Here is a 144,179-nt window from a genome sequence, read left to right as displayed (position 1 = left end):
ACTCCACCAGCCCCCTCTTTGAGTACTCCAAGGGTTATTCCGGTCCCCTTGACAGCTGAGCCAGGTAGGGGGTAGTGTTCATAATAGCTGGTGTTCTCAGCTTTGGGTTTTAGTGCCCCCTCCTTTTACACACACACACACACACACACACACACACACACACACACACACACACACACACACACACACGCATGCACACAACAACGCCCCCTGCACCAGTCTCATCCACCCCCAAGCGCTCCCTCCCCAACTCACTCTTCTTCTTCTTCTTCTTCTTCTTCTTCTTCTTCTTCCCCCAGATCTCTCTTTGCCACAGCTGCTGCCTCCCGGCCTCGCCGAGAGTCTTCAGGAGGCTTCCCAGCTCCCTCTCCTCTCCCCTGCAGCCAAGAAGGAAAAGCAGGCAAAGGAGGAAAATAAAACTTCAGGCACACCACGCGAGGCCATCTGGGTAATCTTGTTCAAAAGGCTTGAGGTGATAGCTGCAATTTACACAGGCAAAAAAAAAAAGAAAAAAAAGAAGAGAGAAAGAAAAAGAACAGACCTCATTTCCATACCTACCAGCCTCAAGGAGATGAAATTGAATAAACTAAGAATTAGAAAAGAATTACAGTAAAACCAATACGGAATATTCAACATTAGTTCATTTTGTCCTTGTACCACCCCCTTCCTTACACACACACACACACACACACACACACACACACACACACACACACACACACACACACACACACACACACACACACACACACACACACACACACACACACACACATTTTGTGATTTACCAAGAAACAGAACAGTTTGGGTGACATGACGGTGCCATGGACAACTAACAGAAGCACACACACACACACACACACACACACACACACACACATGCACACATTCACTAACACAGCTCCACTTAAGTACACGTGCAGAAACACACACTCACACACACACACACACACACAGCCGAGGGGGGAAACAATATTTGTGATGAAAGCAAATCAAACTGAAATCCAACATGTTAAAGTCAACTTGATTAGTGTGAAAATGTAAAAGCATCTTCAACTGGCATATCCCACAGTCATAAAGATATGTTAATTTGCAACTTAATGGCTGAAAGCATAATTTTGCTTATATAAACCTTGAAACATGCTGCAATTTTTTTTTCTTCCAGTTTTTAAATGTGCCTTAATTTAAGGAAGTAAACACCACCACAAAACAATAAATGCCCCAATTAAAATACAGGCATGAAGAGAAGTGTCTATTCCCCATTTTGCCCCCGCGGACATATGTACCCAAGCGTGTCCGTGCATTTACCCACACGCAGAAGCATATGCGTCGTGCACCGCTCGTAAACATCATGCTTTCACATTAACATATGTGCCGTGTTGTTGAAGATGTAGGTTATCTGGTGTGAGATCCAGGCTATACATGTTTGTGGCGATATCACCTAGCGTGAGCCTGTGTGGTTTCACGCAAGTGTATACGCCAGTGACGCTGTGGTGTTACTGTATAATTAGTGCATAATGTAGTCACGGTTACCATTCATAATTGCATGCTTGTTATTGGAACATATTGCGCGTCGAAGGCAGGATGTGCCATCCTCTATTCTTCCTTCCTTCTTCGCCTGCCCCTGTGTCTGTATGTCATCTGGCCTGCTTCGCAACCCCCCCGGGGGGCATATCCCATCAGGCTTGCTGTGCTCCGATGTGTCCCGACAGACCTGATGTGATCTGAGTGGCTGACGGGTTTGTCCCTGCTGCCCGCTGTCTTTTCTCTCCCCCTACACACACACACACACACACACACACACACACACACACACACACACACACACACACACACACACACACACACACTCACACACATGTGCCTAAGAAAACCCACAACCTGATGCAGGCTGACCGGAGTTTTAGCACCTCCTGTGGAAAAGGCTCTGATCACGGTGCACGCCTCGCCGTCCACTCAAAAAAAAAAAATGTTTTTCCAGCACGTGTGCAGCGCCTCGCGACTTTAATCTCCGGCTCCATCTTGAGTTTCAATTTTTCGCCGTGGCTAATTCGAGTGTAGATCACGGTTACGTGCTTCACTTCCACTTTTAGTATCCATTTGAATGAGTGCATAAATGTGAACGTTCAATTATGAAACCCCGCTGGAGAGAAACAATGCCCTCTTGGTTCAGTAGCCATGTTACACGCACGCAGAGGCCTGAGGGGATGCAGAAAGAGTGGGGGTTGGATACCATGAGACTAGGGCATCAAACTGGGGCTTAGAGACAGAGATATACCAACTGGAACCTTATACCTACAGGGTGTGTGTGTGTGTGTCTATATATATGTGTGTCGGCTCGCATCCTTGTGTTAACAAAAACTCACACATATGGAGGAAGCGAGTGTCATACTGAGGAAGGGAGAATGCTGCATAGGGGAAACACGGTTTTGTGGAGGCTCTCTCTGTGCGCGTGTGTGTTTGAATATAATCTAATTGCTTACTAGTGGAGGACAAAATTGTTTCGCCTGCAGGTATAAGTATGGATGGCGCTGATGAGAACTGGTCTGATATCTCTATCCACCAATCAGCGGTGCAGGGCCGCCCCACAGCCTACCCTCTTAAAAACATCACGTCTTTCATGTGCTAATGCTGCGCATGTGAGCGGAACATGTTTCGCTTATAAAATGTGTTTTATGCTCTAAAGTCTGTGTTGCGAGTACAACCACAACGGAGAGCATCGGGCTTTTAGCCTTTAATTAAAAAAAAAAGATCAGGGGGGGTTTTTATTGATATTTCTCTGCACACTTCAGGCACAGAACTAGAATGCCCTGAGTCCTCAGTAATGTTTTTTTTTTTTTTGTTGATCAATGATTAACTACCTTAGTCGGGATCGTAGATCACCTTTAGGTGCTCCTCACAAGCTAGTTTGTCTTGTGGCTAAAATGAGCCACGACGTTGGAGGAAATGGCTGCAGAAATGGCTCAGGGAGGACGGTGACGGAGCAATGTCATTATCCCGCTTGTGTCCGTTCAAGCAGCAAGCATTTGCTTGAACTCAAGGTAAAAGGTCCAATGAGACAGGTGCCTTCTATCACTAATTTGCTCTCAGTGACCATTGCAGAAATGACAGATGGCGTGCTTAGTCTCACTGTAGTCCTCAAACTTTCTCCACATGAGTAATATTGCAGCTGTACTGCTTTAAGATGACACATTAAGGCTGGCCGTTCCTGACATGATGTTTTGACACTGTCAACTCGGAAAATTCTTCCTTCAAAAGCCCAAGGACATAACCGCCATTTTTCTTTCCTTTTTCTTTTTTTTTAGGGGAAGGGCAAATGTGACCCTTTTGCCGCCTGTGATCATTCTAACCGACTCGCCGACATGAAGGGAGGGGTTTCAGGAGGCCAAGCAGGTCAGGAGTCACTCGAGTCATGTGACGACCCCCGGGGCGTTGTTGGGAGTGACAGGGAGACCAAGAAGCGGTGCTGTGGTGTAGCTGCAAGCCCACGGGTGAAAAGGAGGTCAGTGGCCACAGGAAGCAGTGCAAAAGAGCCCGGAGCTACTGTCCTTAATGAGAGCACATCCCCTGGGGTGTAGATCCCAGCAGCCTAACTGCCACATGAAAAACTCCAATCTATACAGAGCGCTGCGGGCACAAGAGAGCAGCCATTTTCATGGTCCATTCCCTAAGCCAGGAGCCATCTTGTGAGGTAAATAAAAAAAAATAAAAAAAACAAGAATATAAAGATGTGCACCGTGGTTATGGGCCAGTGCCGTTCCATCATTCACACCGTGCTCCATGACTCCTTGTGTCACCATTTGTTTGGTTTGAAAGATCCTGACTGCTCAAGTCTCAAAAGGGAGCCTCCTCCTCCTCCTCCTCCTCCTCCTCCTCCTCCTCCAAAGTATTGTAAATAGATTTATTAATAAAGTTTGTGTGCCGCTGAGGAACCGAGGCTAATAAAACAGGAGCCCTACAGGGCGAATGGGGGAAAGGCATTTGAAAATAAACTTTGAGCAACTCATTAGATTAAGAAAATTATAACAATAATAACCCTGAGCGCTGCCCGGGGAGGGAAATCTCATTAACAGGTTTTTCGATTCCTCCTTTCAATACATTTGTTAAAAGTGCCGGGGAGTGTTCAATTATCGCCCGCCCTCTCACCTCCGAGACACAGGGCGACAAGAAACCCCAGAGAAACCCGCGGGGCCGGGGAGGGGCTTGTCCACACAGAGCGCGCGGATAACCACACATACGTATATGCACACGTGCGGTTTCACGTCATTCCCCCTTGAGTAATGGACTTTCTGACCGTTTGTTTGATACCGGCAACAAACAAGACAAGAGCCGGAGGGCTACTCAGGCAATGCAATCCCACTCTTGAATGAGTTTAAAACACCCACCCACATGTACACTCTGAGGTCTATACATGTCCAAATGTTCACGTCCTGAAAAGGAACCACAATATTTCTTACATTCGACGGAAACTGCTTTCATCCGGCAGGGTTTTTCGTGAGAGCCATCAAGAGGCCCCGCCGTAGTTTCTTTCTCTCATGTGTTTCCAATCTTCCTATTGGCCTATGGGCTACATCCTTGAGGCAGGAGGTTTGGAAGGCTATATTTGCTCTGGAACCATTTACCGTTCCCCTTCTCCTTCTCGAGACATGGCGGAGCGCCGGAGGGAAGGGGGGGGGGGGGGGGGGGGGGGCTACAGCTCGGCCCACCTGGAGTGCTGTGTCTCCACCCAACCCCCCCCTCTGGTGGTAGTCGCCAACGCCGTTGTGCCTCGCAGGTCTCCAACCACAGCGACTGCTTGGGAAGACATCACAATCTGGAGATCAACATTGAACAGTGGCAGCTTCCAAAACACCACTTTGTACGGCACAGAGCTGAGAGAATGGATATTCGAAGCACATGTGGCCGATTGAAAGCTCGACCACAGCTATGTTGTGGCAGCGCCCATTACCATTTACAAGCTGGGTTTTTAAAAAAAGCAGAGACGAGATGCCGGGTGAAAAAAGAAAGTTGAACTGTATGCTCTGAGTGCACAATGTACTATTCCCGAGTTTATTTCTGGTACCAACTGGCTAACAGTTTGCTTCACAGCAGCAACACCTGGAGCTACCGCCTCTTGCCAGCTAATATTCCTTAAAATAACTTTCAAAATCCATGCAAAGAAGGTGTAAAATGGACTTGTAATCAACCAAGACAGCTAAGTAGATTGTTGATTAAAAAGTAAGACTTCAATTAAGCCATATGTGGTTAGGCTGCCTGTGCCAAATTCAGCACAGGCGAAAAACTATTTATGTAATATCAGAAAAACTTGTTTTCTTGTTTACTGCTAAGATACACTCTTTCCACATAAAGAATTCATTGGTGGGTATACTTTTGCCTATCAGTGTGTCCTATATACATTATATGTAGTCCAATAGCTTGTGCCTTATGTGTGTGATTTACTACTAATCCGCAGAATGGATCGTACCTTTGTTTTTATAATGATACTTATCTTATTGTCCTCGTGAATTAGTTTACTCGTGAAGCTTTCTGTAGTTCAAATTATTACCAGGCTGTAGAAAATGCTGTGCTGTTTACAAATGCAATAACTTCAGAGGTGCAAATCCATACCTTGGCAGGGGTTTATACGTTTTTTTTAACAAAAAAATAAACATCTTTGCCAAATATAGAAATAAAATAGGAAATAAATCAAGTTCTTCCATATGTTGTCATGTATGAAAAAAAACATAGGTGAATGTCAGATTCCTCGTGAACGGCCCATTGTTCCTATAATGTAGAATGTGATTAAATAACACATTGTGGGCAGAGATGTATGACGACTATTTGGTATATTTACTCACATTGTACACAAGTGTCTGTTCTTGTGTACAGAGGGCAGATGATTTGCAGATAGGTAAAAATATAAAAGATGACGATCTCTTAACTTGAGGCAAGAGAGAAGTCATTTCGTTTCTAGCCCTCGAGCAGCAAACCTCGGCGTATTCCATTTCCATTTCTCTGTTGTCTATGTGACGGTTGAAACTGCAGCGTGTGCTTGGCTTGTTTCATTTTATATCCAACGGATTGGCATTTAGTGTGACAGAGGAAAGGAGAATAAGTGAAAAAAATCAATCCTTTGAAAATGGGTTTTCATCGGGGCCGCAGTGTCTGATGTGGTAAGTTTACGAACGAGGGCACACGGTGCAGTGGCATTGATGCAAAGCACCAGAAACCAGGACCAGACTACATCATCCAGCTGCAGAGCTGCAGTGGCAATTCAACCTCAGACACTTATTAGCAAGGAAACGATCAGCGAGTTTTGACCGGCGTGTAGATGATGTGCAAATAGACCCTTTTCTTTTCAGCAGACATTTTGAGTTGTCACGCTAGTAAAAGCACAGGTGTTACAAATAACATTAAACGTGGCTCCGTTCTATTCAACTGTCCCTGTAACTCGTGACCGTGTGAGAGTGAACGAGCATGCACCCTAAAGCTGAAGCAGCTGAATGGAATTTAGCCATCGTTACTTTCATTATTTACACCTGTTTTAATATTGTGCTACAAAATGTATTATTTTTATTCTTATTTTTCATATCTGCTGTTTGTGAGTGAATATACATACAGTTTGTGCATGTGTGTGTGTGTGTGTGTGTGTTTGAGGTTTAACACTTTAAACCCAACCATAGAAGGGCATTGATTTAATAGATATTGTGTTTTATAGCCACAAAGTTGCGTTACTATTTAGATATATTTACTGTATATGATATCCATTGGAGGTCAACTAATTATTTTTATTTTGGTAAAAAACACAATAGCAGTAACACTCATTGCCCGTAGGTGGTGCAAGTGTTAGAAATGTATCTTTTTCGTTACCTGTAGGTGGCGACATTAACGTGTATACATGTAATACGGCTGCATTCACGCATGGCGATATGTTGCCGTGTTGATGGAAAAATACATATGAAATAAAATTGTTTCATGTAATTATTCTAGTAATGCATGAAATACAGCTTTCTCTTAATATCCCATCGCAAACTTAAACAACTCTCTCCAGTCTGAGGGAACTAGGTAACATCCAGTTGTGAATCCCGTCACGAAGGACGGCAACGTTTACTTTTACTTTAGACAGCGTCTACTGTTGCCAGTATTCTCTGCCGGCCCCGCCGCTAAAATGATATCCGCTTTGCCGTCGGCCTGTTTCCATGTGAATGCAGCTGGTGTAAATGGCCTGACAATGACTGAACAGCCATCTCTTGTGGAGAATCTCTAGCGTGCTAGTTTGTGGGTGAGTTACGAGCAATTTTAATTATGTGATTTTGCAAACATATATAGGTATGTATATATATATATTTATATATATATATAAAAGAAAAACCGTTGACAATCGTTGCTCTGTCTATGATACTCACAAACCCCTATTCCCTGGCTAAGATTACCCATTTGCTGTAAGCTACAAAATATAAGGTAAAAAGCAAAGACCGAAAGGAGTAATGATGCATTCATGATCGAATGTAGAGCAGAATACACAGGCACACACATACACACACAGCCAAAGTTTTAGTGCTTAGTTTTGATTCAGCTCTTCATTAGCCACAGGGCCCAACTCCGGTTAGCTCCAGTATTAGGCTCAATTAGAACAAGATCCAATTAGAGGGCTCCTATCCCCTGGGGCAAGGAGAGGCAGGAAATGGAGACTGAGAAATGTATAAGTCGACAACATGCGGACACAGCCAACATAAACAAACTTACTTTGTTGATCTCTGCTGTTGCTACGCAGGAGTCCTCTGGGAGTTAAAGCCCTGCTAGTCTAAGCTATGAGATAAAACAAAATAAAAAAAAAAAAGCCCCGCAGCAAAACATGAACTCTGTGAACACAAGGGCTCCGACACCATGAAGGGAACGTCTGGGCCCAGAAAATGAAAAGCCCACAGGCGTTTTCCATTTACAGCTAAAAATCCAGCACTAGCTCCTAGCCAGGGTTAGTATCAGACTCTCAAAATGAACACTTACACTACGGGGGGAACAAATGAGTAGCTTTATATCGTCGCTCTATTAAATCTGTCGGCTAATAGACATATACCTTACTACTGACAGAAATCAATAATGTACAATAAGATAAAGGGCATGGAGGAAAGAAAGGAAGAAAGAAAGAAAGAAGGGAGAAAAAAACAAAAGCATAATTGGTAAAAGAAAAGACGAAGATCCAACTGTGTGATTCGGAGCTCAGTATTTCTGTCCTCCTATCAGTATGGTTGGAGGTGGTGATGGCGGCAATGTTGTGCGAGCTGTTCGGGCTTGCCCTTGCCTCGGGCCTCTAGTGTTCCTCCCCCGGGCGGCGTGTGAGGGAAATGGTGTGTGGTGCGAGGGTAAACCTTGACCTGCCTGCCAGGAGGCTGCACACGGAATGAAATGAGCACAAACAAAGCAGAGAGGAGGAGGAAGAGGAAGAGGAAGAGGAGTAGGAGGACGAGGAGGTGTGTCAGACAGCAGCGGAGGAGGTACATGGCATTTGCTTGTATCACCGCTACACTCCCTTTCGTTGCCTTCTGATATGACTCTGAGTGGCAGGATACACACACCATACATCCCTGGCGGGCCACATACACACACACACACACACACACACACACACACACACACACACACTGATTGGGAGCGCTCAGGTGTTGTGGGTGGCATCCTGGTAACGCTGCTAAGATGGAATGCGAAACATTTCCCTTCATGCTCTGCCAAGTTGTGGTTCGGGGAAAGATGGAAATCCCATTATGTCACATGCCTAACTTGGCCCCCACAATCTCTGAAACTCATTTGTGAAATTGGGTTCAGGTCTTAATGAGTTGCAAAGTGCTTTTAGTCTCATAAGTCTGCAGAGGATATATTTGTTGAGACATAAATGTGTATCGGTCCTGATTTTGAGTTAACTTCAACTACCAAGCTAGAAACCTTAAAGTTGCTGTTCATACGTTGTATTTGAATCTTTATTCCGTGAGGATTATAATCGCTGTAAACCAGCGTGTTGACAGGTGTGTGTGTGTGTGTGTGTGTGTGTGTGCCATATCACCCTGCTTACCTGTGAAAAGCCCAGTGAAATCCATTACATACTTTAGAGACGACTCATGAATGGAATAATTAGCACAGCATGCTTTTCCGCCCGGCTGGAAGTCTCTCTCGATAATGAACAAAGGAAAGGAAATTAGCTTTTGTCTCATAAAGTCACAACTTCAAAGATCCCTGCCATTGCATTAATACAGCCATAGCCTGCAGCAGCATGGAAGAGAATAAAATAAGCACTCTCACTCAGACCCCATTCCTACCAAGGTCTTTCTCAGGACAAATACTGTGAGCTTGACTCTGACAGACACACACACACACACACACACACACACACACACACACACACACACACACACACACACACACACACACACACACACACACACACACACTGCAATGACACTGATTCCGAACTGGACTCGATCAGTAAGAGAAATTAGGAGAGAAAAAATAAAAAGGTATGTAAATAAACCCCAAGCCAGCTCTAATAAAACAGTAAAATAACCAGTATTGTTTGTGGATTCTGACTTAAAACATGGTTTGCATTAGTGAAAAAAAAAAAAAAGAATTCCAGGTGTAACACTATTTCAACAAACTCTCTCTCCATGCAGCTGGATAGATACACTTAATCACATCAGGTCAACCCTTGGGCCCGGGGCTTCCCAGCTGTGGCCTGGGTGACCTGCGTCCGTCGTCTCGCCTAACTGCCGTTCCAGTCAGCTCCCCCCTCGGGAGCGTGAGTGGTACAGTGATCTGGTGCTAGGTCATCCTGCCTGGCACTACAGCGTTACAGCACAGTAAAAAAAAAAAAAAAAAAGAAAGGAAAAAAAAAAGAGGCCTAAACAGCCCAGTGTTTGTGGTGGAGCTGACACGATCAATGGTGAGTGCAGTTTAAAGGACAAATTGAATCAATTTGAGGGGTTTTCCACGATTACTATGCGGTATCTAAATGGACACTATGTGAAAACACATAGTGGACAAATTGCATTGAATATTTTATTCTAAAAAAGAAAAAAATATGACTCAAAAACAGTATGACTGGTTGCTTTCAACCCTCATGCTGTACCCTCAACCTCCTCCTCCTCCTCCGCCTCCTCATCATCATCATCACAACCATCAAAAGTGGCGTTTTTTTCCTCCCAACATGTTGTTATCGCCATTGTCTCAGAGCTGAAAGAAGCAGCACCGAAGACCACAGCGAGGTTTGTCCAAGGCACTCTCCCCGCCGCTCGCTATCTGCTCCTTTATCTGCCAGGATCAGTTGTTAGTGCTGGCAGTTTTCCTCTCCTGTCCTCTGGAGAGAGGTGGCTCTCAGCTGGAGAGAGGCGCCGGAGGCTACGCGCCGTCTCCATTGTGTGGAGAGAGAGAGAGAGACGCATTGGAGGACTTGAGAGACTCAGTGCAGGTGCAAGAGAGGAAGAGCGAGAGGGAACACACCTGAGGGGGCTGATTGTTTTTTTTTATTTATTTTTTTTCTCTCACAAAAGTCAGGCTTGTTTTGTTGAGGGGCCTTTTAGGCGCAGGGACGTTGGCTGGAGGGAGGACAGATTTACTGGAGGTACACTACACTGGAGGGAGGGAAAGGGTCCTCAGTCAGAATGCTTCACCCTCTAACTGCCAGAGACATTTGGTTACAAACCTGGCCTGCCAGAATTAATACATTTTTTTTAAGCTTAGAGGACAACATGCAGGACGTATCGTACGGTGTGATGAGGCGTGACACTGTCAGGTGCGTGGGGTCATCTTCCTGTCTGCAGTCGGGGTTGGTCTTCTCGTTCGGACAGGACATAACAAGCCACCGCCGATGACCTCACCTCAGAACTGGGAGCTTTCCTGGGAAAGTGATCCTTTTGCTAACTGTTTGTTTAAAAGCTGACAGGCTACAAGAGTCTCAGTGACAGCATCTATTCATCTCGGGGTGTCAAGACAGAGAGAAGAAAAAAAACGAGGAAGGGATAAAGAAACAGAGAGAGAGAGAGAGAGAGAGAGAGAGAGAGGTGGCAGATGAAGAGAGATTGCGAGAGGAAGCCCAGTGAAGAGGAAATGTGGAGATTGGTGTGCTTTAACAATAGGCTAGATTTACCTTTAGCTTTGAAGCACCTTCGGATCATCTCGGTAGCGATTTCAGAAATTCATCCGGCTCAGTGGCTGAATGTGTACTGATGTTTTCATCACTTTGGTTTTAATTATATGTCTCACTCAGCACAGTCTTCCTTCTACTCGGCTAATTTAGATTGAGATCCTTCCAGGCTTTCCCCTATCTTTCATTTCCCTCCCCTCCTCCTCTCCTCTCTGCATCCCATCAGCCCCTTTGTAGAAAAAAAGAGGAAGAAAAAAAAAGAGAAAAAAAAAACCTTCATGTCTGTGACTTTCTTGCCCTCCAGCATATGAAGCCCTCTTTTATTTTGATCATCGCAGCACAATGGATTCATGCCATTCTGGCAACTTTATTCAGTATCAGCCCAAATTTACATACTGCTTAACAAGTTTGTGCGTGACTGTTGATGCCTCTGATCAAAGTGCTTTTGGAAATCTTTCTCATCAGATTTTTCCCCCGTCCTTCATTTCAAATGCATGCTGCAGACAGGCATCTTTGACTCAGGGGCAAAGAAAGGTAACCTTAGTGCTGCACAAGCCCAAATGTCATCCAACAAGGAGGGCTCATGTCCCGGGGATAAAGATAATGTAATCTAAGCAGTATACAGTGTGTGACTGTGCGTGTGTGTGTGTGTGCGTATCCATGCTAGCCTCGGTGTTTGTTGGAGGCTTGGGTTCAGGGGAGGGGGGGGGGGGGGGGGGAGACAGGGGATGACAAAAGTCAAAGCAGTCATGTGTCATTTTCGGCGCTGAAGGGCTGGGACCTGCCTGCAGGGCTGTCCTCTCTGTCAGACGCACTCACATATCTGCGCTGAACTCTCTCGCCGTCTCTCTTTTTTTTCTTTGCATGCTCTCTCCGTCCGTCCCTCTGTCTTCATCCGATGCACGCCGCATTGAATGCAGCTGCACTGACTCCTCCGTGCCCTGAGCCTGCATGGTAGAACAACATTTTGTGTCACAAAGATAATATAAACATCTGCTTTTGGATGCACGGCGTGCGGTGACTCATTTCATATTTCTTCATCATTGTTGCGTCTTGATCACATCTGGCACGGGAGCAAGACCGGGAGGGACCTGATTGGTTCCATGACCAGTGAGACACTGTGAGAGTGGAGGAGGACAAGTGTGTGTGTGTGTGTGTGTGTGTGTGTGTGTGTGTGTGTGTGTGTGTGTGTGGGGGGGGGGGGGGGGGGGGGGGGGGGCTTTTGACAAAGATCAGGTTGTAAATCAAGATATCAGAAGCCGAGCTACAAAGCAATGGCCCATAACATTCCCATGGGGACAGCAGAGAAGGCTGCGCACACACACACACACACACACACACACACACACACACACACGCACACACACACACACACACACACACACACACACACACACAGAGAAGCCACTGCATGAGCCCCCAGTATAGCCCCCATTTACAAGTAGATTCGTAAATATACGTGGCTACCAGAGCAAACAACAGAATTGAAAAACATTAAATAACTGAAAAGGAAAAATGGATTCAAAAATACAATGAAAAGAGGGCGTGGGTGGAAAGAGAGGAATCGTGGGAATGCAAGATTGCACCTCCCTCAGGCAATCGAATTATCCTATGGGCTGATGGTTCCTCCTTATGCGTCGGCTGACATTTTCCTGTAACCCCATCCCGTGTAATGCTATGTGATGTGTGTGACTGGCTTCTGCCACGGCCCTGAGAGGCCACGGAGCCCCGGGGACATTTGCTTTTGGCCCGCAGCATCCTGGGAATTGTTTATTTTTGCTCTGTCTGCTCCCTTTCTTTTTGCCTCGCCGTCTCATTTTGCCTTCTCCCTCGTCTCTCCTGTTCTCTCGGTTTCTCGTCCTCTCCTTCTGGCCCAGTGGTGTCTACTTTCAATTAGAGGAGGATGCACTCGTATTCTTCCGCGAGACACAACTCCCTGACAGGTGGCTCTTGAGGGGTAACTAAAAACCATGCCGTTAGTCTCTTTCGCACAAACTGTTAGTATTCCAGCACCTTTTCACTGGACACAAAAAAAACCCAACTGAAGCTGCCGGTGGTATCTGTTACTCAACTGTATACGTTGCTCTGTGTGATGATGATAAGAGTGGAGAGGGTGTGTTCAAGAAAAAGAAAACAGTTGGAAATCAAAATGTGCTGTGTGTTGTGCGAGGGAAAGGGCGAGAGAGAGGAGGAAGAGAGAGAGCGAGAGAGAGAGAGGGGAAAGAGATTTGAGGACAGAGAAGATGAGATGTGTGATATGAGATAATAGAATGATATTCAAAAATATATCCCTGGAGCTAAGAGTTGAAACAGACCATTAAAAGAGAACACATTTTTGATCGCTTATGGATATGTAAGCCAGCACACCAATATGCCCAGACCTTATTCTCATACTGCTGCAGAGCCCTAAAGGGCATAAGAAGAGGAAGGCGGGCCAATCCTGCTAATACACAAATAGTGTATGTGTGGAGCTGTCCACATGTGACAAGCAGAAAAGGGACAGTGTTGAGAGCCGTAGCCTTTTATGACCCAACACACTTTGACAGCTTGGCCATCGCTCGAGGTCACGATGCCATGTTGCTTTTTTTTTTTTTTCATCTGACAATTTCTTTCTTTTTTTTAAGCAAAACAACTCTCCCTCGATGGATTCAATTGTTTTCCGGAGAGCTTTTGTGGCTGCGGGTCAGAGCGCAGAGACAAAACAACAACAACAACAAAAACAACAATGTCAGCGGCCCCGTAAATTCTGCTCGCTGTTAAGCTGGAGGAGGCGCACTGTCAATCTGGAGGCCCAAAAAGTGGGATGAAAGTGTAAGCGATATGATGGGGAAGGCTGCTTTTATGCAACACTGCGCTCTGCTGGTGGAAGGCGACAACACCTCGGGTAATTCCGCAGCAGCCTAATGCAACCTCAGTTCCACAGGGATCCTTAATGTCTAATGCTTCTGTACCCTTGAAGCAGTTTGCCTTATTTTGGACCGGAGGACATTCGGCGCTGACAAATTTTAAACGTCCCAAGAGGGGCACGCTCTGAAATACGGCCACAGGGGGGCACATTAGAATGACAAAAATGGAGATCCTCAAAGTGAAATGTGCCTGGGACTTGGAAATCAGCTCGAGAGAGAGAGAGGAGAGCAGTGGGTTTTTGGTATGAGAGGGATGGTGTTGGATGCATCTAAACGGCACAATCAGATGCAATGTTGTTGTTTTTCTTCCCCGGTGTATGTTCTATATTAACTACAACATGAGAACACTCTTCGCCTAAAGTGTATGTGCATGACAGATCAAGAGAAAAGGAGATGTGGGCAGTTTTTAAAAAAAAAAGAAGAAATCTGTTGTGTACTCACATACTAATACTGTTTGCTACGTGTAAGCTGTGTTTCTGCGTGTGTGTGTGTGTGTGTGTGTGTGTGTGTGTGTGTGTGTGTGTGTGTGTGTGTGTGTGTGTGTGTGTGTGTATGTGCATACAAACAATGCACTCAGTCGACAGCCCGCAGCACTGCTCATTCTTGCTCGGAGAGTACATGTCCTCAGGCCTCGTTCCTCCGTCGATGACCTCTGGTGAAGCCATTATTTTCTGCATTAATGATGAGCAGCAGCCAGCGATGAGAGAGATGGACTTTGTCCTGAGGCACAGTAGCGCTGATTATGGGCAACAACAATGCCGGCAAAAAAAAAATAGAAAAAAGAAAAGAAAAGAAAGAAAACTCTTCCCAGAAGCAGTTGAAAAGACGAGGAGTCTTAAGCAGCAGCACAAAATAAGCTGCTCTTGCTCTATTGACAAGATGGATCAGATAACCTCTAGATAGAGGATTACCCCGAGTTAACTTTAATAAAGTTTACCTATGGCTTGTTTTTTGTCATCGGCTGGATTCAGCACCTGCGCGTCAACAAACCGGTGGCTGTGACAGCACAGTGACCTCATCAGGTTTTTTTTTTGTGTACCTGAAATGCATTAGTGTGGGGGCCAATTAGCGTATGGATGAAAATGGCTTGAGTGAGTCATACAAACCCCTGTGAGAATGTAATGACATTACGTATGGGAAGTAATATCAGAGGCTTAATTGATCCTCTGACATCACCCCCGCCCAAAACACCAACCTTTTAAAGACTCACAAACAAGACAAATTGCAGACAAAGTGCAATTGCTCTAGTCGAGGCAGGCAGGGCACCCACTCAGGAAATCCTGGCTTGGGGAGATGACTCTAAATGAAGGACTTTACCATTCACCATTATGTCTTTGGTGAGAGTCAGAGGGAACCCCCGGGGCTCTTCAGCACAGCACGGTACAACTTTTCAAAGGGCTCCAGATTAAAGTCACTGAAAGTTCCCACTGGGGTCTGAGGCCAGGATCCCATTAAGCAGCCCTACCACACCGCCGGCCATAATTGTGTCGTTGAGAATTCAGAGCAGCGGTTGCTTGATAAGCGAATTTAGGGTGAAATAAAAAAAAAATAAAAAAAAGAAGAGGCAAAAGGGGGGTCTCGTTGGGCCACCATTAGACACTTCATTCACTCCTCACTAATTTGTTTTAAATGACTGAGGGAGAGGTGAACACGTTATAAAGCAGTCCGAGCTACCTTTTCTTCCCCTCCCCAATTCCAGGTCTGTGCGACAGAACGCTGATAGATGAAAACAGCTCTTTACAGCCACACAGTATACTGCCGCTAGTGGCGTTTTAAACTGTAGTTCTCTTTATCGCAGTGCTTGCTTTGCAGTCGGATAATCGATGAAGAGGGGAAAACTCATTCCTCTGCTGGTTTTTTAAAGTCCCTATAGTCTCCTCTTAAAGAAACCGATTAGGGCACCACTAGTTAAGACAATAGTACTCACTCGTATACACAGACACCATCTAGTGAAGCCATCTGCTATTACAGACCGCGTGATAATAAATGACGTAAAAATATGTTACAAACAAGTCCGCTTTTATTGAGCATTTAATTTCTGAATGTTACAACCGGGCTTGCCATTTCAGGTTTCTCAGCGCTGTTTGGTGTATGATATAAAAACATCTTGTAAGCGTCGTTTAAGATCTAAATCGTAGCTTGACATCTATGTATGTGCTTTTAAACATCAGTCAACTCAACAGCTGGAAGTATAGCAACTTGATATTCTTTGCGGGTGGCACAGTAGCACTCGGAAACAAATGCAAAAAAACATTTGAACGACATCAACGGATCTCAAGTTAGGATTTAGGTTTTCACAATGAAATGAATGCAAGAAGAAAACCCTTTGAAACTTACTAGTATTTGCAACCCAAATATGCTATTGGCATCCAAGTGTAATAATGAAAAAAAAAAAAAAACACTCTTGGTTAACTGCTTCAAGTGGTTTTTTTCTGCTTCTTCTTCTCTGCCTCTTCCTCCTTTTCCTTCTCAATCTCAGCCACCAGGGTCTCAATTTCCTTGGATTCCAAAATCTGAAAAGTAGCAAAGAAAAGCAATTATCAGCCATTACATAAAATGTAAAGTCAAAATAAAAATCAACAAAAGCCAGATATAATATGCAGTGACTCACCTTCAACGGCTGATTCCGTCTGATAATAGCAAGTTCAATATTTTTCCCTCCTGACTGGACAACCTGTGAGGAAACAAATCCCAGCGAATCAGCATATTTTAACTTCTGCAGCCTCTAACACGTGCTCATGTTGAGCTTAGGAAACACAGTTTTAGGGTATTTAAATGCAGAAAACAATTGAATACTGTAACTCAAATAAAACAATACAACAGAATGCAACAACACACATACACAGGGTAAAATGACTGCGCTTTTATTTGCTTCATTTTCTCTGCAGGTCCAGCCGAGCACAACAAGCAACGTCATGCATGAAAACCTAACAATTATGGCAGATCACTTCCTGGTTTACATCTGGAAGCAGTTGTTGCTCTTTGATAAAGTCACGAGGAAAGTATTATAGTCGTGCCGGGGTAGATGGAAATACTTTTCACTGGGACAATTTCTCTTCTTTCGCATTTCACAGTATTTGTAATCAAAAAAGATCTTTCTACTTTATACAAAGAGTGCAAATTCAAAGGCTAAATTTGACCTTACCTCAAGCAAAGCTTTGATAGCCAACTTGATCGCTTCGTTGTCCCCAGCAATGGCTTCCTCCGTGTAATTCTTCTCCAGGAACTCTCTCACGGTTTTTGCGCTACGGCCGATTGCATTTGCCTGTTTTTTTTCCCCGAGCCCAACAATCAGACAAATATGTATTAATAATCAAATCCATACAGACGTGGTACTTGTTGTACAAGTGCAACAATAAAACAGAGTGATGTACAGAGAGCGGACTCACTGACCTTCCAGGCATGGTAGGTTCCTGACGGGTCCGTCTGATACAGCCTGGGAGTTCCATCGTCGTCGAAGCCGACAATTAACGCGGAGATGCCAAATGGCCTGCGCCCATTGCTTTGAGTGTAGCGCTACAAATAATAGGACCAATGTACAGACAGGTGTGACTGGCCATTTCTTAGAAACCGTTACATAAATAAGCCAGTTCTATTAGAGCATGGCAACTAAAACTATGAGTGTTTTTTTTTTTCTTTCATGTTCTTGCCCAATGAATTTGAAAATGAATAGGAAACAATAAATCATGGGTTAGAAGGTTGAGTACCTGTTTCAGTGTAGCTATGTAGCGTGTGATGTATTCCACTGTGACTGGGTCCTCAACAGTGAGCCTGTGGCTCTGGCACTCCACCCGAGCTCTGTTGATCACAATACGGGCATCTGCCGTCAGACCTTTAAAAAAAAATGGAAAGATGTTAAATGGCTGTACAAACATAAAAGGTCAAAGGCTAATGCTACATAGATATCTGTTATGATGTAGTGATTGTAACACCTTTTCTTAGTCCATTAGTCTACTCTGCCATGTTTCATTATAAATGTATTATTCAGTTACTGGTAAAAGGTTTTGTTGTTTGAGGTACCTGCAAATGCCATGCAGACGTGCTCGTCCAGGGCACATATCTTGCGGACGGTCCGTTCCTCCTGCAACTTTGCCACAGATTTCTTCTCAACACCAAGGACAACAATGTCTTTACCTCTGATTCCCACCTGCAAAGAAGGAAAACATCAAAAAATGAATTTCTGAACTTTGGCATCACAGAACATTTCGCTCCCAGTGACAATTGTTGATATGACGTGTTGAATAGCAATGAGCAAATATAAAGAATCTAAAATCAACTGATTTGTTACTGGGAATCTGTTACAATTAGGATAGTGACACCTTTCAAATGAGGACTTCAGGCTGAATGTTAAAAAGTCGCTATTTTGATGGTTTACAAGCTCATCCAACACATTTATTACGGTCAGGTCTTCTATTAAGGTCTATTCAACTAAATTGGCTTGCTGTTAATCACACTACTCTAACAATTACTCTTTAGATAAAAGCTCTTCTATACCTTTCAGGGGTTTTAAGGGTTAACTATAAATAACAGGTTTCGATGGACGGATTACAATCCGACAGTTATCGATCAATGTAATTCTGCCAGAAGTCCCTTTACAAGCTACAAAGTCACACGAACTACCACCATACTATTGTTTAGCAAAATATGACTTCTCAGACAGCGTATAAATCAAATATTGTTTGAGTGAGCTAGCTTTAGTTGAGATCTCATTGAAACTGAAACTATTGTGAGAGTGACACAGCAACAACATGCGTGCTAGTGAGTCTTCAGTCTTCAGTATTTAACGTCAGTTTAACTGTTATAGTTCTTTCATTGGCTACAGATTAGCACACCAGCGGGGTCGTTGAAAATAACAACACTTAAGTGCAACAGATTGTGTTACACAACAAAGCTAAATAGATGAGTACGAAGAGTGTATGCTAGTCGCTAGCTTAGCTGGTTGGCTAACTGACGTGTGCTAACATTAGCTTACGCGCTAGTTTCATTTCAGGACTTACCGCTGTGGAGCCTTTCTTTACAGCTTCTTGGGCATACTCCACTTGGAAGAGATGACCATCGGGAGAAAAGACAGTGATAGCTCTGTCGTATCTTGCCGCCATTGCACTGCCGGACAAATGACGATGCAATCACAAGAAAAAAGGGAGACTAGCACCAAATGATTCAGCTAGTTAGCAATCTGTGAAGCTGGCTGCCCTGTGTTGAAAACAGCGCATGCGCATGCCCTCTGAACTCGGGCGATACCATTACTAGGGTTCATGCATGCGCTAGAGGACATTTGCAATTAACATTTGATTAGAATCCTCGCTATTTGATTTGCTCTGCGGACCAATAGTTTTTATATTTCCATGTTACAATACGAGCATTTCTAAGTTTTCATTGACTCTGTCAACTTCAAGACTGAGCCAGTGTGGAATGAGAGTTACATATGGGTGAACTAAACACATACAACGAGGACTAATAGACATGTGTATCAGCTATTACTGCACAAGTGCAGCATAGACGGTATTATTACTACTATTGTATAGCAATAGATTGAAGCTCTGACTGTGTTTCCCCTTTCTTTTGAGCATTCCATTTCCCGTGGCCTTTAGGACCAGATCTAGACTGTTCCACTATATGAAAAGAAATAGGTGAAATCATGATTCAATTAAGCCAATCTATTGTGGCTATCAAATATATAAATACATAATTTGAAATATTATGATACATTAACAGTTTATTTTAACACTAGGTGTCCCCGTATAATTTAAAAATCAAAAAGCTCTGCTATATTTTCAAATGTGCTGTAACGTTCCCCCTAAAACGGACCACTGCATTACGAAATTGAATCCTATTCTAAACTGCTTGATCTGAGTTCTACCGATTTGAGAAGTGTGTTAGCTACTTTGTACTTTTATGCTCTCGTCCACTATAATTGCATAGAGTATCACCATGTCGGTGGCGTTTGCACCTCACAGGCAGCGCGGGAAGGGTGATATAACACCCGCTGGAATACAAAAGGTAATTCATGTTGGCGCGTCTCAGAATGGAGGCAACGGCATCAGACGGTGCTAGCGGCGGGGCTAATCTGTGTAGCGGTGCGCGTCCAAGTCCGACTGGGAATAGATCGGGAACAGTTTTGCAGGGTCAAAGCGCGGCGAATATGAACCTCTCTGGAGTCACGACGCCACGTGTGAACGACGAGTCTTAGGTCGATGGACCGGACTAGCGCATAATTATATATCTAATGAATGAGGGCCTGCCGTTTTGTTAGCGTGGGACAGCTAACGTTAGCTAGCGAGACGCGTCTTTTGTTTGCAAGAATCGCACACTCGTGTGTCACTAAACGTCCTCCATCCTCCACGTTGCGGATAAATAACCCCCATAAATCGAAGGGGTAGCCATACGACATTACTCCGTGTCACTAATTTGTAAACTGTGTGTTATCACACATAACATAAACACGTGACATAAATCTCTGCATTTGCTGTTGCAGTTACTTGACGAAAACAACCAGCTGATCCAGTGTATAATGGACTTCCAAAGTAAAGGCAAAACAGCAGAATGTTCACAGTAAGTTATGAACCCCCCCCCCTCTCTTGTATGCACGTTAGTCATTTTAAGTGCACATTAACTCAAACCCTGTCTTGACGACTCTCCACCTGCGCAGGTATCAACAGATGCTGCACAGAAATTTAGTGTACCTGGCCACGATAGCAGACTCCAATCAGAACATGCAGTCTCTCCTCCCTGCTGTGAGTATTGGTCCTTGCTGATTATGAGTGACAGAATTGTGTTTAACAGTGTGACCTCTCTGCATCATGAGGTAATGTTTCTGCTCATGTCCCAAATTAGTGTTGTTGTTTTTTTTGGTATTGATTCAGGTAAATCCCCTGAGCAAACTTTTATAAAGTAAGGATTATGATCAAAGAGTTCAATGCAATATTACATTTACCAATGAACAAGAGCTAGTTACACTTACAAACAGTTTAAGTTTAAACTTACATTTTTGGGGTTTGCTTTAAAGCTCATTCATTTTGGAAGAATCAGAATCCGGTGTATTGTTAACATACAATGAATTTGGTTTGGTGTATAACAATTAACTTAGAGAAAATAAAAGCAAGTGCTACAAAAGTCAAAAAATGTAGATAAAGAATACAAAAAAGTACAATAATGTAAAATAAAAATACTACGAAGAATATGTACAGTATATGTATATAAAATAAAAGAGCTGAACAGTTTTAGAAGTAGTACTTTAGTGCTGAAATGTGCTAAATATTGCGCAGGGGATGTGCAAAAGTTCACAATACGAAGGATAACAAGTTTAAGTCATAGATCATATTTAAAGCTGCAGTGTATCGGATTGATTTACTATTAATTAAATAATAATGGTCTGTGTTTAACACTTTTCTAGTCATTGATGAGCCCTGGTTATGACTTCATTGACATCAGTTAAATCAGTGATTGTGTGACTATGTATTGTACTGCATAACTATTTATTGTCCCTTCTTGAATCCAGTATCTTTTAAAAACGTCTGGCTTCCTTGATTAATGGCGCTACAGCCGTTATACTGTATTGTAATATTTTGTACAGAGATCTTGGCTTTTATCCGCTTCCTTTTTCATCAGTTTTCTCTTTTATTAAGTGGCTCTGGCTCAGATGTGCTTCTAGCGAGCTGATGTGTGGTTTTTGTGTCTGTGTTGTGCGCCTGCAGCCGCCCACTCAAAACATGCCCATGGGACCTGGTGGGATGAACCAAAGTGGACCCCCCCCTCAGCCTCCTCACGGTCACAACATGCCGTCTGAGGGTATGGTCAGCGGTGGCCCTCCAGCCCCACACATGCAGAACCAGATGAATGGACAGATGCCTGGTAAGTGACCCCCTCCCTCACCTTCCCTCCCTCGCCTTTCTCTCTTTTTTTTCTTTCCCCTTCTTCTTCTTCTCTCAGTCCCTGTCTCACTTGGGTTGCCTAGCAACACCACAGAACTGTGAGGGCGGTCGCACTGCTGAAGGATGATGTCACACATTCGCCTGCATTGGTGGTCTTGGACTTGACCTTCGTTTAGTCATGGTTATCCCCTCCTCCTTGAACATCATGATTTGTTTCAGTGTGTGTCTTTTTTTTGGCAAATTTATATATTGTTATTATGTTTAAAAAAAAACATCAAAGAGGCACTGATTGCTGTACCACACAAGCATTGTACATTGTGACGGGTAAACGTCTAGGACCTTATTAGAAACCAGAACATGTTGCATGTAGGGTCGTTTTTTTTAACTGGTAGTGTTCACTTAAGCTGTGCTGATGTTTCCTGGATATCCATTGAAAGCTTACAACAGTGAATATACATTTATAACAATATAATGGTATTACTTGTAATCTTTAGATGACTTAAGTGTAGGCACCGGCTTTCAGTTTGAAATGTCTTCGTAGCGTCACCAAAGAGTTGCCCTCCTGGAGGTTGTTACCCCTCACAACTTCCCATTCTTCATTGAACAAATGGGAACCTTGTTGCTCTGATCTGCTCTTTTTTTTTGTTTTGCCATGCTGTTGGACATGTCATGAAGTCAATGGCATTTTTTTTATATGTGTGACACACATAGTGTTAAAATTGTCACTAGTTGACAAATGGTAAATCCTTACGCAATAGAAATCTTTCTACATTTAAATATGTAAGATTCAGTTGCTTTTTGTGGATAGATCAGTTTCAAATATTGCAAGCGAGGAATGAGAAGAAGATGCAAACTGAAATGGTTGATCAATTACAGTTTCTTACCATTTGGATCAGCTTGTTTACTCTACACAAGAACAACAACACCACCACGTGTCGCTCGCTAACTCATCCCTACAACCTGCCTGATCGGTACTGCACATGTGCACATTAGTGCTACACACCTGTGGTCAAACACTCTCATCCAACCTATTTTTCTCTGATAATGCTACTTTGTGAACAACAAATCTGTGTTGAAATTGGCAGGAGGAGAGTAGTTAAGCTAACAGCGGCTAATTAACGAAGCTAACGGCTAACGTCATCAGAGGTTCCATTGAGCTAAATAATGATGCGTTCAAGCTTTATTCAGTCAAAATGAGTGTTGGGTGAAGTTTTAGCAACTGATACTATATAAATAAAACTGCCAATGCAGCCAAGATTTAAGTAAATGTTAAAATAAAAATACAATAATTTATTTTCGAATATATTAAGGATATAAGGTATCTGCGGAAAAAAAAAAGAAAGAATAGATCAATTTCCAACATATATCACAATGGAAATGACACACACGTCTGTGTAGTAATATGATGGTGTTTTTTAAAGTCAAGTCTCTGCTGTCGTTTCCCAGGGCCTAATCACATGCCCATGCAAGGTCCCGGTCCAGGCCCCAACCAGCCCCCAAACATGCCCAGTGGCTCTATGAATATGCCCCCCAGCAGCCATGGCTCGATGGGTGGTTACAATCACACCGTCCCTGCTTCCCAGGGCATCCCAGCGCAGAGCCAAATGAACATGACCCAGGGCCAGCCCATGGGAAACTATGGGCCTCGGCCAAACATGAACATGCAGCCCACTCAAGGTAAAGCAAGTCATTTTGTTTGCTTCCACTTGGTTGCGTTGACTGATTTTCCAGTACCTAATCACCCACCGGCCTTATTGGTGCTTCCCCATCCACCTGCGTTAGATGAGCTGTGTCCTGCTTGTATGTTTTTAGTACCTAGTACAGTTTGAGAGTTGACTCTTTGTTGGTGTGCCGCAGGCCCCATGATGCACCAGCAGCCTCCCTCTCAGCAGTATAACATGCCTCCTGGTGCCGCTGCGCAGCACTACCAAGGACAACAGAACCCAATGGGCATGATGGGCCAGGTCAACCAGGGGAACCACGTCATGGGCCAGAGGCCAATGCCTCCCTACAGACCCCCACAGCAAGGTATACCCCTCAGTGTGTCTGTGAAGTGTGCAAGTTGTGAGCGTTGGCCTTTCTTCTTCCTAACCTGCCCTCCTGCATTTCTTACTCTTGTTCTTCTCAATTTCCCCTATTTCCACTTCTGCAGCTCACAGACACCTCGATGACTAAACATGTAATCTAAAGCCTCCAATTACACAACTAGTCGAGTGGCCAAAAGAAAAGCTTTCTAACGAGAACTAGCGGCAAGGAAATCCATCCTCTCCACTCTTTCCCTCACACAGCCAATCCAACAACACCTTGAATCTACTTGTGTGTATGTTGTGTGTATGTGTATGTAGGACCCCCTCAGCAGTACCCAGGGCAGGAAGACTACTATGGCGACCAGTACAGTCACGCAGGACAGGGAGCCTCAGAAGGTAGGAGAACCCTCCAGTCACTTGGAGAAAAAAAAAAAAAACCCCAACAGAAAATAAGCCCCGGAGTTGTGTTAAAACACAAATGATGCAAAGAGACTGCGACAAAACCAATGTTTCAGTTTCTTCATTATTTTCTGGGAAATCAAAGTGACTTTGGGCTCTATCAAAGGCAAAATACGGCCTCTAATCTTGAAGAAACATGCGCGAGTGCACCCTGTTCCAAAAGGTGCTGCAGTCAACAACAACAAGTTAGCACCTAGCCAGTCTTGTAATGCCCCCCCCCCCCTCCCCTCCCCCAATCATGTCTCATGCTCCACCTGTTGGTGTGAAAGAAAGGTCAGGGACAGTCTCGTGTGAGTCTTAATGGCCAAAGTTGTCTTAAGTACAATGTTAATCCTTCAGATACTCACGATAACATGCCAGAGGGATACTTTGATAACTCCATGGCCTGCTACTGGTTTGCGTGTTTGGAGTATAGCAATAACCAGAGTCTTCATGTTGCCAACTTGCAAGTACTTGATGCGTACTGCCATTGTTTGGCGATACACAGATTGTTGTGCACACTGATTTGCAGAAGAGCAGCAGTTATTTTAGAGAACTATGCTACCACTGCATTACCCTCTAAATATAACATATGATCTAATGCCAATTGTTCTCCATGTTTATGTGTTAATGGATGGTTCTATTTCATTAGCAGCCACACTGATAAAAGTCACAAAGATCACAGATTCATAATAAACGGCTCCTTCTCTTTCCTTGTCTAATCAACAATTACTTATTTGTTGTGTGTGTTTTTTTTTCTCTACTTTCTGCACTGTTTTCCTTTTTGACTTTTTTCCAAACACAAGTGCTTTCCTTATTTTTGAAGTTTGTCTGCTCTGCGGTTGTAGTTGTGAACATGTTGCTCACATTGCCTGCTGTTGCCCCTTGAAGGTAATGCCCAGTATGGCCAGCAGCAGGAAGCATACCAGCAAGGCCCCCCCCAGCAGCAGGGCTACCCTCCTCAACAGCAGTACCCGGGTCAACAGGGCTACCCGCCGCAGCAGCAGGGCTACGGTGAGTTGCTTTTCCCTCCAACAGTGGCACACATTTGTCCTGCAGGAGGCACTATCCGCTCTCTTTCGCTCCCCCTTTTTTCTTTTTGTGTAACTGTCGACTAATAATTCCTCCTGAGCGAGTCGGTGGCTGCGGCCCCTTGACTGTGCCAAATGCATGTCGAGGCGTCATCGAGCAGCAAGGAATTAAAGAACGACCTTAATGAACGGTTGGGGGATTGGAGCTCGGTGGAAGAGAAATGTAATCAGCATAGTGGTGGCTGGCACCACATTAGCATTTCTCCTGGTGCTGCAGTTTGATATGACACACTGCTCTGAGGGAGTGGGAGAGGAGCTTTGGCTGATGGGTACAGACATTGGGCAAAGTGTGTGTTGACTGCCAGCCAAACATTTAGAACCCTAGTTTTTTTTTGAAGAGTTAAGTCAATATGTTAATTGTATACATACATAATAGAATAGGTGTAAGTTTAGTCATTGGATAACTTTTTTTTTTTTTTTTTTTTGGGCTGGAAATGGCTGAATCATTTTACATTCAGCAGTCTCCACTCGTTGGAGCTCATGATAGCAAAGGCAAGCTAATGGACAAATGAACGTGAACTGAAAGAAGACTTCGGTTAGAGCTCTTAATTGACTTATAGCTATTCCGTATTTTTTTTTAAAATGTCCTAATTAGAAGGCATTCACAATGAGCGTGTGTGGCCTCTGGGTTTTAACCAAAAAAAAGTATGTTTAAAAACAATGTTCCACGTGCTATGTCAGTATCCCGGCTCCTGCAGCTCTCTGGTCTTGTTTTTTTGTTTTTTTTCTTCTTCATCCCATTTTTCACCGGAACTTTCCATCACTCACCCTCTCCGTCTGAGCCAGAGCTCGTGTTAGTAATGAGCTTGCGGAGAAGCAGAGGCTGTGAGGTGAGCTCCATCTGGCACACACGCATGCCTTCTCTCGCCGGCCCTCACAAGGTTATGCTCAACAGCAGAAGGCATTATGAGCTCCTAACGATGCTGCGTGGGCCTCATTTGACTTCAGCCACAGTCGAGCTTAGCGTGGTCCTCCGCAGCACCTGCATAGATAGCTACAGTGTACGGGGGCTGATGGAAGTACATTTTTCTCTCCTTTTTTTAATGAAGCCCGCTCCTCTAATGAAGACCAACAGAATCTCCTTGATGTCTCCTTGCATTAGGAAACCACCGCCCCAGCTCCAAACCCGGCTCACTCATTTTCATTCATTACCGAGTCAGACATGGACGCAGCCTAAACAAATGGGTCTGACATGTCCACCGTCCTGTCTTTGTCATCCATCAGCTTTTTCTTTTATCGCAGCCCATTAGCGATAGTGAACCAACAGGGATTCCCTGGAGTTCTCCGAGTAACAAGTGGGAAACCGAAATAGTTAATGAGCAAAACACGGGCCGCTTTCACACTGGGTTCCTTTTGTTTGAGTCCAAACCTGAGTTCCATTGTCCCACCTCCATCGAAAAGACCGAACCCTTGCACCGCGTTTTTAGAAAACCCGCCCAATGGGGCAACTCGTTTAATTGTGTGAGCGAGAGTTCGAGTTGACTCTGCCCAACAGCATTTCTTTTTTTTTAATTTGAGTTCTCATCGTTTGTCGTAGGGCCTACCCAGACTGCCCCAGGACAGTATCCTAACTATCCTCAGGGGCAGGGACAGCAGTACGGGGGCTATCGCCCTCCTCAACCGGGACCCCAACAGGGCCAGCCGCAACGCCCTTACGGCTATGACCAGGTGAGTATGCCCACAACACCGGAGAGTCACAGCGACTAGTTAACGCAGCGGCCTTAGTCTGTCCCCTTATTCAGTTCATGCCAGACTAAGTTGTATATTTTGTGTAGTGACACCAATATGAGTGAAGTTAGACGGTAAATATTAAAAGTTAGTGTGTTGTGCATGCCCACATCATATTGGGGGGTTAAATCTGTTCTTCCCAAAATAGTGTATGTGTTACTATTTGTCTTTCACTTGTTTAGTTAAGTCTTAGTTGTATATCCTGCCTAATACGGTTTAGATAATTAGGAATTCAGTGAAATATGAGGGCTTTACGAGGATTCTTCCTTAAACGTGATGCAGACTGTAGTGTTTAAAAAGGGGGATCTATTTGTTTCCCTTGCATTTCCTGTGGTCTTATGTGGGGACCACAGCTACACTTTGATATCTTTATCTTTGAATATTCAGGGACACATCAGGAAATAAAGACCGGGGGATTTGAACCCCTGACTAGCTCTGTAAGAAGCAAAGGTAATGGTTGCTGTGAAGACCTCAACGTCCAATCTAGACGTTTGACCACCTAGCCTTAATTTGCATTTATTATGATTCTTCTGTCTCTCTTTTGTCTTTCCTCCATCTTTCTTTTTCGTTCTTTAATTTCTTTCTCTTAATTAATTACATTTTTTGGTACTATTTTATTTGAATAACCAGGGGTCGAATTGTAAGTTCTGAGGTCCAGAAACACAGCATGCTTAGTCTGCAGTGAGACAGCCAAACGCTTAGTGCTTTGTCTGTGTCCTTAATCTCTTCAATTCCCTATACTGGTTTGGATGACTACTGTGCTCCTGATAACACCATATATATATCTATTTGAATTATATCAGATCATAGTTTGCTTATCAAAATTTGTGTCCATTGTATTTTGCGTCAATGCCAAACACATACTTCGACCCCTGTTTAGAACTGCATCAGCTACTCTTGTCGTACTTGAAACAAAGTGTCCGCTATTTAATAAGGAATACCTCGTGTCCTCAGCCATGTTGCTGCTGAAACCTGAGGTACAAAGTTCGAATTTAAGAGTTCTCAAGTTGTGAGGCCATGCTGCCACCTGCTGGTCAATACCAGCTAATGCAGCCATAAATCATGGTTTGCATTATGATGTGGTCGAAACCCCAGATGTTTGTTTGCACCCTATCGTGATTGCGTGAATAAAAGCTTTTACTGTGCGTTTTTCTTTTTTTTTTTCTTCTTCTTCTTTTTCTCGAGAAGGTTCAGTAACACGACTTTGTCTCATTTCTCTCTGCAGGGCCAGTATGGGAATTACCAGCAATGAGAGACGGTCACAGCAACCCACACAGCTCCGCTCTGATCTCTGCCTCAACTTTGACCTCTGGTCAAATGCCAAGCAGACTCAAACGATGGTTGTAGCTCACTGAGAGTCTCAGACAAGAACATGCAACACTCAAAAATACAAGATACGTTTCCCCCTCTCTTTGGGCTCTGATCCTCGCCTATAAAATGTATTCTGTTTGTCATGTACATTGACCCTCACCCTCTGGTTCAGTAAGTCTCAAAGCAGCAATGCCTTAAAAGTGGAACTGCCTTATCCTTTAGCATTGCAGATTGTGAAAACGGGCTGACAAAAACTTTGGATATCCGAGATGATTTAAATGTACAGTTTCAATCTACTGCGGTGCATTGTTTCTCTGTCCTTCAGCTCCTCGTTCATAAGAAGCAATAATGCCAGCACTAGGGAAATGTGGGGTGTGGGGTGTGGGGGTGGGAGGGGGGGCTCGGAGATGAAATAATGCACCAGACGAACTTCCGGCTAGGCCATGGTACGTGTCTTGATGTATGTGATGATGTAAAAATATATTTTATGCTTTTTAGATCAAGCTAACTTTGTATAAGACATTGGAAACTAGTACTATTAGCTGTGTTGTTTATTTCATGAAGTGTATGTGTCAAGTTTTTTGTTTTTTTTAATGATCCCATCCAGCACATTCTGTTTTTTTTTGTTTTTTTTGTTTTTGTGTTGAATTGTACTTTTGAACGATTCCATTGGATCTGCTACATCAGTGGCATGGGCACTGTATGAATTTCTTTGTGTTAAAAAAAAGAAAAAGAAAAAAAAAATTGCAACATTAATTGACATGCATGGAAATTCCTTGTAGGATAAATGCGAACATGTCTGAAAACACATTCTGTGTAAAGCTGTGTATTTAAGTCTGTGAAAAAAACAAAAAGTTATAACATTTTGTTCATGAATAGATTTTTATTTTAACCACATAACTTGACAGAATAATGGCCACTGGCCTTTTTTTTGGACAGATGTGCCCTATGAGGTGATATGTAGCAGATGCCACTGCAAATTGCAAGTCAATGCTCTATGGAGCCCCCCCCTCCTCCTCCTCCTCTACAAGCACCTCAGTCTTGTCCGTTGACTGCAAATTGGTGACTGGGAACGATCAAACTTGGTATCATAAATATTTCTGACTAGGACTTGTTTTGTTAGTCTTGACAATGCTGGAATCCCCTTTGAATAAAGCGTCGAAGTTGATGTCATTCAAACAAAGTGTTGTGTGTGTGTGTGTGTGAATAATAAAGATTGTTACTGTCAAATATGTAACATAAGATGTGAAAATACTGTTCTCAAATGGATTCCTTGATTTCACAGTAAAGACCGGTTGTGCAGTTTTTATATCACTGGCTTGATATTTGTTTTTATGGCGCATACTTTATTGATCCCACATGTACAGCGGCGTAAAGAAGAGGAATTCATTCGTCCTCCGATATTGTTTATATGGCTGTTTTTAATATTTGGCGTTCTGCACCCCTCATCCAAGTGGTCACATGTGTGTCATGGCAATGTATACCTGTACATTACAATAAATCGGAAGAATCTTTAATATATTTTATGACTTGTGTTATTTATAGCATTTGACCGTTTATTGGGAGGCTGTGAGTGACTGCAAAAAACAAGGCGTACGCCGTCATAATGTGACCGTGCGATATAATTGTTTGGTCTTCATCCGCTTTCTGGTAATCACCTTACCGACTGATAATGACCCTGCGCCGCTCAGCGGCGTGTCTGCTCCGTCCAGATGCATCCAGAGAGGTCCAGAGCACATTTACACCCAAAATTACCTCCATGCCTCCCTCTCTCACCCCCTCTGCTCCCTCCAGAGAGAGAGAGGGACTACCTGTCACATTGGGGGGAGCGATACAGATGGCGCACCAGATGTGTGGCCGAAGCACGTGATGGGAGAGTGGTGTTGGGAGTTAAGCGGGGCCACGGGCTGCGTGGGTTTGCCCTGGTGGAGATGATGAGTATGTGCGTATGTAGAGCAGGGAATGTTTCACAAGTGTCAACTTTTTGAGTGTGCCTATATATATATATATATATTTAAAAACTTGTTTGTGTATTTATGTAAACCCTGCTCAGGTTTAGTGGCATCTCCTCGTCACCCCTCCGTCCTGCTGCTCCACAGCTGGCCGCCCCACCCTTCCCAGCTGCCACTGGGGCTCCCCCCCCGTCCCCTTTGCTTGGCAGAGCCGGCGTTTTGGGCGCTCCCCCACCAGTCCTCCCTGGCAGCTGCTGCCCTCAGCTGCGCTCTCGCAGACGGTATTGGGGTCGGACAAAGTCACTCCTCCTGTGACTGTGTCTGGGGCCGTTGGGGGAGGATGAAGAGGTGGCAAGGAGACTCTTCCCCTCCTGTGAAAGATCTCCTTTTAAAACACTCGTGAAATTTCAATGGCTGGACGCAGGGCTATAGAAGTGCAGATGTGGACTTTCTACATGACGTGTGTGACAAAGGGCAGAGATGCACCAGCTTTGGCTGTGTTCTCCTAAATGAGTTGTTGTGAGAGCTTACAGGAGATCATTACTCCATGCATGTTCTAAGACAGCGAAGAGTGAAGTGGCAGCATCATTTAAGAGGATGATTATCTTGTTCAATATTTTGATAATTATAATTCAGGGCACCTTTCAGAGGAGGCTCCTAACCACTGAGGGGGAAATGACATTGTGATCATAGCTGATCTCTCTCTCTCTCTCGCTCTCTCTCTCTCACCCTCTCTCTCACTCTCTCTCATACCCACGCTCTCAGTGTGACAGAAAGTCTATGGGGAGGTATAAGAGGTAGTTATGGGGGGGAATGCAGCAGCCTCCACAGTTTAATTGGAGATGTGTCACACTAAATAAATGGTGCAAAAACAAGCGCTGACTGGAGGCTTGAGGGAGAGGCCCTGGGGACGCAGCCTGTTTTATTGGGCAGGAGCTTTGCACCGCTCCAGGGTGAAACGGGGCTATGCACCGCTGAGATAGCCTCCAACTCACCAAAACCACCAGGCCTCCAGAAGAAGACAAAGGCAGTCATTCCACTCCGCAGAGGGGGGGGGGGGGGAAGCATCTCATTGGCGCTTGAGAAGAAGGTGCGGGTGAACCCGGCAACCCGGTTGCTCATTCTTCCAATAAGGGAGCGCATCGTCGTCCTCATCTGCAATTTCAATTTTCGGGCACGCTGGCGAGCAAATCCATAATTGTAAAAATCTCGAGCAAGCGCCGTCTGCCTCACTTGCTCCCAGATCTTATGTGTGTCAATTTATGTTTTGAGTAGACGGCCAACGGCCTCCAGCCAATCCCATTTCCCTGTGTAATCCATACATGACCTCCAAGTTACCAGCAGAATGTGTTTTCCAATATTCTATCAATGTTGATATAACTGTTGTCTCGCTATGCTTATGCAGTGTGTGTGTGTGTGTGTGTGCGTGGGCGTGTGTGTACCTCAGATTCCAGAGTTCATGGCACGAGTTATGATTTACCTCTACAGTGTGCCGCCGTAATTGGATGTGACACCATCCTCTCTGCTCTCCCCGGGGGATATAACAGGAATCTGACTATTATGGCCCCAGTCATGAATGTGTCACAACAGCTGCAAACAAAGGCCTGGTATTTGGATAAGACTGTACGTTGTCTCCGCGCTGATATATGGGGATAAATGCTGCGAGGGCAAATTAGTTTTCTGTAAAGCAATTTGCGGTGTTTACAAAGAATGATTAATTGCCGTTGTTTGTGAAAAAAAAAAAAAAAAAACGATGGGCGAGTCGATGTTCAATATTACATGTTCATCGTTATCCCTGCCAGATACATACTCGCCCAACAGATATTTGTGTAAACTGTCACATCTAGTTTTCAAAACAACCGAAATATATTTTTTGGACCTGACGCACACAAACAGGGGTGATCCCCTGGACACACATTGTTTTGCATGCATCTGATGTGCGGCGCTTTGTTTAAATCCCATCGTTTGTTGAGGGCTCAGCCATCAAATCAAATTGAGTGTGCTGTTTTGTATGTGTTCTAGCCTCATAAAAGTAGTCTCTGAGTGAAATAGCAGGTATGCTGATATCAGTATTCCCACAGCCTGCATAATTGCTGTAATTTGCTTTCCCTTTGGGTAATCTGTAAACATGGCTGTTTTGATGTTTTTGGCATCCTCCATTGGCTGAGCTCTCCACTCCTCCAGCGGAGCCCCCATCCCAGCCCAGGGTGACACAAATAGATCCTTCCCCAGAAGGCGCACGTAGTTCCACGCGGGCACAATCAATATGGCCCAGTCGTCACTGGAACTATGGCGGTATTAAAAGCGCCCCGTGAGCTGGTTCTCACCACGCCGGCGTTTTAGGGAAATAAAGCTATTGATCCTCGGGGGCCTCTGGCGGAGCATTAACCTGGGCCCGCAAATTAGAACGTGCTCATCTGGACACATCTGCCCTGCAATGCTCCCACAAAGCCGGTACCGGGGAGAGAAAAGGAGGGCTGTGAGGCCTGCTGCTTCCGATGATGAGTAGAGCGCTACTTGACGTCCGTGTCGGAGCGGGGGAGGTGTCTGGATGCCCGGGACTTCCATTAGAGGCCCAGGATGGTGGCACGGGTCGATGTGGTAAGGTTTGGTTGGGGGTACTCCATCTCAGATCCGTGTGGTTCCTTCCCCCCCCGATGTAGAGAGAGAGGGGGCTGACCCGCAGAAAAACCTAAGCTCCTGACTGGAAGGACAATGAGGGAAAGAGCTTCCAACGCTTGTTCCAGCGGTGTCAAAGACTTTGCCTCTTTACAATCCGTACAATTCTCTTTGTGCGAAAGAAACTGATACATCATTTTCTGTTGTTGTTTTACAGAAATATGCAGAAGATTTTTACGCCCTCTCACTCCGCACGCTGCAAACGGTAAACATCACCTTGTACAAATATTGTGTACCAGAAGTCTTGGATTTAGTACAACAGTAAACTGTAAATTCAATTTTTCAAATTACATTTTTATTTGTCTGCAAAACCTAGAATTACACTTCCCTCCATGGACACCGCGAGGGCTCTCTGAGCCATCGATTCAAATGTATCAGTTGCTGGGGTGTTATACAAGTCAGTAATTATATTTGACTAGGAGATCAGAGTCTGGATTCACAGAGATAGAAACACAAACACAGTTATATGCATCTACGTGCACAGACATGGTTTTAGTAAAAACCTTCTAGACTGGTATCCCTTTATTTTAACTACATCTCCAATGCAACAACACACCTATGACTCGTGACCCCGGCCTGACCCCATTTCTTTTTTTGACCCCATTTTGTTATTTAAGTATGAATTATCCAGCTTGGTTTCACCCGTAGATCACATTTAAACGTTCTTTGCTTAACATTTGCCTTGTTAGTGTTTACCGACCAAGAGGATGCATGTATGTCTCCTATCAACGCATTTCACCAGCTACGCTCACACACACACACACACAGAGAGACACTTTGGAAACTTTCCCTCTTTTTTTTTCCTTCTCTTTTTTTTTTGCTCAGCCTGCCCTACCAGTGGGACGCCTGGAAGTTCTCTGCCCCAGTTCTGCATGTCCTTGAGAGTTGTGCCTTCGGGCCGGGGCTGGTGGGGTCCCGCGGTGCACAATGTGTGCTTCTCACTCAGGCTCCCGCTGTACTCCGCCGCCCCTGCATGGCTCTGGAGAGTTGCCAAACTCCGAGGGGTTGTCCGCGCGAGTGTGGGGAGGAGCGTGCGCGTTGCCACGAGAACCCGCTCCGAACATCTCACTTCCTTCCCCCATGACAGTCGACCGGATATAAATCACTTTCCCCCGGATTGGCCGACTACAATAGGTTTCTTGGGGAAGATGTTGTTATGAATAATCAGACTAATGGCAACAAACAGTGTGAAGTGATGTGCATATGACTGAGGATCTTTCCACATCCTGCTTTTGCAAAGGTTAAACCATAGGGTAGGGTGTGCGATGCCAGCTTAGTGAAGTCAACACAAGCCTGTGTGAGGTTTGAAAAGAGAGAGAGAGAGAGAGAGAGAGAAAAAAAAAGATTATTTAACTTGTTTGATGATCAAATTGACACGAGAAAAGGAGATTCTAGAGGGTGGTCGAAATTTGTAGCTGTGTGTGTTCGACAAATCTGTTTATATTTCATTCAGTACAAACCCAACGTGTTTTTTGGTAATTAATATGGATATTGGCCGACAGCAAAGATAAAGATCCATTTTCTATATTTTGTCCTTGGACCGTGCACTTAGGGAATTCACTCCCCTTTTTCTTTTTCGTTCCCTGGCTTAGGCATGGGGAATTGGTGGGATAAGAGGCTATTCCCTAAATAGCCCATGGCAAGAGGTATCCTGATTAGCATGCTGCCTGCTCTCTGGCAGCAGTCCTCCAGGCCACCAGCGCTATCACTTACGTGCTGTTTGTATTTGTAGTTGATAGTGTGTGCTGTTATAATTGGAATGAGCTCAGGAACCTCGTTTGCTTTTGATCCGCTGCCAGCCACTCAGAGTGCTAGTGGGCCTCACCTCAACACTCCCGGTGGATTATGGGAAACTGCAACGCTTATGTTCTAAAAAGCGCCTGACAGCATCTCACTCAAGGTCGAGCAATACAATGGTTAAGAGTGGGGAGCGGAAACCCCCAAAAAAGATGGAGGAGAAAGTTGAACAGATATTTGATGTAACACTGGATATTGAGTGGGGAGCTGGAAAAATGGTATTTGGCATCGGGGAACAAAGACGCAACTGTCAAAGGACCGTCGTGATTGTTTGGGGGGGGGGTAGTTTCAATAACATGCAAGGAGACATGGAATCATAGCTCTCAGAAGACCTTAGCGTAGATGTGAACTTCTACGGACAGCAATCTGAGCAAGTGATGTACATGATAAACCAGTGCAATCAAACTAACAGCAGTCCTTTCGAAGTACATGTGTTAGAAATAACATGTTCTAATCCTTAAGATTTCAGTCCTGGTTGATTTGGCGATAGCTGTGGTTACAGCATTAATACTACAGCACACACTCCTGGAACAGAAAAGTTACTGCAAACAAACAACATTTATTGTTTTTGGGACACTTTCTGTTTTTGTTTTTTTTTACAATCATTGTCTGAGCATAACATCAGTGAGAAATACATTGTGTTTCCTGTTCCTGCTTCACAATAAAGTTCACCCTTTGCTTCCACCAGCGCACTGCTTTGAATGTGAAGCAGCTCAAATAGGAATCGTTCCACTGGAATCAGCAGCAACTCAACAGAGATGATGCCGCTGTGTGAGAGTGAACAGTAACGGTGAGGCTCCTATCAGTGAGACAGCATTACAAACAGTAACATTTGTATCCTGTGAATCCCCTGCATGGTGATTTGAATCCAGCAACGATATAGCAGACTCACTATAAAAACTACTATGATGGGAGGCCATTACAGAATGTATGGTATCATCATTTCATGAAAATCGCATTATATTATTTCAACTTTAACAATATCTCTGTTCTAACACACAGGACCCTAAAACTGAGGCAGCTAAATGGAATTCAGCCATCATTCATTTGATAATGCACGCCTGTGTCAAAATGGTAAATGGTGCTTTATAACTTAGCACTAACTTAATGCATAATAGTTTCTGCGATTCAACAGTATCCCTCACCTGGACCTCATCAAGAACCAACGCGTACAGATGCCAAGACGACTCTCAATTGATGTATATGCTTGAGGTTCACCTCCTCTCACTCACTGTGGCCTTTCTACAGTCTGATTTGCTGGCTCAGCACTTTTCCAGAGTGGACCAACTCCTGCGACTTATGGGAGTTTGATGCTCCCTCGCTGCCAAAATGCCAGCAGGCCAGTGAAAAAGGATATCCGAAACTCCTAAGCTCAATATTTAATCAAGCGCTGGGTTACATTTGCTGTTTGATTAGGTAAGAGAATTCCACCTCCCAGAGTCTCTGATTGCTTTGAAAATATTTGGCCGAAAAAAAAATTAATACTCCTCTTTGAACTGTGTCCTCTCAGCACTAGTAAAAGTTTATAATCGTCACAGTTAGATTTGTGCTGTATTCTCATTTCCCTTTTCCCCTCAACTTCATCTCCTCTGTTTCTTCCTCTTCTTCGAATATTGTAATTATTACTAACATTATTGTTTTGCATTACCATCCTTATTATTGATGTTTTGTTGTCGTTACGGTTGTCCTATTCAGCAGCCTCATTATTATCCATGTTTTTTTTTTTGACCATGAGTCCATCTTGTCGCATCCTAATCATCCCGGACTGCAGGAATTCACCTGAGAATAACCCTGATGAGCTTGTTCCAGGAGGGCATTACCACTGGTTAAGTACAAGCACCTGCTAAAATATTGGCAATTAGGACATAATTAGCTGCTAATGTATTTCTAATCCGAAGCGGGCCATAGATTTGTCTTTTTTTGCGTAGACTCCCTTTTTTTCTAATGTTCTCTGTTGTTATTGTTTTCCTCAGGTATTTGTATCCCGAGAACATTGACTAAGTGCCCTAGTTCATCATATGCAAATGGATTATTAATTACACATGCATTATGCCCGTATTCAGAAGACATCAAAGGGCCTGCGAGTCTTCAGATGGTCCCCCTCTGTAACACACTCGGGTTACAGATGCCTGCGTGTGCACTTTCCTGCATGCCTTTTCGGGCAGAATAACTACATCCTCAATTAAAAACAAAATTTCACAGGAACCTCTTCCTCCTTGCCTCCTAATATCTGAGAAACACCTCCGGTGGTCTGCGGTTGTTTGGTAACTGCAAATGGCAAAGAATCATTTGAGCCTAGATTACATATTAGAAAGCAGTGCGACTGTGAGTGTATCTCTGCAGCGAAGCAAAACCAACATTTGCTTTATTAAACGAGACATGCCTACAGTCAGTTCAGCGTGCGGCCTCACTAAGTTGTACCAGATCTTTTCCATTGATCGGCTCCTTGATCACCATAATACTGTTTTTGGTATCAATGCCTCGGCCCGAGCCTCAGACATTTCTGTTCCGTGTCTGCGGGTTGGCTCTGTCTATCTCTCCCTGGTGAGTTCTCTGTTAACGACCCATACAGCAGGTGTCAGAGTGTGATTTATACGACCTATAATGTCTCACATTGATTAGCAATAGAGCTCTAATGGGATGCCAGCTCTCAAACTCAGGTTAAAAAGGGGGAGAAGAAAAAAAAAAGGCATTGCGCATCACACCTTCTTAGTGCTGTTCTATATCATGAAGCATCCTTCTTTTTGCATTAATATCAGCAACCCAAGCTGCCCAATGAGATGGCGTAGAGGGAGTTTGCGGCGTGCAATCACTGTAACCCTGGGCAGTCCTCTGTTATCTGTCCCTGGTGGGCTGCTCCGACTGGGTGCTGCTAGCATAATTAGCACAGCACTCGCTTTGATGATAAAATGGGTAATAGAGCAGTCCTTCCCTCCCCTGCCTACCTGATTTTTACCAACGTTTATTGATCTAATTAAAATAATTCTGCTGTTAATGGTGTGGTTTTTCTTGTTATGGGGAGGAAGTTTTGATTACAGACACTTAAAAAAGATGACGAGCGTGAGCAGAGGCATTTGATTTCAAGGTAGATTTCATGTATCTGTTTAGAATTTGTTTTATTAATGATATCAGTGCTTGGTGCTGACAATAAATGTCTTCTGATTTATCCACCCAGGATAGCTGGAGAAGAGAAAAATCTCCCAGAGACAATATATAGAAGTGCTGTGGAACACTGGCATTAGAACATTTCTTTTCTTCTCATGTATAGGAGCGTATAGTGTACATCAAAGCCACCAGGTGGGGCTGATTCTTTCACAGATGAGTCCCACTTTGGGCATTTTTCTGGAGGATCACAGCAGAAAATGCTTAAACGAGGTGTTATTCTATGGCATTTTTGTATGGCACTTCCAAAACTATCATTTCTCATTAGGAGAGCAAACTGTTTGTGGTTGTCCTCATTACTAAAAAGATAGAGCTCTACCCCCAAAGGTAACTTCATCAACACCAGAGACAAATCTATCTTAGGTGCTCTATTTATATTTCTGACTCACTGCCACAAAGATTTATTCTGCACTCCTGTCAATCCATCTCTCTAATGGGCAATGGCATCCTTTTTAGTTTGGATGGCTGGTGTGTGTGTGTGTGTGTGAGCGCGCGCGTGTGTGCGTGTGTGTACACACATGCATGCGTGCACATTTTTTAGCACCGGGATTATTTTTTTTTTTTTGTCAGACGTGCACACAAAAACAAGTACCTCGAAGTCACAGAGCCCGTCTCATCTCTAAAGAGAGTCATCTTTAGATAGAGAGCTCAGATGTCATGTAATTAAGATGATAAAAAAAAAAAAGCCCATTTGCCATTCCATGGGTTATTAATGTGGACTAATGACGCTCAGATCAACTATAAGATGTCTGCCTGTTATGGGGTTAATCTCCTCGTTCTCGCAAAAGCCATAAAGATAAACATCTTTACACAGAAATGGGCTCATGCAAATCCCCCAGAGAACTGTATCCCAACTTTGTAAGAAAGTTTGGAGGACCAAAATAAAACTGCTGCGCGGACTTGCAGAGTCATTTCTGCAAAAATGTTTACACAAAGCCAAGCTTTGAATCTTAGATTCTTTGCAACGCGGCATCCATGAACACATTCGTAAATTTGCACCGCAAAAACTACACGTTAACTGATAAATATTTGGAGTAAACCATTTAAACGCACTAATATGTCTATTAAATACAGTCAAAATATAGTAGAACTTGCATTATATCACAATAGAGCTACAACGACAATTTGTAATAGAGCTTAATCTAAATTTTTTGCTTTCTTGGTATGATTTCAAAAGGTTTCAGCTGTGCAAGGAGTACAATATTTATTAATCACCTTCAGGGGAGCTTGTAATCCTAACATAAGACTCGTCCAAACTGAAGATACAAAGTTTTCGTCTAAGAAGTGAAGATACGATAAGTTGTTCGTTGCCACTGAAGGTCACAGTGGCGCACTCTGAATAAAAAACGTTAATCGCTTTTGTTTCTCAAATGGGCAAATTCATGAGGAGTAACCCGGGGTTCACCGCAGTGTATGGGTGGCGGACGCCCTCCTAATATATCGAATGTGTAAATGTCATGCCTTTCTGATGGCTCTATCGTGAATGCTGTGATCATTACGTTGTCATTAGGTAGCAGACTTGGTTGCACCTCGTTAATGCACGCGAGCAATCTGAGGAGCGGTAGATAATGTTGTGTGGTGGTGGTGTTTAATGAGGGTCCGTATTTGCATACTGGCCTCCACCCCCACTTGCGTTCCCACCCCGCTCTCATTTATAAAAATAAATCACATTAGAACATCAGCAGCTAATAAAGTCGTCTCCGGCCCGCATCCCACGTCCCAGGGATAGCCAAATCTCAGTGCAGGAAATACAACAAAGCAGTCTCTCAGGATTAGAGAAAACCTATTATAGAAAATTCTCATATGGCACGGCAACATTCTTCATATTAACACTGTGCTGCTAAAGTAAATTACTGCGGTTGTTGTGCATGCTACAATCGAATAATTTATCAAGAGATCTCCGATGGAAGTTGAAGCTGATGTTGAAAGTCAGCCTATCAAGTAATGCGACCACTTAGAGAAGTCAGATTTAATTACACATCCCATCACTGCAAATAGAAGTAAAATAGGAGCGCGTTTGATTTTGAAGCAGTTTGTAATCTTGATTGCACATAATTGTACAGGATACCACCTGAGGCGAGCTAGTTTCACTGCCATTTCTGCATTATTGAAAAGCTTTGATTTTTTGCTGAAGAAAAGAGTGTGGCTTTGATTGTGAAAGAAATGCAATTAATAGCAACACTTGGATTTTAAAGTCAAACGACGGAGCCCGTTTCATACGCATCCCTGATACCGCGTGCGGTGCTGACTAGGAACATCACTGCCCAAACTAGAGAGGTCAAGAGCCGCAACCTTGTGAGAGCGCTTTGTCCTGTGTCCTGTCCAAGTGTGCACTCGTTCATGCCCCCAAGTCGAAGCCCGCTAAATAAACAGTGTGTTTCCTGATGCTTAACGGTGTGCACGGCCCATGCACCGCCGATGTCAATCCACCCAGGACCACCAGTGGCCCCACTTCGCGCACTTACTTACTCTTTGGCTCACTCCATCCTTCCTTCATGCTCAAATTGACACTTGGTGCAGAGGCAGGCAGACAGGGGGCCTCTCCGCCCTGCGCCTCCAGAGATGTGGCCCAGCTGTCAGCCGTCTAATCCAGTCCAACCTCCCCCTGAGCCAGGCAGGAACTCCGGGCCTCTCCCCCCTCGTCCTCACGCCTAGAGGCACAGCAAACAACCCTCCCCTCGTCAACACTAACACACAGCAGGCCGGGAGGGGACCACTTTGCTAGTCAAATCAGTCTTGACCATTCTTCATAAATCAAGTGCAACCGTGTGACGGCACACCCGAAAAACCCCGTTGTGCATGAAGGACAACAGGTTATTGACATTATTTTAATGCCGTGCTGGAATATACTGCATTACGTATCACGAAACCAGTTAACAAATTGGGATTTAAAAAAATATATATTGAATGATGTTTGTAGCACAATCACCGAAGTGCTGCAGACAATTTAAATCATTTTGGTTTCCAATCAGCTCTCACAATCTGAACAAAGAATCCTCTGGCTGTATCGTCTCCTTTTACATCATAGGTGCTACTGTTGGCATTGTTACTATGGAAACGACTGAACAGAGAAAATGGCATATTGGCAAATATAGATACACTCGTGCGGACACGAGTGAGACATCCAACACACTGTTGTCTTTTACAGATATAGTCATCTGATCTGACTTTGCAGCCATGCATTATGTAAATATGTGTCTTACACTAATAGGCAATTTGATTAAACATCAGAACAGCATTTAAAAAAAAAGATGTATTTATTTTTGGGTGCTTCGCGAGTGCTCGTGGCACAGTCGTGGGCATGTGTGTTTTATATGTCTGTAGTGTGGCTCCCCAAGGCATTCCCAATATCAGTATTCCTGTAGATGTGTTTGATGTGTTTGAAGCCACGTAGCATACCTTGGAACATGACAGTAAACATGGCAGAGGCTCTCCCTCAGTGGAGCAGTGATGCACGTCACCCCTCAGAAGTGTGTGACGGGTGTACAAACCAAACCCACCGGGCCACGTCGTCCCCCTGGGATGCTCCCCTTACTATGCTGCGCTGGCTGGCTGCATGTTGCTCAATGCCACGCTGTTCAGAATAATTCCACCCTCAGCCTGGAAAAAAAAGAAAGAAAAAAAAAAAAGAGCAAACTAAAACTGGAGACAAACAAAGAGAAGAAATGCAAATGGACTCGTGACAAGTTACGGAACCCACTTAACTTGTTATCTGACCCAGCTGCAGCAGATGTCATGATATATCCCGCTCTAATGTTTTGCCGGTGTTTCATCCCTTGAAAATCACTAGTGTATGCCTCCTGCATGCATCCCTGGGGAAATTAAGAGGCACACTATGTATCTCGTGAGGATTCCCCCCAAGAATGAGAATAAAGCAGGCGGCATGAAAGAGTAGTGTTGGTGTGAGGGAGTTATTGGTCTGGCAAAGGGATTGCCAACACATCAAAATAGCATGGGTGTTGAACAAGACAGAAACTTGCACCATTTACACCTGCCAGAGAGAGAGAGAGAGAGAGAGAGAGAGAGAGAGAGAGAGAGAGAGAGCGAGAGAGAGAGAGAGGGAGAGAGAGCGTCATCCTGACATGGAATATTTCCATAGCCACATACGCACAGCATGATGTGAAGTGCAAGAGTTGACGCTTCATGTCAGACTGAATTTCATGAAGTGACATGTACAACATGTTCACCTGACAGAAGTGCTTTGAATGTTGTTTTTGGGGTTGATAAGATAAGTCATTTGTATACAGTAGCAGTTTGAAAATGTCACACAGGCAACGCTTTGAAAACAGAAGCCTATGATCCGGGACAGAACATTTAGAGTGCGTCAACAATTTGACAAAATAGTCAATAGCGCAAGCTATTTTTTCTCAGTGTGTTTGGCACTGAATGCCAACAGTGCCAAGAGCGATGTTGCAGCGTAATGAGACTCACAGTGGAAGATTGTCTCTGGTCTCACCTGGGATCCTGTAACAGCAGACGTACGGCATTGATTAGTAAACATGCATTCATATCATCTATAAAAAAAAAACCAGAAAGACCTGCTTTAAAAACACATCTTCATAATTCTAAAGAAAAAAAGAAATCAGGTTTTAGAGCAGAAGCTTAACTCAAGGAGGAGGGCAGAGGTCCAGAGAGGTGACACACTGCACTCAGCTGACAATTTGGACGAGATATAGAGGGGTGAGGTTGCGTGAGGACCCTGGCCATCCAGGGATAGCACTCAGTGGAAGTGTATGCCCGCACAAAATGCACAAGAATTTAATCAAATGCATTATTGTTTTCATTATGGGATATGGTTATGGTTTGCATTACAGCTTTAATGCACCACCTAGCAGCTGAGTGACCCAAATCAAACGCACTCGTGATGCTGAGTCACGGTGAGTCTTGCTAACGTGCTAAATGCTAAAATACTCTTAGCGGGTCCAGACTTCTGTGTTCTTTTGTTTTACCTTCAGTGAGGTGTTGTGAGGCCTTTCTGCTGTTTGTCACACTGTGACTGCAGAGCCTCAGTCGGTCGAAAACGTTTAGAATTGATCGGAGAAGCGCAGCGGGACCAGAGAGGCCGGGTGGACTTGTGATATCATGCTTTGAGAATGAACGAGCAGAGAAGCTGAACCTAGAGCAGACTGTGGGAGACTTTGCTGTACTCAACACTCGCAGACTGACCTTCAGACAGACAAGTTCGATGTTAAAACAAGACCTCACCCTCCAGATTAGAACTTCGACTTTTCTAGCCTCTTACTTCACTTAATCAGCAGTCCAGGGAACACATCGACTACTTAGATGCGTTGTAAATCATCTCAGGTGATGCTACTCAGCCAATGAAATATGTGTATTCTGATAAACTTCTTTAACTAAGAAGGGACAGATTTTGTTAATTCTTCCTACGGGCATTTCAAAACCAGTATGTCTCATATGTTCAGAGATGTGGGGATTATTGAAAGCAGCAATGTGAAGCGCAACTTCGAGTCAAAGCGCAACTCTTTTGACAAAACGTATCCAGTCAATTCCTAAATTAAGTCACATAACAAAGAACTATTTAAGAGCCCAATATTATCAATCCACCAGAATCCTAACACATTCATTCACTGCGCAACAACGATGTTAGAGAGGGCAATATAGCTGAAACAAGTAGTTTCAATAACCTAAGATAAAGTCCCTGCAACACACATGTTTTCCTTTCAGAAGATGAGAATAATATGGATATTTTGGCTTTTTTTGGTTGACATCACTTCACACCTGAATGACATACATTTAAAGCTGCAGGACAATTCAGTTAAATTAATTTTTCTAAAATGAAGTACTTTATTTTAAGAGACACACTTTTCAAAAGCTTTCGGTTATGGATTTCAATTTTTTAATCCAGCCCTTATTTTACTTGAAATGAAAGAAGAACATTTTTTTAATTTATAAAGTATGTATTATTTATAATTCATCCAGTTCATTGAACTTTATTTCTTTTATTTGACAGTCAGTTGTTGACTAGACGTTGACACCACTGCTAGGCTACTTCAACATGTACGTCACTAAATCATAGCGTAATTTAGACATTATCATGATGTTCCAGAAAGTAACAGTAGGCTTAGTGAAAGTAACGAGTTACATTCACTCGCGTTACTATTAGTCGTTGTCTTGTGTACTTGAACTGTTGTTATTGGTAACTTTACGCAGCCCTTCATTCATCTAAAGTAGAAGGCTACTTCGTTACATTTCATGTCGCGTCCGTTACAAAGTAAAAACAAACGTCACGTGAAAAAGTCTTGCTGGAGCTGCGTGAGAACGGAACAGAAGTAAAAGAGATAAATCAGCAGCTGCATTAGAGAAGAAGCTGCAGGTGTGTCTGCGGCCGCGGGAGAGAGGTCACACTCCGGTTATGATACTGTTATGGTGTGGTTATTAAAACAATGTTGCACCTATCTTAATTAATCACCCGTGCAGCACGTGGCACACCCAAGATGTTCCTGACCTGAACATTTGCAGCACGGAGGGGCTAGCATGCTAAAAGCTACCATGTGTGAGGACTCTCCTGCTGAGACGGTGAATACCCGTAATGCGACAGTACAGCGCCTCATGCAGCTCAAAACGTTTGTTTTTGTGGAGTGCAGTGGGACCACGAGGCCGAGAGAGAACTGGTTGTACTGGAAGGAGAGGCACACTGTACCAGGTATGCCATGCTTTAAGAGGGAACGAGCAGAGAAGTTGAACCTGGAGGACTTCACGGTGCTAAAGACGTGCAGGGTGCCCCTCTCAGACGGGTGAGCAGCCTTCAATCATACGCCATGTTCCACATCTATGCCCGCAACAACACACTGCCGAACTCTATGAAACTATAGAAATATGGTTAAAGAATCCATCTACGGTAACTGTGCAGTCTGTCCTTTGCTGTAATAGTGGGCGGCTGCAGCTGCTGTGGAGTCTATATTGTTTAAACATGTCCACGTTGCCGGTGTTTCATTTACTGTCAATTATTTCGATCAGTCCGTCTGCGTGTTGCCCCTCTCTGGTTAATTCTAGGAAGGCATTTGTGCTTTTATAATTGATAATCAGTTGTGTGCACAGACTGCAGAGTGCTTCCCATCTGTTGGTTTGGACATAAGGAGCCTTGTTGCTAATGTTGATTCATGTGTGTATAAATTGACATTTAATGCGATCTATCTTGTATCCCCCCCCCCCAGACACCCCTTTCTATGTAACATTTAGCCTACAGAGTACACATTCAATCTACCTACTTTTTACTGTTACTGAAGTTACTTTTACATTCTCCACATTGTACGTCAAGTACATTATTCTGGTACTCGATCCACCTCTGGTAGTAAGGACCTAGATGCACACAGCTGGGCACGACCTTGGTGTTCTTGTTTACAGTAGGACAAACTATTTTGACTCGACTTTTAAAATATCAAATGGTAACGGGCTTGCCGAGCACTAGTGAAAGCAAGACCGGGGCGAAGTGGAGGGATGGAGATGGAGGTGTTGGAGGAGGAGGAGGAGGAGGGGGAGGAGGGCAGTTCATTGAGGTCAGGTTGACAGTAAAGAACGGATGAGACGGGGCGGCTGAGGAATGTTTTGTAGGTGGGATGTTGTATGAGGGGAGGGGGGAGGGGGGGGGGGGGGGGGGGGGGGGAATCTAGGCCAGTGTCCAGACTCAGAGCTCCAAAGGCCCCGCATCCCTGGGTGCCCCGTGTCAGCCCTCTGACAGGAGAGATGGGACTTTAACACAGAGTTTTTCCACCACCAGACGCTTCCCCGTCTCCTCTGAAGAATACACCCCTCCTCCTCGACGCGCTCACCAGTCAGAGTTTGAGGAGAGAAATGCTCTCGTTACAATAAGGAGGGCACATGGCTTGGGACCCGAGGCTTTGAGTGCCGCCTCCTCCACACTCTCAGTAGGATAAGGATCTTTCCTGCAAGTACTGTGCATTTTCCAAAGTTGACGCGCAGTAAATAGAATTTTTGAGGCGAGTTCACACTGCTGAGGTGGATGACAATACAATATGTCTCCGCTCTGGTTGGCTGTAGAAAAACTAACCTTATTAAGCATGGACACATGGCTCGCCGATAGCCGAATTTCAATATTCCCCCCTCACCCCTGCAGTCTCCTCTGCTCGCTCCTACCCCGCAGATAAAGCAGACTTATTGTCAGGCTTAATCAGGTGGTCTGTTACCTTGGCAATTAAAGCCTTGTTAGAGATATAAAACCTTGAGACTCAAATGGAGAGTCCCTGGCGAGTCAAACCACTGAGCAAATCCTTAAACCAAACAACCTTCCAGTGGGAACACTTCTTCTCCGAGGATAGATGTTTAATTATCTCTGCTTGTTTGGTGGGGGGGGGAAGAGAGAAAAAACAGTTTCACTCCCTCTTGTTTGTCTTAAAAGCTCATGAGTATTTATTGGAATTAATACAAGTGGCAATCAGTGTGCTGTGTTTGATTGTCACAATGTATTGACCTAAGATAGAGAACATTGTGAACCATTTGTGAGAGAATTTACTTAAGAGGGGGCAATCGTGCATTGTCGGGTTCACCATGAAAACGAAGGACCAAAATAATCTTTTGTAAGGAATGTGAAAGTGATCTAGTGTTTCTTAATTTGCTTTAATGAATTAATCTTTATAATATTGCTGCTAAGTGTGATCATTTATCATTTATTCCCAATTGATGCATAACACCTATCCCAGTGTTGGCTTTCCTAAACTAGGCCAACTCTTTCCCCAAATGAATGTTCTTTTTTTTGAAAATAATGCAGCACATTTGAGCAATATGAAGTGATAATTCATCATTATTTAATGGTCTCCCACAGACAGTACATCACACGCGGTGCAGTCAGTGACAACAGCTGTGCAGGATCTTGATGGGCTTTATTCTCCGAGACTCAACTTCTCTGCGTGTTCGATCCCGCTCAGTCCTTTGACCCCTTTATTTGCTGTTGCTTTCCCCCCCTCCTAAAGGCCGTTCCAGTACCTCTCCTTGTCTCCTTTCGTCCCACACTTTGTCTGTTGCTCCTTACCTCCGTGACATACTCCTCTAAATGGGCCTGGCATGCGTCCCACTGCCTAACAAAGGTATGTGTGTGTGTGTGTGGTGTTTAGGGAGGTGAGACCTTCTCTGGGACACACTAATCAGCTCCAAACCAAGGCCCGGGCAGGGAGGCGCTGGACAGGTGAGCGGAACCGCTCGCTGCACCCCCTGGCTGCTCCTTAGCGTGAGGGTCAAATCAGCTCCATCCTTTATGGCCCAGTCACTCCTTCATCCTGGTTTCCCCGATCACCTGGCTTCCATCCCTGGGTCGTGGGCCTCTGAGGGAGGAAACAGTGAGCAGCTGCTCTACCAAGGGAGCCTCCTGAACGCGCCTTCTGCCTAGCCCCGCGTGTGTTAACCTTTTTCTTTTAATTAACGCCGTCCCAACTCCCAACTCCTGCCACCGGGGTCCAGAGAGAGGTTCTTCGGGGCTTATGCAACTGTCGGGGAAGTGGGAGAGTCATCGGGGAGCGAGAGAGGTGGTGGGCGGGTGGGGAGTGATGAAGGTGAGAGGGGTGAGGAGGAGGAGGAGGAGGAGGAGGTGGGATGAATAATGCGTGCACGGCCTGGGAGTGAGGGATCTTCTAATCCTTCAGAGCCTTTATCCACATGCCTTCACACAGCTACAACACACCAGTCATTGCACACAGCTGCCTCTTTTCCAGAGACGATCCCGAAGTACATTGGACACGCTGATGAGAAGATGGCTGCCCTTAATTTGCACTACAGCTCGTTATTCCGCAAGCGAGACAAAAATACATATTTTTCCTCTTACCTGTGGAGCTATTAGTCAATCTACATTGTTTTTGTGTGAGTTGCCTGGTTTTGGGGATATTAGCCAAGGGATGTCTTCTTTCCTTCCAATATAATGGGACTAAATGACATTCGGGCCTGTGACGCTCAAATCGTCCCAAAAAATGAATTTGAAAAACTCGACAGCAATGTCTCTTTCCAGAAGTCATCCGCAGACCTTGTTGTGAGCATCTTCATGTAGGAACTATGGTTGAAAGCCAATAGTTCCCACATGAAAATGCTCTTTTGGGCTTTTTGGTAGTGGCATATAGTCCCATTATATTGGCGTGAAGGCAGACATCTCTATGGCCGATACCTCCGAAAACTATGGGCAACTCAGGCCAAAACAATCTAGAGTGATAAATAGCTCTACAGGTAAGAATATATATGTATTTAGTGATATGTATTTTTGATATTGGGGTGAACTGTCCCTTTTAAGTTAATAGCCAAAAACAATTACTTTCCTGGTTTAATCATCTGCAACCCACCACCATAGCTACTTAGCTTTAGCCATGTCCTTTATCCATGTTTTACGTCTTAATTCTGAAAAATATGCTCAACTTAGTCATTAAATTCAATGCGAGATCCATTGAACCTGGTAACCAGACATCGGTGGCACTTGGAGGTGAGTCTGGCTGATTGTGTGAAATGCTCTGTATGATAAGAGGCTCTGTAGCACACTTACACGCTGCAGCTTAGTTATAGAGGGGTGAGTAGGCTTGATCTCATCTTGCAGTGAAGATCTCCTAATGAGAGAGTGGTAATGAGCAAGAAAAAAAAAAAATCACTCTCATTCCAGTACAAAAAAGAAAAAAAAGTGTTGAAAGGTTTTCTATCTTTTCCCTTTCATCTTGTGTGGCGGTGCCAAGTGGAAAATGTCCATCTTTCACCGCGAGATTTTTATGTTCGTCTTGGCTCATGGTAATACCCCCAGGGGATCCTCTTTCTTGGCATGGCCAGAGTGGTCACCATTTGCTGGAGACGGGCTGTGGAGGTCAAAGCCATTTGAGAAGGACATAAAACCCCTAGAATGGTTTTTGATCACACTATGAAACCGTCCCGTTGTGGTTAAATGCTATTCTTCATGCCAGCAACACATCTTTGTGGAGGTTATTGTCAGGACGAGCAATTTAAAGTGGGTCTGAGAGCATAATTCTGCTGCCCGTTTAGTCGTTGTATATTCTGGGCATTACAGTAAAGCAGCCAGCTGGTGAGTGAGTGGAGATGTTTCAGCTCGTCTAAGGAATTTAATCATGAGCTAGCCGGTGATGTGAAATACATTTCAGTGCTGGATCCAGAATATTGTCGCCAAAGCCAAGACACCGCCCTACGGCTCGGGTCGTGATGCTGCAAGTCGGGGCTACGTCTAACGTCTCGTGACCTCGGGTTTTTATGATGGAGTAAGTAAGGGGGAAACTGCCAGGACCTTCTCCTCACGAAGACCCAGAGCAAGGGCACTGTCTCCCCAGCCCCATAGATCAGCCAGCCCTGAATGTCAAACCGCACAGCAGCCGCCGCGGTGCCAGGAGTCCCCCTCTTGCTCCCTCTCTGGCCCGTGATCCGCTGTCTGGTGACACCACTGCGCTAATGACCCGGTTTGGGAGTTGCTCCACGGGGCTCCTTGGCTTGGGAAGACGGAAGTTGCGGATATCCAGCTGGAAGGTCACTGTCGAAACGACGACCACTCACTCAACATTCCCTCTACTTTGTAGACATCCTTCAGTTTGTTTTAAAGGATGTTGCGACATGGGGCCCTGCCACTGACCTTTTAGCGAAACAGGCGTGGCTTAGCGGCAAATCAGGAGTAAGCTGATGTGGTTTCCATGTTGTTTTTGTCATTGTATGGACTAGTTCTTGTTGGAGACAGGCCCAATGTTGATGTGAACTGTATACATATGATACCGTAAGTGTTTAATTGCCCAGCAATTTGGATAAAAGTGAAGTTGGAAAGCAAGCGCTCACCCTTTCTTGCCAACTCTGAAGCCATCTGATTGTTAGCTGTTGTTTTTGTTCTTTCTTTTTTATTCTCAGTTTACCGTGGAAGTATGTCTCCATGCTCAGAGAGGGCAATGTTTTTAGTCACTCGCTATCGAGACTTCTTTTTTTTTTCCTTCTTCTCAGCCTCAGGAGTTTGGCTTGTTGGAGCAGAGTTAAAGTCCCAGGGGTGCACTCCTCTGGTGATGGGGGCGCTGCCTCGACCTCACTCATGCCTGGTGTGGGTGGCATCCAACCAGGGAGACGCACAATGGAGAGCAAGACTGAAGATGGTGATGCTTCTGGTGGACTCTCCCAGGACTCAGCCTTATTCTCAGGGTCATGCATTTCAGCAATCTCTGTAATTATAAGCAAGTAAGAAAAAAAGTTGAATCTTCTGCCTTTCTCGAAAATGAACGTGCCCCACTCCTCAAGGGAAACATTCACATCTCTGAGTTCTAGTAGCTGGATGGGTTTTAATGAGGCAAGTCAAGTGCGTGTGCGCGGTTTGGTGCACATGCATGTCTGTGTATCGGCCCCGTTCTAACGAGCGTAATTGACCGACTGTGCTTTTAAGCCGTTGCTTTTTTTTTTTTTCCACCATTTGCGAGAGAATTCTACTAAATAGCCTTCAGTGATTATTATTTCTACAGGAGACACTTCATTTTGGATTAAAACTTTCTCTAGGTTTTAAAGTTCAGTTACTACTTTTTTTTTTTTTCTTTTTGTTTTTGGACAATGTGCAGGCGGGAGCCGAATGGTCAGAGGGCGAGCGGGCCACAGGTCAGGAAGAACTGCTGGAGGGTCTCACCACCCGAGGGCCACTGATTCCTCAGGGGAAGGTTTCACCCCGCAGAGAGGCAGAGTGAAATCTCCAATGCTGCGGCACGCACACTTGCTGCGGCGTCTCGATGTCTGACTAAAAGCTATGGGTGGTGAAAAAAAAAAAAAGGAAGAAAGAAATCTCCACATAACTGCTCAGTTTTACTACAGATGTAAGAAGCTTAGGTGATCTGAAAACAGACTGTGCCTTTGTGCGTTTGATAGCATTTCAAAGGCATTTGACATTTTTGAAGGACGGAACAATTAGAGAGTCGATTGAGTCGTTTATGTGAATGACTAGATGCAAAGATGCACCATGTAGGCCTACACGAATGAATCGCTTGCTTAATTTTCATAAAGGCACATGCTAAATAGAAAATGTCCTGGCTGGCATCGTTTTTTATGACAAACGTGTCACGTTTTTTTTTTAGTTTATTTTATTTTTCTCATTCATCTTTGTTTGATTCCCTCTTCCCTCACGCTCAGAGGTGAGACTAGAAACAAAAGCATCTTTTTGTTGATTTTCATTGTGCCTATTTGCTCCCAAAAATGTATATTTGATTCTCCTTTCCATATTTATAAAGTCATCCCCGAGGGACCAGCCGTGTCAGACAGTTTGTGGAGCATCACGAGCAACATTCCTCACACGAGGTTTCTTCACTTGAAGAGGGGGAGAGAAAAAAAAACAACAACTTCTGAGCAAGTGTGTACTGTAACTTAGAGACTGAACTGTGCGAGCACTGAGTCAAGTCGAGCCTTTTCCCAGTTACTTTGTCACTAATGAAAGTAGCAAAGAGCCCTGGAGGACTGAAGAGCACTGTTTGTTTGTTTTTGGGAGAGCATTCGAGAGGTATGGGGGGGAGAGGGGGGGGGGGGGGGGGGAGGAGGCAAGGTGGTAAAACTTTGGGAGAGCCGCCTGACAGAGCGCTGAGACAGAGGGGAGAACTTCGGAGCATTGTTAAGATTGAAGTTTTAAGGCACGCTGGGATCTCCTGACAGATTCCAAGCACCTACAAATAGATGTTTCATATGTGTGTGTTTACCAACTTTACTGTAGCTTGTGAGGGCTTTGAATTTACCAAAGCGCATCACGTCAATCTGTGTCATACTTTGTTTCATTGATCTTCGGCACGCATTCCGTGGCAGCGTGTGGGTGGGGAAATTATTTGGAAAAAAAGCGAAAAAAGGGGTGCGGATGAAATTGCACGATTTCAAATTGAGCAAACCGAATGGAAGCACTGACATCATATGTAGGTCATAAGTCCCCATTTATTATGTTTAAGTCTCACATCTGCTGCCCATTAGGGATATAAGAGGGGAAATAACAAGGCCTCTTTTAAAGAAGGAGGCTAATAATGACTGTCAGCTACCAGATAAGTCTGTTCTTCAGCTCTGAATTTTCTATTACATTTATTACTTTGTGCTGCTGTAGGTGATTACCTTAGATGTCTATAACAGTATAAGGCCTCATTATGAACTCCACATTAAAAGGTGGGAACACCCTATAGAATAAGAGCAGCCTTATTATGTACTCGCATCATTAACTTTTATAGTTTTTGGTTAACTTTCCTGGATAATTTCCTTTTAGCGAAGTTAAATTCAGCCACGGTAGAGGCTATCAAAGGTTGTTGTTAATTTTCTTCCTCTACTCCAGCCCGTGTTTGGGAGTTGCCCTATCGACTGTTTCCCTCCTTCCCCCATAGGTGTGCAGGGAAAAGCTCTCTCTCTTACGACTTGTCTCTGTGAATCAGTCGGAGAAGAAAATGCCAATTGAAAGTGGGGAAAAAAGCGAGTTGCCTGACTGTGATTTTCAGATGGGGCCCCTGGTGGAGGCCGCCTACAGGCTGCAGAGGGGCAGGGTGAGAAGCCCTCTGCAGGACTCCTCTCTGGATCTCATTTTCACATAGCAGGGGTAGCATGGGGGCCTGCATGTCCTCATGCAGGTGAGGGTGGATTCCAATGCACCGTTGTGTTTGAGATAGAAAGAGAAAGAGAAAGAAAAAGGTGGTGTGACATTTTACATCTTTTTTTTTTTTAAAACACAATAATAGGCCTTCTAATTAAATCACTTCAAAGTGTGAATACTAAGATTAGAGTTCATTTTACTGGAACTTATCCTGGAATGATAATTATCGAAATGATAAAATAAAGAAAATAAAGACAATACAAAAAAACAACCCATAATAATACTAAAGTCTTAGCATCTTTTGACTTCAACCTCAAAATAATCAATATATTATTTTAAAATGTAATGTAATTCATAGTGAGTGATGATAGTGAAGAAGAAGAAAGGAAAAAAAAAAAAAAACTCCAGCAGTAAATAAAGCCATCATCCCAAAATGACATGCGTGCCATCGCATGTCATATATGTCAACAGCCTCACAGAAAATGTATTTCTGCTGAACCATTTCCACCAGAAGGGGGACCAGTCCGTCTGCCGTAGACGGAGAGTGGCCGACGGCGAGCTGAGGCGGAGGAGACGCCAGGGTGAGCAAGCCGACTTTGGGTTTAGAGTTCGACTCCGGATCCGGGGACCAGCAGATCCAGCAATCCGCATCTTGCCGTGATCCCTAGGATTTTAATCATGCCTCTCTGTCTGTGTGTGAGTGCAGGCAGGCTGACAATGATTTCCTCAGTGATTACGTACAGAGCGAGTCCCTGCGGGGTAGGGGCCCCCTCTGGAGCCATCCTGATGGCTTTGGGGGCCTTGCTTCCATTTTCCATTATTATGTGGACTACCGGAGCGACAGCGCAGTCCAAGACCTTGCAGGTTTGTGATGAGGAGGGAGCTTCCATCTTCTCTCTGCTTCTTCATCCTCTTTTAAGAGCAATTTAGACGTAGACTTAGATCAGATTCCGAACCTAATTCATGATTAGCTGACTGGAGTAAAGAAAAGGAAGAGTCTATAATAGTTTTGATGCTGTTACGTGGATATGAAGTGAAAAGTGTTATTATCATTTTTCCTTCTTTTTTTTGTGGTTTTGTTGCATTTTTTTTTTTTGTACTCTCACAGGAGGCGTTTGGCTGATGTCTTTCTCGCGCGGATGCATTTGAGATGAGATGCGAAAAGCAAATATTCCGCTTTTATTTCTAAACGAACATCATGCCTGCACGCGTGTGTGTTTTCCCGGAGAATGGAAGCGCATGACGGGGGATTACTATATTCTCACACTTTTCCAGATACCCGGCTCAACTAAATAGAGTCGCCTGAACCGATCGGGGTAATTGGATTTTATAACATCCACCTACTCATCATCACAAAAAAACAAAAAAATAACAACGGCAAAACTCGTGTTTAGACCGCACGGCAAAAAGGGCTAAGTTGCATCGTTCTGTAATGGTAAAAAGGCTGCCGCGATTGTGGCCAGTGGAATTTAGAGAGAGACTGCCTTTAGACAATCCCGTTTTACGCAAATTGTCAGACTGAAACTGAGCAACTTCAGCGTTTTCTATAGGATGTCGCGCCGCAAGCAAGCTAAGCCAAGATCACTGAAAGGTAAGTGATAAGCCTATGTTTGGTGGCTCTCCGCACATTTTATTTGAAGCTGATGACCAGTCTAAACGAGCATGAACTGAACTTATCGCTCACTGAAATGTAACTGTCTGCCCCTGTTTTGTTTTTTGGTTTTTTTTTACGCATTACCAAGTGTTCTTCCTGTTTGTGTTGCGCATGGGATCGACTGCATGTAGCTACGTAACGTTACTTGGCATCGGGTGTATAAAAAAAAAACAACGCTGGCCGCTTACAGGTCAGGCTTGTATCGTGATGATATAGTTAAAAGTGCAAGGGGCCGGGGCAATGGATAATCTCGAGATGCAACAGTGCAGCGGCAAACATCTGGATGTGTTAAAAGACGCTCCTGGTCGGAACTTAAGCCGTCTGATGGAATGGGGCGCAGAGTCACGTGACCCCCCCCCCCCCCCCCCCCCCCCTTCCCTCTGTCTGAGAAACTAAGGAGGAAACATTTTATATGTTGAAGAAAGGGAGGGCTATGATGTGTGTGTGTGTGTGTACAATAGTTGAGAGAAAAATGATAGTGTTTAGTGTTAATTGGACATACAAACATCTGGATTTATCAGGCAAGGCAGGAAAAACAAATGAACTTTATGATGTTTTTATTTCATATCAAATCTCAGCCCAGCACGTCAGGATATGCACAGTGGACATCCTGTGTGATTTGTTTTTTTTTGTTGTTACTTTTTCTGTCTCTTTTTTCCCGCACAGTTGGACCGGTGGTAATTCGACCATGCATTTGTGTCTGATTGTACATGTGGGCGAGAGAGGGAGGGGGGGGGGGGGGCAGATAGAGACAGAGCAACATGCATGAACACACACACACACATATTTACACACTACTTTTCTCTGTAGCATTTTGGTAGTGTGGGTGGGGGGGCTGCTGGGCTCTTTTGGAGGTTGAGCTCCAGTTCATCTGGCAGGCATTGTATTTTGCTCAGCAAATAATTGTCCACAATTTCACATTCCCAGCTTGTGGTCTGTGGACCCCTTTTCTCTCTCCCCTTTCGTTCTCGGAAGTCTTCATCTCAAAGGAAGATTACATGGTCTGCGGTAGTACATTCATGCAGCCACCATTTTAAATCAATACCCAGGAGAGGGTGGAAATGTGAGTGCATGCACGTCTTGAAATTGTCACATTCTGTTTCCAGACATGCACTGCTCTTTTCACAGTAAACAGCTCTATACATAGATTCCATATTTTCCCAGGCCAGATTGGCATTGACTGATTTTTCTTGCTTTTGTTTTTTTTTTGTGAGTTGGTGTTGACAATTGCTATTCTCAAAAGACACGTCACTTAGATATAATAGTCCCCTGCAAGCGTGCCTACATGCTACAAGTGTGTGCGTGTGTGTGTGTGTGTGTGTGTGCGTGTGTGTGAGAATTCTGAGGAACATCTGTCAAGAGTCGTGGACATCTATGTGTGCGAGAGCGAGGGATAGACAGAGAGTGAGAAAATCAGTATGCAAATGAAGTCAGAGTGATGACATTGTTTGTTTTGTTATTGTCAGTAAAATTTAAATTGGAAAAATGTGGTGCACAAAACATCTCGACTTTTATGTCCTCATAGCGGCTGCTGAAGCGGAGCAGAAATGCAGATACGTCATAGATATTTCCCTGCTTTGGATCGGACCCAGAGAAGGCCAGGCAGATGTTATTTATTGTTCTTTGTCTGTCTCTTTCCTCGGGGACAGAGATGCACTTATACAGATGTCCACAATAACTTTCCTTGTAGTTGTCTGACACTGTATTATCCTCCTATTGTTTAGCAGAAGACAGGAATTGTCATTTTATTTGCAGGGTTTTGTAAAAAATATTTAGTTGTCAGAAAAGCAGCGTCTCTAAATTTGCGGCACCACGTTTTCACGTGTGTCCTCGTGCGCATGCACGTAACCGCATGTTTGCACTGAACAGAAACGCAGTCGCAGAGTTCAGGTTTCACTTTTATAGGTTGTCTTCTGCTAACTTGAGGCAGTGGTCAATGTGGACGCTGCCTTTTTTTTTTTTCTTTCTTTTTTTTTTTTTTGCGCAGAAAGAACACTTTGTTCTGCGGAAGGTAAAATAAACAAGAGGTGCCGGTGGAACACGGAGGGGAAGGTGGAGAATGGGCACCGTGTGCGGCGTTTTTAGGGACTGGCGTGGATAGTACGGAACATGAAGTGTGTGCGCAGGAGATGAGAAAATAATGCCGTGGCAGTTGCCACTCTTTTCTTCCCCTGTGTAGCCCAGCACACCCACTTCCTCAGTATTGGCTGCTTGTGGGAGTCAGAGGTTATGTTTTTGGTCCCATTGAGGAAAAGGGCAACATTACAAGTCCCGTTTCAATTAAGTCTGAGAGACAGATCCGGCTACGTTATTGCTTGGGGGAATAAATGGCCCAGGACACGACCATACATCATTCGCTTATATGCAAACACTTCACCCTCGCCACTGACATTTACTCAATCCTGAGCCGTCTACATTTCTCAACTGTAGGCACATTGTAATTTTGTTTTGATGTGCAGAGGCTTTGGGTCAGCACATTGCCTCAGTCGGTGGTGAGCCGAGAGAGAGAGAGAGGAGGATCTCGCTCAAAACTCCTGCATGTAGCGCGTGATGACTGCCACGTTGCCCCGTCCTACAGCACTTCCTGAATAATGCGAGGCTGGGTTGATATTTTCATCTGGAGCACGAATGACAGTCTCAAGCCCGACGTGTTTATTGGCTGAGGAGGAAGTTTCCAGGCCTGTCATCCGCATATATAAATATATTTTCCGCGCCATTTACTTTAAGTACAGAGGTTTTCATGAAATCAGCACTGTGTCATGTACACCTTAAATATTTGATGTTTTCGAGGAGCTGGAATTTGTCGCCACATGAGCGAATTTTGCTCGTCATGAAAGGGCATATTACTTTGCTCTTTAAATATAATGGTTGATTTAGCAAAATCTGTGATTTGTCTTTTGAACATAAAGTTAATGCAATTTTACGTTCAAATTCCTCTGCTCAGAGATGAGGAGATTAGACTTGAAGCACATTTTTATTTCCCTTCGTGTCAGGTGAAATAAAACTGCTATTCAAATTGGACCCAACAAGAAAAACTAAAATATGTATTTTTTTTTTTAACCCACATTTGTCATCATTTTTGGAGAAAAGAAACGGTGTCCGTTATGACATGCGTAACCACTCCCCCTTTCACTCCCTATGAGCATAGGCCTGTGTAACTATAAAAAGTGTGGTGGCACCTTTAAGCTCGAGTATTTTTTGTCAGCAGAACTCCTCGAAACTCATTTGACTCTTTATTTTGAAAGCCCACTGTATTCAGTGCGTTTAATGCTAAATGTCACAAAGGCCTCTTCTCCATTTGAACGATTCAAAACGCAGAAACGTACTTCCTCCGGCTCCATTTCTTCCTCCCCTGTTATAACAGTTGCGTCAGTCTTAGTTTAGAGGAAGCTGCAGTATTCCAGACTGTTCACAATTAATGATCTGTGGCATAACACCCATTAACACTTTTCTAATGTGACACAAAAATATGGTTAGTATTATCATTAAGGAAATTATGATGGAGCCGTGGAAAAATCCCATTAGCACGGCTGTCAGTGCTCTTGACATGCGGCTCAGTGTGTTGGACTGGGTGTCGCGGGAGCTGGCCGATATCTCTCCCTACTCCATGGCATGTGTCTCGCTTGTTGTCATGGATTGTCTGCCACATGGAGAAAGAGTCCTGATTCAGAGACGGTGATTGATTTGCATCGCTGCCGCAAACCCAAAAATATGGTTGCAAGGCATATTTGCATCCGTCTCGTTTCCCCCTGTATGAACAGCATTAATCATGTTTTTTTTTGGAAGCTAAATTTGCAGTAATTGCATAACGGGATCATTGATTCGTGACATTTTTTTTGTTTCGCTATGAGTGGAGTTTTTTTTTTTAATCTCCTTTTTTTTGTTCTTATAATTTGCGTACAGTACATGTTAATATATGAAGGATTACAAATATTACGCAACGTGATTAACATGCTCCTCTATTGCAAATATTTTATGACACTAATCACCAGTTCAAATAATGCTCATTAAGAAAGTTATTCATGTGCAGTGTGTGTCCTCCCTCCCTCCCTTCCCGGCCCTAATTGAGGAGGGTTGACCTCTTGACCCGAGCTAAATTGAGTTGTAGTCCCTGTGGCGAGCGTCTCCTTGCCGGTCAGTCAGGGCGGATTACACAGCCATTGTGTTCGCCACTGTATCGTCCAAGCTGGCTGTAACCAAGCAGATGAGTCACGCATATCCAGGAACACACTCTGGGCTGCTTCTTTTTTTTTCCTGATGTGTATGAGAAGTGCTGCGAGATGCATACGCGCACAAATACGTGGCAATGCTCAAACAAAAGCACACAAATGTGTACAGTAATTACACACACGTGTTTGGCGTGCATGTACGCGCTCGTCACTCTCTTCTCCTACACAGCAGGATTTCATTTGATAGATTAGGAAAGGTCCACGCCGCTGAGAGTTTGTCATGTTTTTGCTTATTCACGTCTATTAAATCATCAGTTTTTACGCAGGCTGTGTGCATGTGGTGATCAATCTGTTTTGTTGTTTTTTTTTCTCCTCTTTTCTTTCCTTTTTTTTTCTACTTTGCGTCTTGTTGTTTGCATCTCGTTCTGCTCCCCTATCTGGAGAAAATTAATTCATCCCTAAAAAGGAAACGTCCTGCCTGGGGGATTGTCACTCTCAATATGACGACGGTTACTCAGCGTTCATTTTCGTGTGTGGCCAGTGTGTTAATTAGTGGCCTTTAATGCTGTGCCACTTGTTGTGGGATTATGTCCTGCTCCGAGTTTTGAAAATCAAAAGGAGTAGTGCTGAAACGGTCCCGTGTGTGTGTGTGTGTGTGTGTGTGGGGGGTATTGTATCAACAAAACCTAGCAGCATGATTACAGGTTGTCACCGACTGAGTGATACACTGTACCTTGTCAAACATTAATTAACTGATAGCGGTGAGACGCGTGGAGCAATGTGGACTGAGTTTTATTCCGCTGAAGTCGTTGTCATTATGAAGTGGTCGTGAGCGTTTCAGAGTGTTTTTTAATTAAATCCGTCCAGCTATTTGTTTTAGTACTGTGTCACGATTGTTGATCAAATGTCCGGCCAGTATGAAACATCGCGGGGGGGGTCTGGCCTTACCTGACAGCTCACCCTCCATTATCGCTCCTAGCTTGCTATTAATTATCCGGAAGACAGGTGCAAATGAGCGGAGCTTTTTTTTTTGCGCTGTTGACGGACGCCGTTTACTTTAAATGACAAAACTTTTAATAAGTTCACAGTGGTGACAAAGCCGCTCGCAAGCCGCCGTAATGTTTAGGTTCTCGTGGCCTTGTGAAATGGAGTTTCTCTGCCTGAACTCCCTCATCTCGCCAACAGGGATGGTAATCAAAACAAAAAAAACCCCGGCTCCCACCGCCAATCTCTGATAGAACCGTGGGGGATTTATTAGGACCCCCCATCTCTAGCCCATTTAAATGATCCTAGATGCAAGGCGCTCAACAGTGCTGGAGAAACTCATTAAACTCTCAGGGCGTCAGTCGCTAAGGCCTCCTTTAACAGGACGTGGTTCCTGTGTTGGCTGATGCAGTCCTCTTTGGTGTCTCAGAGGGACGTACCTCCATGGTGTCCAGCTATGTCTGTTCCATCACTTTTTAATTGATTTAGCTAATTAATTGCCAGACCCATGGACATTTGTTTAGCATATTTCTTTCTGTGTGCATCAATTCTAATATAGTAACTAAAGGAAATATTTCAGTATTGCGTATGTTGGTATGTATTGAGTGAAGAGTGCCATTTCTTTGACGAAGGAAATTTTGAATAAAAGCGTCTCAGAAGAATTGCTTCGGTATTCAGTTTTGGCCGGACGAGGCCAGACATCGAAACGGCGTCGCACGGTCGTTCGCCGCCTTCACAAGAAACAGCTCGACACTTTCCTCTCCGTTTTTCACCGAGGTTTGACACCCTGCTTGACACTGACTCTTGCTCCCCTGAGGGGGCTACTGCCACCATAGGATCCTGCCTTAATTATGCAAAGTACAGGATATTTTGTGCGATTTTAAAAGTGCGCCAGTTTCTGCTTTGGCAGTCACCGCCGCACTCCCCTACTGGGAGGTCCTGTCAGACTCCCCCTTCCTCTTTGCCCAGGAAAATGAAAGGCTAGAAAGAAAAGACATAATGGAGAATGCATTTCAACTGCAGGGGTGGAACGCAGAGGCGTAAGAAGTCCTCAGTGAGACCCTCATTTTACATGGAACAGGTGGGAGACTCTTTTGTTCTCTTCCCGCTGTTAAAATCCATTTCATTTCTTCTACTTGACATGCCACGAGGAACTCTCACCAGTTCCCCCCCCCCAAAAAAGGCTCTAATGTAAAAGGTTCCTGCCTTTTACTAAACAGAAGTTGGGTTTTTCAAGGCCATGCTGTTTTCAAAAAGTCAAAAGTGGTTTAGTTGCCATGTGCCTAATGAGAGCGTTCTCAGCGTGCCGATCGAGCTGTCACTACTTTGTCAGCCGTCCTTTTTAAAGATGAAAAAGCACTTTGCAGCCGCTTTGGTTGTTGCGACACGTAACGTGAATATATGTTTAATGCATTCGTGTTTTCTTTGCTTTTTAAGTTTGAATCACAGTCAGCTTTTAAGAAGGTCCACCTTTTTTTTTTTTACTGGGGATCTACGAATCTTGTTTTTTCTAATTTAGCGAGGCGCTCCGCTACCTTCATCAAGGTGTTTTTCACTTGGTCACTGTTGATGTTGGGAGGACGTTTCATGGGAGGACGTTTCATAATTCATCACGTCATTACCCAGTCCAATATGTTATTTACGTGGGTGGCTGTTTGCCTTGTTGCCAAACCTCATACATATGAAAGGCTTGTGTGGATTCCCAAACCACAGGTTGAGCTGTCGAAAGCTGTTGAAATCTCCTGGAGTTTCCATACAGAAAAACCTCAATAGTAAATAATAAAAAAGAAGGAAATCTCAATGTGTCGAACTTGTTTTTCACCGTTAACTGTTTCTTTCCCTCTTTTTCTCCCCCTTCTCTGTTTCTGGCAGTAGAAGACAATGTGACAGAGGACCAGCACAGTCCTGGGCAGACTGCCATTCCAAGCGGTAATGCTCCATTTCATATTTCATCATTTTCGTCTGGAAAGTGGATCATGTGTCTGTGTGTGTGTGTGTGTGTGTGTGTGTGTGTGTGTGTGTGTGTGTGTCTGTAAAATCTTTGTTGGGTTCGGAATGTTAAGAAAAAGTGTGTATTTCCTGTCTTTGAGGTTTTCACTCTGTAAACTGCATGGTTGCATGCGTCTGTATACGAGAAGTGGCAGAGCGGTGGCGCTCTTCTTCTTCTTCTTCTTTGTTTGTGTGCATGCATACGTGCAGGTGTGCTTATAGCTGTCCCTGTGTTTCTGTGTGTTCCTGCCGTTTTTTTTTTTTTTTAACACTCTTTGTTTCCCAACCCTCTGTATGATGTAGAATAGAGCTACCCAGATGAATGTGTCCTGTCTCCGCGCGTGCCATTCACAGTGGCCCTCCAGGAACGGAGCGGTAATTCAGGTCAGGCTAGCAGAAAGCCCCCTATGAATGAAGCCTGCTCCTGATGCTCCACACTGTATATTTTCATTTCATTTGTCTCTGGTAAAGGTTAAGTCTCAGGCGTGGTTATTTTAAACCCGATATGGATGGTTTTGCCCAGCAGGCTGGGGACCCTGGGTACTCCTAGGCTGCCACATTAGTCCAGCATTTACCCAGAGCTTTCTGAGTGCAAAATACGGACGCGAGCACCACCACAATAGGTCCAGTTTTCTGCTTTTGACTTCAGTATTATTGTTTTAAAACGTAGGCTTTGGCGTCCAGCAGGTATTTAAAGGTAGACGTCGGTCAAAGGTGTTTGACCGTTGGCGTTGCCCGCTCATGCGTTTCCGATTGATCTGAAACATTTTCTGCAACGTTTTCTTTTTCTCTTCATCTCTGGGAAAAAAGCAGATACGTGTCCGCCGCTGAGTTAATGTGTATTGATAGGTATCGGTGGGCAATGCCGAGGAGAGAAACCGCCTCCTCAACCCCCTCTAACCCCCCGACTCAAGGGATGAAGGACTGGGCATAAAAGGCAGACTTGCCTCGGAGACCTCCCGTCATCCAGAGCCAAAGTAGAGCTAATGAGTGTGCCTGATTACAACGACCCCCTCAGACACACGAATCTCTCCTCTCCCCATCCCTCCACCGCCTCTATCTCCAGAGTGAGGAGAGACAGCCGCCACATGATCGATGTCTGCCTGTGGAGAAATCAGGAGGGCGCACAAATTAATTTCTCACTTTCCTCATTTGACTTCGTCTGACTTCGTCTGACTTCGTTTTTTTTCTTTTTTCTTCTCTTTCAAAACCCCCCCCTCTCAGGATGCGGTTTGCCGAATGGTCAATAAGAAAAGAGTTGTTTGTTGTCTCCTTTTTAAACTTTTAAAATGTTTCCCCCCGTCGCTTGTGCGTCCCGATCGTAGCAGCAGCAGCAGCAGCAGCGATTCATCCTCGTGGTTAAACCTCTGCCCAAAGCAGAACCCTTTTTAACTCCCAATTGAGAAGCGGCGGAAAAGCTTACCTACTCATCATGCATTTGCCACTTTTGACGTGGACGTGGCCACAATAGCCATTAGAGTCCTGACAAGCCAAGGGCTTAATCAGACACGGTGTCAAGATCTGCCTCGTAAGTAGGACCCCCAGTCGTGCTCTTCTGTGACTCTGCAAGTGTTCCTGCAGGCCCCGCATCCTGTTTCTCATTCATGTTTGATATGTAGCAAAGGCAAAGGAGAAATGCTAACAAAAGAGGGCCTCTCAAAGGCAGACAGTATTATGCATAGTATAGAGGGGCAGGAACAGTGTGATATCTGAGATTTAATGAGGCAGTGCGCTTTTTTAACCCAGAGAGTGTCGAGCAGGCTTAAGATCTGCAGCTTGGCTTTACCACTGCGCTGCCTGTGTGTAATTATAACCACATGCTCCGTGCTTTTTCTTCTCTCACATATATACATCCCTTTCTTTTTTTTCCCCCTCGTTCTCTCTCTCGCTCTCTCTCTCGCTCTCGGCTGTGTCAGACTCGGCCTGTTTTTTTTTTTTTTTGGATGAGGGTGTCTGCTCTGTCAAAGTGGAGTGGACTGAGGCAAATGGAAGCGTTGTTACAGAGATCTGAAGGGTTCGTCTGGGTGGCAAGGTGCCGTACGGGGTAGAGTGGCGTAGCGTAGCGGCTCTGGCTGAGGCTGCCCACAGATCAATGTACTGCAGGGCTCAGTACAGCAGGAAGGGGGAAAGGACTCTTTCACTCCACCACTTCAGAAAATCATATTCTCTATTATTCATTTCCTTTGATGTTTTACTGCACTAATGGCATGGCAAGGCGCTCCGTTCAATATCATCACTCCGTGCGAGAGAGGGAGGATTAGAGAGGGAGAGAGCGTTTGGTACGATCAAATGTTGTTTCTCATTCGGCTGCTTTGATTTTGCCGTCCTGTTTGTATGCTCGGCTCTTTTTTTTTTGTTTTTTTGGTGATTTTAATGGTGGATGATGCTGTCTGTGTACCTGTTGTATGGGGCTGCTTCCGTCATGTAGCGGCTCTTTATGCTGTCGTCGTCATTGCTTGTTCTTACGGCTCCCGTAATTGTTTCAGCATCTTTTTTTCTTTAACTCGGCACGCATCACAACATCTGAAACATTTGTCTGTCAGCGCATCACTTTGTTCTTGTAATGTGCTCAGTGTGTTTTTTTTTGTTTTTTTTCGAGAAATGGATTTTGACAAACAACCTTCGCTAATCTACTTTCAAATTTCAAATGCATCAAAACATTAAACAGCAATTAGTCCTTAATATGAATCCGGGGGACTTGAAGCAGATAACTCGAATTGCGTGCGCCGACCATATGAACACAGACGCCCCCCCCCCCCCCCCCCATGCAAATTGTTGAGGATCGTTAACAATCTGGCAAGTGTCAAGCGCACAGCCGCGTCGTCGGATCATGACATTCTTTAATGATGGGGGATCAGTGGATGTGACGGTCTAAGTGGAGAGCCCCAAATCCCATCCACACAGAGGAGGATACACTCGGAGGCACATGTGGCATTAGAATGTGGCGTGACCTATATATATGGCGGGTGCTCGGCAAAAGTTTTAGATTTTTAAATAATGAGGTGCCGGCAACCGTGTGAAGGTTATTCAATCTTAATGTCCTCCTATTTCTGACAGCCTCCCTCACTCTGATAAAGGAGCGCACTCACCTTTGATCAGGCCCGCCGACATGTGTCGACAGAAGCTGCTCGCTGGTTGAAATAAATTCTTAATTCCAACTTGGGGGTGGGTGGTTGTAGGGTGGGTTGCCGAGGAGAGAGGGGGGTGGGGGGGGCCATCATAGAATCAGGATCTCTGGGAAACGATGAGGGAAATGAGGTGATGGGTGAGCTGGTAATGATGTATCCGACACCGAGGCCTTTCATAGCACAAAGGAAGACTCGGGCTGAACCCTGATGCAGCGAAGACATACTGTATCTACAGGCAAGCAAGAGCGCAGCCCTTAGTGGCTTCACGCTTCTCCTGCTTTTGGGGGCTGGATGTGAATGAATTTCAGTTTAAGACACTGACATCCGTCACATGTCGCATTCCAGAAATGGCTTCATATACCCAACAACAACTTTTCCGGGTCTCTTTTTCTTGCTTTATGCTCTCAGTATTTTAATCTTAAAGGGTTCGACAGATCTCTAGCAAGGCTAAAAGCAGGGTTCATGGTGAGCGATAACTTTTTGGAACATAATTCTATTTTCAGGCTGTGCAGCTCGGCCCAACCGCTTTCTTGGAGTATTCCTATACGTTCGTGCCCTTCCTCCTCTCCCCGTGGTCAGTGTCTCCACCTATCTCAGTGTGTGGGCCCCGGCAGTGGGGGGCCACGGGTTGTAGGCTTCCCTGCTAGGGACCACGGGTCCCTGGTGGGACCGAGAGGAGCAGAGAAGAGAATATCAATTAAAAGGTTATAAATATTTAAGAGCAGAAATATTCGATAATATAAGGGTGGGGGGTCCAGGGGACTCTTTAACTCACAGGATGAAAGTTGTGGCATGATAAATGTCACTAGGCGCCATAAGAGACAACAGCGTGCGTGATGGATGGACTCGCTCTCAGACAGATATTACACGGCTGTAAAGACGTCAATCACCATCCAGATATCCACGTGCAAAACTAACGTGGATTCAGTATCATAAAGATTAAAAATGTCTGCTTTGGGTCAGATCTTCCATCGTATTCCCCTTGTTAATAATTCCTCACTCCGAGCTGCGATCGTCTTACTTCGAGCCGACCTTTTCAGAATATGGATCAGCGGTCAATGTGGCCTCCCTCTTGTCCTTCCCTACCATGCCAACTTGGTCAAGCTGATTAACGAAAGTAACAAGGGGCGTCAGGCATGGTGAAAAAAAAAAAAATCTCAATATGCTATACACCCCTCCCCCCCCCCCATATTCCACATGTGACTGTCAGCCATTCAAAGCATGCTGGTATCGATCCGCTGTCCAGCCTGCAGAGACTGGTAGAGGAGGATGTCCTGATCTGATGGATTACTGTATGAGGCCCAGAGGCACTGGTACCTCAGTATTGACGTGGCTCTTTAATCCCAGGGTTGGACGTGACCTTGCCGTGTCAAGCCCCCCCCCCCCCCACCCCACTGCTCCCCACCCTCACTCGCGCTTCCCCCAACAACCCCCAAACAAACGTGTAGTAGTTTACACTTCCAGCGTCGCATCACAGCGGTGCACCGGGGGGGGTCACTGGGCTCAACCGAGAGCACTGACCCAGCTTCACTCGAAGCTGCAGCTGAAACTTGTCGCTCGAAAACAAGAGAAAAACAAAGCAAGTGGGGTTTAAACTGACACACACGCATGAAGCTCTTTGGGTTTTAATCTCACAAAGTTCCCTGAAAAAGATGTGACGATAATATTAAAACCAGAATAAAATCTTCCTTCTGCACTGAGAAATGTGTTTTTTTTAATTGCAAACATAAAATGCGTAAACGTAGCCATCGGTTGTTTTTCTCTGACGGGATTGAGCTGTAATATTAGACAAATTAATGATTCATAAAGGCCGCTGACAAAACAAATCTAAACCTTAACCTCCTCCACAGGCACCCGGTAAAAAAAAAAAAAAGGTGCAGATTGTGAATCCTGTGTCTGTGCATGAATCATTAGTCTACATTGTGTGGCTTTTGGACTCAGTCAGAAGTGTTTCCCCCCCCCCGAGCAAGAAAGGCCTGCATCTGTGAGGATTGGGTTGGGATTTTCATTTTTCTTGAAACACCTTCTGTTCTGTTCTGCATGGTCCCACTGGGGACCACAGTGCTGATATTTTTAGAGGGCATGTTCCGAGAGCCTCAGTCGCCAAGAGGGAAGGACAATGGAGGGTGTGATGTTACATCAATACTTGGTGCAAGTGGGGGGGGAAGAAAAAAAATAAAAAATCCTGGGTGGCCTCGATGAGCCCTGGAACTCCTTTCCTTAAGGAATTTCACAGTTTAAGAGCACCCTGCAGAAAGAGGACTTAAAATGGCCGCCCACGTGTATAGACACCCGGTGTTTGTATACAGCTACACCTGCGCGCGTCCGTGCCACACGCGCCTTTGTCCTCGAGCGGCGTTAACCGTGTGCTAGGCGAAGAACAAAAAAAAAAGAAGAAAAACAGGCTTCCTCCTCGCGTTCCCCTCCGGAGTTTCAGCAGAAGCTGAGGAACACTTGCATCAGTGGGGCTTAAAATGGCTGCCGGTGAAGTGCAAGGGCTCTCCTCTCCCACGAAGCCTGAACCGGGGTGACGTGATTGTTTGATTGTTAAGTATGGCTTTTTAATCAGTCTTATTGTGAAGTGCAATGGTCACAGCAGGGGAGAAGGAGGGCTGCAGGCCATATTTTTAAGACGCTGTCGCGAGCCAGATTTACCAATGCTTTCCGAAAGGGAGGCTGTTTACGGCGCGCTGTGAGTGAACGACGCCGGGTTTGATTTGTCGTCCGAATATTTAAGCGCCGCGTCCAGATCTTCAGATTAGACTTGGCGCCTTGAAAGATGATTCCTAGTCCTGGTTCAGTCAGTCGCCCACCCCTGGCACTGCTGCAGCACAAAGCCAACAAGAGACAAAACTGCAGATGGATTGAAGAATATTGATGTGTGAGACCCGCGGCTGCCTGCGAGCAAGGCTGAATAATTTAAGGAAGTGTGTCGTGACGACAGCCTAACGCACACCAATCTCAATTTTTTGTGTGTGTGTGTGTGTCTTGCTGCGCGCCATACATCCACACTGCTGGCATCGATGTCTGGATAGTATGGCGAGGTCTGCCTCCTCCGATAGACGCTGACTGATGCGATTCAGCACTCACTGGCGGAATTTCATATTTCTTTGGTCGAGCCAAAACTGCAATCCAGGATTTATTAACTACACATATTCCCATCAGTCTAGTTTCATATACTGAAGTTTTGCTTGGGTGAAGCAGGGCAAACACAACGTAAAACCATTTCTAATAACAGAGGTGTGTGCGTGTGCATGTGTGTCTTAGATTTGTCTGCGTGTGTGTGAGCGTCGTGCCACCTCGTCTGTGCGTGCCTGTGTGTCTCTCGCCCTCACCTGCCCAACCGTTCCGTTATGGCATGAGTGGTTGAGTTACAGAGGCCCAAATTGAACCTGCATTTTTATTACAGCTTTTATTATTGTTTTTATTAAATCCAGAGTCTAGAAATCCATTTTATTGTCACCCAGAGGAAGCTGTAGTGCCTCGCCGTGCGGGTCACCCCTCTGACTATGTGGTGCTGTCATTTCCTGTGGCTCGGCAGATCCAGAGTGCGCCCTCGAGAGGGCGGCGGAGGATGGTGAGACCGGGCGTCTGAGGAAGAGGCTGCTCTCTCCAGAGGAAGCGGAGGAGGGAGAGGACGACGACGAGGAGCCCGCGCTGCACAGCTGCGACAGCTGCCGGCAGGTGTTCGAGTCGCTGAGCGATCTCACCGAACACAAGATTAATCAATGCCAGCTGACAGGTAAACAACGTTCAGCCCACCGAGCCTCCCCTCCACTCTGCCACTCAGCTCTTCTCCCACTCCCACTCTCACTCTATGCCTTCACCAAGAGAATATGCCACAATATGTGTGTTGGTGTGCTGCACTGAGGGGAGTGCAACACCAGACTACCACTTTCCTTGGTAGATATCCAACAATGCACACACACACGCACACACACACACACACGCACGCACACAGGCCTCACGCAGCACATTATTTATATGTGCTGCACATCAATATCTACAGGCGTGACACACAAATAGGCCTCCATGTGTCCTTATAGTAGATCACTGTAGGCTGCAGTATGTGTATTTATAGTATGTTGTGTCCTTGCCTGTTTTCAGTGTAACATTTTCATACAGCACTACACCAATTCTAACCTTTCGCTAGAGTGTAACATGCAGCTACGAGGTCCCACAGTAACCAGACCACCAACTGGAACCAGACCCTCGCTGCAGGAAAAGTCCCCTCAGCTGGTCCCGGCGTTAGCTAGCCGCAGTAGTAATACCTAGTGGGAGTGAAAGAGAAGGATGCCATTGGCAGACTGTGTCATTGACCTGTTGATGGATGAATAGGACTATAAATACCCTGACAAGGTGGCAGACAGAACTAATGATGTGAACTGAAGGTTTCCATGCGCTTCTCCTGGACTTGCTGTCCTCCTTTTGCACGTCCTGAAGGGCCCCCGCGTCGAGGAACGCCAGCCGACACACATTTTACCAACGTTTTGGCACAGCCCTCGTCTCTTGTTATCTTGTCCTGAAACATAACACGAGGAGGCTCGCATGTAATAATAACCGATTCTGATGTGCAGAAAGCTAGAAATGTATCATCTCGAAAAGCAAATTCAAAAGCCCTGTTCATGAGAAAGCTAGTGGAGTCTCTTTTCTGTTTACATTCAAGCGCAGATTGATTTCATATTTTACAACCCACAATCAAAAAGCCACAAATTATAGGCTACTGTGGATATCCCACGAGTTGCACAAAGATTTTCCATTAACTGTAGAACAGTCCCACGAACCCAGCCCCGTGTTTGTTCGTGTGTGTGTGTGTGGGTGGATGTGTGTATATAAGCGTGCACGTGTGCATTCTGTCGTGCCCCTGATTTGTGTTAATTTAAGCAGAAATGCACGCTCATTGCAAGGGTGACTTCGCATGTGCAGGGCGCGCTTGTTTACATGTATGTGTGCCCAGGGTCCGCTCATGCGTGCAAATTCAAAGTGACGCTCAGTCGACTAAAGGTGTGAAAATCAATACGCCGTTCGCTTTCACATTACTGTCCTCCCAACAAAAGCATGCACGGGTTTGAGGGAAACTAAGTGCAGCACCTCCTGTCACCTTTTTTTTTATTCAATGTAACACCTAATTCCATCAAGTCTGCTTCGGGAAAGCTAGGAAATAAAAACATGCAAGGGTATGCATGATAGGGGGGCGTGCTCTTAACACTGCATGAATTTAAATTATCTTCAAATTATACTCATTCGTGATGTTCTGGACACAGTCATTTGTGTTCATACGAGTTGTGTACTTGATTCAGGGGCAGGCCTTCTATCTTCAGCACCGTTGCAATATGGTCCTGACTGACTCAGCCATATTTTTTTTTTCAATAATTAAGCCTGGCTTTTATAAATGTCAATCTTACGGACAAATAACTCTTAATTGCTCAATGGCAGAAAAAAAAAAACACAGTTTGGATAAGAGCCCCCGTGGAAACCAAACAAAAGAATCTAATTGCCATTAGGGTATTGTGATTGCGCAGAAACACTCTATTAGTATTCAAACACAGTGGGAGAAAAGAAACTTCTAGATGGCATACTAAGTACTTTGAATGTGCGTGCGTGCGTGTGCGTGTGTGTGTTTGTGTATTCTCTGGAATATGGGAGGAGATTTCCTATGTGGCATTATGTAGACATCCATGACCAATTAATCTGCCTTACATCAAGTCTCTACTCACAGATGGATCCTTTATTAGAACCATTTTCTAATCAACCGCCAGCACCTGCTAAACCTTCCATTTTTACAATTTCAAATGTTTTATTTTTGGTAAACAAATTGCAGAGCTTGACTGGAACCAATCCACATATGGAAATTTGCTTGCTGTTCCCTGACAGAACTCAGCTCTTTTCTCCCCCAGCTGATATCCCATACGCGTATACAGTGTATTACCACAACCAGACATGCCCATATAAACCCCACTACCTCACATGTTTATTCTGGGCCTCATACTCTGCATCTGTGATCTACGGTAAAACACGAGTTTCACCACAGGAGTGAGACAAAACAGACTAAGTAAAGTCTAAACAGATGCTAGCTGCATGTCGACCACGCCCGGTGGACTGGGAGAAAACAGAAAGATGTTACATGTCACCGCGATCAATGGCGGCCATTGTCTCCCCCCCGTCTGCCAGAGGTATAACACCTTTCCATGCACTTAAGCCGTGACCACTGCAGTGCGCTAAGGGAGCGCATGGGTATGGATTGCCTCGTGTCCCTGATGCGATCGGTGCTATTGATCGCACTAATGCTGGACTGCGGAGGAAGGCGAGAGTCTTGAGGAAGGGAAGGAGGGAGATGGGGAGAGAGAGAAAGAGAGAGGGAGAGAGAGTGCTGCAGGAATGCATCCCCAGGGAGCCCGTCTTGGGCTGGGGCAGGGCTTCAGGAATGCTCCCCAGGAGATCCCAGTGAAGGCTAGGGCAGGGCTGGAAGAATGCTCCTCTAGAGAGTTGAGAGTGGAGGCTGGCTGGGGCAGGGCTAGAGGAATGTTCCCCCAGAGCACCCCTTTAACTCTGGAGCAGAAGTGGAGGGGCTCCGCGGGGGGAGAGCGCTCCCCCCCCCCCCCCCGGCTCCAGGATGGCTGCGGATCAGGTTTCGGTGTGGGGATCAGCATCCTGCCGACAGGGCTTTAGGCTGCCCTGGGGAGGAGACAGGAGGCTGGAAGCGCTGCTATTCCATAGGCCTTTCCAAAAACACTTCACAAGCGCTTTGTCTCACTGTCTCACTGTATTGTCTGTGCAACCCTGTATTGTTACCGATCCTTCACGGAGAAAGAGAAACGGTGTCCACAGTTTGACTTTTGTTCTCAGTTGGCACGAGACGTGTTCATCTGCTGGAAATGAGATTGCGATGGTAGGCAAGGAACCATGCCCTAAGACCTACTCGCCAAAGAAATACCGCCGCTCCTCAGCTCATTTCAACTTGTTTACCAGCTAGCCCACGCCGTCAATGAAAATAACACTTCCAGCTCAGAGTTTAATTCGAAAGAATTGCATTTTCACAAAAGCCTCTCACTGTCAGCTCTCCACTTCCGTGTCTCTGAAGGTATTTGAATAGTCCAGTGCACACATGGGCTGGCAGCCTGGTGGCCATTCTTTCATTACGGGTCCCAGCTCCCTTGAGCAACACCTTTTTCTGGTGTCCTTCACTAGAGGAGGGGCATGGCTGCGCCCCCCCCACCCCCCACCCCCGAGAGATCTGTGCCCTGCTATTTTAACCCTCTGTGAGGTGACCTTTTTAATAAGTGTCTTTCTCTGTTTTCCTGCCGGCCACTGCGCGAGCAAACAGAGCATGTCTTCTGCTTCCCTCAGATAAAGGAATCAATCAGAGAGGGTGCAACAGAGAAAGAGAGGGAGATAACTGGGCCATATATGGATTTATGTTATGTAGATTTCCCCTTTCTTCTTCCCCGTAGACATTGCAAAATGCACTCAGCTTCAATAAAATACGTTTCAGATTTATGAGAAAAACACAAATGAAATATTAATACTCTGTGAAAAACAATAAGAACCCCCCACAATGAAGAGGGTGGTAATATGATAGAAATAGTTTAGACAAATTTCTAATATGAAGTCTCTGTTTGCGACGGGGATCCAGACACATTTTTTGAAACCCACTGATATATGTTTTCCCCCCTCTTCCATTCCCAACCACGACATGTTTGTTTTGAAGTGTTTGAATTCATTTGCATCAAGTCGTTGGGTCAGCAGCATGGAAACATTCAGTAATACCCTCGACTATGAACAGGCTCCTGGCAGTCCATGTTTTCTACTAACTGTTTCCAACAGGCTCCTATTGGTTATACTGGGGTTTTCTTTTTTTTTTCAACTGACTTTGCGTATTGATCCAACAGCTGCTTTGTGGCTGCCAAGAAAGAATGTGCCAAACTGAAAAGACTTTATTTGCTTCAAAAGGGCTCACATAAGAGGAAAGCGACACGAGCAAGACCTGATTAGCCGAACTCTGAGCCACTGCCGTTCATCAGAAATTCTGCTGTGTTTTTTTTTTTTTTGCCCGGGCGTCTTGCGACATCCTGGTACAAAGAGCAGCACACTGATTACAAGGCTTTGAAAGGAGGAGAGGCGGTCAGGGGAGAATAGCTACTTCTGGCACAACGCAGCCACTGAAAAGAGACCTCATGCTAGAGTGAGCTCTCAGAATTGGGCTTGAATCTTTCCTGTGTGTATATGTTTGTGTGTGTGTGTGTGTGTGTGTGTGTGGGGAGGGGTGGGGGGGGGGGGTGTGGCATACTCTATGGGAGAAAGAGGAATAGGTAAGGGGAGAAAGAGAGGCTGGGAAAGAAAGGGAGTATTAAAGTAGATGTTTGACTCCACGGCGTACCATCCCTGCGCGTTTCCTCGCTGTGCGACCGTGCCAGTAACGTTAACAGGAATGTCATTAGGAATTCAAAGCATATGCCCTCGTGAGGACGCCCTTGTTCTCTCTCCCCAGTGCTTCGCACCGCACACATTATGCACTGTATAAAGTATTTATTGGTCTTTGTCAGACGAGGGCTGCATTTTCTGCAGAAAAAAAAAAAACCCAATCAAAATACGGAAAGAGGAGCCTGCGTTTCTATTCGTGCCGTTGCGTGTTCATGGCAGAGATGGCGATGGCCAGCGCCGTTCATATTCACATCCCCCTCCATCCAAATAACACTCTGTCTCTTTTGCTTGCTCAATCAGTCATCCGCTTAGGCGAGCAAACACACACACAGACACGTGTTATCGCTCGCGCGCGCGCACACACACACACGCACGCTCCTTCGAAGCACCTGCGTGCTTGCACTTTGCATTTTAGACGACACATAATTCATCGCCCGCAAGAGGGTAAACACATGCTGCGACTTCATCCAGCTGACCTCTTTCTCAAAGTAGGTAGCCACAATAGCAGGGGTGGCATGTGGACAAAATGCAGACAACCTCATGTTCTCACCTAGAAGGACACGGCACCGAAAGGAAACAGCATATCAGCGAGACTGTTGTTATTGCCCCCCCCCCCCCCCCCCCCCCCCCCCCCCCCCCCCCCCCCTCCACTATGTAGTCGTCCCTTTTGAAACTACTGACTTCGGCGGAGTGACAAAGACGTGGCCATGGAGCGGTTGTCTCGGTTTCTCTCGCTCTCTTCATCTCTCCCTGGCCCTGGCTCTGCCTGCTCTTTGTTCACTCTCCTCCTCAGCCTGCAAGTCTTTTTCAGCGGCACAAGCAGAAGAATGGCACATTAAATCTTAATAGGACTGCGTCTGGCCGTGTTGAATTGCAGAGCGTGTTAAGCCGGCGCTTTCCTCCCCCTTGGCACACGCTCGTGGAAGTGGAAAACAATTGAATAAAAGAAACCGCTCCCTCCCTCTGTAACACAAGTGACTTCGGCTGCCCTGCTGAAGCTATGAGACTGAACTGACTCCGGCTCACAAATGGCATAAGCCCTCACTGAGAAACTGTAGCATAAATGGCATTAGTCCTTTTTCTAAAATGCACAGCCGCACACTGGAAAAGCTAGAGACACAGGATTTACCTGGCCACCCACAATGTAGCTGTTGCATATTCCCTTCTGAGTCGGAAAATACCACCATAAAACTCGGCACTTATATGCTAGTCGCCTGTCGGCTGAGACAAATGCAATGGGGTAGAAGAGGACACAACTAGCCAGCAGAGACAAGTGAAATGGATTGAGACATGAGAAGCAAAGAGATGGAAAGGGGGGATGAGTAAAAGACAAAGAAGTGGAGAGACACACAGTCAAGGTAGGAGAGAGCCAATCTTTGCAGCAGCAGCCGCGATGTGAGTCCAGGCCTGCTTTGTAAGGCAGTCAGAGGTGGTAATTAGTCAGTGATGAGTTGACTGGTTGTGTGTCCAGTGCACGGCACTGCTGGGTGGGGCTGTGGGAGGTAGATAAGGCCAGCAGTGGGCTTATCTCTGAGAAGGACAGGCACCAGGCCTGCCAGGCAAATCCACCCACAGACCAGCCGCATTTTTATTAACAACATCATTAATGCCAGACAGGTTATGTGCTGTGGCTCAGAGGAGAGACAGCTAAAAGTAAAAAAAAAATAAAATAAAACAAATAGTCTCAATTCCTGCTTGGCCGGCCAGTCTAAAGTACATAGGCTCCGGTTGACGTGTTTTGAAAGCAAGGAGCTTGTGGAGATGTTTACCAGGTAGGCAGCCAACGGAAGGGCACGGAGAGCGAGCTTGGATCTTACCTCTGGGTTTTGCTCACTCTCCTCCGGGTCCCCAGAATTCAAATGATTTTCTTTTTTTTTCCCCTCTTTCAAACGTGGGACTGCTCACCAGAATAATGATGAAGCAGATACAGAGAAACATAGGCACAGAAAAAAACCAAAACTTTACGGACATCCTAGGCTCGGTTTTCTGACAAATGCTTTGTGAAATGTTGCTTTTGTTTTTTTTCTCTCTTCTCTGAATCGGCAAAGAAAAATCTGGTGCGCGTGGTACAGTTTATTTGTATCTTTTTAAATAATAAAACACAATGTCAAGCTAAAAATGCAAATGCCTTTAAGGTGTGTTCTTTTTGCACTTTTGTTAGCAGTAATCTCATTTCCTTTGATCAGATGGCACTTTAACAGGTGTCTGGCGTGCGACGTGGCAAATGTGCGGTCGCTCGCTCTGTATTGATTCTATAAACAGTCGTGTGAATTGCCTATCGTGAACAAACACTTGGTTGGTAATCAACACTTTTCTCCTTATCTTTTCAACAGCATGTTTCCCTTCGATAAGTTACACCCGGAGTTGACAGGATGTAACATGGCTTTGAGACAGAGAAAAGTTCACCAATCGAGACGTACCTCATTCACAGACACCTTTTAAAGAAACATCTATGGGCTTTTTAAATCCCGTCAATACTCCCTAATGAAAAGGTCATAGGATTTAGCTTGTGCCTGCGTGGAAGTGTTCTGCACATTGATCCCCATAAGGCTTTTTCCCTTAGATGGCTCTTGCCAAACTCACCAGTAATGGGAGGAGAGGAAGGAGGGAGACGGAGGGCGGTGGAAAGAGTGACCAGTCCGACAGGTTTATGTCTCCCCGCGGGCCGAGCTCCATGGAGCGGGCTCGCAGGAAGGAGCGGAGCCAGCTGTGACGGCATCCTGCTAGCCTCTGTGGTTTAGGAACTTTGGGGCTACACTATCACCGACTCAACATTTCTCCCTTCTCCTCTACCCCTCCCAGGGGTTGTTTTTGTTGGCCAGGGGGGTAGTGTTTGGGTGGGGGCGACTCTAGGGCTCTTTGGAACGGCCACTCCTATGCCTCAGGATATGGCAAGTTCAGCCACCCACAAGGACGGGGATACTCAAATATCACGTGAAGTAACACACTTGTTCCTTCGTGCTAATTGCCATTTTCGGACTGGAAGGTGGGTTCATAAATTGAGTTTTATGGGCAGGATGGGTGTCGTTTAAGGTCTCCAAGGCCACCAGCTGGACTATGCTTTGGCGGAGGGAACATTGTGTGTCGGTACAGAATGTAATGGTTTGACAGTAAAGCCACGCTGTCAGGTAATACAGAGATGTCCTCTTAATGTTAAGAGCAGTGGACAGTGGGGGGTCCAACGCCGCTGAGAATGTAAAGGTCATCTAATCTATTCCACCTCCAACCTGCCTGGCTCATCGATCATCCTGGAGGAGTCGATCGATTTGATCAGAGAGCCTCTCCGAAGAGGCGGCCTCCCAACGAGTGGCTGGGATTCTGTGGAAGGCTGCAGAGTGTGCCAGCTTGGTACATGTCTCCGTGTTAAACCAAGACATTAAAATCCCTAATTAAATAGTAACTCGCCACCTGCGGTAGCCATTCTCTAAATAAGCCGCTGATTTAAGACGGCGAAGAACATGCAACTGTTACTTTCGCGTCATCATGTTATCGGGCTCATTCTATATGCAACGCGTGTACGCTGAAATCGGATCAAAAAAAAAAAAAAAAAAAAGCAGCAGGACTAACTGATAGTCGTGGTAAACAGAGTGGTAATCTGTATATTGGGACATTATGTGCCGCCCCCAGTCAAAGCATGATGCATCTTTCTCATCATGAACTTGGTTTGTAGAACATACCCCACAAACAAAGTCAACAGACAAAACCATCGTGTGATTGGATTTTAATCCAATCGCATTATTATTCAGGCCTCCCATTGGCCATTCATTACTCTCACATGGAGCTTGTGTGGGTTGTTATCACCCAATCAGGCTCAAGACTGTATTCTGGAGAGCATGCTTTCGTTTGCATCCTTTAAACCCTGTGAGCCTTCCCTCTCTCCGGGCCCCGCCAACGGAATACCTAATTCCAAAGTAAACTGATTGCTCTCTCCAACAAGATTACGCTGTGATGATGTTAGCCAAATGAGACCGCTATTCGGATGCAACCGGGGCAGGCTAGGATGCTTACCGCAAGATGACTGATCAGCATGTTAAGAGAAACGAGGTTGGGGGGGGAAAAAAAAAAAAAAAAAGCGAGGCAAAAAACGACGGATAGAAATCGAAAAAGTGTGAGAGAGTTGTGAGCGTGGGGGTAAGCAGAAATGTAATTTGCTTCTCACCTCAGGCGACTGGGCTCTGAGGCCAGTAAATATGCAAACAAGCTGAGCCTGGCCATCAATATGAAGACCCTAGATGATTACTAATCTCCACCACAGAAGTAGATTGAGGTCTGTTCAGCAGCGCCATGCAACATGAGGGAAAAAAAGAAGAAGACGGTTAAGAGTCCAAAGCACATCTCCATATTGGCCCCAACATTATGCGCAACTCAGAGTTAAGGGTATATCTGACCTTCAGTTTGAGATGTACTAGGCCATTCCTGATGCATACAAATCAGCACCATCACACCATTACAAACATAGGCGTCTTAAACCTAAGGATGCATTCATCTCAACTTCAGAATGTAAATAAAATTGAGAAACTACTGCCATAACTTCTCAGTAACTTTGAACCCCGTTCTCAAATCGCCCTGGCCTTTTCATCATGGAGAACTCCTTGTCTGATGTGAGCTCTTCGACGCGAGGCACAGTAGTTTACCAGCCCATTGTCATTCCCCATCCGTAATCCGGGATAAAAAAACCTATGGGACACGGACCGGGCTGGAGTCATTAGGTGTGTGCGTGGCTTACCCAGACAGCTAGATAAACCAGATGCCTCGGGATGGCCAGGGGTCATCTCTCTGTGAGAACAAGTTGTTGATGTCCTTGTTTCTCTCCACCTCTTCTTCGCCCGCACTCCCTCTCTTGCCCCTCTCCATCGTTCTTTCTCTCGCTTTCTTTCTTTCTTTCTTTCTTTCTTTCTTTCTTTCCGTCTGTCTCTCCCTTGATTGTTGTGCACAGTCATCTCAAACACAGAGGTCCGTGTTGGAGCTTAGCAGTTGAAGAACCTGTCAGCTAAAGGGAAGGAGGAAAGACAGACAGGGGAGCTGTCTTTGGCCCTAGGTTGAATGCCTCAGGGTGTACTACGTGTGGAGGATAGTTAGTGCGGTACGACGCACCGCAGTCTGCAGGTGAATCCTCTCATTTTTCGGGAGACTTAATGCATTTAAATCATTACCTCTAGGGGGGAGTGTTATGACTTTCCGTTCCGGGAGGAACCTTGATAGGAAATGCAGCAAAAGTTGTCTTTTTTTTAATATTTTTTTTATTTCTAAATACAGCAGGAGGGCCATGTAAGAGGAATATATATTCTAAGAATGGCTCCGCAGTCCTAAACATAATTGACTATTCCTTGTATTTTAGAGTGTGTTTCCAGCATTGAGCTTTACCCTCTGCAGTGAGTGCACAAGGCTTGAGGATGTTTACCTGGCATGGTGCCTGTTGTAGCTGCCCTCCTGTTGAGGAAAAGCAGGTCAGGCTATAGCTTTGTGTTTGTTTGTTTGTTTGTGCATGTGAGCATTTTTTTGCCGGTGTGTGTGAGTTTGACAATGTGTGTGTGTGTGTGTGTGTGTGTGTGTGTGTGTGTGTGTGTGTGTGTGTGTGAGGAGGAGGGGGAGATCATTAGGATGGAAAGGGTCAGAGAGCGCATCGCATTCAGCCAGGAAAAAAAAAAGCGAGATGAATCTCCCAATGTAAGCATTTATTTTTCAGGAGCAGGTAGGATGGGTCGGTATGTGGGTGGTGTGTGTAACTGGACTTTCAATCCAACTGAACCATCCATCTGCTCAGCCATCAATCCCCCCCCCCCCCCCCCCCCCCCCCCCTCTATATCCTTCTATTCATTTACCCATCCAGCCATTTATCCATCCTTACCCGTGGTCAAAGGGCCATGTCTCATCGTGGCCCTGATAATCTGGACCAATTTCCTCTGCAATTTATTTCCCAGCCAACCACCCACCTGGTCAAGCAGCATCAGGCTTCTCAAGGTAGAGCCACTCATCCCAGCAAGCCCCTTCTCACCAATCACGTCCTGTTTTCTTTTTTTTTCCTCCTCAAGCCTCAGATCTTTTGTGTTTTTGAAGTTTCAATTCGGTACTGGAGTAATGCAACCTTTCCTCCTACCTATACTGTAAACTTTGACACTCTCGGCTGCCATTGTTTACGTCTAATGTCCTTACCCTTCTCCGTCTTTGTTTTCTGTTATCACCTCCCATTTCTGTCCGTATAGCTCTCTCCTGCTGCCTCCCCTCTTTCTCTTTCTTCTCTCTCTCCCTTTCTCCCTCCCTCCCTCCATCCTGTCACGGCTCCTCAGTATTCTGCTGCTGTCTTGTGTGGAGTGATTTTGCCCAGACACGTCTGGCTCTGGGTAAAGTGCGGTCCCCAGAGAGCGCGCTCCGCAGCCCCCAGGTCGCCGGCACCATGAATACATTATGATCCCCATTTCCATCCTGTTGCCACGGCAGCACTTTTTGAGCCGCAGGGCGATTAAGACGTGTGCTGTCGATACCCTGATAGGAGCAAAAGTTGGATCTGGAAGCTGGCCTTTGATCAGATTCCATCCTCCTGCCTGCTACTGGTGGCTTCGGCACAGGAAGACGAAGAGGAGGTCTTTTGGGCTTCTTATTAGTTTGACAGGCTCACCTGCTGTACACAAGCATACCATACATCCTCAAGCTCCTTTCCCCCCACCTCTCTGCTTTATCTCCTTTCCTGCCTGAAACCATTTCCCTCCCTTATTCTCACTTCCGTTGCTCCTCCCCATCGCCGCAGTTCAGCTAAGGCAGCATTATACGCAGTCTCTCCCTGCTCTCTGATATTCTGCTCCCCTCACAAAGGAAGCAACTCCCTTACCTTTTATTGTTTCCTTTTTTTCTTTGGGGGATGATGTATAAAACATGGTGCCTCAGGTAGAGGATGTTGGGGAGGAAGCCATGTCCCCCTAAATGGCCAGCCGTGTGCATGCGCCTAACACTTCACTGAGCAATCTGTCAACATGTCAGCAACACATGTTTTGTAAAAAGCCTCTGGTGGGAGCCAGGGGAAAAAAGGCACTCCTGCCAGACCAGAGAGGAAATGCTTTTTTCTCCTCCATGCAGTGGATTTTCTATTGCTGGTGCTCAGTCCCACGGGCCCCCCCCCGAACCCACCACCCTCCCCTCCCCCACACATACACCCGTTGTCTGCACTTCAGAAATTTGAACTGGGGACCCTCGAGGGGGTTTACTGGGAGGGTGGGTGGGTGTGGGGGGGGGAGGCTGGGAGGGAGGGGCTCCCTCTTTTTTTTCAGTGCGTATGAAATTGTGAAGGTATATTGTGGCAGGTCCCCAAGCGGTCTTTTCTAATACCTGAGTTTCTGGCGAAGCTGGAAATTACCAGCGGCTCCCCCGAGGGACGGCTTTATCCACACCAGGAAGGGGAGCAGAACTCAGTGGGGAGGTTACTTAATGCATGGCTGAAATAAAAGAATTTCTGAGACAGAGGCTGAAAAGCAAGCTTTCTTTTCTTTTTCAACTCCCCCCACCCCCCCCATCCCTCACTCCCGTTCCCTCTCCCTCTTTCTTTTCCTCCCCAGTAGTATAGTTTACTACTCTCTGCCTTCTCTTGAAGGGTTCTAGTTTAATAAACTTTCAGAGGATCCTGCTGGTGTAGACAGCTAGACAAATACCCTTGTGTGTTCTCTTTTGTCGGAGATACAGCTTTTTGTTATGTTCTTGCAAATTTGATTTCTCCCTCTGTCTTTCGTTTTTCTCTGCCGCCCTCTGTCTCTCTCCCTTTCTGCATTTGTCTTCATCTCCCTCGTCCTCCTCTCCCTTTCTGTCTCCCTCTTCGACACACACACACACACACACACACACACACACAGTCAAACTCTGTCTCTTGTGGTTGAGTTTATTGTTTGGTCTGTCTCTCCGTTCTCCCCCTCTGTGCTCCCTTTTGTTTTCTGTATGTTTTGTTGTATTGTGCAGAGAGGCAGAGATGCAGATAGAATGCAGACAGTTTGCCCTGGGTGAAGAGTGCGCACGAGCACCCTCGGTATCTATTTACCAAGACACATTCATCTATTCACACATGACCAAATGTATAAAACTCTACCGTCTTTTTTTTCAAGCACAGGGCGTTCATCATCAAAGAGATTTAATGCATAATGTTTTGAGGGCAATTTACTCATCCCAGTATGGCCTTATTTTCCTCCCATTGTATGCAAGGATGCCCTTTCTCATAGTAATCAGCACCTGTATTTATGTCCATGGATCATTAATCTTGTCCATAACATCAAAAATAAAACAACATCAAAAAATCTCATCCCATGTATGAAACGCCTCTCTCTCTCTCTCTCTCTCTCTCTCTCTCTCTCTCTCTCTCTCTCTCTCTCTCTCTCTCTCTCTCTCTCTCTCTCTCTCTCTCTCCCCCCCGCTCTCTTCCTCCCACTCTACTGTTGGTAAATAATTCAACCTTTTCCCTGTAACAAGTGCTGGCCTTAATAGGAAGCAGTACCTGTAGTTGGGATAAACAAGGCAGCCGGCCCCACCAGTGAAACAGAGGGATTTGAACTCCATGAGGGCAGAGAAATAAGTTGTTTCCTTCTGAAAGGCAGAGTAGACAGGCTGACATTAATTAAACCCTATAGGATAAAGGTTATCTGAGGCCTAGCAAAGCAGAGTGCATGCGGTACGTTGTGTCTGCCGCATCCTAATCAAGACTTCTTCTTAAAGCGACACGTGTGGGCTCGGGCATGCGTAATATGTTGCGCTGTTGTGTTCCTAAATGCGTCTCAGAGATCTATTGATCCAACAGCATTTCACCTCCAGTTACAGATTCAAGTTGAATAAACCGCAGAAAAATATGAGGAACAATCTAGCTACCACCTCTGCTGCATTTCCAGCGTTCTACACATTTTTAAAAATAAAGACCGAGGCAACTTCCTAGAGAGTTCCATGTTCGGAAAACATTGTGTTGCCCACCTTGATCTGTTGTGGGAGGCGTGCCTCCTCGCTAGAGATCCTCCCATGGTGCACCTGTGACTGAATCACCTGACCCGAGCATCAGCATGGCGCTCGGGTGCCGGGGCTCATGTTTTACAAATTACCCAGGGGGTCGTGCAGCACCTCTGTGCCCATATTTCCTCCTTGCTGTAGGCACAGTGCGTGGGATTATATTCCCCAACTTCAACTCCTCCCTCAGACAATGAACAGCCGCAGAGACGACAGTCACCTCGCTAACCCGAGAACGCGAAGGAAAATACAAATTAAGGCAGGGAGAAAGCACTGCTCTGACCTATTGGCCTCCTCTGTTTGTGCTGGATATATGCTGGTTAAAGAAAAAAAGCAGCACGCATCCCGTTTCCAGGCGAGTAGGGCTCTTTGTGTTATGCGTGTGTCATCAGGACTCCAATCTATTTCTCTGCACTCTCTACCTGACTCGTCAACTTATTTGCATGCCGAATGTAATTAAAGGTCACCTTATTGGTAATATTCTCTTAATATTTAAAATAGTCTAGTTAGAGAGCCACTGGAGGCGACGCAGGTTTTATTAGCACCCCGCTGTATGGCCTTTCTGTATTGGTGGTACAGTAACACAGGCTCTTTCACAGTAATAGTATAATAGTAATGGCTTCTCCTTTCATATACAGATAAAGGCTGATGTCCTCTCGTCGACAAGCCCAGTGAAAAGTAATTAGCTGATATGGATGTTGCTGTCAGTGATAACTGATATTGGGGGACTATTACATTCACTCTCTGGAATGATGATCCTTGAAATGGGCTCATCACAGGGAGCTGCGTATTCAGATAGATGCAAGATTACCGCATTTAAGAAGGAAAACTCCTTATTTCTGCAGGAGAGCTGCATGCGAAAGGTCACAGTATCCACCAAAAGCACACAGAAAACCTGAATATTTAATATGCCGCAATCTCTTCTTTTTTGATTAAACGCATGACTCACGTCTAATGTTTGATTTATTCACTGAAAAGTGCTCAATTCAATATTCGGAGCATTGATAAAGCAGCAAACAACTATTTGTTATTCGTGTTTGTTGTCATCCGGCGCTTCCTTGCTATGTTTACATAGCCAGGCCGGCCATGCAGGCCTTTTAGTTCATGTCCGTGCACGTGAGCATGCCCCACTGGTTGTACGGTTACATGGCGGTTACAGCTGAGAACGTTGTCGTCGCGGAAGCAAAGTGCCCGCCCTCCGGTTCCCCCTCAGTCAAACACCGTTTGCTCTGTCGGCACTTTAGCCGTAGTTTGCATTGTTGGCGTTGCAAGCCAGCCGGCTCAGCGGTCGCCATTTTGGGAGCAGTTGAAAGGCAATCGAATCGTCCCCAATCTTGTACTATATACAGCCCCTTTGGTATTATACAAGCAGAGTCCACATCTAATGTCATACTGAGCATCTGAGGTCTTTCCCCAAGTTAACTTGTATTGAATGGATGATAATTCACATGGGGGTGTTGGTTGGCAGTTCCGCTCCAGAGAGAGACGTAAATAGCCTCCCAGGTGGTGGTGTGCAACTAAGTAAATGGTTACCGAGCCAAGAAGTGCTGGGCCTATGCAAATAGGGAAAGGAATGGTACCCATTGGGGGTGTTGGAGTGAGAGAACGTATTTGAGGGTAAGATGAACCTAAATTACCTCTTTTAGGGATTTTTCTACAGTGACCATGAAAGTTTTTCTCTTAAGTTCTTCAGCATCCAAAACAATCGGTGGGGGGGGTGAAAGTTTTTTTTGTAGCTGATAAATAGATAAACAGGAATAAATCAATGTGAAGTGATGAATGAATAAGTAAAATGCCCTGTAGTCATTTGTCTGGTTGTACTCAGGCCTCACATTCCAGCCCTGTTCTGCTAATGAAGATGACGATGATGGCAACGAAGGAGCCGCCTCATCCGTTGAGGCGCGTGCACGTTTGTGTGCACGTGTCCGTGCGGGTGCGTGTGTTTTCTTAATACTTAGTAGCATTAAGATAATATGATGAGCTGCCTGGATACCAGCAGAAAACAATAGAAGGGGAAACAAAGCAAACCCCTAAATCTGTCTGCCATTTGTGCTCACATACTGTACACACATGTCATGAGTATTCTGGCACAGTTACTGGGCCAGGGAAGTGCTGGTCTGGGGCCTGGCCCATTCTCCAGAGACAACCCCCCCCCCCCTGCCTTCCCCCTTCCTGTGCAGTCTGTGGACACAGTCTGAGGCGACAAGGTTGCACAACAGCTCGCAAAAACCTCCACTTTACAAACGTGATCATAAAAAAACACGGCCTGCCATTAGAAATCTGTTAAAGAAGAAGAAAATAATTAGGAGGACTGTGATAATTGTGTCAAGGGGGAAATAGATCAGAGGAATTGTGGGAAGCACCAGGAAATCTTGCCGCGTCTTTGTTACTTTGCTGTTGGTTCATTTCGACATTGATCCACCCTTCCATCTGTCATCCTTTTTCCCGTGCTCCTTCTTCAACTCTCCATTTCTTTCTTTCCCCGTTTCTTGGATTCGAGAGCGGAGGAGCCTTCTGGCTTTAACGGAGAGGGGATGAAGATGTTTATTCATCTGGAGGGTATTAGAGCCATGATTAAGGAGAGGAGGGAGTAGTGAGGCTGATGCGACGTCTGCATCGCTCGTTCATGGGCCGCCTGCGGGACTCAGGCCAACAAACCAGGAAAACAAGAAATGAAGAAGAATGGGAAAAAAAAAAAAAACTTGTGGTGAAATTCGATTCTCTCGGGAAAGAACAGAAGTTTAAATTTTTAGCCGTCTCGCTGGCTCTTTCATTCTCGGTCTCACTCCCTGTTCTCACAGCTCAGCTAATTATTAATGAATGCGGTTTCTGTTGAACCTTGGAGAGGTGTCAGCGCTGCAGCCACTGAGGGTTAAGAAATCTTGACATTTAAGACAGGGATGCATGAAAATACATCGTCTTGCTTGAGTTGATGCTTGTTTTTCTTCCCCTCCCGCTCTCCTCTCCAAGATGCGTGTTTTCTTCTCCCTCCTGGGCTGTCTCCAGTTGTTTTACCACTGACAAGCTGGGATGGCGTTGAGGAGATATCAAATGGAGCCACAGTGTATTAATCAGGGGAACCAAAGGTCGTGGATCAAGAGGCAGGGTCAGGCTTTTTCTGATGAATGCTAAAGCTAACACATGCATCTCAGGTTGCTTGTCCATATGCATGTGATATTCGGCGTCCTCTGCAAGAAAAAGAAAGCTAGTGTTGATGTAAGACTTTTTTTTATGGGCATTTGGAGACCAAGTGCCCTTTTTTCCCCCCCAAAAATATTCTCATGTTTCTGAAGTTATTCCTCAAAAAGTGAAACAATTGTTAGCAGCATAGCTGAAGTTTTATGGGTCACTATGAGGTGGTTTGATTAAAAAGAATTACACCCTATTTTCCGAATTCAGTGTGTGCTGTGCGTGGTTTTAAGTAATGGATAGCGCCTCTTGAAACCTGCAGAGCAAACCCTATTTTAATGAAGCAACCATACAGTAACTCAGCATATTTCTGTACGCACAACAACTTTTTTTCTTCTTCTCCAAGCTGATGACATAAATCATATTTTCCGTGGCTAACTAAGAGTGGGGGGAAAATAAAAGAGCGTCCAAGTAAACTCTTGCGCAGTGAGGAAATATTAATAGGGTCGTAGCATAGCACAGCACAGTGCTGCAGCATCCCTCACACTGGCTGACTGACTGACTGGCTAGCTGACTGTCCACTGGGTCCTGCGCCTGGTCTGCCGCAGTGTTGAGGGAGCAACACACACACACACACACACACACACACACACACACACACACACACATGCACAGAGAGGCTCCCCTGCCGATTGAAGCCCAGCCCAGCCCAGTCCCGCCTGGCCCAGCACTCCCTTAGAGCCAGTGCAGTGAGGCAGGCGGTGAAGGGGCATGCTGGGGGACAGATTGCCATCCTCCTTTCTCCCCCTGGGAGGCTCACTGTGGCTGCTGGTCCAGCCAAGACCTGGGGAACAGCCTCCTTCCTGTTTGTGCTTTAGCCTACCTGAAGTGGTCAACTGTCCTTCCTCTCCGCACCACCCGCAGCTCCATTCCACAGGAGATGACACCATAGCCGCCACCGCTCTCCCACACACAAACTGCTCCACCTACATCCGAAGCACATCCTCTGACCATCTTGCGCTGCGTCATGGCTTTAGGTGTTGTTGCTCGTTGCCAAAGCTTAGAACGGCAGAATGTGTAAATACTGTTTAGCATACTGACCATTTCAGTTATTCCACGTCACCAAGATGTGCCACAGTGATAGTCAATTAATATACATTTATTTGAAATGTAAAAACACAATATCAAGCATCTCAGAGATAATAACATGCATGCTGTGAAGTGTGTTGTTGTTCCAGTGTGAATCCCTTTTCATATTTCAAACACTTCAATTCAAGTCAAACTCAAATGAAACGAGACATCAACATTAGCCCTCCAGCCCACCCACTGCACTCTGAATAGGAACCTATTATGAACCCCAAAGTCACCTCTCTTCAATAATTGTGTTATTAAATGTCTGCCTTTTCTTTTCTGTCTTTTTCTCTTTTGAAAAAAAGATTTGATTTTGAAAGCAGCAAAATGAAGCACTTTCGGCAGTTTAATTTCTTGTTAACTGTTACTTTGCTCTGCCCTGATTTAACATTTGTTTCTCTACAAAAGAAACACACAGCAAGCAGTGCCCAACCTAATGATGAAAGACAACCTCTGCACAAGTTGAATGAATTACCATTTTTATGCTAAGCCTATGTCAAAATGAAATGTTGATAATCTATAAAGCAAGGAATCTCTGCTGTCTGTGGGCTATGTTTGCATAACTCCAGAATCGTTCATTAGATCTACTTCACACTTGGCGGGTGTATTTGCTGGGGACCCGAGGACCTGCAGTGTCAAATTTGGAACAATTTGAACATAATAAACGTAATAAACTAACGAACCGTGAAATCTACTGCTCCATGCTCCAGTCCAGTAGGTGACGGTAATACACCTTTAAGTTGGTTTGTAAACCGCCAAATTAACTCTGAAGGAGAAGAAAAAGAAGAAGAAAAAATATTTGAATAAAAAGGAAGATATGGGAGAAGCTTGCCTTCAGGGCTGTCTGCCAAACCATGATCTTTTCCTTAACCTAACCAAGTAGGTTTGTTGCCTAAACCTAAGGAGCTTTCTGGCAGAAAGCCCTGAAGGCAAACTTTTGTGCAGAAGAAGAAGTAGAAGTAGAAGTTGTAGTATTAGTTTTGTAAGCTGGGAACGCTACATGGATGCTAGATAACATTACAAGCAAATTTACCATCCTAAGTCTTCATTGTTACCTCCACTGATAAAATCTTTGCTCTACTTTAGAACCGCAGTGGTTATGTCAAAGCGAGCAAACCAGATTGGAAATGTTCTTGTACTTGTATAGCCTATACCGACTTCCGGCGACTCAAAGCGCTTTAACACTACTTGTCGTCATTCACCCATTCACACACTGATTGCAGGGACTACCCTGCAAGGTGCCACCTGCCCATCAGGACTAACTAACATTCATACGGCGTAGGCACGGCCTCCGGGAGCAATTTGGGGACACATCGAGATGGACTGAAGTAGCCGGGGATCTCTGAGCCACGGCCGCCCACAATTTCAACCGTGTTTACGATTCGGCGTGTGACACAACTATGTCACGGCGGGCGTATCACTGACGACCAAACGAAGCGCAGGGTCGAGGGAGAAGTTTGGCTTTATGGCAACAAGGTAGTGAAGTTGTTTGTATGAGCGGTTATCGAGAATGCAGGAAAAGTAGTAACTAGTATTTCTAAAGCAGTAAAATACTACTAACAGCATCTTTAAAGGTCATCTGGCATTCATGTTGTGCTCAACATGAATGTGCTGCTGACCTCCGTGACCTCAATGTTACAGTATGCAGTTATTCTGGAGGATAAGAAATACGTGACCCCGGCAGTAAGTCTTCTCCGGCGTGCTTTCAGAGTTCAAACACTGCGGTTATGGATTGTTACTTAATGCAGATTTTCACAGGAAAAAAAAAATGAAGCGGAGCACAAACATCATCTGTCATTTCAGAGGCATTACCTCAAGAAACATTATTATCGATTGTCATCATTAGTATTGATTTCGGGTTTGTCCATGTTGGTGGAGAGACATCGGTGTAGAAGGGACACGTCTCTGCGATAAGTAATGGAATTCCACTTTTCACCGTGTCTCACTATCAAGGAAAGAAAAAAAAGCCTATGGTAAAGGATGACTGGCCGCCCTACTTTTCCCCCTCTGGCCTTCCATTTGTCTAACTTTCCTGGGACGCCACTGGGGCGCTGTGATTTCTGGGACAGTGACCAAGTGCTCCTGTCTGAGCTGGGGGACGTGGGTAATGTGGACAAAGTAGTTGACAGTTTTGCCGCTTCCCCATGGTTGAGAGACGGAGCCATGAGGGCCAGAATAATGGACGCCCAGACCACAGAGTCAGGACAGCGCTTGATGTTCCAGCTCTTTGTGTCGGGCCCTGTGTGAAAAAAAATCCCCATTGACTGCTGTCTTTTGGGGGCGGGTGTGCATTTCTCCTCCGAGTGTGTGTGTGTGTGTGTGTGTGTGGAAATTGCGTTGTGTACATAATGTTAGGCCAGAGCCGCTACGGCACTGATGAAACCCCAGGAAGTGAATCCTTATTTCATCTAGTGTTTTTCCACCCTGTTCGGTAAAAGATAGCATCCTTGTTCGCTGCTCCTCGCAGTCGTCTCACACAACCCCACCTTCTCATCCTGTAGCATAGTGGATTTGATTGATCTGTAGCAAGCGGCGGGGGGGGGGGGGGGGGGGGGGACCTGACATTTCTCAGTGATGTGTAAAAAACATATTGTGTTTGCTAAGAAGAAAAAAAACAAGGAGACAGGCAGAGCATGCACACACACACACACCCACAGACGCATAGACAATACTATATATATGAGGTTGACTGTCTAATAGTAAATAGCTGCAGATTTTAAATACCTCTACTTGTGCGTATTTGTGCGTGTTGATCAGCTGCATGGTGCAAAAAGCCTCGTCTAGCCACCTGGCACTTTCGTTGACAGCTACTGGGAATTCTCAGTGTTTCATTTTGACTGGATTTGATGTCTTAAAACAGGACTACTGTGAGTAAAGCCCAGCCCTGGGCCTCTTCCAACAAGCTCTGTGTCCTCTGAGCTCTCGGTCCTGAGTCAACAGAGTGATTGCGTTCACCTGACTGGAATTAGTCCCAAAAAAAAAAGAATCGACCACCCGTCTCTCTCTCAGTCAGGAAGATTGGAGGCTTAGCTAATGTAAAAAAAAAAAAAAAAAAAACTCCTCTATTAGATCTTAAGTGGTTGTGTCACAGACAAGGCCGTACATGATAGTGTGTTGTTCAGACACACATTGCTATTTGGGCATCAGAACAGGAAAAGCGTCGAGATGACACATGCATTGTCTCGCGGGAGAGGCTCACTACTTTTCCCAGTAACTGTAAAAAAGATTCCCTCTCTGAATATGAAGTGGGGTCATGGTGTTACATCAGACAAGTTGTCAGCTTTTTGTTTATTCATTGAATCCCCAATCCCCAATGTGCCACAAATACACTCACACAAACACATCTCTTATGACAACCACTACGTACAGATCTCTGGTACAACACACGGGAAGATAAGGTTTGGCGGTTGAAAACATGGCCATGCTTTGCTTCACTAGAACGGCTTTTGAACAAAGTCTGGATTGCAATAGAAGTGGCAGATGAGTGATAGCGAAAAACACTTTTCAGATAAGATAAGGTCCTGGACCTGGATAAGAGTTTGGCTTCCTAAATAGGAGAGGTGTACTCTGTTGCTGTCAGGCAGTGATAAGCCATCTTGAACTGCTTCCAAGACCTCAGACATGAAGGTCCGGGCGCCAGCAGTAAGTTATTCCCAAACCATGGTCCCTGAAAGGTTTTAGGAGGGTGTACTGGATTAAAAAAACAATAAAATCACAAATGCCTCTTTTATGTTTTAAGAGTGGACTTGAGGCAAGACCTGCTAACAAATGTTAAATTCTCTGATAAAAAAAAAAGTTAAGTAGATGAGTAATCATGTCACCAAACTTTATTCACTGATGTTATTATTATACTTAATGGGTTACAAAGTGGCTTCACAATACAGACAAAGACGGGGCGTCTAGGGACAGTCATCGTTATTTTCATCCAAGTGAAATAATAACTTCACAGAACATCTTAGGAATCTATAGTTTTCCACCTAATCAACTACTATGAAAATTCTGAAAATACATCAATGTGTAGCGCAGGCGGTTTTTGGAGAGAAATCGCAACATTTCAAAACGACAAGACAGGTGTGTCTGCGTCTGAGAGGAGCAGAGAGTTTGCTGAGCACTGCGTATAGATTTATAATGGTCTTTTCTGTCTAAATTATTTTAACAGATTGAGGATTTTTCTCCACCAAATGTAAAAACCAAACATCCTAACTTCAGCCCGAATACGTTTTTTTTTCCAAGGACCCCCTTGAAAATGAGATTCAAAATCTCAATGGGATTATCCTGGCTAAATAAAGGTTAAATAAATAAAAACATCTAAGATGATAATTAATTATACGTTTTTTTGTCTGTCTCTTTGATTTCTGGCATAAATACATAATAGGCGTTAGGGGTTTCTCTAATTCCATCACCAAACGCTCACATATATTTTTGTCTGCAATGAATTGAATTGTAATCATTCTTTTCAAATGAACCATATTATTTCGCATTTAAAATTTAGAGACAGTATTTTTCCGCCATATGTATTATAGTCCAAAGGGAAATAATGTCATCAGGAAAATTAATGACTTACTCTCCTAAAAATATATCCATATATCTTGCTAATTCTCAAATACATTAATTGCATAAATCAAAACATTCTTCAGGGGTTTTGAAAGCTGTGCCGCCGTGTACAGAAATGGCCTGTTCCCAGCATTAACGATCTTATTTGAACAGGAGTATTTACTCTGGGAGACGGTGCTATAAATGAACATAGAGGAAGTGGTGCACAAAGAGTAGTTCAGACTGGCTGCGAGGAAACTGAGACCTGCGTGTGAAGAGGGGATTTTTAGTGGTTACATTTGCAGTTAGAGAAAAAAAGAAACACTAATTTGTAGAGAGCCGTTTCAGATGTCTTTATTTACTGTATCATTCCTTGATACATTGAACTTGTCGGGCAACACTTTTTTATTCTATTCTTAAAAAGTTTTTGTGTACTGCAGCTTGAGGCTGAATTCATATCTTACTCGTAAATATGGCTATGGCACATTTTTTTTGCCATCCCCTATAGGAGCTCTCCAAATGAGGTTGTTTTGTTCCATATAGGAGGCATTTAAAAAGAGCAAGGGGGGGGGGGGGGGACAGAACTCCCAGAGAGGGACAGGCCTTAAGATGGAGGTCTTCCTCCCAGGACGTGACAGGCTGTTGGCTGGAGGATGCTCAGGAAGGCCTTGGCAGACCAACAAAGACAGCCCTTCAGCTGCAGGGTGTAGTTTTTCAGGCCCCAGCATCCCCTTTGGCAGCAGCACAGAGAGTGCTGGCGTGCACAGGCCCCCGGCCCGAGAGACAGGGAAGTAAGGCCCGCTCTTTTATTTACTCAGGCTGCTGCTGAGGCCTGGGCATTTCTTGTCTGGGTGAAGAAGGGGAAAAAAACAAGTCTCTCTCTCTGTTTCCTCTTGGGGTCTCCTGAGGAAGATTGCTCTTTCATCTACAGTTGTTCACACACTTGTTTCGGCCATTGCGCTTGTATCTTGTGTATTCTATGTGTACATGTATGTCTGCACATAGTTTGCTACTGTGAGTGAGTGTGCAGTGTGTGCACCCTTGCTTTTTGTGTGTGTCTGTGTCTGTGTCTGTGTGTGTGTGTGAGAGAGTGTAAAACTATAGTAAGTCTCACTATGAAGGTCATAGCATTCTGATGGCCATAACAGTAGGATGAACACTCATAATCATAATTTCTGTTTATTTTGAATATTTTCTATCAAGTTGCTGTTGGACAAAATATGATATAAATTTGTTACATTCAGCCTGATGTTGTGCCTTACACATAAAAGAATGATCCCAGTCACATGCACACATTAAGGCATACAGCTTATTAATTAAACACTGGTATCCGATCGGTACCCAAAGGCTAGGTATCGGTATTGGAACTGAAACATCTCAATCGGTGCATCCCCTAGTATGATGACACCTTGAATAGTGTTAATAGGTGTAACTTAGAGACCAATTGATTACATCATTACTCTGTAATATGAATGTGACGGTGTTATTTCAGTATACAGCAGCCTCTGTAATATTTCAAAAACCTAATATCAACATAGCTATTTGCCCATCTCAGCATGTCAGCTGATAGTTGAACTCAAGCAATGTTTTCGACCCCCACATGTCCCCTACAGATACGGCTTTATGTATGTATGTGTTATTGAAGCTAAGGCACTAAATAAATTATCTACATCCAGTAAACAAACAAAAAAAAAAATGCAAGGAGGTTGTCCTGACAGCTTAGTAATGTCTCAAGGCAAAGACATCCTCATTTAAGACAGTAGAATCTAATTTAGCCTTGTATACGGCCCCATTTATTTGTTTGTTTTATACTATTGTCTCCAAGCCAATATGTTTGACTGTAAGGCATTGGCTGGGGTCATTCTTCTTGCACTGTCTTCTCCTCCTATACCCTGGGAGGCAGTATGAGTGAGGGCAGATCCGCCCCCTCTGTGGAGGAGGGCATAGCACTGAGTCACCCATCCTCCCTCACACCAGAGAGAGAGAGAGAGAGAGAGAGAGAGAGAGAGAGAGAGAGAGAGAGAGAGAGAGAGAGAGAGAGAGAGAGAGAGAGAGAGAGAGTGAGAGAGAGAGAAAACATTGAGACATGTTTGAGAGATAAAGCAAGTAAATCAGGCAAGGTTCGCTCCTTGAGTGAGATGTGTGTGCAGAGTGGGCGCCTTGCCAGGGGTGGGAGGTTTCCGGGAGGGCCACGATGTGGAGGTGGGGTCTCAATGTGCTGCTTTCAGCAGTTTGCAGGGGCAAGGGAATGGCCTCCGACCCCATCTGTTTCCTGAAGATAGGCCCTGATGGGGGTAAGTGCTCAAAGAGGGCATGATATCCTGACAAAGGGCAGATCGCCCAACAAAAACAACAGCGAGGGGAGAGAGAGAGACTAAGATTTGTCAGCTGAAGGAGAGAACAGAGGTTGGATCCTGGAAAGAGCTTGTGCTTTTCCTTCGCCCCACTCATAAATCTTTGCAGTTTCCTCTTGTTTTTCCCATTCCAAGTTTTGGCCTTTTGACACAGTTTTTTTTTTCTGAAGGGTTTGGGATTACTTTGTTTTATTTAGGTAAGGAAGTTCACAGCACTTAGAATTCGGCAGCGGGAACAAGTGGTCTGTAACCTTTTGAACTTGTGGAAAGTGGTGTCCCGTGTTTTCCATTCATATCGCTGTACAGTGAACCAGGGGAATGGAATGTTGGCATAGAAGCGGTTTGTAAAGGGACACATTAAAGTGTTTGTAAAACAAATGGGGGCTGCATTGTCAGTTGTCTGGTGTTCCCTGGTCATTCTCTGCACCTGCTTGTCCTTGAGTGAGATAGTTAGCCACTCGGTTGTCTTCCCCCTATCCGTTTCCCTGTCCCCTCCTTGCCCCCCTCTGCATCAGCACATGGCACATTCATCCATCCTGTATCAGTTGCCTCACGGCTTAGCGCAGACCCCACAGACAAATATGATAATAATGCATATTCTTTAATCTGATATCTATTGACTGATGTCCTGAAAGACCCATGTTTCATGAAAATCATCTGTTTTGCAGTGGAGGCTTCCTAAAGGCTATGCACTACTGTGGTCTAAATTGCACATTTAATCTTTTCTTTCACTCTTGAGAACTGCTTTTCCCTGCTTCCCCCCCCCCTCTTGTCTTAAGGTCATTTCAAGGGCTCTTGTTTTTTAAAAATATTCTAGTAATTGTTCAGGGAATAATAGAAATGTTCTAATTTACCTCATGCCGGGTTTACATCCTAAAGTACACCCATTGTCCTGTGTTGGCTTTAAATGTCAGAGAGATTGTGTTTTGAGTCACAGTGGGCTAAGCCATTACATGGCCACATACAAGGTTAATTGTGGTAAAAGTATTTCCACTTATTCTCTTCTCTAATTATACTTTAAATTGCATATATAAGTGTAACTTTTTAGATAACACCTAAGGAGAGGTATTGTTTCCGCTGAAGAAATAATTGTCTAAGTTGCAAAGAATTCTAAATTCATACACCACAACCATATTATTACTATGACAAATAACAGCACGGGGGCCCACCTTTTCTATTCAAAAGAGTGAGACAAATGACTTGCTAATACAGTCTTACAAAACACCTCGCTTACTCACTCGCTCCTTCTCTCTCCATCCTTTTCCCTCTGAAATACCCCCGATACCCTCTTTTCTCTCTTCTTCCCTCTTTCTGTCTTTCTATCCAGACGGTGCTGATCTTGAGGATGACCCATCGTGTTCTTGGCCAGCATCATCTCCTTCCAGTAAGGATCAGACTTCTCCAGGACACTGCGAGGACTACGATTTTGGCGAGGACGAAGGGGGCCCTGGCCTGCCATACCCATGCCAGTTCTGTGACAAGTCCTTCAGCCGCTTAAGCTTCCTCAAGCGCCACGAACAGAGCCACGGGGATAAACTCCCTTTCAACTGCACCTTTTGCAGTCGCTTGTTTAAGCACAAGCGCAGTCGAGATCGGCACGTCAAGCTACACACCGGTGATAAGAAGTACCACTGTGGAGAGTGTGACTCTGCCTTTTCCCGCAGTGATCACCTCAAAATTCACATGAAAACTCACGCCTCTAACAAACCCCACAAGTGCCCTGTGTGCCGCCGAGGCTTCCTTTCCTCCAGCTCTCTCCACGGCCACATGCAAGTACACGAAAGGGGCAAAGATGGCAGCAGCTCAAGCCTTTCTAGAGCTGATGAATGGAAGCTGAAGGAAACTCGCAAATGCAGCCGTTGTGAGGAGGGCTTTGATGTCCCCGAGGAGCTCCAGAGGCACATCGCGGAGTGCCACCCTGAGTGCTCTCCATCAGAGGATGGAGGCCTGGGTGCCACCCTGCAGTGCATTTACTGCCATGAGCCCTTCAGTGACGAGGGAACCCTGCTGACCCACATTGACCAGGCCCACAGCCGAGACAGGAAGGGCCACTCCTGTGCTATCTGCTCTGAGCACTTTCTGTCTGTCGAGGACCTCTATGCTCACATGGACATCCACCAGCTCCCCGAATCTAGTAACCATAGCAACAGCCCTTCTTTGCTGACCGTAGGCTACACCTCTGTCTCTAGCACCACTCCTGACTCCAACCTCTCTGTCGACAGCTCCACAATGGTGGAGACGGCGCCACCTGTGCCCAAGACAAGGGGGAGGAGAAAGAGGGCGGCTCAAAACACATTGGATATGGGAGGTCGTTCCTCCAAACAGCCTAAAGTCTCCTACAGTTGCATCTACTGCAACAAGCATGTGTTCTCCAGTTTGGCTGTGCTTCAAATTCACCTGCGAACCATGCATCTGGACAAGCCAGAACAGGCTCATACTTGTCAGTTTTGTTTGGAGGTTCTGCCCTCTTTACTAAATCTAAATGAACATCTTAAGCAGGTCCACAATGCAGAAGACCATGCTGCACTGTTAGCCAGCTTGCCTGATCCCCTCCTTCAGTGTAACTTCTGCCCTGAGGTATTGAATGACCTCAACGGCCTACAGGAACACATTCGCTGCTCCCATGGCTTTCCCAGTCCTGTGGCAAAGGAGAGCAATGCCTTCTTCTGCCCCCAATGCTTCATGGGGTTCTTGACAGAGAATACCTTGGAGGAGCATGTTCGTCAGACTCACTGTGATGGGGGAAGCCTGCGCTTTGACTCCCCCCTGGCTGTAACTCCCAAGGAGTCTATAGTAGAGGTGTACTCCTGTTCGTACTGCACCAATTCCCCAATATTCAACAGTGTTCTGAAGCTCAACAAGCATATCAAGGAGAATCACAAGAACATTCCACTGGCACTGAACTACATCAACAATGGAAAGAAATCCATGCGCACTCTCAGCCCCTCTTCACCAATATCTGTGGAACAAACCATGCTTAAACAAGGAGGCTCAGCCTCACGTTCTACCGGTGAGTTCATATGTAACCAGTGTGGAGCCAAGTATACCAGTCTAGACCTTTTCCAGACACACCTAAAAACTCATCTGGATGGCATGCAGCCTCAACTCACCTGCCCACAGTGCAACAAAGAGTTCCCCAACCAGGAGTCCCTGTTGAAGCATGTGACGATTCACTTCACTATTACCTCCACGTATTACATCTGTGAGAGCTGTGACAAGCAGTTCACTTCAGTGGATGACCTACAGAAGCACCTACTCGACATGCACACCTTTGTGTTCTTTCGTTGCACTTTGTGTCAGGAGGTGTTTGACTCAAAGGTGTCTACTCAGCTCCACCTGGCCGTAAAGCACAGCAATGAGAAAAAGGTGTATCGCTGCACCTCCTGCAACTGGGACTTCAGGCATGAGGCTGACCTACAGCTACATGTCAAACACAGCCATCTGGAAAACCAGGGCCGTGCCCACCGCTGTATTTTTTGTGGGGAGTCCTTCGGCACGGAGGTGGAGCTGCAGTGCCACATCACGACCCACAGCAAGAAGTTTAACTGCCGCTTCTGCAGTAAGGCCTTCCATGCCATTGTCCTTTTAGAGAAGCATTTGAGGGAGAAACACTGTGTGTTTGAGGGAAAGGCACAGAACTGTGGTGCTAATGGTTCTACTGGAAGTGCTGTGGATGGCCAGCCTAAAGAAGATGCTGAGCTACATGGTCTCCTAACCAACAGCCATGGTTCAGGGGTAGCAGTAGGATCCGTGGTGGAGCCACATAACAACCATGATGGAAGTGAGGAAGAGGTGGACACTGCAGATCCCATGTTTGCGTGCGACATCTGTGGGGCATCTTACACCATGGATTCACTCCTCACTAACCACCAGTTGAGGGACCACAATATACGCCCTGGTGAGAGTGCCATGATGAAAAGGAAAGCTGACATGATAAAGGGCACCCACAAGTGCAATGTCTGCTCCCGCACCTTCTTCTCTGAGCCTGGGCTGAGGGAACATATGCAGACCCACCTTGGGCCTGTCAAACACTATATGTGCCCCATCTGTGGGGAGAGGTTCCCTTCCTTGCTCACCCTTACTGAGCACAAGGTCACCCATAGCAAGAGTCTGGACACAGGCAGCTGCCGCATTTGTAAAATGCCACTGCATAGTGAGGAGGACTTCCTGGAGCATTGCCAGATGCACCCTGACCTGAGGAACTCCCTGACAGGTTTCCGCTGTGTGGTGTGCATGCAGACAGTCACCTCTACATTGGAGCTCAAGATCCATGGTACCTTCCACATGCAAAAGACAGGCACTATGTCCGGCAACCACCAACCCATAGGCCGCAGCAATATGATCTCTCATAACCAGCAGCAACACCATTTCCAAAAACCTTTCAAGTGCGCCTCTTGCCTGAAAGATTTCCGGTCCAAGCTAGACCTGGTGAAGCTGGACATCAACGGGCTGCCTTACGGACTCTGTGCATCCTGCGTAACAGCAGCTGGCTCCAAGAGCTCTAGTCCAACGATGAACGGAGGAAGGCAACAGCAGCAGCAGCATGGTGGAGCCACCACCCCAGCAACAACTACAGCCGCATGGATCCAGGGGGAGAGGCTCAGCCCTGGAGACGGGAAAGGCAAAATTGTCTCTTCATCATCTTCATCCTGTTCTACATCCTCATTATCCGCTGCCAAGACACGATGCACCAGCTGTAATGTGAAGTTTGAGACTGAGGCAGAGTTGCAAAACCATGTCCAGACAGTGCATCGGGAACAGGCTGGGGACAGCAACGGCGGGCAGCTCAAGACCCCACAGGTGTCCCCCATGCCCAGAGCCAGTCCCTCACAAACTGAAGAGGTATTGTTGTTTAGTATTGCATTGAATTAGGTTGAAAAGTTCATTAAAACATGCTGAGTTTCACAAAGTGTTTTGTATTGCTATGTTGTTTATAATAATCCCTTTCCTTTTGGTCTTATTTTCAGAAGAAGACATACCAGTGCATCAAATGTCAGATGGTGTTCTACAGTGAATGGGACATCCAGGTCCATGTGGCCAACCACATGCTGGGTAGGAGATAACTCTTTTTTTTTTTCATTCATTATGGTCTCTGTTGCTCTTCTGGAACAAAGTCACTAAAACAGTCCTTGTGTAATATCTTTGTAGATATGTTTCTCTACATTGTAGCATATATTAAATCAATTTGGCTTTTAGGTGTGCGATTTAAATGTTAGCGGGAATGATTAATTTTTGTGACCATCATCGATACAGTATGCAAATCATTAAGGAAAATTCCCCTAATTTCACAAGTATTTGATCATTTTGGAAAAATTTCATACTTTTTCATCCTTTTTTAAAAAGGTGAATCACAATCTAAGGACTGATGTGATATATGTAATAAAATATTTGACCCTGTCTCATTCAGGCTCACAAGTATCTGGATCACATCACCAAATAGGTGGAATTATTTTAATATTTTGACCATCAACTGCATCCCCAGTGTTGTGCATTTATAAACCCATCACCTTCATTTCCCCATGCATGTGAATGGTATAAAATAGTACGTGTGCATGCTTGTGGAGCAGAATCTCTCCACTTCAAACCACTCTATATGGAGGTCGTTTGAAGTAGTGGAAATATACAGATTATTGAAATATTAAAATACCAAAACAGATTTTATTCAAACTGTTTAAAATTCCAACTATTATTCCACAGTTTTTGAAAAATCTCCACATTGCTACTGTACATTATTTTGTTTGTTTGTTTCTCGTGCCTTTTCACTTAAGTAGTCTGTTCAGATGACTGAGATCTGAATACAACATTTGGAAAAATACTTTCATACATTTAATGACGTCAAATCAACTGAAAAAATGGATATTTAATTTTATTACACCGTGTTTCACAAAATTATTCCAAATTTCTGATTTTCTTCGACAAGATTCTTAAACAAAGAGTGCTGGTGTAAGACTAACCTCCAGGTTTTCAAAACGTCTTCACTTTTGGTTGTCATTCGTATGCAGGCAGAATAATTTGTAGAGAACAGACAATTGGAAAACAGGTTTTCTTGCCTGCAGTAAGTAGGCGTCTGAATTCCAGTCTCACGTTCCTTTATTCATTCATTTATTCAGCTCGTTTGGCGGCTCTTTCATTACACTGCATTATCTGTTGTCTTCAGTGGGAGAGAGACTCATTGATCTGGAACCAAACCGCCTCTCTGTTTGGGACACGCTTCTAGGCGCAGGTGAATTTAAACACGGTGGGCAATTCTATCAGGACCGGTAGGCAATTCTATCAGGGACCCACTGTTTGTGCATAAACAATCAGAAGCATGTGATTTGTGATTTTGATGCTTCGGTGTATTTGCAAAGGAGAGAGACGAGCTGAGAGTGTGTAGGTGTGTATTTTGTATTCATCTTTGCGATCTGCTCACCCACTATTCTACTGGGGGTGCCTAATACAGTACCATGCCAGCATTAGTCCTTTCTCTCGCAAAGGCAGGCACGGAGCACACTGTGAGGGTAGAAAACAAACCCCCCTACTGGTTATTTTATGTCTGTCAGCCGTACAAGCACACAGTTCCCCCATAATAGTGGAATTGAGACAGCTTAAGATAACAGGAGGATAGGTGATTGGGTTATTGTCTGATGTCTTACTTCTCTGATATGCCGTTGCTTTGTATTCAACATGATCACAGGTTTCATCAGACTCCTCAAAAGGGTTTCTGTTACATTCATTTGTTTCGGGATCTCTAAAATGCGGAGAAAACAAAACTCATCGTGATGAAAATTTGGTAGAAAGATGGAAGTTGTCAAGGAGTGGCTGCATTTTGTAAAACAAAGAAACTAAAATGGAACCGAATTGAATAAAGAAAGATAGATTTGACTGAAGAGGCGTATGGACAAACTTTTGCATCGAGGTTAGTCGTAACAACACTAACGGTGATCTCTTGGTTTTATACAGCTTCTGAAGAATTGGTCACTTTTTAACAAGTAGAATGGGGTTAAATTCAATCCAGCCTGTAATCACTGCAAAGCCAATTTGGGCCAAAAACACAGAAAAAAAAAATAGTCATTAGGAAAAGCTCTAAATACCTTCTCTACTGAAAAGGGGACACTTTCTCCTTTTAATGGCCATCTGCACAGGAGAGGGGAAACAGGGGGCTGGGGTCATCTCCGCTCAGCTGTCAGCGTTATTAGCGTAGGTAATGGAGCAGACGCTGGATTCATAGGGGTGTTGTTTTCATCCGTGCCCCGCTCCATGGTGTCCGTTCACACTGATAACTCTATATATAGTGATGTGCCGTGACATAACCATAGTGCTAAGTGTATGGAACAACAAAACCTGAGCCCGTCTCACCCAGACAAGTCCATATTAGCTGCCTTTGTAATACAATAGTCTCCCTAAACCAAGTGCACTCTGCCTCCACCTCCTCTCATCGGTCTGAGGTGCTGGTGGCTGCCGCTGCTGTACGACTGCCAGCACATTTTGATGCGTGGACATTACACTCAGACGACGGCGGTCCTGCTTCACACTTAAAGCACAGCTCTGGTGCCCAGCTACTCAACATTTACTATGATAATAGAGGTAAATGAAAGAGAAGGGGGTGGCCATGGGTGCAGAGGGGTGTGTGGCAGAACAGCCCCAGCCAAGCCTGTGAACGGCCCCACGTGTTTTAAGATGGAGGCCGCAGCCTGCTAGGGCCCAGATGGATCAGTACACATTTGCTGTACAGCTGGTCGCTCTGTTTGGGGACCTGGTGTGATACTCCTATGGAGAAAAAAATGATATCGCCACCATCCAAGGAGCAATTTAATAGCAGGCCAGAAGACAGCTGGCCACTCTTTAGTTTAGAGTTTTTTTGGCATGGCTCACTTACAGAATTGAGGGTGTCCGATTTTTCTCTAGAGACACACAGATTTATACAGCTTTCAGCTGCTGCAGTCACTATCAAACCTTTTTATTTCTATTTTTTTTCCTTGAGATTAAAAAACAAATCTGTCCTGCAGTTCAATTTTCCGTCTTGATCTGTAGTAATTGCATTGGGACGGAAATGTTTTAAAATCACAGCGCTTTCACAAAGTCGTCCTTTTTCTTTTTCTTTTTTTTTCAAGAGGACCTTTGAAGGTCTTTCATTGACACAAAAGCCTGTTTGGTTTTTATCAGCATGCCATCATGCTACCCCATTGCTTCACTTTGACCCCACTGTAAACTATGACATTTGGAGCCTCATGGGGGGGGTATGTTTGGCCCATTTATCGCACTGTTTCAAATGTCCCTGTGTGGATTTTCAGAGCCCTGACAAGTTTTAGAAGCACAGCCTCTGTCTTAAAGGGTTTTAAAGGTGAAACGGGTTTTTGCTTTCCTGTTATATCTGCTTTCAATTCAATTGTCATCTCACTCCTGTCTGCTCCGAGCGGCTACTGCCAAGGTGGCAGCGCTCCGAAGGACAACTGTAAACAAACAAACCAAACCTCATCCCAGAAAAGTGTTTTTGGGGTCACCTCTACCGATTTTTTTTTTTGGGTCGTTGACAGCGCTGAGCTCCAAGCCAAGTCAGGGAGGAGCCTTCTCTCACAGAGAGGAGCCGGTGGCCCGGTCGGCCCAGGCAGAGGGGGGGCACTGGAGGGGTGGAAAGGTTCGGGGGCGGAGAGGGGAAAGGCACATTTGCTGTACAGCTGGCCGCTCTGTGTGAAGCAGGCACTGTGGGCCGTTACGGAGCTGGAGAGGAGAGAGAGAGAGAGAGAGAGAGAGAGAGGGAGGCCTTTAGCTCTCCTCTAGTTTCTCCTCCTCCTCTCTGTTCTCTCATTCTGCTTCCCCCCCCCCCTCTCTCAGGCCGCTATCTCTCCATTTTCCCCTGCCTCACTATCTAGCTCTTACATTTTCATATTTACTGCGCTCCAACCTGGCAAAGCACACGTTGCGTTGGCTGTCAGTGGGGCAACAGACAGGAGGCACACTGTAACAGTATTTGAAGCTGGAAGGCTTGTTTTTTTTTTTTGCTAAAGGCTGCAAATTATCCTTGACACATATCCTCTTGTCTTGGGCCCCTAGAGCAACTTGGCCTGTGTGTGTTGATTACATGGTCTCCATCACTGTCTCTGCCCTGGTGGCGACACATTTACTACTCCATTAAGTGTTTCTTTTTTTCGTCCTTGTGCATAAACAGAATTTGGTATTTTCATTCTTTTATTTCTTTTCTGTAATCCTCTTTGATTAGGAGTGTCTGTTGGTGTTCCCTCATTCATAGAGCAACACACACACACACACACACACACACACACACACACACACACACACACATGTAATCTGCTAACAAACATGGCCAAACACTCCTCATTTGACTCCTAGGGGGTTGGATCAGAGTCAGAACTCAATAGACAACACGGCACAGGAACAGGATCAATCTTATGAAATAAATAAGAGAACAGGCTTGGACCAGCCAGTGGAAACAAAGGAAACCATGCGTGCCATATAGCGAGTGTGATATCTGCCTGCTTTTATTAATTGGTGATTAATAACGCCTCTCTGTTCGTTAGCGCAGTCACCTCCCGTGCAGCCAAGTGTGTTGCTGCTAATATGCAATTATGCGCACCTTACTGCTCGTTACATTATACCTCTCCCTGACTAATGTGGCGTCCATGAGGAGAATAGAAAACGGAGTGAGCTGCAAAAAAAAAAAAAAAAAAAAAAAACATCAATAAGATTCTCACATTCACTGTGTTACCTACCTGTCTGGGTGGAAAAACAAAGTTTCTTACAAATTCCTCAATGCAACCAGGAGACTGCATTAAAAGTTTTACAGCATTGCAGAGACTGTTTTGCTCTTCCTGGTGTTTTTTGTTGTAAAGCAGAGGTAATTGACATCACCATGGGGATGCTCTGTTGCTAGGCCAGACAAGCTCAGGCTGATGTGGTCCTTATCTATTGATTTTCCTGACATTTCCCCACACTTCACAGACTAGGCCAACATGTGAGAAAATATCTGATGCTCTCAGTTCATACAGCCTGTTTGTACAAACTCGGAGCGAACACTCGCTTGCCCCTTGCTGCATTGCAATTGGCAGGTTGATGTCACCATGGCGATCCGGGGCAAATTCCTCCCCGTGATTGGTTGAACTGAGCCCGTTCGTTGAGCTAGTCATTGGAAAACATAATACAGATTTGTATGAATCCTACAATTCTATTTTTTGAATTTTAAGACATCATCTAATGAAATGTACTTTTAAAAAACAACTGCTATGCAAGTCTAGTTGGGGACTTGGCCCGACCTGAATAAAGGTAGGCTCTTCCTGTGCTTCTGGCTATGTTTTATTGATATACAGGAGGGATGTCTCCTTTAGAGTGTTAATGCCAACCCTTGTTCTGAAGTGAAGCCCATAAATACTGGATGATCAGAATTAACCTCTGCATTACTTTACCTCCCAGTGGTCTCCGAGATGTCACCAAGGCCGTAGGTGCACGCGCACCCCTGGTCTGATGGGGTTGCTTAGCAGTCTGACTGGAGGGGGGCTTATGGGAGAAGTGCAAACAGACAGTCCTGCCTTAGTAAAGGTCAGCACTGCAACCTACACCTCTCAAATCCCAGCCTAGCCCTGATGGGACCAGGGTTCCGAGCGTGCCTAGAGATGCTTGCGGTAAGGGGGAATTACAGTGAGAGTCAAGTGGAGCGCCGCTGCTGAGCTGCATTGCTTTTAGAGGCTGTCAGCACCAATGGCAGCGTGGCAGTGATTTGATCTAACTTTGTGTCGGGGCTCTTACTTGGTGTGTTTGTGGAATGACATGCACGCTGGGACACCAGTAGCTCTCAAATGCTACCGAATAGGACGGAGTCTCAATGTTGTTCGCTAAATTGTTGTTAAGTACGCTTCATAGGTGCGGAGAGGTTTGTTTTAGAATGCAAACAGACTACAAAAGAGTAGTCCCCCCCCCCCCCCCCCCCCTAACAAAAAGTTTTAGCTTTTTTTATAGTGCACAATGGTGGTTTTACAAAGTACCATGTAACGAATTACTATCCTCATCGAACTTTGGCTGTGTGAATGGCAGACAGGGGAGGAGAGGGGAGGGGGATAGGGTTCTGAAAGGCCCCCCAGCGTCAAAGCCTTAATAATCATGTGAGCAGCGCTGGACTTCATTACCCTCCTGTTCGACAGGCCGAGTGCCAGCCTGGATTGCTGGCTGGCTGTGGCAAGGTCAACGGCGGAGGAAAAACCAGTTACTGTGTTACTCTGGAGCGGAATGGAGAGGGGCGGCCATCTGTCAGCTCGGGCCTGCCATACCCGCAGAGCAAATGGACACGGGCGGCCAGAGGAGAGGCCACAGACACCCATAGAGCTAAACCCAGTGAGCATAACACTGAGGCATCGACACAGATCCAGCCAAAGAGATGGGCCTTGGTACCACTAAAACACATATACACACACACACGCACACACATAGTGGAGAAGATAAGGCTATCTGCAAGATATTTGGCAGCAGGTTGTGTGTGTTTATGCATGTTTGTTTTTAGTGTCAGCGCACTATTGGGCCCCTACTGTTTTAAGTCCAGATGGCAAACCATTTGATAAAAAGTTGATAAAAGTTTTGCTTGGCTTGCCAATGGTAAATGTTTTAATCATAGTGTTCCTTTATGAAGACAAATTCCATGCGAGTCTAAGTGCAGAAAATGTTATCGTTGTCCGTAGACCACCTTTTTCATTTCAGCAGGGACAACAGGCAAGTTAGGGATCTGGTGGAAGCCGCATGTTGTCTTCCAAATGACAATAAAAATACTTCCATCATACTCTCTCTCTCTCTCTCTCTCTCTCTCTCTCTCTCTCTTTATATATATACAGTATATATATATATATATATGCTCGGATGTCACGCACTTTTTAGTGTTTCACCTTGCTGGCTGTTTGTCGGCGTCTGAGTCGCTCCGACCCTCTCTGCGAGGACCTTTACGATGCCCTCTGGCCAAAGTGGAAGAACCCTGTGGAATGTTCCAAAGCTCTCTAATAGGTTTCAGGTGCTGCGGGCCACCGGCCAGCCCCCCGCCATCACCCCACTCTGTGTGTCTTGTGTGATAGGACTCCCTGCTCAACAGTCAAAGCACCGCCATTTCTCCTCTACAAGAGAGAGAGAGAGAGAGAGAGAGAGAGGGCAGAGCTGCGAAATGGATACCCATCGTTGTTTACTGTAAAATTCACTTTGAGCCCAGTGCACATCCTCCAACTTAACAATTTTTACATTCAAACAGTTTCTCTTACACATGTGGTTGCAGTTCAGGCGGAAGAGCAATTTGCATCTCTTCCATCCCACAACTCAGCACAACTAAAGTTCCTCCTTGTTTTCCCCCCCGCACCGAGAGTACCGACCCCCTGGCTTGAGCGTCAACATGCGCCGGAAAACAGGGAGATGGTCCTGGGCGATCACCCCCCCCCCCACACACACACACACAAACATTAATGGAAATCACACAGGAACTCCCTGGATGAAAGCTTTATTAGTTATTAAGGTTTAATGTTGATATCAGTGCTTATATGTTTACTGGAGTGCACGCTGCTGCTGATGTGGAATTGTCAGAGTGGTGCAGATTTAGTAAGGAATTAGTGTACACCCAGGATTTAATTAAGGGATCTATTTCCATCTTGTTAGAAAGAGATAATGTGAGTACTGCATGCATCATAGGTTACCATATTAAATGCTGCTTCCTGTAACGGCATTAAAACCACTACAGTAGTGCTCGTAGATTATAGAAATGAAACAACAATCTATATTTGGCTGGAAGAATTGTAGCTTAAAGAGCGTCCCAAGCACCTCAGCTCTCCCTGTACATGAGACATTTTTGAATTTTGAAATAGTATGGCGTTGTAACTTTGTGCAACCGCACCGCTACAACACACGTGACGCTCATCGGAGGTGAAGCGGTCATGCTTCACCTCTTTTTATGCGTCTCGTTCCATTTCCAGCATGACAGCGGAGTGTGAACACTGAAGCGACATGGCCTCTTTGTCTCTCCATTTGTCCCACCGCCGCCTAGAGACGCAAACCTTAAGCCACTCACTCTCTGATTAATCTTTAACATTTATAATTACTAATTAAGTTAGTAAGAGACTTTTAATGTAGTCCTCCTTCAATGGGGAGCAGAGAGGACAACAGATCATTAGCTTCAATAATGAACGCGGATGAGACAGATAATGGCCTGTGATAGGTGAATACTGACAGTTATATTAAATGAGGCGAGTATATGGGAAACGCTGTCGCACTTCATGGATTCAAAGGCACCGGGATACAAGGTGGTGAGGCACTCCTGTGACTCCGAAATGAGGCCTAGAAGTGTGCGGAAATCTTAGAGATAGTTTGTACTCATTAAAACATATCTGTAATACAGTCAAGTCCACATCAGCATGCGGTATGTATCATATAATGTATTTCTGCAGTGTTAATTGTGTCAACCTCAGTTTCAAGTACAGATTTTATTTATTCATCCGCTCTCATCGAGTTTTTGGTCTCCCTAACGACTTCGGTGTATCTCATTATCACATTATTACATTAGTGTCTGCATTATACTGGTGGCTGTAAGTTGCTGCCCATTAAAAGAGTCATTTCATCTCCGTTTTTTTTTTTTTTTTTTTTTTTTTTTTTTTTACCTTAACGACGATGCTACTCTGGCACAATCCGTGAGCCTTCCCACTTTGGGGAAGGTGCTTATGCCATAATGATTATTATCATTAAGAAGATATTAATGTGCTTAGTGTTTGCGACCCAGCTGCTCATCATGGCCTGAGCTCCCTGCCGCGGAGTGGGAGAGAGCTGCTGCCAAAACGGACAGTGCACGTAGGCCACCGCCCACCTGTCCAGAGGTTTCAGGGTCAGTGGAGGTCACACCCACCTACCTCCCCGCCCTCTGCTGAACTGGAGGAGGGATGGCTTCGGAACATCAAATTGGAGGAGATGAATTGTGTTGTGTGGGATGAAGTCTAAAAAGCGCTACTGGATTCATGTGGGTTTTAAAACTCACCCCAGATTGTAAGCAACTTCCTCATATACAATACAAGCATACATATTAATTACAGTTATGTTAGTCTGCTGTGAGGGGATATGTGTGTGTTTCCCTGCAGAGATTCATGCCACACAATTATTCATTGAATTTCAATCTTTCTATTATTTCAGGCTATTCCGGCAGCAGAACACTTATGCTTAACACTACTTCTTTTTGCATTGAATCAAGAGTTTTTGTAAATAAGTTGGCTCGTTTTTATAATTGATTTAATCGAAAGAGATCTACAAAATATTCTAAAAGAGGTACAGTGGCAGGACGCTGGGATGACTCCTGTTTTGAAGTCTTCTATTCACACACACACACAGATAGACAACGTGGGGCTGAAGGCAGCCTGGCTCAGCCTCCTCCGGTCTCTCAGTTTCAAATTGCTGCTTCATTAGGGCTTGGAAAAGAAACCCATGGTTACATTTAATCAAACGAATCGGTATGGCAGACCCACATAATCAATCACAATCCTTATCCAATATGCTACATTCTGTAACTACCAAGCTGGCTTGGAGAAAAGTCAATTACGGCCCCTCTCTCTGCTCCTCTGCCGGGGTTTCGCGGTGATATTATACTGTTTCTGCAGTTGTTTTCATTATGCAAACATGGACTGTGTGCATCTAGCCCTTTTCTATTCATGCAGTCATTTCCTAGTTTTCCTTTTTATACTGCTGGTTCTTGTATGATGCACAAGCTGATGGTTTGTTGGGGAGGATGATGTGCCATATCTGGAATAATCAAATTAACTATTAATGATTTTTTTTTGCTCTCCAACCAACACTTGTGTTTCACAGTGGGCTGCAGTCAGTGATGTTCTTCATATTTCATATGTTTCGTGTCCATATGGATCTGTTCTCACTGTCTCTCTCTGTGTGAAATCGTTTACAGCTCTACTTTCTCACCCCCATATTGCCGAGCTCATTCATATGAATGCAAACATGCGCACTAAGGTACACGCACGCCCACGCACAAAACACTGTAAACATGCTCACATACTGTACACACACCCGTCCCTCAATCCATCAATCTGATCTGTTGTTTTGTTCCCCCCTCCCCTGCTTGTCTTGTGTGTTCTTTCTCCCTGCCTTTTCACTTCAACGCTCACCCTTGCTCGCAATCAACGTGCTCCGCGTAATACACACAAAGCGAGCAAATCGCTCATAAGCGCGCACACACAAGGTAGCTAGGTTGGTGGGGGCCACGGCTGCAGCTCTTCTGCGCAGTCCCAGAGTGGCTCCCGGGGCTCGGCTGCCAGTTGTTTGCCAGCGTCTCCGGGTGGAATTCATTCAAATTAAAGCGGTGGAATGAGGCCCGAGTCCCAGAATGCCTCGTCCCTCTCCTTCATCAGCATTCCGCCGATGAGAGTAATTAAAGCAGAAATTAATTCTGCTGTAAGCAGAGGAGCCACAGAATAACTGATATTAGAGGCTGGATGATGAATGCTTGGCATCAAGGGAGGTCTCACGGGAGGAAGGAGGAATTCACAGATCTCTTTTTCTTTCTTTCTTTCTTTCTTTTCTTTTTCTATCGCTCCACTTTGGCTTTCTTTTGCTCTCTTTGCCCATTCCTATGTTTTCATGCCTTTAGTCTATGTTGTCTACATCTCTCACGTCTATGCATGTCTTTCTGTGTGTCAGCTTACTGTTTGCCCCGTCTCTTTTATCCTGCGTAGCAACATTTGTCCTTCCGTGGCACCTAAAGATTGCCAGTAAGAGCGAAAGACACTGGTTTTAAGCATGACTGAAGACATCGCCACTAAGCCTCCTCTGCTCAGTAACAGTATTTCACATTCTGTCAGCACTGGTGCTCTCATTTCCAGTCAATAGGCATATTAGAGTGTACTGATGCTGCAAATGCAAGCGCTTTGTTGTTCGTCAACAGAAGCCGAAATGGAGAGTGCTTCCAGGTGAATTCTATAACACCAGGAGCGCACAATTAATTGTCACAGAAACAAATGTAAATCAGTGTAACTGTTAATCAGAATGTAAGCAAACATATAATGCACATTTTTGTCGTAGATAAAGTGGCTAGGAGCTAAACATGGTGTGTTATTTTCAAGACAAACTCCCTCCCAGGCAGAGTTTGAGATTGAACCTTGAAGCTCTCCAGATGATGTGATATTCTACCCTGGATGATTCAATGATCCCCCATGTCCCCTGACGCTTTATTTTTGGAATAGCACATCTTTAGCAAGAGCAGTCACAAGACTGAAAGACAAACAACTGAACTCATGAAACACTGAGGGTGGATGGGGCTGTCAGTGAGACTGTTTTCCTCTCTTAGAATCAAATGGAATTGAACAAAGGTTAGCTCTTTGGGGCTTTATGGTAATGTGATATACGATGCTGCCATGGAATTTGCCAATGCATGTCTTAGCACTGTCTGACTCCAAGGAGGGAGGGAATGGTAATTACGCTGACCTCTGCCCCTCCCTCTCTTATTCTGCCCTCTGGGTAAAAAGCTCGAGGAGGTAATAAACAATAGATAGATTTGTCTTGTTTGTATTGCAGACGCCGCACTCGTAATGACACACGAGATTGATCTCTATTTTGAAAATAATACATGCCAAGATCTGCAGGTAGTTGGACTGCATTTTGAATTGGTTTTGTGCGGGAATATCTCAATCAGATGTAAATGAATGGAGGCTCAACCTGAGAGTCACAGACTGTTATTAAGAATTTAGCAGGCTGGCGTGGAGTTGAAACACAGAATGAGCAATTAGAAACGAGAAAGGGCCCAAATACAGAGGCGATGCAAAGTGGAGACAGGGTGCTAAACCCACCACGAACCTGTTGATAGGGCCAGGTAGGGAGGCTGAAGAGCCGAGGCAGTGACCAATAATGTAAAGTCTTATTGGGACAGACGGGATGTCAATCTAATGCTGATTATTTAAATGATATACTCTAATTTTAAAAGATGAAATATACTTTTTGCTATATGAAAGCTAGCAGAATGGTGGATGTCTAATATTGCAGTGAAACTCAAAGGCACGCTATTATTCCACCCCCTCTCGTCCATGCCATTTGGCTGTTTCTCTTTCCACTCACCTTTTTTCCTCATTTTGGAAAGATGATATGAAGCAGAAATAGTAATAGTACAGTAAAGGCACTTCCTCTAAATTATTTAGCAATGGGGCCTTTTTATAGACACAAGGCTTACCTATGGACCTGACTAAAAGCTTGGTACGCGGCTGCAATTTTCAGAGTGTATCTCTGCAGTGGATCACATTGCTGTGGTGCATGATATCTCTGTCTATCATTCAGAGCGGCGATGCCGTTATGAAAAGGGAGGGCATATCTTGATGTCTGCCGTCCTGGAAATGGCAGCAGCATTGTTTGTTTGTCTACTTTGTTCCACACACCAATAAAAATACACTCAAAGTGAAGCCTTGGTGTAACGATGACCTTAAACGCAATGACACTCTTTCCCATAACATTGTCCTGTCCAATAGTCCAGGACTCCCCAAGAGGCCTTACAGCAAGTCTAGGAGGAACCAAATGAGAGAGAAATCGATGACTTTCCTCTCTCCACTGTCTCTGCCCTGGCTGAATTACTGAAACAAGATGCTGCACTTAGAGGAGTCTTTGGAGAGGCAGAGGGAGAGAGAACGAGATGTGGGGGGGGGGGGGGGGGGGGGGGGGGAGAGAAACACTTTTAGGGACATGGGTGCCATTTAGACTAGGACCATCTTCTCAGAGAAAGCCACTAAAAGCAGTGAATGATCCTCTTCCTGTCCCTGGCTGGGAGGCGGTTAGCCTCCTGTGGTTAAGTGAATACAGAACATACACTCAGGTTTGAGGTCAAAGCAAGATCATTAAAAAAGAATATTAATTTCTGAAGTCCAAGCATAACGATCTTACACATATGACTGTATCGATTCATCCTCAACCTTGAGCTGAGCACATCGCAGTCATGGTGTGACCGAAAGCCCCGGACCAGGCCACATGGACCCAATCTGATGTTTTTTTTTTGGATTTCCTAATGTCAAATGGGTGTTGTTTAACATCCACGCCAGGTTTTATTGTCTGAACTATGAAGATGAAAATGAATCCCGCTCGTTTGGTAGACAGAACGTGGTGCTTAAGGGACCCAATCCCTGTAAGTGCCATTAAGTGGAAATTGCCGTTCACATATTCCAGTGGTTTGATTAATTACACTCTCTCATGTGCTTTCATAAAGTCCCAATGAAATATGGGGAGCAAATTGCATTGTGTTCCTGTATCCTGTTATGTAAAAGCAGTTTAATTATTGACACATGTTTTGCCACCTGGCAGGGGAAGGGATGGTTGGACATGAATAGAAATCGTACAATAGACGTTATGGACGGGTAGAGCTAGCACTCGAGATGCCATGTGTTTCCGTACGTGTGACTCGTTTCATGTCCCCGCCTTCACCTCGCCTCAGGTTCTCCTGCTGAATCAGAGCAGGGAGCAGACGTGATCAGCTGGATATGTCACAGTTGTAAGTGGAGCCTTTTTGTGAAAGCGACTGCACTTTAAAAACCTGTTTAACTTTGTGCGGCAGGACTGCTGTTTGAAAGGTCTCTTCTAATAAATATGTAGTTAAGGAGATATTTTGTGAAGGCTACACCGTCTCTCTGGGGGATTAAAAGATCACTGCTGGCTTTGTGTGATATCTCAAGATAGCTCTTTTTGATCAGAGGACTGGCTTAGACACTGCTTAGTAACTGACACACTGCTACTTTGAACTCAAGGAAGCAGTGTAGGAAGACAACAATCGAACTTGCAGTTTTAACACAAATGTCTTTATTCCCCCTTTTTGTTCCTGGGCCGTCTCTTCCAGGAGCACTGCCCTCTACTGCCACGGAGACTAAATAACAGAGTGCCAGGGCAGTTCTTCCCTTCTGTTGTAGCCAGTAGTACTTAGGCTCCACACTACTCTGTATTCTACAGTGTATGTGGAGGTATTAGCTCATAAAACCCTCCTACTGTCATATGAACCCACTGCTGTCCCCGAGCTCCATATGAACAGCAGGGCTCTGATACTTAGTCCCAAGCTGTTCCTGTTTGCCCAAAATGATCAGGCCTGGCCTCGTGCTCTCTACCTGATCTAGTTGACTGCGCTGTGTAAGTTAGGTAGGCAGTCCCTGTCTCCACCCCCCCCCCCCCCCCCCCCTCCCCCTCCCCTCCTCCCCTCCCCTCCCTCCCAATATGCACTTGGACCCGGGCTCAGGCTGCACCTTTTCTGTTCCACAGGGATAGGGGGGCCAGATGGAGGAATTTGATTAACCAGCAGTGGAGGACCAAATGTTCAATTGGATACAGAACCAGTTGGAAGGTGGGAGGGAGTGAGGGATGAGGCAGGGTAGAGGGAGAAATCTAAAATGGCTGGTCATGTGCGCCGGCCAGCACTTTCCAAAGGGGAGCCCATACTGACACTGAGGTGTAGTAATGCAGAAGCCCTTTTCCAAGTACCAGCTGGGCCTTTTAGGAGCCTCTATCCCCACAGCAGACACTCGGCAGCCTCCGAGCAGCTTGACTTTACCATATGTGGAACTTTTTTTTTTATGCTCCACCTGGTTTCCCCAGGGGACCTGTGCCACTGGGACGCCGGAGGCAGGTGAATTGCTCTTAATGCAAGGCACTGAATCACTGGGCCAACAACATGAGGAAGTGCCTAGGGAGAGGAAATGGATCTACAGAAAGGCTGGCGCGGACTGGCGCGACCTTGGCGCTAGTGCCCGCTGCGGAGTAGAAAACGAGGCCGCGTGATGTGTCACTGTGCCTCCACTCAGCACACTACTCCACTTTGACAATATTCACACTTGTGTTTCTTACGTTAAAAAAGAGAGAAAATGAATCCATTTGTCAAACCTTCGTCAGCTTCCATTAAGAGCTTCTCTACCAATACCTGATTTCTCCCATTTCTCTTTTAACTGATTGATTCTAGCTGTGTCATAAATTGATCTATTGATATAGATTTTGCAGTATTGGTTCAGTAACTGTACCGAAGTTTTGTCACAATCTTAATATTTGCATTTGCATTTACTCGGCAACATCAGCTGTCGTGCGTCTGGTTGGTTTTGTGATTTTTTGTTTGAGAGTCCAGACCATCAGGACAGCTAGGTCAGATGAGGGAGATTTTTGCCTGGACACTGGGGGTGTGGTCACTCTCCTGCCTGCACCTGTCTCACTGAGTCTGTGGCACAAAGCCAGAGGTCAGGGGGTCACCACAGGGGGCTGTCAAGGTCAAAGGTTTATCACTCTCCGAGGGGTCCTGGAGCCATCGCTCAGATCCTACAGTACACACGATCTGCCCAGTTGAGTTTTTTTTTTTTCTTCCCCCACTTTTTCTAATCCTTCCAAATGGCTCGGGCAAAACTCCCGACAGCAGCAAGAGAAACAAACTGTGGGATGTGGAGCTCTAAGCCATCAGCTGGAGATTTCACTTTGAAAAGAATCCCTTTTACTCACTGCCCTTTCCACCAATCAGAGGGCCCCGCCAGAGTCCAGGCACCCAGAGCAGCTGCCCTCTGACCCTGCCAGCGGTTGTTGGTTTATTTTGTTTGGGCGTTTTAGAGACGATGGGGCTGCTTTTGACAGGGCAGGCAGCAGGACTTGGATGAGGTCTTTAGCAAAGACGGCCAGCGAGGGAGAATTTCACAGCTTCGGGAAAAAAAAGACTCAAGCTACCCGTAGCTGGTGTTGCAATTCCAGCATCACGCTCATATTGCTGGAGCTGTTGTCAAATTCATTGAGACATGTGGAAAATGGGCCATTTCGGGGGGAAAAGAGGGGCCATTCATGCAAAGTCAATTCCATCAAGCAGACAGAAATTCCTCGATACCCCTGTTTATGCAGCTGTGCCCTCTGATCAAATTACACCCACACCTCCTTCTGCCCCGTTTGTCCCCCCCCCCCCCCACCAAACCTCCTCTGAATGTGCCAGGAGCCTCAGATGGGTCTCCCATTCATCAGGGAGGATGGGAAAGGTGAAGAGACACGAGGGGGGGCACGTGACCCAGAGTTACACCTGCCCCGCAGCAGTAATTGGGGCAAAGACACGGCGCTTCCATGGGTCAAAGCAGTGGCCTGTCATGTGAGGGGCACGGGGGCCGGCAAAGGAGGCACATCCCCGGAGAAGTACTAACCGTCATGGTGTAGCACCAACTCTGACAGACCGCAGGGAATGGACCCGCCGCGCCGAGCCTGTCAGCCGTTCCACCAGCGCGGAGTGATCGCGGAGCCCTCCACCGGGACTGTATTACTGAAGGCTTTTCTTCTCTTGCCTCTGTTTTATTTTTTTGGGGCGGGGAGGGCAGGTTTGCGAGTCTGTTGCGCGAGAGGGGGGTGTTGAGGGGTATAATTGAGAGCACAGAGGGAGCTTCGTCTCTCCATCTTATGATTTGGAGGTGAAGACAAGCGCCCTCGGGGGCCCCCTGTCAGAGCTTTTGGGCGCGCTCAGTGCAGACTTCAATAAAAACACACAAAAAGAATTCCCCCACAAGGGCGCCTGGCTGAATTGCTGACGCCAATGTAAAAGATTCCGTTTTCTGTGAATCATTTAGTACGCGACCCTGAGCTCTCTACACAATGTGACAATAACAGGAACCCCCCCCCACACACACTCTCTGTCCTCCTTATCGCGGAAAAATGGCAACGAACCCAAAGAACGCAGAATTATTTTTTTTCACACGTACAATTTCGCACATCGATCACCCTCTGCCACTCCTCCATTTCCCTCTTCCCCCTCCCACCCCTCGCTCCTCTTTTCTCCCTTCTCTTTTTTCTCCCCCTCTCACTGTATTCCTGTCATGACAAATGTCAAACGCAGTCCGTTAGGAGAGTGTTTTTTTCTTCTTGGTAACCAAGAACTTGCCAAGTCGAATGTGCGCTGGGAGAAGACTGCTGCGGAAGCATCACATCGGAGCACCAGCATCAGATATTTCTGTGAAAGTAACAGAAATGTTTGAAGGTGTTGTCACAAGCTCACAGGTTCCTGCTGTTTGTGTGCACCTGGGGGAAATGGCGCCTTCTCACCCCTTTCGTCTCCACCTTCCCTATTGTTGTTTTTTAAACTTATTTCTCTGTTTAGTTTTTATCACTTTCATTGCGGTTAAGAATCTCAGCATGGCTGTTTTTTTGTTTTTTTCGTGGGTTTTGACAGAGGGGGTCGGTGTTGTAGTCAGAGTTAAAATTAGAGGAGTTGCTTTTCTGTGTGACTTGGAGACATGTCATCTTCTAGAAGCGGTGGGGAGTCTGTCAGTCACAGCCATGGTGTGTTTTAATCATCTCTGTCCCACTTGGAGGCGCGCTGACGGTTAGAGTGAGGGTTCCCTCCCCTGGACAATACCAGTATGCTAGAATCTCATACGCTCTGATGTCAGACGTAGCAACCAGTTAAGAAATATGAGACGTTTCTTCCTCAAGTTAATCCTGCAAATTCAATAGGGGAATCAAGCGATGTCTGGCGAATTTGAAGACGTATCACAAGTGTGTTTGAAGGTTTTTTTTGTGATCTTTCAAAAGATATGACAGCTGGAAGGAGATTGGCAACAAAATAGCAGGAGTTTGTCACTATAATAAGAAAATGAAGCTGATAGAATAATCAAAACCCACGACATCTGAGAAGCTTAATGAGTGAGGGCTCCCCCCAAGCGAGCAATAATAATAGCGTTTTGTAATTCTATAGCCCTTTTGATAATACTCCAAGGAATTTTAAATAGACGTTTCTTTGTAAAGCAAAGTAGGTTAGACTGCAAATGATATTCTCCATAATGTCGCAATGATGACGGGAGGTTTGTTGTTACAGAGAATTTCGCGCCTATTTCGATATTAAAAGATAATAAATACACAAATATATGCAAACATTCTAAAATATACCTCTTAATCACAGTGTCCTTTTTTTAATTGCAGCTGGAGTGAGATTTATATTTAATGTTCACCAGAGTGACGTGCGCCACCAAATTGAGCTTTAAACCAAAGTACTTAGCAAAAATATTCCGACAAGCCCCCAAGCAATTAGTCCAGCTGCCTGCCTTTGTCCACCTACCCATTGTGTTCTTTGTAAAAACCATTCTCTTACACCTCCACTTACTCCATCCTTCGAGACGCCATTGGAAATCCAGGGCTCTAAGTTGAACCCACAGTTGGTCTAAGTGTAATGAAATGTGTGTCATGTCTCTGGCTCTCTCCCTCTGGCTCCCCCTCACCCCTGGCCCCCTGAAAGCACTGCCTTTGACAGGAAGGCCTCAGTGGCTTCTTCTGCAGTGATCTTTAGCCCCTCCAGGTCCCATTGACTATTTCAGGACGTCCCTGCGATTTGTGGGTGGACTCAACCATTCACGCATGCTTCAGAGCATCGACAGTGGAGGAAAAATAGACAGATAGATGGAGTGAGAGCCTCAAACAGCTAAACCAGCCCTCTGGGAAATCCTACCCTGATGCCTGGCCACATTAAAAAAAAAAGAAAAAAAACAGAATAGCCTCTACACTGATTGTGTTTTACATTAAACTTATTGAAACGCCAAGTCGGCTGTGCTTATTATACACGCTGTGGACTTAGCTTTTTTTTTTTTGCTCTGCGGTTTACCCATAATAGAAACTATGGCAACCGAAGTCAGGTGCGGTTTCTGCAAAAGGACCCAAGCTGAGCCATTCCAGATGATGCACATTTAAATTTCAACATATATTGACTCAGTTCCTCGTATCATTTTTTTATTTATTTTTTATCATGTATTCAATCTTTATGCAGATGAGGGCGAACAGATCATGCATGGAACACTTACCTTGCATCCGTGTGCGTGTACGTATGTATGTTTATGAGGCTGCGTATGCGAATTACCTGGTAGCTTTTGTGAACGTGAGACTGCGCGTACGTGTGTTTTGCTCCCATGTGTACGTCTGTGCGTGGACGTGTGTCTGTGCATGGATATTGCAGCTTGGAGAGAGAGAGAGTGTGTGCATGTCCACTATATTAGACAGGGCGTGCGAGGGGTGCCTCAGCATGTGTGTGCCGCTGTCTGTTCAGAGCTCTCGGCGCCAGCAGGGAGCGCCATTCCAATTTACCCATCAGCCACGGAGGTAGGGGGTAAAAGCGCGGGGCATCGCTGTCGGAGATTTCACATTCGAGGGACGAGATTACCAGTCAGGGGACCCCTGTGCGGAGGTGATGAGGGAGGGAGACTGCAGGGGCACAGTGTGGGGTGGTTGGGACGGCTGGGGGACGGAGGAGTGCTGAGAGGGGAGGAGGGCAGCTCGACTCGACGACACCCTGGAATCCGTGGGCTCTCTGTTTTCTGGGGAGCGTAGCTGCCAAGCTGCACATCTGTTTGACACCAGGCGCTGTGGTATGGCAGTCAGGGGCTGTCTGTCCTGATTCACATCTCCTCACTCTCTAGTCTGTGCTAAGGATCTGGACAACTCTGTCTCCTTAGAGTTCCTTGCAAAACGGTGTGTTGTGTAGAAAACCGGAAAACAAAAGGAGGCAAGATTCTAACTTTCGTAACAGCGAATTGTTTATTCTCCTCTTGTATTTGTTTGTTGTCGTTCTACGTGCTGTAACCACATGCACGGGAAAGATTACAAACACTGGAACACAATCGTGGCCTTGTAAAATCATGGTGAATAGTTACCTCAGACCCAGTCTGCTGTCTGCCATGCTCACTCAGCCTGTGTTTGAGTGCCGGCCAAGTCAGCCATGGCTGCTCCAGAGGCCCCGAAGCCTGTTGGGGAGACGGGACATTCCAAATAGCATAACTCATTCTTTACACCCTCTCCGCTGCCATTAGTTAATTATATGCAGGTGTTTTCCTTTCTTAGTTTTTTTTTTTTTTGCTGTAGATCTAATAAAAATGTAACCATAAGTACATAAAGCCAAATAGACGGAGAAAAGGAAGGGGGAAACATTGTGGAGGAAGTGGCTGAATGTGCTGTGTGAAGCAAATTATTGCCCCCATGTAGATTCATCAGTTCTCCCTGCTGGATTAAGGAAGGGCCTTTCTAATGAAGTTCGCCCCGTCAAAATGAAGGGACTAATTCTGATTTAGCTGAGGTAATGAACTTCCCCTCTCCTAGTGAGAGCAGCACCATGGGGCGAGGAGAGAGGGGTGGTTGTGTAAGGGGGGGGGGGGGGGGGAGCAAAGGAGAGTGGCAGTGAGCGAGGGAGTGAGGCAAAACCGAAGACGAGACAGGAGAGAGACATGGAGCGAGGACAGGAAGATAGAAGGGAGAGAGGAGGCTGGGTGGAGAGTGAGAAAAAAAATTATGCAAAACGCCTGTCTCGTATTTGCTGAGATGTATTAAATTTCCAGCGCGGTTGCCTGTGTTATATAAAATTATGCTAATGTCTCGTGGCCCGCTGCGAATGGCGGCTTGCTGGTCCTGAGCATGCGTGGCTGGCCGCTACACGGAGCGCACTCAGTGGGACTCAGCTTTTCTATTAAGGAAAACCTCTAGACACCTGATGATGAATTCTCTCTCACCAAATGTTCCCCCTTTTTTTGTGTCGAAAATATGAGCGCTTTTCTAAATGACTTTGGAGAGCCCGGCGTGGCACTCGGCGGCCTGCGTCGAGCAGGGGGGGGAAGGGGGGTAGGAGAGAGGGGGGGGGGGGTCCCTCTGCAGCAGGCTAAGGGAGTCAATTAAGGCAAGCACTGATAATTATAAGCCGGTAGAACGCAGGGGCTGGCTAATTGTACAGTGTTCCATGCCGTGAGCCCAGCCAAGGGGCCTCTCCGCAACGCTCTCTTTCCCCGTTCCTTTGTGTGGACCACAGACCCCATAGAGCCGCATACCTCAGTCCGACAATGCCACAGCGAGGCTCGTGGAAAAAAAAGCCGGGCATGTGCCCGTAATTAACTTCTTACATTCAGGCCATTCACTCTTTTGAGACCTGAAAGAGATTCTGGTTAGATTCACACCTCATTTCTTCTCTCCTCTTTGCTTGCCAGAAAGTGTTTTTTTGGTTGTTGCCCATTTGACTCTTTCTTTGCTTGTTTGTAATTATTTGATCTTACTTTGCACAGCAACTGTCGTTGAGCACAAGAGTCTTGGGAAGTTAGGGCACAGCCACTTGACCTTTTATTTCCTTCTAACAAGAAAAAAAAAAGCAGCAATTTAGAATAGGCATGTATGGAGTAAATTAGAGCATTTCAGTGCTGAATGGTGTTTGTGTGGCTGCAGGGGGTCCAGCGCTCCCATGCAATCCATCTCAGCAGCCTGCACTGTTTGTCCCCGACGGACCTCCATACCTGCCTGCAGCTGCAGCGCCTACACATCATTCGTTAACAAGTATTCGGCTTTTGCCTTTGTTGTTGGATTTCTCCCTTCTCTCTTTTTTTTTTCTTTTCTTCTGCCTCTGTGACCTACACACTTCATTTGACCGAGTTTTAGCCATTGTGGGTTTCAGCTGTAAGAATCGCTGGTAACGTGGTCCAGGCGAAACACAAAATGGCAGAGCACCCTTCAAAGCAAACAGTGGTCCTGCTGAAACACAAACACCGGCTTCATCTGGTTCGACCAGCTAGTTTCCCCTCTGGCAGGCTGCACGTTAATACGTTACATTCAGAGCAGTTTCAAATCTAAAAATCTGAACTACAGGCCTGCAGTCATTTGGCCATTTTATGCAACAGTGATACGCAAGAATAGAAAGATTATCTCCTCTTTTTATATATTACGCCACTGTTTGCCACACATAAAAGCTTGTGAAGACCTTACTAAATCAATGCATAGAGAAACACAAAGCCCACAAAGCTCTGTGTACGTATGCGTGTCAACGGGTAGTCCATTCGTTTCTATGGGAACCTCTGTGATGCGTTTGCCCAACACGTTGACATTTACTTCGAAAATGTGTAACTTTTGTGACAGACTTCGGACGGACTGTTTTTATGCATTGCGTCTCTATTTAAGTAAAGAAGTTTGCATATTAGCGGCATGCTAGCTGTGTATCTTATAGAGTTGCATGCATAGTGGGTCATTTAGCCAAAATATTCCAGAACAATCATCCCTTTTTTGTCGCCATGCATTGACGATCTGACAAAATTTACTTCTCTCCCATCTCTGCAATGGCGTTTTTATTCCATCCGTAAAGAGATGCATTTTCGTGCGTTGAACAATAGGGGGCTTACTCCTTATACTCTATGGAATTAGGAACAAAAAACTATGTGTAAACGAAGCATCATACATTTTTGTCTGAACGTTCAAACATTCAGCCTCTGGAACAAAATTATTTCACATAATAATACTTATAATGCCCCGTAAAGCTGTGCCTTTTTCTCTGTTGTCTCTGATATTAATGCTTCAACAAAGACTTTTGGCTTTAGCTTCTTTATTTGCTGCAACAGAGTATCGCTCAACACACATGCATGTGGGGGGGGCTCTTGGCAAATAACTCAAGTGGAAATGTCTGCTCAGTGCGTTTGTGTTAGGGAGGAGAAGTGTCCTTATGTTTTTGTCCCCCACGTTTTTTTCAACTCCAAAAGGTGTTCTAGTCTGCTAAACCTTTTGTAACATCCGCTCAAGCGTTACGCATGTTTATCTCGACACAAAACCTGTCAGTTCGGTGTTTCTACCTCTGGCCCGGGCAGCCAGGGGAGCTGTGAGGCGGTTAATGTAGGCGCAGAGTGGCTGATCCTAGCAGGAGCCTAGCCCTGCTCTGATTAGCACCTCCAACGAGCCGCCATGCATCAGAGCTGACATTCTCCCAGAGACATGTTCCCCCAGAATCCTTTGCTCTTGCTGCGCGAGGGCGTCGCCATCACTGACATGTCACAGCCAACACCTCACCCCTCCTTCTCCCTCTGGAGGTTGGAAAACTGCATCAGGCATGCACCGAACTTGGGACCCTGACACGAGAGCTTCGGTGCCTCGCTTTGCTCGTCTTTCGCTTTGCTCATCTTTCGCTTTGCTCGTCTTTCGCTTTTTCTCTTGCAGACACAGAGTGTGTATCTTACATGCCCACTTCCCTACAGGCAAACTGAAGTAAAGCTTCGTCTTTCATGCTGCAGTAGTTTTCCAATCTCTTTGATTTTATTAGCTTGCAGTCGACCACATTTCCATCACTGTTTGTGTAATACATTCACTCATTGATAGAATGGGGTGAATTTTAGAGGTGCTATGATTAAATATTGTACTTTCATTTTGACATTTTGCACTTGATTCACTCTGTCATTCTCAAACTGTGGAGGCAGGAAATAGATATTAGCAGTGTTCCCCCCTAGGCGCCAGTTCTCCAATCAGCTTTGGTCCGGGGGGAGTCCATCCCTTTGCGCTCCCACCTACCACCTATCCACCCCCATCTGCAGCATTCTCCAGGCCTTAATGGGCCTTGTAGTACTTCTGAAATGAGTTTGTTCCTTATGAGCATTGCTTCTACCTCAAGAGAGCGCACCACACGGAGGTGGAGTCAATTTGTATTCACCCATAATTCCCTGGGCCTTAATCACTCTGATTTTCCCCCCATTATCTGTTAATGGATAGTTCCCGCGGAGAGAAGAGAGAAGTAAACCCACCTACTGTTTACAGGCCTGAAGCTGTCTACTCTGCTACCATCCACAATCCCGTAGTGGGTTGTATATACGGCAGCGAGTCCGCCAAAAACCAAATCTTCTTGGTTTATTAACATGCAACTCCAACATCAGGCTGATTATTGTGAAACAGATGGTACGGAACGGAAAGCAAACTCTACCTAAAGGTGAAATTCCTCATAAACAAGATCGCTTCAGGCAGGTATTTTCTGCCTTTACGGCACGGTTTGGCAGTTTAGAAACTTTGTATTGCGTTGACCTATCGGTTCGACTGGGCCAACTTTGATTATGATCGCAGTTCTGTCTCCGGCTTTTCCAAAACAACCCATTCCAGCCCACTAAATATTCTCAATTTGTTCTCCCACTTGTTTATTCATTACTTTCAGCAAAGAAGTGCCTTGATTGATGTTCTTAATATCATTTGTTAGTGTGCTGCTTTCGCGACACAAAGCAGCATGGGTCCCTCTAAGAGTGAGCTTCAGAGAACCATTCACCATGCCCCAGAGGGGAGTGTAAATCTAAGTATCAGATTTTTCTCTTCCAAAGCCAAATGCTAAAAGTGATCCTGAATTCCCCTCCAATTCAAATTGCTCCTCAGCAGACTTGTTTAAATAGAGTAAGGGGCATTGGTGGCGGGGGGGGGGGGGGAGTGGTGATGTTGGAGCGGAATCAGCTGAGGGACAGTTTTTAATTAAGCAATGCCCTATGTTACACTTAACTACACACTATTATCAGAAAGTTAGACTGTCTTTAGTTACTTTAGTTCATTCTTTTACTCACTGTCAGCTGATGGCGCTGCATTCGAACTCTGAGCAAACCGAGACATCTCTATCATTTTCACCGACACCTTTATGATTGCCTTAAACATACAGAATTCAATATGCTGCAGCTGTGTCGTTGTTACATAAAGCATTCACTAAACTATGCAAGCCAGACCCGCAAGCCCCTGTGTCCCAAACAACCTTCAACAGCACATGAACTTCAGCCGGGATTTTAAAAAAAAGTAAACAGCGCAGAGAAATAAAGACCATTCTTTTTGAGAGTCGTTTCTTTTTTTTTTGCCTCTCTCCCTCTCCTGTCCTCCACGTGGGAGAGATATTAGGCGTTTGTGTTTTAAGGAGCTGTGAAATACATAAACCATGAGCCACAGGAACGCGAGGCCCTGTGGATATGCAGATGGGCTTACTTTGCTGGTGTCAGGGATGCTTAGAGGGAGCAGGCACAGGAGCAGTTCTCATCTAAAGGATTTTTCTTTGGAGTGCGGAGGGACAGGGTGGTGGCAGCGGAGAACGCTCGGGAGACTCGGAAACAGAGAGCTGGAGGAGGGAGAGAGACGGAGACGAGGATAGAGGGAGAGAGAGCCGACGGTCCCGTGTGGCCCTGTAACTATATCCAGAGTCTGCTCAGTGCATAGAAAGGGGCGAGGGTGGGACCACGCAGGGCCATGCTGATTGGGCAGCCCCGGAGAAGGGCTGGGGGAATGACAGGAAGTGACCTCAGCCCAATGAGGCAGCATATAGGGGTGATTGAGCTGACTTCCTCCCCTGGCTCTCACTAAGAAACAGACTGCCAGCTTGATTCAACTCCTGTTACACTGCCGAATGCAAACCGAACCCTACACAGGCTGCGTCACAGGAGCTAACAGAGCACAGTTTACTCATAACATCTCACAGTCAACCCTCTGTTGCTATCTCAACCGCTTTTCTCTTTCTATCTGTCTATGTAGTATATCATGCAGCACTCTTTCAGTTTAGGTTTGTATGTAAACATATGGAGAATGTAGTTGAGCTACTATCACTAGTCATGTCGTATTTTACATATACATAGACATATATATATATATGTGTATCAACAACTTTTTAGAATGATCAAAAAATAAATCCCATCAAAACACCAAATCCAACACTGAATTAATCCTCGTCACAAGTATTGTGTGTGTGTATCCAAAGATATCCTGTAGCTCACTGCTCACTGCCATAGACCTCCATTGTTGTCCAAAAACTATTAGAACACGTCATTGAGCCCAAATACAACATCCTTCACACCAAATGTGGATTAATCCACAAAACATAGTTCCCAACAAATGCACAATTTAGTCCTCTTTTGGTAACATTTGGTAAAAACTACAACTCCTAGCTGTTTTAGGGAATTACTGACCCTTTTTAAAAAATGAAACTACGTGTTAGTGACCCGTTTTAAAGGTGTACTTCTTTAGTGGCCCAAGAGCCACAGTCAGGTTAGGAAAGTAGACACAGACTAACACATTGCTGATCACAATCCATTATTGGTATTTGTTGGCGATAAGAGAAATATAGAATAACACCAGCCTTATTCTTCAAAATCGAAGCACACTGTATACATATCTCTTTGCCATTTCCCCTTGATGCACCTGCTCACAGACATAAACACACACATGCATGCACACAAGGTCAGTCAGGCAGGTGCAGAGTTATCTGCATAATGAAGCAGGCCAGGTCTCCGAAGGGACAGCGTTGTGCACCGGGGTCAAACGAGGGCTGCGCATATGGCAGAAGAACAGATCCATGAACCCTGCAGCAGCGTGCTTGACCTCATAGTGTACACCCTCGCACAAATAAGCAAACTGCACGGGGATCAAAGAGCGCGGCGATCCCGTTGTACTCGGACGCACTCGTGCCACCCTCCTCCCCCTCGCTCGCTGATGCCTGCTGCTACACCCTGAAGCACATGTGGGCCACAGAATATCTCATCTGTCAAATGCATGATTGCAGAACACATCATCAACTCGGTCCCTTTCAAACTAGTACGAGCTGCTTTGATCGGCCTTTACCTTTTCACTAGACGGTCATGAGGGAGCGCAGTCTGTCAGCCTGTGCTGATGCTTGCAACTTACTGTGCGGTTGGTTTTCATGCAGTAGATAATACCGCCTTGTGCTGCATGCAAGGCCATATGTTTATGTTGTTGAGAAGAGATTGTAAAAAAGGACATGTGGTAATATGTTACAGGACAAAGTTCAGTATCTACACACTCTTTCTTTTGGCGCCGCAGGAGATGTTTCCATTCCCCTCTCGTCCTGGAAATATCAGGGGTCACTGAGTTGCAACTGTCACTATCATTTATTTTATAAATATATATAAGCGTATCAGGTGAGCTTTTAGAAAAAAAACAGGAAAATTGAAAGTAGTTTTGAACAAAGCACCTACATACAAATCTATCCCGAAACAAAAGACTAGTTTCAAGTGCTTTTCACCAGACAATCGCCTAAATCGATTAACCCTGGACTTGGATCCTCCATGAGCTCCCGCCCCGGCACAGCTGTTTAGCCGGATTGCGTATTCGTGCCTCTAGTACCCGGGGCCTATGTGGTGGGCACCGGGCTGTGGAGACCTGGGGAAAAACCCTCGATGAGTCCCCGGTGTATCCACACCACCCCCTCGCAGTAGCTGGCCTAATGTCAGCGTTGGCAGGAGTGTGATAGAGCACTGGTCTGGCCCCATGGCAGAGTGTATGGGCCTTTTATCGACGCACTGGAGATGGGCAGTTCTCTGGAAGCCTGAGTCAGCAGATTGTCGTGCTGCAAACGAGTGTGCAGGTTCACAGTCTGAACGACGTTTATTGCGGCCTCGGCTGAGGCGGTGCTATGTTTGGATAGACGTGCAGGGAATTCTAATGCCAAGCGGTTAAAGTGGGAATCTGTTGTGCTCTTGAAATAACTGTCGTATCACTGTATTAAAAATGTTGACGCGTGAGCATGTCGTAAAGGAGAGTTGTTTTGGCAGCCTTGACGGTCAGTGTATGTCCACTGGAGACATGATAAGATTATCGGGTGACATACAATGAAGGTTTCCGATAAATATAGTTTTGTCCTTGCAGTAATAGTAATAACACTCTGCACATCTGAAATGAGACTATTTAACTGTTCTTTCTCTATTCATTCTGATTCACCTCTCTGAGCACACATTCCTTCATGTAGACCTCCTTCAAAATCTGCTTTCTTTTGCAGACGCTAGAAATAAATGATTTTGCATGTAAGTTAATTAGAAAGACGACGCTCACCATGTTCAAAGTGCAAGGCCCCAGCTGGTCATCTAATTTATGCCTTTACACTTTATATTGTTTCCTGTCTCATGAACATCACAGGCAGGGGCCTTTGCCACAAATTTGTCGAATTCAAAATTTCATGTGTAAGAAGTCAAGAAAAGCAACAAGGCAGAGTGAGACCTCTGCCATTCACGCTTTGCTTATTTTCCTTCTTATGATTTTCTTTGTGTTTTTTGTCGTTTCTCCTCTGCAGAGGAAGGATTGAACCATGAATGCAAGCTCTGTAGTAAGTCATTCGACTCACCAGCGAAGCTTCAATGCCACCTGATTGAGCACAGCTTTGAGGGCATGGGAGGAACCTTCAAGTGTCCGGTCTGCTTTACAGGTATGCATTGTGTTTGTGTGCATGAGTGTGGGTGTGTGTGTGTATCATGGGCTTGGAACCTAATGAACTGATAGCAAGATTAGAAAGGTTGAGTTTTTTTATGTACATTTTTAGAGACATTTACATTCTCAATATGGAAAGCTTTTAATTTCCTAGTCGTCTTTTTTTTCTTTTTTCTAGTGTGAAAAGGCAAATGGGTTCTAAATGAGTTGGGAAAGGTCAAGCAAGCGGCTCGGCTAAAGCGGAGAACAGTTTGCTGCATGTGGCTTTTTATTTAGTCAAATTGCCTCCAAATCAAGGCCAAAGAAGTGTCATGAGGTGAGAGGGGAGGGGGGGGGGGGGAGAGCAGGGGGGAAGACAGTGTGAGCGAAGGGGAGCTGGAGGGGGGGGGGGCATGGAGGAGTGGGGAAAGAAAAGGAGATGTGTTAATTGTGGATGGCAGTGGTGCTGATAGCTGTAATGATCTCATCTGTCTCTGTGCGTGGAGGTGGAAGGACCGGACTCCTCCTGAGAGGATAGCGCCCTCCTTCAGTGTCAACAGGGTTAACTATCTCTATAATGAAATCTGCAAAGTCGTTAACTTCAGCTCTTCACTCTTTCTCCCTTCTCAGCTCTTTACTCTTCCTCGCACTTTTTTGGGTCCTCAGCTCATTTCCCTCTTTTGCCACCCCCCCCCACCCAATTAACACAATTAACATCATTAGCTCACGTTTTGCATTTGGCTCAAATATATTTTTACACATCTCGTACCTCTTCATCCATCTTGCGGCTCGGCTCCTTATTCATTTGCTCTTTCTCTCCACTACCCTCCCTCTACTTCGCTCATTGCTGTTTCAGCCTTATCTCTCTTTTAGCAGAAGCCTATTGATATATCCCCACCCCGAGCCCCCCCCCCCCCACCCACCCCCCTCCACCCCTCACAGGGGTCTGGGCATTTAATATCCAGAGCATGCCTCCTTCATCTGAGCCTTCATTTTCCACCGCCGGCTTTGACAGACAGGTCCCCCCTCTCCCTCCGCGTCCATATCGATCACGGCGCATGAGAGAGAGGGATGCTGGGAGGGAGAGGGGAGGAGGGAGAGACAGAGTGCACCCTCAGGACAGTGGTCGCAGAGCAGACAGACAGATGGGCGAAGGCCCACAGTGGTGGGGAAGGCAGGCTGTGGAGAGTATGCATTGACTGAAAGGCCTCCCTCTGTTGGGGATGCACGGGACAGCCAGAATGAAGTCAGAGCACTGGGAGGAAAAGGAGGAACTGAGAGTTCGCCTGACAGCTGTCCTTGAATATATTTCTTCAAGTTGAGCTTTGCAGAAAGTGGAAAGACTTTTACAGTGTATTGTTGGACAAATGTATATGTTTTCCATTATGCGTTGGGACATTTACCGTACAGTTGTGCAGCAGCAGTGTTCAGATCTTTTAATTAAGTAAAAGTAGCAATGATTGAAGCATGATTAACTTCTTATGTTGAGGCACTCGCAGCACTTAGTTAAGGTTGAGGAATGATTCTTGTCTTGGATAAATGTTGCAAGACAGGACGCGTTTATTTTTTTCACATTCATTCAAAGCCACAATCCTTAATTAACCTTAGCCTTAGTGGTTTAGTTGCGTAAACCAAACCAGACATGGGATTCGGGAAGTGATCCCCTGGTTTCCCTTAAAAGTACCCGGCTAAACAAATGAGGGTATCGTTTGTTTGTTTGGTTTGGAGGGAAAGTATATACAGTATTGTCAGCACAATGTATACAAGTATGAAAATATCCAAATAAAACTACTCATTACACATAATTACTCTCCATATATCGCTATTATTTTTATTTTTTTTACTGGATTGTTATGCATTTACACATAAGAGGCACGTTTATGTTGTAGCTTATGCAAAGTTGTGTTGCTTAATGTTTCAACAATGTGTCTATATTTCTATTTTGTATGTAATCGTAATATTCAAAGTAGGGGAGAAAAGTGAAGGACAACTCCCTCTTAATTGTTACTGCTACTCTAATAGTTACTTTAGGGCTTTTGCAGAGCCTAGTCTGTGTAATTCACCGTAAGGTTTTAGCCAGTTTTATTTTGTAAGCGTCGATGAGTCAGTGCATGCACTATTCCAGAAACTTTATTTACAGATAAAAAGGATGCCTGTTATAGACGTAATGAGTCCGGCCATAAAAGCAAAACTTTGATCAAAGTAGGTGGTGCCAGTAATAGCAGCTGGGTCATTAAGCTCAGATTTACAAGGTTACTCTTAGTTCAAAAAATCATCCCAACTCGATGACCATGTTTTGGTTTGATCTACCCGCCGTGACCAAAAAACTCCGTGGGGGGGCAGGGAGTGATTGTCATTCTTTGACACACCTGATTATCTTCAATCTGCTCCGAAGGGAGCGGAGAGAGAGAGAGAGAGAGCGAGAGAGAGAGGACAAACCATACCACAAAACAGACCAGAGGAAAAAGAATGGGGAAAAGTAAGTCGTAGTCGGTAAGATGAGGGGAGACAAAATAGAGGAGAAAAGGAGACAAAACTTGGAGGAAGCTGGGAGGGTTGCAACTGGCAAGTTTGGATGTGAGATGAAAGAGGGGAAGAGAAGGAGGAAAAGAGAACTGTGTAGGGAAGGGAGGGTAAATGGAGAGAGGTCCATAAGCCCCTGGATGATGAGAGGGAGGCTGACTCTCCCAGGACAGATTTGACAGGTTTCAGAAGTGGGGGAGCCTGCAGCTAGAAGTGTCTGCCTGCACCCTTAGGAGCGTTGGTGAGGGCTGGTGTGGAAATTGTGATTGGGAATATGTGCTTAAGACAAACAAAACAGAAGAAAGTGTGCCTGATGAAAGTCGTGTGTGTGTGTGTGTCTGTGTGTGTATACACTTTTCTTTTACTTATGTCACAGCGGGAAGTACAAACTCGAAAAACTACAGGATGCAAATCCGCAATAGTCTCGACAAATACAGTAGTTTAATTGGCTTTTTGTTCCGTTGCTGCCCACGTTCTGCTGGTGCGCGCTGTTAGAATTGTGACATCTTGCATCCAAAAATGCGACGACATAGGCTCAGCTTTAACCCGAAACTAGCAGTTATCAGCTCGTAAAGCCAAATCAACTCACACAGCCGACGTGTTTGTGTCGCCTCAGAACGCTTGGATCGGCCTCTGCATCGTGAACTCTTGGATTAAGCAGAAACAAACACATGTCGGCTAGACGAATAAATAAATGAAGAGGAGAAAGGGGGGGAAAAAAGGATAAACTTTTTTTCCCCTGCTTGCACAAACAGCTTAGTATTGGTGCAGTGCAGCCTGCAGAGAGCACCACCCTGCCAAAATAAAGATGAGCTGGGGCCTGTAGTAAAGGAGACGTCTGCCATGGGCGGCCCCTGAGATCTAATCAGAGGGCTTAATATCCCCCACAGCGAGGAGACCTTGGCCCCTCAGCCCCCTCAGCCCTGACACCCCTGACGCCCAACCCGGCTCAGCGCTCTGTTCAGCTCCGCTCTGCTCTGGCTCCGCGGCCAACAAACTCCACAAAGTTCTCTCCCTCCCTCCCTTATTCTCTCTCGTTCTCAGCAGGGAGAGACACAATGGCCGGCCACTGATCCTGTTTGGATGTGGTTTTGGATTATTTCTCTCCCGTTCCTCCATGTCCTCATTTTAACCCTCCAGGACGACTTTCTCCTCGCAATGCTGTGGCATGTTTCATATGTGACCCATGCTGCTGAATTCCAATACAATGTCCCCTCATTGCCCGTCTCAGCTTATCCCTTTATTACACGTTGCATGCTAATTTGATGATGACGTTAAAGAAAGAGTTTTCATTCTGGCTCCCACAGCTGATATTAGCATGCGCCGCGTTTTCCAATCATCTTTATTAATCATAAATACAAGCCAAGCCTGAAAAATGTCAAAACTTAACTACTTTTTAGCTAATTCATGTAGTTGAGCTTCCATTTAAATTGTTGCCCGAAATGTCATAAGTCCATTTAGTATTTATTGTTCTTACAGCAGACTTGTAAGTGCCATTAGTGCATTTGAGGCTCTGGCACTTTAAATCAGCTGCCATTATCCACTCGCATGAGAATGAATGCAGAGCCATAAATTGGTAAATGCATAGCTGATTAAATGTGTCTCTTACTGGAACTGGACCAGATATGCACGTAAGCAGCGAGCATCAGCCAACTTGACATCTCAGTTGTGTTTGGCCCTATTGTACAGTATTTGAAGGCCCCCCAAGTCTCAAATCCATTTTTATTTTTGCTGTATTGACTTTTTCCTCCGCTAGCCAAAGACATAATGAAGGCTTCCTGCGGCTGCTGTGACCTGCCTCTGTACAGTATAAGCAGACAAATCGCAGCGAAAGAAAAAAGCTATTGTTTATCAGCGCATTTTGTCTTCCAGAGCATGTATTCCCCACAAAGAAAATTGTCATCGTTTTTAGAGCATAACAGAGGCACAAATGCACATGATAGCCAAGGCCTTAACCTTGAGCGGCAATGTTTTGTAGCGGACCGTAAAAACCAGCCATCTATCTGCAGTTATGTTTGTCTTCATATCATTGAGGTCATTAGTTTCAGAAATGGACCATGGAGTTGTTGTTTGTTCATTAGCGGAGGTTTGTTCATTTCTGGTTAACATGCCGCCATGTTCCAGAGACAGCTGTCACCCGGACATTAGCAGTCTGAAAGCACCGCCACAGTGTGACTGCTTTGAATCCAAACTTTTATTTCCCAGGTCAGGACTGTGACATTCAATGAAACCGAGTGCGTCTCGAGTGTACGCAGCTCAATAATTAATAACCGCTCTCCCAGGTGAGCTCAAATTGGGACACGTTAACGTTGCGGAGGCTGCGGCGACCCCAAAGCCATCTCCGACAGACACCTCACCTTTTTGTGGCTGTGCGTTTTCTCCCCTGCTCTCCTCGGTGGTGCACGCATTAGAAGAACAAGTTATTTTGAGCTGTAAGAAATTCAAATGAAGCCTCCACATGCTAACTTTTCCAGAACATCCAGACCTTTGAGATTAGACAGCCGTCCTTAAAGCACAAGGGTCTGGGATAACAAACGGCATGTTTGAAGTGCTCCTTGGAGAATGCAGAGACACACACACACACACACACACACACACACACTCAAGATGCACACAATTGGCTCCCCCTTAGCTTTCCAGTGTGGACTATGGCTTAATTAAAGCACACATGTACGGTATATGTTTTAAGTTCCAGTGAGTTGTGTGTTGATACGATGGTGAATGTAGACTGAGCCTGCATGAATAAGTAGTGCAACATCATGAATATTTATATTGTCAATATAATTAGCGATGTAGACTAATGGAGGCCATGTTTTGCACTTGAAGCCATGCCAATTTTTTCGTGGTTGTTTATTTGCTGGCTTGTTGTCCCCACTGTAGTGCTAAATAAAGAGCATCATTATTACCAAAACATTATGCATTCGCTAGCTCTAGTGCCATAAATATGACCACTCTAGCTTCACAGTTAACATCTAAATTGTTCTGTTATTTTTTTTTTTTCAATTATATTGCTCATAACAATGTTTTTTCCGTTGTTGATAGTGCATTCATTTGTTTGTAATTAAGTCATTTTCCTTGCCATTTGACATACTCTGTCTTCAATTTTTACTCCGGCAGATGCAATTATGATGTTGCCTTTTTTTTCCCTTGACGCAGGCTACTACTCTAATTTACCACAGTCAACAATAGGAAGCAAAGAGTATGGGCATCTTGCGGTGACATTTGAAATGCGTTATGTACAACATGTCTCACGCTAACATTCATGAATTCCTTCTCTCTCCCTGTGTCTCCTCTCCTTGCATGTGAGCAGTATTCGTCCAGGCCAATAAGCTCCAGCAGCACATCTTCTCTGCACACGGTCAGGAGGATAAGATCTACGACTGCTCGCAGTGCCCACAGAAGTTCTTCTTCCAGACAGAGTTACAGGTGAGCCTCGGGCTGGCGTTTGCACGAAAAAAGAAAAAAAAAAGGGCCACCAGCAAGAAGCTGCGACCGCTAATCACACATGACAGCTTAACAAACACTAAACACCGCTCACCGCACTCCGGCTATCCTCTCCATCCCGGCTGGGATGAGAGACTCAGAAGGAATTATTTCGGTCCGTTTCCAAAACTCATTTGTGATGTGCAGATATGATTTGATTTGCTTATTAGACCAGCAGAGCACTAAAATATCTGGAATTAGAGGATTAGTGGAATGTTCGTTTTTGAAGAGGTAATTACATGCAGTGCAGAGGCAAAAACACAGTTGAGTCAATATGCCTGCATCTCCCCTCCTAATCACAGAGGAGGCCTCATGGCTAAATATGAGCTTTGTCCTTCGGGAGACCGTATCTGCCCTTCAACAAAGTTAGTAGTTGGACTTATGAACTCGCAACGTTAGAGAGATAATCCGTTTTCTAGCAATCTTTTTCTCCGGTCCTTGGAGGAGCTGAAAAAATGAAACAGACCTTATTATATTATTTCACTGTGGTGGTGTTTTCAAGCAGCTCTGTTTTGTTTTGGGGATTATCTGCCTTACACACGGCACACTTCTCATATCCAGAATCTTTTTCTATTACCTTTTGAAACTGAATCATTAAAAAATGAGCAGCCTACAACAAAAGCGTTCAGCCCAATCACCGAAATTGTTCTTAATTCGCCTTAAAGCGCAGAGAGAAACCAAAAGCTCCTGACCTCATCCTCCAAGTACATTTACCCGAAACTTGGATTAGCAGCACAGCGTATTAGCAGGTAGCCAGAGGAAGTATCCAGGGCCTGGCTGCCCATTGATCGGCAACGATTTTCATATTGAGATTCAGGTTGTAAACATAGAGGCGCGTGTCTGCCAGGAGGAAGGTGAATGTGATCGTTATCTGCTGGACATTTGAGCGCCGTGGAAGGTTATCTATCAAGCCTGATGCTCCACCAAACTGCTAACATGGAATCTTTTCATTAATGCCAAGGCCTCCAATACATCACATTTTCATCTCTGATTAGTACGCGTGTTCTCTATACAGCCATGGGTTGCTGTAGGCACCTGTAAACAGTCTAACCTGGGGATGTTTTTACTACTTTTTTTATTTTTTTTTGTTTGCCATTTTTTTTTTTTGGAATGTTGTGATCTCCACTTCCCGGAGGTGTTGTTTCATGCATGATTATATTGTTTTACACCCTGTGTGAAAAGACAAGAGTGGAACATGAAAGACCTATGGCACTTTGTTGTGAAACGGGGGCTCATGAAAGGAGAGCGGGGATGAGCGTGGGGGATAAGATGATCCTTACTCTCAACCTGCGCCCCGCTCTAAAGGCAGTCCCGTGTGAGTGCACGCTCACACTCTCTCAAACACATATGTTGCTCATTTGGATGCGCGCATACGCACTGTTTCTTATCACATTCACGCAGAAAAATGCACGTCGTCAGTTTATTGATATCGTGACCAACTTCCTTCTTTATCTGAAGACGCAACTCCTGAACTTGGTGGATGTTAGATTTGCCACTTTCACTGTCTATAGTTGAAGCCCTTCTCAAACACTGCAGGTTGGAGTCTTGTTTTTAGTTGTTTGTTTGCGGTTGCCATTTCCCATGCATCACACTTCAAAAATGTCTCCCTGACATGGGGCAGTCGTTTGTCAGTCCGTCTGAAGTGGAGCTGTCTTCCAGCAGCGCGAGAAGTGGAAGCTCTCCCCCTTTGCCGGGTCTTGAGTTTGGAGTTTCTCCCTGTTTCTCCCTGACACTCTGGCCCACTCGCAGGCTGCCTGGGCTCCTCATCTCTCATAGTAGTCGGAGGGGTCAAAGGGCCAATGCAAGCAGGGAGAAGCAGCGGCGAGAGGGAGAGCTGCCACGGCAGGTAAAGGGAAGCAGGAACGATATTTTATTAATTTGCTGCTGAGATCCTGAAACAGACCAAAGGCTGTGACAGGTATCCAGTGCACCGCTCCACATCCTCCCCCACTGCCTCCCCCCGTGAACTCTACCCTGCGAGGGGCTAGCCAATTTTCGCCAGCCTGTCGAGCTGGATGATGGGAGAGCATCCGTCTAATCAGCCCTCCTAGGACCCCCCGCCCAGCCGCCCCCCTCAGACTGGCCAGATTGACTGACTCCTGGGCCTGTGTGCCCCAGAATCCAGATTCCAAAGGAGAATAATCTCTCTTGCTCTCCCTCGCTCTCTCCCTCTTTCCTCTTTCTTTCACGGACACAAAAAAAAAAATAAGCACTGAGATGCAGAGACCACCATTCCCCTCGAAACTCTCCAGAGGACTCCCCTCCACCATCACACACACTCACACAGCCTCCACCCTGTGCATCCCTCTCCCTCACCCTATTAAAATATGGAGCAAAGTCTAGATATTTCACGAGGTGCTGATGGGGAGGGCAAGCTGGCTGGCTGTGCAGCGCTCTCGCTGACCCTCAACTACTGCCCACCCCTTGAGCAACTAGGAGACATGGCTTCACTTCATCCTCTCTCCCAAATAAGACACTTTTATTTTACGATTTGAAATTTAGATAAAAGAAAATTGAAAAGCAGCCGCCCCCCTTTTGAGCAGACAATGTTGGTTCGAGCAAAGTCCATATTGCAATGTGAAACATACACTTTGCGTTGGCTTCGGTTGGATGCAGTAGCTTTTTACAACGCGAAAAAGGAACTGAGACACTGACAACGCTGCTATAGGCTGGATTAATTAACCAGCTTCATTAACTGATCGGTTTGCAGTATTAGCCACGGCTTAAATCTGACATTTCTCTCGAGTGCAGTTAATTTGTGAAGAAAAACCCACAAGTTCAGCTCCTCCAGAGATGCGGCGTACTGGAGGGCTCTGCCGATTCCAGTTCCTCCAAAGACAAGACAAGACAATGAGATTGAAGTAACAGTAACAGTGAAGATGACATTTTCTGCGCGAGATTCCCTCGGTCCTTTTAAGCCGGGCTGTCTCTATATATTTTTTTCCTCTCAATCGTCCAATTTCATTATCGTTGCTTAGAAGTGACACGAAATTGTAAGTCATGTGTTAAGTCGTGCCGCGATCGGCGGAGGAGTGGAAGGACCGGGGTACCGTATTACTTCTCCCTCTCCTCAGACGCCCGCAGGACACATACCTTAATTGGAGTGTCTTTTAAAAGGATTCCTTCAAAGACGATCCACAGCGCCCTGGCCTTAATGAGTGCTGAAAGTGACAAGAGCACATCTGCATCACGTTCTACTTCCCCACACAAATGAGATTCTCCTCTCCCCGTGTGATAGCCATTATTGCCAAGCTGTGACCAATTCCACTGTTTTAATTAAGCATATTTATAGGCTTCACGGTCACCAGGTGTAAACAACTATGCATGTCATAACGTCCGTCTACGGCGGCAAAGAGGAGGAAAGAATTAGAGATGGACAGCCGCAGAGAAGGGAGGGAGTTGGGGAGAGAGAGCTATAGAGGAAACAGCTGCATGAAATGGGTTAATTGCATCCAAAGTGTGTATGCAGTGTGCTGTGTTTTTAATATTATGATGCATGGAATGACTTGAGTTCATTCTATGAATGATGGCTCTTCAAAACAATATTTAGGCCTTTCTTATCCACCTTCCTTTCTCACGACGTCTTCAGCGCGAAGCACAGAGACCTAATTCCCAGAAGTTTTTTCTTCTTCTTTCTATTTTTTTTTTATGAATTTTAAAACATGCCCCCAAAAACGCCCCAACTGCCCCACGTCCCAAAAGTGTCGCACAAAAGCAAAGCTTTGTGTGATTGTCCCTCAGCGGCTCTCAAACACCCCATTTTCTCAGAATATCTTGATCTGCCAAGTGTGACAGCTCTTCAACGCTTTTGAAAGTTGCATATATATATATTCCTTTTCCTTTTATATGACAACTTGTTTTCTTCTTCATCACCCCAGGTGCTCAGGATTCTGTCACCATTTCAAAAAAGTTGCACTACAAAATAAAAGAACAATGAATTAAGGAAGAAGAAAAGAAAACAGCTGCTTGTGAGGCGCCATCATTAATATTTAAGCTTATTTATAATTATGTACAACACTGTACACACACTGTAAATGCGGACATAAACACCCTTAGATGACTAGTGATGTATCACAATCGTGGTGTTCTAGTTTTGTAGGTGGATCAGAATTAGACAGCATGACAGACCTAATGATCCTGGGAGGATATTCTCTTTCTCTGTGTGTGTATACATCTGTGTGCGTGCAGTATGTATTTATCTTTGTGTCTGTCTCTCCCAGGGTATGATATGTGCATGCAAACACATTGTCTGGAGGGAGACATGACAAAAACTCCCAGAAGCCTTTGAGCTGTTCTTTTTTTTCTTTTTCCTGTGTTGCACCACTGGGGAAAGTTAAATCCAAACAAAGAGGAGACGCTTGGTGTACTGTGCTAGAATCCATCACCGGATCTCTCCCTCAAACATGTCTCCTTTACTTTTCTTAGTTGACTCTTTCGGCAACTTTGATGAACGCCATTTTTCGGGCGCTTCTCAGGAAATTCACTGCAGGTTTAATTTACTGCCTGTAGTGATTTGATGTTCAAGTGTCTATTATGCTGTTGATGTTAACAAAATGCAGCAGAGGCCAAAATAAACAGCATTAGAACAATTATTCCCTCTCGAATTTTCAGATCCACCAAAGTAATTTGTCTCTTCAGTTTTCGGAAAGGGATGTTGAAATGATACGCGTCAATTAAAAGCAAATGTTCCGGGTCGCTCCTCCATTTCGGTGGGAAAACATGTGAGTGCAGCTCGACTCTCGCCCTCCGATAGGAACGCGGAAATGCAGCAGAAAATTTAGTCCTCAGAAATCTCTGCATTTGTGAAGTGGCATATCAAGCAGCACAGGAGAGGGAGGAGGGGGGTGGTGGGGGGGGGCAGACGCTCTGTAACATCCCTAGTCAAAGTCTGTCCCTGACTGAAGTGGTTAAATGTGAGAGTAATTGTGTTTTGTTTCTGGGACTGACATGTGGAACCCCATGGACCCCATCTCCCTCCCAGTGACAGGCAGAGATCCTCCCCCCTCGCTCTGTCTAATTAGAGGATGTAGCCCAGGGCTCATGTCCCAGGAAGACCCATCCCCCTCCCAAGATGGCTCCCCTAAGAAAGCCCTTAATTGGGTTCTTTAGTCATAGTCTTCATTTTGGCTGGAAAGGCATCTGTGTGTTGCTATCACCTCAGACTACGGTTTGTATCGCTCTCCAGTGTTTTTTTGTTTTTTTTTCTACTTTTCTCCTCCCTCTCGCTGGCCCTCTCTCTATTGCTTTCCTTCTCTCCCTCTCCCCCGTCTCCCACTCTCTCCTCACTTAATGAGGCCCCATAATAACACAGCAGTTGTGCAGTTGTTTTGCTACCTCAGTCAAACAGCGGGATCACTGCATAGTGTGTTTCTAGTACCATTCACTTGTCTACTTAGACAGGGTAATGAGTATCATTTGGAGCTACAAAGCACCAACCCACAAAAAGGGTGGTCCGTCATCTCCGGTTACACCTCAGAAGCATTTGGTCGGGGTAGTTAGACATCTAATCAAAGCGTTTCCAGCACTATGGATGTAATATATATTTTTACAAGCGTTCAGTGCAAATGCGAGCGGACGCAAAGTGACACACATGGAAGACATTGAAATGCATTGCTGTTGTCAACTCCGCCCTAGCCTCGTGCCGTTACTGTATGGCCATGACTCCCCGGGCACCTCGCTTCAAACAAGACAGTCTGTTACCAAGGAGACCAGGCCGGTTGTGGCACAACAGCGTTTGGGGTCAACCGTCCCCACGGCCTGATAAGTGATGACTGTGGAGAATGCCAACTGCTGTGTTATTTATTTATTAATTTATTTGATTGTGTTCTTCATTGGCCAAACTAGCCGGCAGTAAGCCTGGCCTGAGGTCAAAGCGGGGAAGGATTACTCCCTCAGTGGACTGGTCAACAGTAGGGAATGCACAAAGGGAGGACTGAGTCAATACTGGGCCGAGTTCAACACACCATTAAAGATCAAGGCAGAATGCAGCACTCGTGTCTTTCTCCGCAGTAGTTTTGAGCGATAAGAAAACACTTCTCACGGCGGCAGAACTTTTGCAAAATTACCCGAGACGCGACGGGGTCAGTACTGTCCGTTGTTTATCCTTCAATCGTTACACAGACAGGCATTAGCTTCGAATATCCGAAGTCATTTGATTGCTTTAAGTCACCCTGCAGCTCGGAACCTCAAAGACAGAGCACGGGTTCTTTGTTTTAGTATCATTTGATGACGTTCTCTTGTGCGTTAATTAAATTCCTGAGTGATGACTCCGGGTATGCACAGGTCTCAGTGGTTTTGTGCACACTCCCCGTGCTCCTGATGTAGCTATGCAGACTTTACCGTATGTCAGCCATGCAAGGTTTGGAGGAACTCCGCACAGACTGATAAGACTTTTAATCAGAGCTTAGAGGGGGATGTTTACAGTTTTTGACTGTTCCATCAAATTTTTGATTATAGATAAACTAAATAAGACACTTTAGCCGCAGGGGTTAAAATAAATGTGCTTCACTCTTCTAATTAAATAGTTTCTTTAATGAGTAATCTTTACTGTAACTAAGACTTACTTGACTCACATTAGCACATCCATGCTTTACCGTTACGAGCACATGTTAGCAGGTCAACAGACACAAATAAATGTCTCGATTCTTTAACTCATTATTAATTAATGCGACTAAGTTTTCCATTTGTCAGAAATTTACAATTGCAATATTCTCAGAGAATACCCCAACCTAATAATCTGTTCAATAGACTTTCAATACCTTTTTATATCCTGATGGATGGACGGTCTTTTACCCAGGAGGCTGCTGTTCGTGTCCGGTGTGAAACCAAAACTCAACATGGACTTACATAACATACTCAGGTTACGTAACAAACTTTTCCTAAACCTAGTTTTGTAGCTCAACCTAAGTGACGCCATGGCTTCTATTCAGTGTTAGTTCATGCACTCAATTTCATTTTGGAGACATTTCTATGCAATACATGATGTATAAATGTTAAAAAGAATTTTAGAATTTGAAGCTACAGCTCCTATTTGAGGGATGCGTAACATTACAAATTCAAGTTTCAAGTTTAATTCAGTGGTTCAGTTCCACGCTTGTGTAAAGTGCACACTGCTTTGTTTGCGAGAGATGCCTTGAAAAGGCCATGGCTGAAAAAGTCGTTACTGCTCGCTCAGCTCTCTCACCACTCGATAAAGCCTGGGTTTAATGTTACATGCTGGATAACACCAGGTAGAAGAGCAAACGCAATGTAGGCTATACTTAACATGTGCTCTGCAGGTATTAACATCATGCTAATCAAACATTGTCGGCTTGCGATTAGGCTTTACATTTCTCTGTGATGTTGGACAATGTGAAGATTGTCTTTAATGCAGCGAGATCAGATGAAAGAGAGGATGTGTGTTAGTTCGCTGGACTTCCTTTGCAGAGCTGATGTAAGAAATGCACCTCTGTTGCCTCACTGGAGACCGGGTGCTATCGATGAGAGACCGGAGCAATGGGGAACGACATAAAGAATGATTAGTTAATAAATCAACTCCCCAGCCAACTTGCTCTGTCTCGATCTCTCTGCTCTTCCCCCAATCGTTCCCCGTTTTCTCTCACCCTCTCCCTCTCTGCGGCAGTGTTAAATTCCTAAGACATGTTGCACCTGTTTGCATGAGTACACAAGACCCCTGCCGGATGTTCCCCCTCCTCTCCCACTACCCCTGAGGGCGTTGCAGTGGGGTGATGTAATCAGATGAAAGTGGTGGTTTTAACGGTGGCACAGAGCCGATGAGAGAATAGGAGAGGAGGAGGAGGAGGAGGCTCGCTCCGAGCCAATGCAGCCAGTCTTCATAAGGGAGAAGCGGGTGCGCATTATTGATCAGAGCAAAATTTAATTTAGTGGAGAATTGACTGCTATGGTTTACCTGAACACTGCTGCTAACTGGGCCCTGCAGCAGGCCTGTGTGGCCAGCAGGTGGTTGAAAGGATCGAGGAGGAGATTAAGGGTTGGATAGGAGGGAAGGAAATGGATGATAAGAGGAATGGCAGAGTTTCAGGGGGAATAGGGTGGCATTGAAGGAGGGAGTTAGGATGAGAGCTAAAAGGCTTAATGGAGGGCATCTAATCCTAAATTGCTGTGATTCTGGTGTGACACCATTAGTGACATCTTCCTTGCCGGGGCAGTGGACATTTTGGTCATTTTATTGCACTAAGATCTGAATTGGGTGTTTCACATCGAATTTGACATTTGTGGTTGGGTGCCGTCAGTATTTAACTTATACAGCGCCGCCGCCGATGCAGAGGTACTTGAAGAAACTTGACAGGGATGAAGATTGGAAAGTGAATTCCCCCCTCTCCCTTTCACCCTCCATACTCATACACAGAACAGTTTATAGCTACACTGCAGAGTTTAGTATCCACAGAGATAAAGGTATCAGTTTCATCTTCTTTTAAGGTTTTCTTTTTCCTCTATTTCCCTTTAGTCTGCATGGCTGCCACAGCCACTGAAGTCGTTTAACACCGTCCTTGAGAAAGCCCTCAGTGAGAAAACTCCTGGCATGTTTAAGGAAAAGGTAGAATGCAGTGTGTGTCAGACGGAGCTGGGACATGCAGAGGGGGGAGCCATTCCCCAGAGGGGTTATTTTCCCCTCTAATAGCTGTTACGAGCCCTACATTATATCCAAGGAGCTACGTTCCTTTGGGGTCCACAGACACACACACACACACACACACGCACCTAGACGCACTGGCACACTCGCACAAAGGCATGCACACTCAGTTGAGCACAATTTTCCTCTCTCTGTTTCTCTCTCTTTTCCACATACACACACACACACAGACACACACACGCACACGGTCACACACACTCCTAGCCGCTTTGCTCTGCTCGTGTCAATATCCTGCCATTTGAAGTCACGTACTGCAGGGGCTTCTGGGAGTCGCCGAGGAGCCAGGCTGACGGGTAATGGGCCGCATTCATTAATAAGGTTGCCGTGCTCCTGTCCCTCCTCAGCAACACCAAGGATGTCTTCACCGGGGGGTAGGGGGTTGGTGGAGGGGGAGGAGGGGGAGGAGGTGAGGTGGGGAGAGCGAGAGAGAGAGAGAGAGAGAGAGAGAGAGTGTGTCCCGTGGGGAGTCTCCTCCCAGACTCACTTAAAGGAGCTTTATTTCAGCAAGAGAGGAGAGCGGGAAGCAGAGGAGCTGTCCGGGGCCGGCTCTTAAAAAAAAAAAAAAAGGGAGAGCAGGGCCCAGGCGAGCCACGCTAACCCTTACAGGGGTCACACTCCTGCTCCCCCGTCAAACAGCTTATTACCCCACCTGTCGGGAAGTAATCGCCCTAGCTGAAAGGAAAGCTGTCGAGGTGTTTAAATGCTTTATATGGAGGCAGCTGAAAGGGTAAAGAGGGAAGGAATGAATGCAAAGGGGGGGGGGGGGGGGGGTAATAGTCGTCTCCTAGAACTGCCCGAGGGATTCTGCACCAACAGGACTGAAGGTGACTGCTTTGGTAAACCTTCTCTCTGAGGTTGCGGTAATCATTTCAGATCGTCTCTCCCTCACCGCCTTATTTTCAAACTAGTTTATCCGTAAAACTGTCATCTCGCATGCTTGTGCACTTAATTCTGTGCCTGTGTGGCGGGACAAAATGTGTGTGTGTGTGTGTGTGCGCTGAGGTGTGTGTGTATTTGTGCATGCATGCGCGTGCTGATGACTCTGTGACAGGTGTGTCTAGTCCATGCCAGTTTAGAGAGTCCAAGGCCCGTGTTTTAAACAGAGCGCAGCAAGTGGGGCATGTAGTTTGCATTAAAGGGATTAGCAGTCACTTCAAAAGATGACCTGGATTCAGCCCACCAGGGACACCAGTTACACACCCCCTGGTCCACACTCCCTTTAAAGAACCTGGCACAGCTGCCCCACTACAACCACTCTCAACGGCCTGTGTGTGTGTGCCTGCATAAATTTGGGAGATACAGCAAAAACAGAGTGATATTGTCACTGTGTTATCCCGTTGGAGTGAATTGTGCACCGTTACATATTTACAGAAGTGTAGAGGATCAAATCGTCAACGGCCTCACCTGCACAGAAAGTATTTCTCGACAGCTTTTTTTCTGCAGCGTGCATTTACAGCACATTTTGAGTAATGTAATCACTGGATCCAAGGATGACGTTCCATCAGGTGCGCCAGTGTCTTGTTCTGGATTTGCCTCCGTGCACACAACAGTCTTCGGGAGGCAGGTTTTCTGATGCGATGCTAGTGGTGGTCAGTGGCCTTGTGCCTTTGTGTTAGACCCCGACTTAATTTTGCTTAATCCCAAACTGCTATTAATCCACACAGGTCCAACTCCTGCGCAAGTCAATTGGATCTGAATAATGAAAGCCTAATGATGACGTCGTTCAAATGTCAAGCTAATCATAAGTCAATCATATCATTTGAAATATGTTTCTCGGTGCAGAGCATTGTCCTTGTTATGAAAGATGAAAAAAAAATGTCCCCAATGTCCTTTTTAATGAAAGGGAAGGAAACTGAAAGATACATTTGTTGTGTGTGATCATAATGTCTCCCTTGTTTCTTTTCTGTGTCCTTGCAGAACCACTCGTTGACTCAGCACAGCAGCTAACATGGCAAAGATCAGCGCCGTGGCCAAGAACAAGGATCACGTGACGCAAAAAATAATGCCTGACCGCCAATTACCATCAGTGCAGTTTCCCACTGACTGTCTTGCGCTGAACCTTCGGTTCAGTTTCACCACAAGGAACCATGCCGCAGCAAGAAAAAAGAAAGGCGAAGAAAATAAAAGGAAGAGGGGGAAAGAACATAAAAGAGCCCTCTCCGTTCTTTACTAACCATTATTTCAAAAATAAAGAAAAAGCCAACTTGTTTGTACATAGAATTCTTCATGTGTTGCTTAACTACAGCTATATTGGAATCTTATACAGTATTTGCCAATGTACAGTTCAAAATGTTTGTCCGAAAAAAAGAGAAGGGGGGGGGGGGGGGGGGGGAGAGTAAAAAAAATATCAATGACATTGTCAATCAGACCAGATGAGACTCAACCAGTTGTGTAAAGGAGAAACAGGGTGCCACCCAGAGCGTAGGAAGCTGTAGGAGCCGGCAAGTGTTGTTAGGAGGACTCTTTTCATCAGCGCCACTCCTACTGCGCAGTATGTCACTCTGTATCCTAACGTGGTCAATCATTATGGGGTAGAAGAGCTTGATTCACCAGCATAGGCTGAGATCTTGTCCCTGTGTCGTAACATGGCTGCCAGAGAGGACCAGCTGAGAACGGCGGTGCGTCTAATCTGCACTGCCTGCGCCGGAGTTCAGATGAGAGGAGAAAAAAAACAACAACAACAAAAAAACCCAGAGAGATAAAACAACGCAGAGAAGAGGAAAAAACAGGACAGGATGCTGATATATGCAAACGCAGTGACACAGATTTGGAAAAGGCTAGTTCCTCTGGTTGGCTCATGAACAGAGGCGTGAAGCTCCCATGTGGCTCTCAGAGCATGGGGAAATCTCCAGCCCACTGACTCAACCTGTACATTTCTGTTGTCAATGTTTACTGCTCGTTGAAGCCTGGAGATTACTGGAATTTTCTTTTTTTTTCTTTATGTTTTGTTATCTTTACATATTTTTTTTCCGCAGTAGGGGAGTAAATACATTTGGATTTGGGGTCATTAAGACTGAATATAATTTCAGTCTGTTTTTGGGGATAAAGCGTGGTTACAAAACTCGGTCCCTGGCTCTCCTGGAGAGTGCCCAAGTACTCCTCTTGTTTCTTTTGCATTGTCCCGCCGCTCTCCGCTCAAGCTGGAAGCTACCGTGGCAGCATACGAAACTTTAAACCATTCTGTTATGTAAATGTTTTGCATTCATTGAACCTGAGATGCACTTTTGTATAAAACTTTAATGTTTTGACATTTTGATTGAGAGTTGTTCGTACACAGTTTACAGGAAATCACCATCTCCTGCAGCAAAAGGACAGTTATCTCCGATCTTATTAAAATGTATTGTACAAATATGGAGTTCTGTATTTGGCAGACCTCATTTTTTTGTGTTGCACATGTGATGGAAATATTAAAAACTGTATGAGGAAACGGCTTCATTGTCCCTTCATTATCTACATAAAATACTTGTGTATCTGAGTGTTAATGTCTGTGAACACAATTAACCCGTCAGACAAGACCTATGATGGCAACAACACCACCATCATCATCAAAAGTGTACACTGCCTTTTTTTTCTTCTTCCTTGTATCAAATTGCATCC

At 45.3% G+C, this 144,179-nt stretch overlaps 3 protein-coding genes across 4 annotated transcripts; 2 read left to right on the top strand and 1 right to left on the bottom strand.

Moving 5' to 3' along the window:
* Nucleotides 1-16,018: 16,018 nt before the first annotated feature.
* psma8 (proteasome 20S subunit alpha 8) lies at nucleotides 16,019-19,208 on the bottom strand. The gene is made up of 7 exons (XM_079173966.1): nucleotides 19,014-19,208; nucleotides 18,037-18,163; nucleotides 17,724-17,848; nucleotides 17,410-17,532; nucleotides 17,162-17,281; nucleotides 16,628-16,690; nucleotides 16,019-16,529 (listed from the first exon to the last, which is right to left on the bottom strand). The coding sequence occupies exons 1-7, from the start codon at nucleotides 19,113-19,115 to the stop codon at nucleotides 16,434-16,436; spliced, it is 756 nt and encodes a 251-aa protein (XP_079030092.1). The 5' UTR covers nucleotides 19,116-19,208; the 3' UTR covers nucleotides 16,019-16,433.
* Nucleotides 19,209-19,870: 662 nt separating this feature from the next.
* On the top strand, nucleotides 19,871-28,849 carry ss18 (SS18 subunit of BAF chromatin remodeling complex). 2 transcript variants are annotated; one of them, XM_079172457.1, is made up of 10 exons: nucleotides 19,871-20,016; nucleotides 20,492-20,568; nucleotides 20,666-20,750; nucleotides 21,711-21,867; nucleotides 23,334-23,564; nucleotides 23,745-23,915; nucleotides 24,233-24,310; nucleotides 25,244-25,366; nucleotides 26,981-27,111; nucleotides 28,397-28,849. In XM_079172457.1, exons 1-10 carry the CDS (start codon nucleotides 19,948-19,950, stop codon nucleotides 28,421-28,423), a joined length of 1,149 nt encoding a protein of 382 aa, XP_079028583.1. In that variant the 5' UTR covers nucleotides 19,871-19,947; the 3' UTR covers nucleotides 28,424-28,849. The 2 variants fall into 2 exon arrangements, with proteins under 2 accessions (XP_079028583.1, XP_079028582.1); XM_079172456.1 differs by lacking the exon at nucleotides 24,233-24,310.
* A 25,286-nt stretch (nucleotides 28,850-54,135) lies between these two features.
* LOC306705965 (zinc finger protein 521-like) lies at nucleotides 54,136-142,872 on the top strand (the record flags this gene model as incomplete). The annotated part of the gene is made up of 8 exons (XM_079172872.1): nucleotides 54,136-54,175; nucleotides 61,264-61,320; nucleotides 68,050-68,250; nucleotides 94,371-97,885; nucleotides 98,011-98,095; nucleotides 125,811-125,942; nucleotides 131,757-131,872; nucleotides 142,500-142,872. 8 exons carry the CDS (start codon nucleotides 54,136-54,138, stop codon nucleotides 142,527-142,529), a joined length of 4,176 nt encoding a protein of 1,391 aa, XP_079028998.1. The 3' UTR covers nucleotides 142,530-142,872.
* Between the last annotated feature and the right edge of the window lie 1,307 nt (nucleotides 142,873-144,179).

Source organism: Pholis gunnellus (assembly GCF_910591455.1).
Source record: "Pholis gunnellus genome assembly, chromosome: 14".
Taxonomy (NCBI): domain Eukaryota; kingdom Metazoa; phylum Chordata; class Actinopteri; order Perciformes; family Pholidae; genus Pholis; species Pholis gunnellus.
The sequence above is the reverse complement of the archived record's forward strand: the minus strand, read 5'-3'. Positions and strand labels throughout refer to the sequence as shown.

Bases quoted from the DNA above. Each gene is read 5' to 3' on its own strand.
- psma8 (XM_079173966.1), bottom strand. From the start codon at position 19,115: ATGGCGGCAAGATACGACAGAGCTATCACTGTCTTTTCTCCCGATGGT. The intron at 17,282-17,409 runs GTCAGTGAGTCC...GAAAAAAAACAG, and splicing joins GAACCTACCATGCCTGGAAG to GCAAATGCAATCGGCCGTAG. The intron at 16,691-17,161 runs GTAAGGTCAAAT...GTTTCCTCACAG, and splicing joins CTATCAAAGCTTTGCTTGAG to GTTGTCCAGTCAGGAGGGAA.
- ss18 (XM_079172457.1), top strand. From the start codon at position 19,948: ATGTCGGTGGCGTTTGCACCTCACAGGCAGCGCGGGAAGGGTGATATA. The intron at 23,565-23,744 runs GTAAAGCAAGTC...GGTGTGCCGCAG, and splicing joins GAACATGCAGCCCACTCAAG to GCCCCATGATGCACCAGCAG. The intron at 23,916-24,232 runs GTATACCCCTCA...ATGTGTATGTAG, and splicing joins CTACAGACCCCCACAGCAAG to GACCCCCTCAGCAGTACCCA.